Below are 143,812 nucleotides of genomic sequence, written 5' to 3' on the forward strand. Positions count from 1 at the left end.
GTGGTGAAAGAGGAGAAACAAGGCAGTACAGGAGAAAACAGGACAGGTAAGGAAAGTTTGGATTTGTTATTTTTAAAGGTTGATTCTCTAGGATTCCTTAATCCATATCATCCGCAAAGAGTGATAACTTGGTCTCCTCCTTGCCTATTTTAATGCCTTCAATTTCTTTTTCTTCTCTAATTGCTACTGCTAGTGTTTCTCAGTATATGGTCTTGATGATATGCAATATCATTTTCATCTTGAAATTCCCACCATAGCACCTCCCATAACATTCATTATCCTGGTTCCCTTTCTCTACTAACATCTTTCTCTTTCTCTATTGTCTCTTCCTCCTCCTATCCCTTAAATGTAGACATTCAAAAAGATTCCTTTCTGTTTCAGTATTCTCTATCATCAATCAAACTCATCTACTCCCATACCAACTTTTGACTGTAAGAATTAACTCCCAAATTGCTAAGGCCAAATTCATATTTTCAGCTGCCAACTGGACAACTCTACTTGTATGATTTATAACACCACAAAACTAAAAACTCAAACATTTAGATAAGTTACTTCCCTGCTCTTGGTCCGTTTTGTCTATAAAATGAGGGAGTTGGAATAGAAGATCTCTGAGGTCCCTTTCAGCACTAAAAACTCAATGATCCAATGTGTAAAAACAAACTCTTCCTCTCTTCTGCTTCTGAACATGTCATGTTGAACTTGGAGTCAGAAAGAACTGGTCCAAATCCCACCTCTTTGTATTTATGAGCAAATCATTTAACCTCACTTGGCCTCAGTTTTAACATCTGTAAAATGAGGTAATTGGACAAGATAAAATTATCTTGAAGGTCCTTTTGAGCTCTAACTCTGTATTCCTCTTCTGGAAACTTTGTTATCAAAAGCAGCATATTCCCCATCATTTTAAGTTTAAAATCATTAGAAAAAGTTAAAACTGTTCATCTGGAAGAACAAAAGATCAGAATATCAAGGGAACTAATGAAAAAAAATGTGAAGGATGGTGACCTACAGTACCAGATCTTAAACTGTACTATAAAGCAGTGATCATTAAAATGATGTTGCTAAGAGATAGAAGGGTGGATCAATGGAATTGACTTGGGGTAAATGACCTCAGCAAACTGGTGTTCAATAAGTCTTAAGATCCCAGCTTTTGGGACAAGAACCCACTATTTGACAAAAACTGCTGGGAAAACTAGAAAACAGTATGGGAAAAATTAGGTCTAGAACAACATCTCACACCCCTGCCAAGATAAATTCAAAATGGATAAATAACAAATATAAAGAGAGAAATTATAAGTAAATTGGGTGAAAATAGAATGGTATACCTGTCAGATCTGTGGGAAGGGAAGAATTTAAGATCAAGCAAGAGAAAGAGAACATTATAAGATGTAAAATGAATAATTTTGATTATATTAAATTTAAAAATTTTTGTACAAACAAAACCAATGCAACCAAAATTAGAAGGGAAGCCACAAACTAGGGAAAAAATTCAAAACAAAATTCACCGACAAAGATCTAATTTCTCAAATACATAAGGAACTAAGTCAGATGTACAAGAAATCAAGCCATTCCCCAATTGACAAATGGTCAAGCGATATGAATATGTGAACCTTAAAAATTCTCAGACCCTACTTCATAAGGTTAGGATTGTAAACCTTAAAAAATTCCCAGACCCTACTTCATAAGGTTGGGTTAAGACCATTCCCCACTTTAAACAATGAAGTAACTTAGATCAGGAATGTGAGAACTCTACTTCACCATACTTAAGCATGCCTTAGGGGAAGATAAAGTTGTAAACTCTTTGCTGAACAATGAAAAGTACTTAAACCCATACTTATAGTAAGACAAAAAGTTCTTAAGCTATGCCTATTTTTGGATATAATACAAAAAAGGGTGCTAAGTACCTATAAAGGTCAGGCAACTTGTGAATTTACAAGGAGCAAAGAGGTGAGAAACTTACTCAGAGGTTTCCTGGTGTGAACTTGCAAAAGGCAAAGAGATTTGTCAGGTGTGACTTTAATAAAAAATTTAAAGCCTTCTTAGGTGTGAACTAAGAATGGTCTGTCTTTTGAAAAACGTCTACTGTGATTGGTTGATGGGAGAACTTAGGGGAGGTGACATAGGAAAAAATTCCCTTTAAATAGGAGTTCAGATTCATTCTGAGGCATTCAGATTCAGGATTGAGCTGGTGGAGGCAGCTGAGATGAAGCTGGCCTGGTGTCACTAGAATCCTTGTTTGGACAGATCTTGTGGTGAGTGATAAAAGACTGACTGATCTTTCTCTTAAGGCTTAGGCCTGGGTTGGCCAGGGCTGCCCTGAGCCGGCCTATCCTTTTCTCATGATTTCCTTTTTCTCTCTTTCTCTTTTTCTTTAATTCCACATTTGTATTCATTAAAATCTCTATAAAACCCAGTTGACTTGGGTATATTTCATAATTGGGAATTTTTCCCTGGCGACCACCTTATATATTGATTTTAAAATAAGACACTCTAGTGAAACCATATTTTCTGCAGTCACAATTTACTCATCCACTCTTTTATCTACTACAATTTATGTCTTCCAATATTTTAATTATTACAAATAGTGTATTCAAGAGATGGTTTGGTCTTTCAGTATTGAGAGGAAAAATAGTGACCTCCCTTCTCAAAGTGGGGTTCAGAGGAGACAGCAGATGTAAAGGAGAAGAGGTTTGGGATGGTAAAGGGAATAGGATCTAGGAGAGCACAGCTGCTGTTTAGGGTTGGTTCAGAGAGAGGAGAAGGAGTTTAAAGATTTTTCCCCCTTCTGCCTTCCCTCCTTACCTATGGCTGCTCTTCCAGATTTGCTCTTGTCCCTCTTGTCCCCCCTCCACTACTCAAGACCAAAGAGTTTCTTCTCTCCCCTTGATCTGTTCACTCACGCTTGATTTACATCTTGGGGAAAAGATAGCTATTTTAATGTCAATTAAATCAGGGTAATACAAAGGAATAACTGGCAGGGAAAGAATGGGAAAGGAAAGTAGGGAAAAGGGGGTCCCTGTCTCTATCAAAAACCCTTTTCCCTCCCTCCTCAAGTTTGGGGGGAACTCAGGCTTTGGCAGCCTGAGCCCCCTGAGAGATAGTCAGGTTGACTGACCCTGGGTTTGGTCCCTTGGCCACAGTTCAGACCCAGAGCAACAGAAACTGAGGTAAAGTCTGAAAGAGAATGAAAATGCCTTTTCTCAGGTTTTCTCTTCAGTGAGTCCTTTCAATTGGGAAATGTTGGGGGGAAAGATTTCCAATCACAAGCAGGAAAAGATGGGTAACCTTCAGGAGAAAGTCTTATTCTACCTTATCTCTTTGGCTTCTCCAAACTGAGAGACCAACTGATCTTTAGCCAGAATCTTCTGCTCCTCAAGATCCCAAACTCCTGGGGTTCTTCCCCCATCAAGGTGATCAGTTCCACACAGTCTTCAGCCTGGCACTTTTTCTCTAGTGCCAGCCTCTGTCACAAAAGGCAGTTTTCCAATAAAATAAAAACAAATAATAATCACATGAAAAAGTGTTCTAAGTCCCTCCTGATTAGAGAAATGCAAATCAAAACAATTCTGAGGTACCACCTCACATCTAGCAAAGTGGCAACTTGGCAGTAAAGGAAAATAAATGTTGGAGGGGATGTGGCAAAACTGGAACACTAATGCATTGCTGGTGGAGTTGGGAATCGATCCAAACATTCTAGAAGGCAGTTTGGAACTATGCCCAAAGAGCCTTAAAAAGAATGCATGTCCTCTGATACAGCAATACCACTACTGGGTTTGTATCCCATTAAAAAAAAATGTTTGTTCAAAAATGTTTATAGCTGCATTCTTTGTGATGGCAAAAAATTGGAAAATGAGGGGTTGTCCCTTGATTGGGGAATGACTGAACAAATTGTGATATTTGATGATGATAGAATACTCTTGTGCTATAAGGATTGATGAACTGCCTGATTTCTATAAAAACTGGGAAGACCTCCATGAACTGATGCAGAGTGAAACAAGCAGAACCAGGAGAACATTGTACACAGTAACTGAAACACTGTGGGACAATCAACTATAATTGATTTTACTCCTAACAACAATGCAATGATCCAGGACAATTCTAAGGGACCTATGAAAAAGAATGCTGTCCACACCCAGAGAAAGCACTGTGGGAATAGAAATGCAGAAGAAAAACATGATTTATCATTTGTTGCTATAGTTATAGGACTTGGGTTTTGGTTTTAAAAGATTACTCTATTACAAAAATGAATAATATGGAAATAGGTATCAAGTGATAATACATGTATAACCCAGTGGATTGTTTGTCAGCTCTGGTAGGTGGGAGAGAGAAAACATGAATTGTGTAACCATGGCAAAATACTTCTTAAAAATAAAATTTTTAAAAAGACTCATTTGCATCTTTGTATACTCCCACAGAATGGGCCAGGACCATGCACATAGCATAAAAAAACAACAAATGTTTGTTGATCAAAAACATAAAATCAGTTTTATGAAAAGGGGGCTATTATTGTGGGAAAGGTATTAGTTCTGTCTCCTTATGGGACACATTAGAGTCCCTAGTAGCCTTGAGGGATTGACCAGCTGGTACTGCAGCTACAGTGAAGCCCCAGTTGCTTTATGGTTCCTGATTCAAATATTTATTAGTCACCTATGTGCAGAGCATTCTGAAAAATATTAGCAGTTTGGATACGGCATGATCCCTACCCACACAGAAAAAGGTAGAGCCTAGCAAGGCAGTAAGGTTCATATACCGAATTATAACCCAAACTAATGAACACTGAGTTCACTAGGAGTGCAGACTAGTGCCAAAAATAGATTGCCAAGAGTGGAAGAATCAGAGAAGACTTCAGAGAGGAAGTGGTATTTGAATTGGGCTGTAGAACTAACTGCTCATGGATCTCTGCAAGTGAATCTAGTAGAGAATAAGGAGGGAACTATGGAGTAATGTTAAAGAGGCAACTTTTAGCTATTTATATGAACAGACAAGAATTAGAGCTGTTTAAAAACTGAATGGCTGCCATGAAAGACGAGCCCTTCATCACCAATGATTTCACAGAAGAGACTGGACAACAACTTGAGGGGGACATAAAGGGATTCTACCAAGTTAAATATCAATCAAGAAGCATTTATGCAGCCCCAAATTCCTCCGCCCTCAGCCATGCACAGAGATGGACAGTCATCACTTGCAAGTATGTCACATACATGTTCATGAACTCTTAAAATTAATTTATCTGATCATAATTTGTTGTCATTCTCTTTGCTTCATTCTCCAATGAGCTGTTGCACTGATCTTAAAACAGATCTGACCATATCATTCCATATTCAATAAACTCCAGTGGCTCCTTATTATCTCCAGGATCAAAGAAAATCCCTTGCTTGGACCCTTCCTGCCTTTCCTGCCTTCTTACATTTTCTTACCCTGGTCTCCTTGTTATTCCTTAAATAAGGAACTTTTATCTCCTGATTCTGAGCATTTTCATTGGCTCTCCCTGATGCCTGGGACACCCTCCCTCCTCACCTTCACTCCTCACGTCCCTGGCTTCCTTGAAGTCTCACCTAAATTTCACTTTGGTTGCAGGAAGTCCTTTGCAGTCCTCCCTAATCTTAATGCTGTTCTTTTGAGTATATCCTCCCACGCTCCCACCCCCAATATATCCTGAGTATATATATATATATATATATATATATTGACTCTTACCTTCTGTCTTAGAGTCAATACCAAGTATTGGTTCCAAGGCAGAAGAGTAGTAAGAGCTAGGCAATGGGGGTTAAGTGACTTGCCCAGGGTCACACAGATAGGAAGTGTCTAAGATTTGAACCCAGGACCTCCCATCTCTAGGCCTGGCTCTCAATCCACTGAGACACCCAGTTGCCCCTATCCTGCATATATCTTGTTTTCACATGGTTATATTTATATCCTCCCTTTCTCATAGCAAGGATTGTATTCTGCCTTTCTTTGTTTTCTTTGAACTTAACATAGTGCCTGGCACCTAGTAGGAACTTAATACTTGACTGACTATGCCAGGCACCGGACTTGGCACTGGTGATATAAAGGGTTTTTTGTCCTTAAGGAGCTTATAGTCTATAAAGGAAGACATGTGTACATGTAAGGAAGCTAGCATGATGCAATGGAAAGAATATAGCATTTATAGTTTAAAAGACCTGGGTAGGGCATATCTAGGTGACTCAGTGGATAGAGAGCCAGGTCTGGATTCAAGTGATCCTGGGTTCAAATCTGACCTTAGATACTTCCTAGCTTTGTGACCTGCCGGAGGCCATCATACCCCAACAGGTTGACAAGGTCACAGTCGGAGGAAGGAAGGTCAGCAAAGCAGACCCCAGAATGGGGTTCCCTGCTGACCCCCCTCTGTGACTTCTCTCCCCAAATTTTTCCCACTAATGGACTTGTTATGATTATTATTCTCTCCCCAATACAGGAGAAATAATATGAGAACAAATACTTATAGTATCAATAAACATATACCCTACTTTAAGCCCCCTAGGTTATTACCCCAAAAAGATTGCAATTACAGAATTAAAGTCCAAAGACTACTGCCCATGACCCCTCCTTTCTCAAGCACAAGACACACTCCGAGGCCCTACAATAAACACCAGCCAAAAGCTTGAGTACTATAATGAATCTTCTCCTACAGTTACCACTCCAATGAATTTGTTGAAATAGAAGCCAAGTAGCATCACTAGGCATTTCAAAGTAACAAGAAAAACAGAACATGTAAATTAAGGAAAACCCCAAAACAGGTCTGCTTTAAGTCTTCACATCTAGATATGAATATGTTTTGTTGTTCATCTCCTGAGCAATTATGATGGATAGTGAAAGCTGACCAAAAGCACAATGATCCTCTCAGCAGGTCAAGGGCTAACCTACAAATAGCTTTATTCATATTAATCATATCTATCACAGAGTATTGTAGAAACCTAGTAAATGATCACAGAATTCTTTGTTGTAGTAGCATCATGAGTGTTGTTTAGATGATTTGATAATATCCAATCAAATTGTAGAATGTCACATACATAGAGAATTGATTGAATGTATCTAAAAACCTATATAATAAACAAACCACGATACTATGGCAGAGCACTATGTGTGATGCCTGTATATGTGGGTTGAATGCATGGTGTTTCACATCTTCATCACTCAACTGTGATGCCACACCTATGCAGAGAGACCCTGGGTCCTCAGAGAGGCCACTGGACAGACCTCTGTAGTGACCCTGGCAAATCATTTAACTCCATTTAGCCCTTACCGCTCTTCTGCCTTAGAAACAATACATAATATTGAGTCTAAAGTGGAAGGAAAGGATTAGGAAAAAAAAAAACCTGGGTTCAAATCCTGACTGAGCAACTAACTACCTGTGTGATCTTGAGAGTTAGGGTTTTCATGAAAGACCCATGAAGTATTTGAACTGAAAAGAAGCTAGAGATTCTAAGAGGTAGACGGAGTAAGTTCCAATCACTCCAGGTCTGGAGAACATACTGTAGAAAGGCAAAAAGAAAAAAGAGTGAATGGTATCTGTGAGGGATTCCAAGGCCAACCTAACTAAACCACATATCATGACATGTATAGGGTGTTCTAGGAGGACCAGCACTGGTGGGAGGGATTATCAAGCCCTTTTCAAGACTGCTCATCCCCCTTAGGTGCCCACCTTTCACCCAACAAAGCCACACTGGTAGAACTACCTCAGCACATGAGCTAAACAGACTGAGGGTAACCAATAGAACAATGATGGTGAACCTATGGTAGTGTGCCATAAAGGGCATGCAGAACCCTCTCTGTGGGCCAGCCTGCAGTCCCCCACCAGAGTCAGTTACTAGAAAACCAGAGGGACTGGGGAAGAGCTGTTCTCCTCCCCCTCCCCATGTCCCTGAGGACATTCCTCACTTCCCTTGCCCCTTTGCCCAACAGCCAAAGGAAGTGATTCCTCCCTCCCCTGTCTGGGGGAATAGGGAAGGGACATACCCAGCATATGGTGGTGGGGAGGGACATGACACATGGTCTGGGGAGGAGGGGGACAGAATCCAGCACTCCTCTCTAAAAGGTTTGCCATCACTGTAGTAGGATCAAACTTGCCTGCCTCAAGCATGTGAAGACTTCCCTTAGTGGAATGGGTGATTGAGAACAATTTGTTTTAATGGCCATGAAGGCAACTGAAGTAGGTGCTGTGGAAGTCTTAGAGTTCGGTCAAACATTGAAGATGCTACAGCCATCCACCTCATCCCAGGCCATCACTAGTCATACTGACTTTTGTCTTGCCTCTAGACTTCAATGACTATGGAAGAGAGAATGAGGTCAACCACTTTGTGCAACTCTGCCTCTCTTAAATCCAAATCATGTGTAAGTCCAGACATCATCCCATGATGTGGTTGGATCTCTTTGAGAACAAAGAACAAACAACTGGATCATTGAGTGGATACATGAAGGTGTAAGGGGGGAAAGGGGTTAATTATATAAAAAGGTTGGTCTAGATTATATTTAAAATAGGGTCACCAGGAATTTAATTTATTCCAAAGAGATTTTATTTAAGATTTATTTACAAAATCTAGAAAGAATGAAGTAGGAAATCAGAGAGAGGATAGGGTAAGATATCTAGCCTAAGCATTAAGTAATTTACTCCTGGCCCCTGGCTCAACCGGGATAGAGAGAGTCCTTAACTGGACTCTGCCCTTGTAGCCAAGGACCTGGGGATACAGAGAACCTCTCTCAAGAGGACAGGTCTCTCCTGGGGCTAGTCCCTTCAAAAAAATTCAGCAGTTAAGAGTCAACTTTTCACTCACCACGTTTCAGTCCAAAGGAAGAGACTTAAGGACAGTTTCACCAAGAACAGGATCTCAGGTCCAGTCAGCAGATTCTTCTTCAGCCTCCACTCCAAGTAGGACTCCAAGTAGAACTGACTCAGGAAATTGTAATTCCCTTTTAAAGACACTTTCTTTTGTGTCACTTCCTGTGCCTTCCCCTAATTTTATGTCTACCAATCACAGTTGAAGCTTTGCTTTAAGATTGCCATGGGGCAGTCAGTTTAATTCTAATTCATCACCCATTATTGCACATGTGGGTCACAGACCTTCCCCACTCAAGTGTGAATGAGGTATTTACACCTTTGGTGATTAAATCTAAAAATGGGCAGACTTCCCCACTCAACTTTTAAGTAGGGTGTTTATACTTTTGGTGATTAAATCTAAAAATAGAGAGGGGTTAAAATTTAATCTTCACAAAGGAGAGAAATGTATAATAAGCCTAGAAAGGTAAGTTGAAGTCTGGCTGGGAAAGCTTTTAAGTAATAATAGCTGTGTGGGACACCTTAGCACAGTGGCTAGAGCACTAGGCCTGGAGATGAGAGGTCCTGGGTTCAAATATGACTTCAAGACACTTCCTTGCTCTGTGACCCTGGGCAAATCACTTCATCCCAGTTGATACTAAGACAGACGGTAAGGATTTAAAAGAATAATAATAATAAGGGGATGAAATTCTTGCTTCTTGAAACCCCCATCTGTTTCTGAGATCTCAAATCCCAGAAGTCCTAGCAGCACTCTGAGTTTGTGTTGTGATCCTAGATATAATATATAGATATAGAAAGCCACTGGAGCTTAATAAGCAGGAAGGGGATATGGTCATAAATATGCTTGAAGAGCATTGCTTTTGCAACTGGAGAGTGGATAGAGGGGAAGAGATTAGAAGGAGGAACACCAATTAGGAGGCTATAGCAATAATCAAAGCTAGAGGTGCTGAGGGTGGTGGCCATCTAAGCCAGAAGGGGATGAATGTAAGAGATGATGAGTTATAATTGACGAGACCTGGAAATCAATTAGATATTTGGGGAAAGGGAAGAGTTGAAGATTGACACCAAGGTTTTGAATCTGGTGACTATACTGATGACTACAACAAAAGTAAGGATGTTTGAAAGAGGGGCAGATTTTGGGAAAAAAGATTAGAAGTTCTGTTTTGGACTTGTTGAATTTGAGAAGCCTATGATGATGAACCTATGGCATGGGTGCCAAAGATGGCACACAGAGCACTCTCTATGGACACATGGCTGCCCCCTCCATTTGTCATTAGAAAGGCAGAGGGCCTTGTTTGGAGCTGCGCCCTTCCCCCTCTCCACTGTGCCTGACAACATTTTTTCAGATCCCCGGTCTCTCTGTACAAAAGCCCAATGGGAGCACTTTCTCCCTCCTCTGTTTGAGGTAAGGGGGAAAGGGGCAGGGGCAGAGGAACCTGGCACTCAGTGTAGGGTAGGAGCACAGCTTTTGGAGGGTGGGCATGGCATTCGGTCTGGGGGTGGGGTAGATGGGGGCCTGGCCTAGCACTCCCTCTCTAAAAGGTTCACCATCATTGCTATAGGACATCAGATTTGGAATGTTTGATTAATTTAATTGATTAAATGATTGATTAATTTAACTCAGTGAATTCAAAGATCCCTTCCAGTTTTAATATTTTATGGCCCAGTTGGTGGTATGGAACTGGAGCTAAAGTACAGCTGGATATTTAGGTGTGAGAATACTCAGCTTTTAGGGATGATAACTAGATTCTCAGAGAACTGATGAAGTCACCAAGGTTATATAAAAATTATGTGGTATATAATCCAGTGGAATTGCTTGTCAGCTTTGGGAAGAGGGAGGGAAGAGGGGAGGGAGAGAACATGAATCATGTAACCAAGGAAAAATATTCTTTAATTAATTAATTAGCTTTTTTAAAAAAAGGCAATGCAGGGGCACCTCTGTAGCTCAGCAGATAGGCCTGGAGACAAGGTCTTGGGTTCAAAATTGCACTCAGGCACTTCCTAGCAAGTCACTGGGCAAATCACTTAACCCCCATTGCCTAGGCCATACTACTTTTCTGCCTTAGAACTAATACATGATATTGTTTCTAAGACGGAAGGTAATTTGTTGCTTGTTGTTGTTGTTTTAATAAATAAAAAATTAAAGCTAGCTATGTGACTATGGACACTTCCCTTCTTTGAGACTCAGTTTCCCCATCTATAAAACGATGGAATTGAAACTGGATGCATCAAATCCCTTTTACCATTCTTAGATTCTGTGCCTGGGTCCGCTCTCACTTTTTAGTTGTTCCTCCCAGAGCGAGAGGGCGCTGTGGGCCCGGAGGGACTGGAGGGTAAGGGAGGGAGCGGGGCCCCTCTAGCTGACATCCGTTGACGCTAGTGGCGGCGCGCCGTTGGTTGAGTTAGCGGTAGAACCGAGGAATCGAACGTGGAGGCCGGGACCTTTTTCAGTCGCTATGCCTTACGCCAACCAGCCTACGGTGCGAATCACCGAGCTCACGGACGAGAACGTCAAGTTTATTATCGAGAATACGGACCTGGCGTAAGGAGCAAGCAGCTTAGGGTCCCCCAAGAGTCCCGGGAGAGTGCGGGGGAGTTTCTTTCGCACTTTGCAATCTCTGGGGAAGGGCCTTCGGCCAATTCCCCCCCCCCCCCCCCCCCCGGAGTGGCGGAGACGGGGATGAAGCGGGCTCGGGGTACCCTCTTTCATTACTGTCTATTCCTTTCCCCCGCAGAGTGGCCAATTCCATCCGTAGAGTCTTCATCGCCGAGGTGCCCATCATAGGTGAGCCTCCCGCCCTGCTGCCATGGTAACCACGCTCCCCTCCCTTGTCCCTGGGCCATTTAATAATAAACAGCTCCTCACGTTTTTTAAAAATATGTTTTAAAGATTGCAAAGTGCACTCCGCCATGAGTGCCCTCATTCCTCCCATCTTTATTTTGTACCTGGGTAAACAGGCACAGGAAGGTTAAATGAGTTGGTTCGGGTCACATGGATGCCATTGCAATGTTGTGAAAGCTGAAAGAAGTAGAATTAGGGATGTCACTTATCCTGTTAGCCAGTCGAACTGCTCCTTGTCTTTTTACTTCTCAGCTCCCACCCTCCTCCCTGTCTCGTTCATGCCCTTCTGTGCCTAAAATGGACTCTTCCTCCTCCCCCTTCCTTTTAGTTGCTGCCCCCTTTTTCTTCATCTATATCAGAACTCAGATACTTTCTCCATGAAATCTTCTGATTCTTTTTGCTCTTCCTCAATTGAAAGCTTAAACCCTTTTCAAATTTCAGATAGCCTTTTCCTGTACCTTTTTGCACTTATCATGCTCTTCCTTATAGTTATTTGGGTGTTTTCTCCACCTTCTTGGTTTTAAGCTCCTCAAAATCAATCTGTTACAGGATTTATCTCCTAGTATAATGGCTTACATGTGGTAGATTAAATAAGATAATAGATGTAAAGGGCTCTATAAATCTAAAATTGGTATATAAATGTGAAGCCTTTAAAAAAATACACAGAAAAGAACAAAAGGAAACCCAGACAAGTAGAATAACTTTGAAAGTTACAAGATGAATTTATTAAATCCTTAAAAGGAAACAGCAATTGTACATATTAGAGATTTACATATAGTCTTCTTTTTGTCTTGCTTTGAATTTAAAAACATTCATTTATTTAGCATTAAGTGGAAAATTAAAAAATTAAATGGAGTTAAATTAGATTATTTTTTAGGTACCTTCCTAGTTCTAATGATCTATGACTCTCCAATGGGACTGTAACTACAGTCTTTACCTCTCTTTCTTGCCAACCTAAATTCTTGTCCTTTTGAGGCCTATAATAGCCTCAGCCTCTCCAAGTATTCCCTAGTTACTGTTGACAGTTAAGCTTATAGCACTTAGCTCAGTGCCTAGCATATAATAAATAGTACTTAATAAATGCTTTTCAATAGCTAGGACTTTGGCTGGGTCTTAAAACATGAACAAAATGAAACAAAGAAATTTTTTTAGGCATAGATTGTGAAGGCCACAGTGAAACCACTCTAGCTGGAGTTAAGGGAATGGATTTGAGAGGGTACTCTGCGTGTAGCATGGGGATACACTCTAGAGAGCTTTGAAAGAAAGGCAACCCCCAGTTCATTTCAGTGTTTCCTCTAATTCTTCTGTTTGAGCTCTGTGACTCAGTTTCATTTCTGCTTTTTTTTCTCTTCAGCCATAGACTGGGTCCAGATTGATGCCAACTCTTCAGTTCTTCATGATGAGTTCATTGCCCACCGACTTGGTAAGTGTTAAGTTTTAGGAGTAGGAGGAGGGAAGAGCTGCTAATGTGTGTTTTAGAAAGATATGAGAGGAGGGCAACTAGGTGGCTCAGTGGATTAAAAGCCAAGCCTAGAGATGGGAGGTCCTGGATTCAAGTCTGGATTCAGACACTTCCTACCTGTGTAACTGGGTAAGTCACTTAATGCCTACTGCCTATCCCTTATGTTCTTCTGCCTTGGAACCAATATACAGTATTGATTCTAAGATGGAAGGTGAAGTTGTGTTTTTGTTTTTTTTTTAAGTAAAGAAAGATATGAGAGCGGGCCACCTGACTTCTGAAGGTTGTTGTTATTTTTTGGTTGTTTTTTTAAACTCATTTGAAACACTGCTTTATTTTTCCAGGATTAATCCCTCTTACAAGTGATGACATTGTAGATAAGCTGCAATACTCCAGGGTAAGATTATAACCTGTTTGGTTTGATTATCAAAGAGTATTTCCCCTGATAATATACTTTCAAGCTGTTAGACTGCATTCAATTATCCAAGCTTATATTTTAGTAATTCTCAAACTTTTACATTCTCCTGTCCCCACCTCCCCTCCCCCAATCACCTCATGTTTTCTAATTCCAAATTATTGTGGAAAAGGGAACAATACTAACATCTTACTTGTTTATCCTTTTAGGAAAAGGTAAGTTTGTCTGTGAAATTGGCTAGGTATTTGGGAAGACATCTATATGTAATGATAGAGGAATGGGTAGGAGACAAAGTGAATGACTGAGGCGTAGGAAGAAAACAGTATGGACAGAGAAGTTATGCTAATATAAATATAAATATGATATAAATAAAATACTCTTCTGTTCCAGTCCTAGTTTGAGAAACTTTCCTTCTACAGAATCCTAATGTCTCAATTTTCAGGCTAAATGAAAGGTGAAAGCTAAATTACCAATAAGGGAATAATGTGTATATAAGATGAGTTAGAACCCTTAATGAAATTTTCCAGTTTAGATTTTATGCATTTAACAACTGCCTATTGAATAGATAGACTGGCTGCAGTTTATATATAGATTGTATTAAATCATTTGGTTGGAGCATAGAATTAACTTTTCCTTAGAAAAAGTGTTGTAAATGATGATTGGATATCCAGGCCAGCCTATAAAAGCCATTTGAACATGTAATAGAGATGAAATAGTACCATGGGACCTAGTTCCCATTTATAACATAGTTTTTATGGGAAAATAAATGTTCAGAGTTCTATCTTAGGACATAACCTGAGATTTTCCTGTATCCATGATGGTACCTATACTAGTGGGTGGGAGGATTGGGATATCATAAGGGGGAGGGAGAGGTATTGCCATTCCTCTATACCTGTCATTTCTAAGTCATAGACTGCCTGTCAACCCAAGAGAATAACATCAGACTGATGCTATCCATAAAAAAAGTCTTTTGATACTCTACAATTGTACTATTTTATGAATTTAGAAACTTATGGGAATTGGTGTTGGCTATAGGATGCAAAATTCAGACTTAGCAGCTCTTTTGCTTCAGACTTATTTCTATTCTTTGTCCTCTCCTAGGACTGTACGTGTGAAGAGTTTTGCCCTGAGTGCTCAGTAGAGTTTACGCTTGATGTCCGTTGCAATGAAGACCAGACCCGCCATGTCACATCTCGGGATCTCATTTCTAATACCCCTCGAGTCATTCCGGTCAGTGTTTAGTGACCTCCTCTCTCACAAAGGCTTACACTCAGAAGTTGTGCTAAATTCTCCATTTTTTGTAACATTGGAATTCCAAGCATTACTTTTTTTACCTAGCTGATAACTAAGTTACTAATCTTAAACCTTGGTTAGTGTCAGGCAGGAATTATTTTGGGTGCCATTTCTTGGTTCCAGTGCACCATTCCACTACTATCAGGAGAGCCAATTTTTATTTATATATATAAATATTTAAATTTTTTCCTTGTCACTAATATTAATGCATCCTTCTAGCTGTTCCTACCATTCCAGTCTGAGGTTAGCTTTCTATAGTCATCACTTAGCATTTGAAATTTGAAGGCATTTGAGCTCGATAAGTCAAAAAATAAGGCAGCTAATCTCTGCCTTGGGTTCTTTGCAGGTGACATCCCGGAGTAGAGACAATGACCCCAGTGACTATGTGGAACAGGATGGTAAGTGTCTTGTGTAAGATCCCAAATGCTTGTTCTTGCATGTCTTGGTAGGATAAATGAGAAAAAGAACAATCATAGCTTCTTGTTTCCTGCTTTCAGTGTAAACTTACTTTCAGATTTATGTACACCTTAGGCTACAAATCTGATCCAAAATGTGGAAGAGTATATCATCAATTGCCTTTTTTGACCTTGGTTTTTATTCTCCTTAGACATCCTCATTGTCAAACTCCGGAAAGGCCAGGAACTGAGATTACGAGCCTATGCTAAAAAGGGCTTTGGCAAGGAGCATGCTAAATGGAACCCTACAGCTGGAGTAGCCTTTGAGTATGACCCAGATAATGCTCTGAGGCATACAGTCTACCCAAAGCCAGAAGAATGGTATGTTCTGCTTCTGAGTAGAGGTGGACAGCTTACAAAATGTATTGGGTGAAAGATGAAATGATTAAGAAAACAAAGATTCATTCTTCCAAGCATTTTCAGTTTATTAAGTAGTACAAGCCAATTGCCTAACAAATCAGGATCAGGTTGGACCCCTGAATGCATGGGTTCTTGAGATATTAAATTGTTAGGAAAATCTCTTACATCGGTCTTTGGATCTGATTAGGTTTTCTGGTTAGCATAAACTAGGTCCTTGATTAAGGCAGGTACAGGTGGTCCAGTTTCCCAGCCCACAAGTCTAGGTTCAAACAGTGCAATAAAGTTTTCTCATAGAATTCAGACTAAACCTTTAGGGGAACTAAGCTAACTAAGAATTGAATCACAAGCTGGAGTTGGTGTGGTTCACTCAATTCTCACAATTAACCATTTGCTGTCCTAAACCCCTCAATTCTCTCACAGGTAAGGGAAAATGGGCTCTGGGATCTACTCTGATCCTTCTTGGTTCACTTCTTATTCAGATGTGAAACATAACCCCTAAAGCTCACAGACCTGTCTCAGGGTCTTCTAGCCTTTACTGTCATATTCCCAAGTCATTCTCTGTATACTCTGGATATATATTTTCATGTATTTCAGTGGTCCTTCAAGCATGGTCTAGAGACTTAGGGAATCCCCAACATTGTTTCAAGAGATCTGTAAAGTCAAATTAAAACTATTTTCTTAACATTTTGGCATTTTAATTTCTAATAGAGTAAATATCAGTGGATATAACTCACATAAACAAAAGTTCTGTGGGGTCCTCAGTAGTCGTAAAGAATTGTAAAGAGATCCTGAAAACAAAAAGTTTGGAGAACCACTAGTCTCTTTGAGTCCACATTATTTTGTAAGTAATGCATAATTGTTATACTACACAGAATAAACTTATTCAGCAAGGTAACACAATTTAGCTAGGCTCAAAGGGAAGAATCTGTATTAGAACATTTAGATTCAATCTGCCATGTGAAGAATACCCCTCTGGCCCTGTATTTTGCATACTCACTTGTCCTATAAAGCATTTAAACCAGTTTTGTGCTGTCACTTCTTTGATCATCCCAGGCCAAAGAGTGAGTACTCTGAGATTGACGAAGATGAAGCCCAAGCTCCCTATGACCCCAATGGCAAACCAGAGAGGTAAGTTTCATCAGGCACTGGAGGTGACTTCCAACAATATTGGCCAATCTATGTGACCTTAAATCTTGGCTTCTATTGGGACAGTAGGGATATAGTTTTGCATGGAGTAAGCATCAAAGGAGAAAATTCTTTCATTGTGTCACACCTGGTGACATAAATGCCTTCTTAAGCAGAGTTGAGAAGGTAACAAATGTATATCCTTTTCCCTCCAAAAGTTTGAAATAGCATATATTTGTTTGGAGGTTTTTTATAATCACTAGTGAAGTGTAACAGAAGATGCCCTGTAGTTTATAAAGTTTGGGAAATAACTAGAGATTCTCTTCCTGATGTTATTAGGTGTGGGGGATTGACCCTGTCTGTAGGGGTTAGTTGGCGATAGAAAGCAGAGTAGGCATAAGCCCCAAACTCAAGAACTTAAATCTTAGCACAAAAATGCCTTTACATTTACTGCCTTTGCTTGGGACTTCCTTCAAAGGTTCTACTACAATGTGGAATCCTGTGGCTCTCTTCGCCCTGAAACCATCGTCCTTTCTGCTTTGTCTGGTTTGAAGAAGAAGTTGAGTGACCTTCAGACCCAGCTAACCCACGAGATCCAGAGTGATGTCCTGACTATAAACTAGCAGTAGCCATTTCTATCAGAAACGGAGCTTGAGGATAATGGAGAGACTTCTAAACTGACTTTCCGTTTGCCACTGGAAAGTGGACTAAAATTTAGCCTCTTGAAAGTCCTGGCTAGCACATTGCAGCTTTTAAGCCTGTTGTCAGTTTGGGATGTAATTCACCCAGGAAGCAATCAATGGGAAGGAGAGGTGAGAAGCTTCACTTCCCACAAAGTTTCATCCTGGTCAGCTTGGGTTGATTTGTTCCCTTAGAATGAACAGCAAATAAAAAAAAAACCTTTTCTCTGCTGGGGATGAGCAAAGGTTTTAGAAGATGAGGTGAGTAGGCACATATTTATTAAGTCCTTATAAATAACCTTATGGCTAGACTGGGCCTTTCTCGGGCATTCTACTGTTACTTTGTTGGCAGCATTAGGGAAAATTCTCTTCCCTGAATTGTAGGCCCAATTTTTCTGGGAGTTACTCTCTGATGGTGCTTTAGCTGCCTGGGGTTGAGCTTTTATTGGGTACAGTGTTTTCTCCTAGGCTTGCTCGTCCCATTACTTCCTTACCAGTCCCCCAGGTTGGGCCCACTGCCTTCTCAACTCCAAATCACTTTAAAAAACAAACAACTCTTACCTTGTCTTAGAATCAATACAAAATATCACTTTTAAGGCAGAAGAGTGGTTAAGAACTAGGCAGTTGGGGTCAAGTGACTTGCCCTGGGTCACACAGAAAGTGTCTGAGAGCAGATTTGAACCCAGGTCCCACTGAGCCTCCTAGCTGCCTCTCAAATCGCTCAATGCTAACTGGAGGTTGATCACTTAGCTAAAAAGAAAGCAGGCATCCTTCAATGTTTTCTGACCCAACACCACTGGGTTTAAAGGGAAGTACAATGTCAAGAGTTTATTATGGCCCTATTTGAGTGACAAATCAGAAAAGCAAATCAGATAGTAAGGGTCCTTTATTGATGAGCAGGGTTGTTTAAAAAAATCATTTTTGGCAATAAACAGCACATAATTCTCTGTCCTACTTCCTCCATGCAGCATTCATTCTGCCCTGGCCCAACCCAACTAGCTCTGTTCCCTCAGACCATTCTAAGGCCTTTAGACTGAGCATTTTCCCCACCCCCACCCTCCATCTTCACAAGCAAAATCTGATTTGTCCTCAAAGAGAAGAGAAATTGAATGAAACCAAGGAGGAAAGTTGGGTTGGTGGCTATCTCCCTTGCTCCTATATTGGGGTGGGAGGGTCATCTCTGTTAGTCTGTCTTTTGCCTCAACAGAAATAAATATTTACAAGAAGCTCAACTCCCCAAATCAGGACCACAGACATTAAAAAAAAAAAAAGGTTTGATGTGAATAGAAAGATAGCCCTTCTGCACGGTAGTCAATAAATACCAGCACTAGAAAATCAATTGCTTTAATTGCATTTCAGCAGCATCAGCCCCATGTCAAGTGGGAAGCCTCCTGTCCTGTGAAAGGAAAGGACAAGTGGTAGAGGTACTCCCTGGGGAGGTGTTGGGGCAGGGGTTGGGGGGCCTTAGGGATGCTATCCTGCCTCCTTACCTGGTCACAATCTGCCTTGGGCTTGGAGGACATGGTTTTAGGGCAGTGTGCTGGGTCAGAACCAGTCAGGGTCCTAGCCCTCCTCCTTTCCACAGCCTCCTCAAGGGTAAGATAATGATCAGTGACCCCTCCTGCCCCAATAGGCAGGAAGGGGTTTGTGCAGAAATTGCATTTTAGAAAGATGTCACAGTACAAAAATGTGTTGCTGGCACAACCAAGATGCCATCTTCCTGTGCCATCCTACTAGGACCCTGGATAGGAGTTCTAGGGCTAGCTGCTTCTCCCTGGCCTCTGCCTGGGCCTGCTCAGGAACACAGCCAGGCTCCTAGCTGCCTGCTTTTGCTCCGAGCTTAAATCCCCCAGAGACTTTCCCAGTTCTGGGATCTGAGGGCTTTTTCACAGACAGCAGGAGAGCAGCTGCTCCAAAGACACCAACCACTGGTCACCAGATTTTAAAATTGCATTTGTGGGTGGGGAGGGCAAAGATAAAAGGGGGAAATCCCATTAATATAGAATTATGTAACAATATATATTAAAATCATAACCATATACAGTCCCTTGGTTGCTTTAGCCCCTCATGCATGCTCTGGTGAAGTGAATGGGCCCCCTTGTTGGGCTTATGCCTATCCCTCAGCTGAGGAAAGGGCATCTATCCCACTCGCTTTCTCCAGGCTCTCCTTCTATAGGGTAGGGTCCTGGGTCATCTGCCCCTTTGGGGAGAAACGTGAGAGGAGGGGCCAGGAAGGAAGGAGCCTTCAGTGTGCTGCCGACCCCTCCCCTGGGATGACACGAGCTATTTCATCATCAACAACAGCATCACTGGGAAGCAGTTTTGGCTTCCTTGCTCTCTCCTGTTCCAGCCTTTGGCTTCAGCAGGATAAATCTGTTGAGAAGGTCAGTCTCCGAGCTTGCCTGGGCAGCTCCATATGCCTCACCTGTGAACACAAAGGTAGGATGGACTAAGGCTGGCATGATCTGTGGCACCTAAGTTGAGGTAATAGGGATCAGAGCACCTAATGTAGCTCCTGAGGGGAGGGCACAGAGATAACCAAGAATAATCTCTTATTGTGCTTCAGGTAGGCAAAGTAGGGGAAATCACTTACCAGCATAGCTGGAAGTCTCAGCAATGTTCTGGGACCCAGTGATGTGGTGCCAGTAGGCGCTCCGGGGCAGCATGGTGGTCGGTGTGCATGGATAGGAATAGTGCTCAGTACCTTTGTTTAGCAGCTGAGACAAAGTGAAGAAGGAGGCCATTAACCTAACACATGGAGCTTAGGGAGACCTAACATAGCAGAAACTTGGGGATCTGGCCTGGCCAATGCACAGGATCGAACAACTGGGAAGAGGCTGGTCAAGTCACAATGTCACAACCAGAAGGGACATTATAGGACTAATTCAACCACTTCATTGTACAGATGTGGAAAGTTAAGGCCCAGATGGGTTAGAACTATCTCCAAAATGGCCCCAAAGGACAGAAAGTTGTCCCAAAGGCATACTGGCCTCCCTTGCCCTTCTTCATCACCAACCTCCCACCCTGGGCCTCACCCTCACGTTCTTCTCCATCTCCAGCAAGACCCGTTTGTGCTGCTCAGCTATCGCCAGGGTGGCGCTATGTACTCGTTGGTAGATCTGCTCCCCTTCTTGTGTCTGGAAGGTGTAGAGCCCTTCACCTGCATCACACATCCTGTTGGACAGCACTAGAGCTATGGGAAGGGTGGTGGGGACCAGAAGTGTACACATACATAATGTACATACACATGCCATGCTAACATGCACCACCCATGGCACAGGCTTGCCTTCTGCTTATTCACAGCCTTTCCTCCCCTAGGCATACCCCCTTCATCTAAGTACTCTGGAAAACAGCCCAGCTCCTCCAAGTATCTCCTTGGTTCTGGAACCAAAATGCTTTTGGCAGGATGCTGATCATAGATGTAAGCAGATGGAGGATAAAAGGTGAGGCTGGAAGATCTGAGGCCCTACCTGCCAGCCTCAAATGTGAAACGTGTAGCATCCCGGCCGTAGCGGCGCAAAGAGCAGAGTGGCCACGAGATGAGCTTTACACGGGGGTTGTGCATGTCCCAGAGGTAGATATTCTCATGGGTGATCTGTAGTTTGCATTCACCATAAACATCCAGGTTGGGACAGGGTAACAGGAAGACATTAAATCGATCTAGTGAGGGATGAAAGGAGGGGGAAAAATGGAATTGTAGTTGTATGAAAAAGTCACCTCTCAGAGACACTTTCCTTGAATTTCATGCCAAATTCAAATCCCAGGCCCCATACCTTACCTGTTTGTTCACATTGTACTCCTGGGGCCAGGAGATCTGGCTCCCCCAGACTAATGTCATTGAGCCGGGCACCTAGGCATTCCACAGACAACGTCTTGTACCACTCCTCAGCTTCCAGCTCTGAAACAGAGGTACTTTCATCACTTGTCATGCACATTCATCTGCACCTCCTGTCTGTACACTGGGGCTGACTTCATTGCCTGCCATCCAAAGAATTCGATTAGGAGGAAGGCAGTTCAGATCTCAAAGGAGAACCTTTAAGTTAAGCTTTTCCTTAGCACTATCCTATCAAATGGTTCTTCCTACTCTGCCCAGTTTCTCCTTAGAGGAAGAGAAAGGACTCCTCATTTTGATGATAATAATAGAATCTAATAGTACCCACCCACCAAGAGAGTAAGCCCCAAGTTTTTAAAGATGGTGGCCTGGCTCTTTTCATCAGGAATCTCATAGTCGGGAGCAAAAGGCTATCTCCTCTTCAGGACTCCATTATTCTGAGGACTTCTCCAAGATCCTCAATTCTAAGCCCAACCAAAGCTAACTTTGCTTATCTCCAAACCTTTCCATGGCCTCCAACTCCTCTGCCACTCACCTGAGTCACAGGTGAAAGTTCGGGCTGAGTCATCAGTAAAGATAATGGCCACAGCCTGCCGCTTTGTTTCCTTAGGGAGCCTTGTGACACATTTCACGTTGCTGATCTCAGTCACCTGGATGGAAACAGAGACAGACTCAGTCCCAGGGTCAATCTTTCCCTCTAGGGCAGAAAGGCAGTCAGAATACCCCAGGTTCCAGTCAGGTAAGGAGAAACACTTTCTCCTGTCCAGCCTGGGAGCTTCCAGTGGAACCACAACACCAGCTTCTGGAAGGAGCTGCATTCATTATTAGGCAGCTATGAGATAAGAGAGGTTAGAGCACAACTCACCTTGGGGCATCCTCGGAGACACACTGACTTCTCATCTGGATACTTTTCCAACCTCTGAGGTCCTTTACTGGAAGACTTTCGGAAAACCAGCCAACACCTCCGATATATCTATCAGGGAGACAGATGAGTGGGAGATCAGATTCAGGCCCTCCAGCTACGCAGGGTGACCTAGCTGTTTTCAGACCCAACTACAGAGGGCAGCACTTGATAGTACTCAATGGGCGAGGAGAAAACCAGAGCAGATGATGAGAAAGCATGCACTGGCTCTTCAACTAAGCGCCAAAACCTGGCACAAAGCAAAGGGTTGAGTGTCCTTGTCCTCAAAGAACAGCTAAGAAGCACCCCCCTTACCCTGAGTCTCAAAAGGTGAGACAAGGGGAGAGCCAAGAATGCATCTCAAAGGGCCCCTACACCACCGGGATCAATAAAGTACCCTCAAAACATGGCTATGATCTCAGGGTCAATTTTTTATGGTATCTCCTGTTTTAATAGGACTTTCCCAGTATAGCCTTTCTCCCTTGCAACCCCAAGAAAAAAACCAGAAAGTGACCTCTTAGAACAAAAAAATAAAAAAAGGAAAAAACAACACTTCAGCAAAAATAACCCACACATCAATTGAGTCTTACATAGGCTGAGTGTGTCACAGCCACAGTCCTCTGGCCCAGGCCCAGTCTTCTTAGCAAAGTTCAGCTAGAATCCTAGTAACTTTACTTCAGGAGGAGCCAACACAAGGGAACCCTAAACAATTGCCTTCATCCATAATATTATAAAAAAGTGATTTGTCTATAACTATAATGGCTTTATCTATCAAGTTCATATGACTCAGACTGATGGGAGGAATTCCTATACAGTGCCTGCGATCTTCCTTCATATTTGGTGACAATAATGCCATCCCACATCTATGTGGAGCTTTACGCTTTTTAAATGGCTTTCACACGTGTCTCATTTAAGTCTCTCAACAGCCCTCTGGAATAGACAGCAAAGACTTTTGGAAATGGGAAAACTGAGGCACAGTGAGACTGTTTTGCTAGATCTCTTGGATCCTTGTCCAGTATCTTTCCATTCTATCAAGTCAACTTCTGTGCAACACCTTTTACTTCAAGTCCTGACGGCCTCTAGAATTGAGATCACCTTTTCTAATAGTTCAGAGAACCACAGAGAAGAAACAGGGTTTCTCCTCATATGGTAAAATAGAATGAGGGTCAGAGACAGAAAATGACCTGCCAAAAGACACATGGCTGGATCAGTGGAAGCCCTAGAAAGAAAATTCCTAAATCTCATCTCCAAGACCATGTGAATGCTCCCTATCCTTCCTCCAATAGTGCCACTCTCCTTACAAATGAGGATACTGAGGCCTCCTTTCACCACCACCTAAGAAATCCTATGACACCAGTTCTCCCTTTGGGAGTAGTACAAGTCAAGCACTATGCTTCCTATCTAAAAGGGGTAAACAGATAAAGATGTAGGGAGACCAAAAAAGCTCTTATAACTGGTCCCAAACTCCCTCTTGGCTCTACTGACCATGGCCATGTGTGCTGGGAACATTTAAGTCATCCACAAAGTACCATTCCCCAGCCAGGGCTTAATCCTGGGTGAGGCATTTTTTACAACTCCTGGCAGGCACGCAGTCTATTTAGACAGCAGCCCTGTTTCCAGCTAAGTGAGCACTAGAAGGAATAAGCCCCCAGCCCATGGCCTTCCCTTCCCCCAGGGGATAGCTCGAAGCCCATATGTGCCACAGAATCTAGTCATTTTGACCTCCTGTCTTGGGGACCACCAGAACAGAAGTCTATCCCCTAAACTACCTGTTTTCTCCATATTCTCCAAATAGAAGAAAGCCAACTCTACCAAAGACCAAAGCTGGCACCAGTGACCCAGGCAGGCAGTCTGTCATAGAACAAAAGATCAACTTGGAAGTCAGAAGACTTCAGTTACAATAAACCTGGCTTTGCTGCTAATGTGAGTGACCTATAAACATCACTTCTCTGGCTCTCAATTCCTTTATCTGTAAAATGAAGGGTCTCTTGTCTGGCCCAAATATTCTGTCATTCATTTCTATCCCCCTGCCCTTCTTCCCTAGGTTCTAAGTTCTGTCCTCTGTTATTTGGTCTCCTACTGTATAAATGGAGATTTTGAGCCTTTGGACTTCATTCCCCAGAAGTCCCTTAGTATTTCCCAAAATTCCCTTTTCCTGTGTCCTCACATTTTGCGTGATGGTATTTAAGTGGCTGTAACTACTCCCTCTTCCTCTTTTTTTGACCTGCAACCAGGCTGAATTCAGGCAGTTCTTTTGTTCTAGTTATTATTAATAAAACTTTTAAAATATAATACTTAGTTATTGAATATTAATTTTAAAACTCACACTACCCAGCTATTGATTGGAAGATGTACCAATGCTCTAAGTTCTAAGCAGGTTCATTTATCTTATAATTCAGCAAGGTAACTGGATGACGGACTCAAGATTCTTCCTTCCTCATTACCATCCCCACTTCATAGGTCCAGTATCTAAAACTCAGAGATCTACTTTGCTGTTGTTGGGCATAGGAAGTCCTCCACTCTAGTTCTGCCTCAGAGACCGCACAGCTTGTTCAACCATGGGACCAACTACCCTAGGCTGCCAATGTACTAGGCTGGAATGGAAATATGCTCTTGAAATAAAATGGGTTGGTTCTCATTGAGTTACCTGGCATTTGGGGAGGGGAGGGGTGCAGACCAGCTTGGCCAAGGCCACAGAGAATCACAGAATTTCAGAGTTGTACTCTTCTTGGCCTTATATACTCCATCACCATCTCTGATTACATACAGTTCCTGCCAATGCTGTTCTTCATTATCTACTACGGAGACATCTTAGCCCAGGCTGTTATTCCCAATGCCTGCTCTTCCTACTCCCAAGCCCTGCCATGATGGCCAGGTGCTTGTGAGCCTGGGACCCCAAAGGCACCAGGTCCTGGTTTGCATAAGGTCCTCCTAGTTCAGAAGGAGAATGTTAAGTTCCAGAGCCCTAACTCTGCCTCTAGAACCACTTTGGTCCATTTCATTATTTTTGACTTCAATTCCTTGAGAGGAGAGGTTAAATGCTCCCTCCCTTGGGATGTGAGGGGGGTTGGCAAGACTAGCCACTAATCCTATTTGAGGGCCCAAGCGGTTCTACATATTCATAAACCAGCAATCTAAAATGTAACCCATTACAAACCCTAAGCAGATTCCAACTCCCTAAGTTACAAAACATAGCTCTTCATTGGCTAGTAACCAGGACAATAAAACAGCCATTTCCCTGCCTTTTACCCCCTTGCCAAGCATTCTCTGCACTCTAGCATACTGTCCAAAGAAGCCATCAGGATGCCACAAGACTACAAAAAAGCCAATTCTTTACCTGAAGAAAACTGTTCTAGAGTATCTACCTAGGGGTAGGGCCAAGGAGAAGGGTGCCTACCAAAGCAGATTACACACACACACACACACACACACACACACACACACACACACACACACACACTTTCTCTCTCTCTCTCTCTCTCTCTCTCTCTCTCTCTCTCTCTCTCTCTCTCTCTCTCTCTCTCTCTCTGTCCATTGCTGTGTCTGTCTGTCTGTCTGTCTGTTGTATATCCACCTACATCCTATGCCAACTACAGTCCTCTTATGAACAAAGTAAAGAATAATCTCCCTGGTCTCTCCCACGGCCCATGCGATACAGGAAGGCTGGGGAGGCCAGTCAACTAGAAGTTGGACACCAGGGCCTGAACCCTAAAGTTTTGGAAACACTACTGCTTTTATCCCAGGACACAAGCTCCCCTTGAAATGTGTAGGGTAGACAGGGGAGGCCTGGGCTAAAAGGCTGGATTATTAAGTCAGTCCATGGCCTTTCATTCATTCCTGCTCAGGAATCCCAGTTAGTGAGAGGGGGTGCTAGTCAGTCCAAATTTATCCAGGACTGGTGGAGCATGGGGTATAAGGGATAAAGGGATTATTTGAACAGGAGATAGGAGACCTTCTCCCCAAGGAGACAGTTCAATTCAAGGAATTCTCATTTACATTTAAATCAAATCAATAAGCAAAAGTATCTGCTTTTCCACACCTCCCCCACCTCCCTTCTCTGGCTTTAAAAATACACACATACAGACAAGCAATCTGATTTGTGGGAGATAATGTACTTAAAAGAAAGAAAGAGTCCCCAGGGCCAGACCAATTTCTGCCAGATCCCTCTAGATGGCTGTTTTATAGCTCAGTGGCAGCCCTGGATTTCCAGGGCAAATGCCTCAGGGACAACTTTAACAATAGTAGGGGAGAGCAAACCCCCCCCCCCCCCCGTCCCCCCCCCCCCCCCCCCCGGGGTTCCAGGCTACCCACCCAGCACCTAAGTAATAACTCCAGATTTCAGCTCCAGGCTGGGGCTGACAGCAGAAGGAGGGCTACGGAGAAAAAATGCAGGAACAGGGTCCTAAAGCAGCTCCAACTGAAAGGCTGGAACAAATGCAGCCTAGATTCCATATTCCTCGAGTTCTTTAGTATCTTTAAGAGACAGGCTCCTCCCCGTGGTCATGTCAGTGCTCCAGCCCCAAGCTCACTTACCCCGAGTTTCCTGCTCTTCATCTTCACGTAGCCTTGCTTGACAATGTCATTAAAATTGGTCGCCATGGTGCCGGTGCTCCCTTAGCCCCTCCCTACCCTGGATTTGAACCGCCTCCCCTCAAGGCTTGGAAGGGCTTAGGTAAGTCCGTGGGATACCAGGGGCAGACTCTTCTTCCAGCTGCCAGCCTATCTTCTCAGGATCGGCTCCTCCAATCACCTGTTCTCAGCCGCTCCCTCAGGCTTTCTCCCGGCTCCTCCTCACCTCGCCAGCCTCAGCATTGTTCTAGCAGGTCCTATTCGGTGAGCTTTCTTTGCACAGGCTGGAAAATAAAAAATACAGACTGATTAGAGAGAGGGACATCTTTCCCCTTTGCTCTGTCTTTTCCCCTTCTTCCCACACTTCTCCCCACAAGCCCTTCCCCTCTCCCCTTCTTTTCTCCCCACCCCTGTTCCCATGATGATGACTGAACCATTCAGGAAAACCGAGGTAGACACTAGAGAAGAAAATGGAACAGCCCAGTTTCCTCAGCTGATGTTTAACCCCTTCCTTTGAGGGGTAGTTCTTGAAGCTCAGTCGGGGACCTGTGGAAAGCAGACAGGGAGCCCAAAAGGAAGAAGCACTCCAAAGGGGGTGCCGTGGGTGAATCAGAAGCGGTTAGCCATTGGCCCTGCAAAAATGTTAGCCAGCAGAGCAGTAGGCTGTCCTTGTAGCGAAACTCCTCCGCCTAAACCTCCAGAAGCTACTTCCCAGGAGGATGTTGTGGCCTGGGCCCTCTCGGCTCCGTAGCCCTGGAACATGGGAGCTCTGGGTCAGTCTGCTAGCAACCCTAGAACAAGAGCCCCTTGCCCATCTACTGATCATGGTTCTCAGGCCTCAGCCTAGCCATGTCTGGCACGGCGGAACCTTCCCTTGGTAAACAGCTAAAAGACCAGTGTGACTGATATTCCCCACTCTACATGCCCCAAAGAAGGGGGAGATGTGGGGAGAGGGCGCCACACACAGAACATGCTCCTGGGGCTCCGAGTACCTATGCCTCCCTCATCCATTTTGTGTGAATCAATTCTGGGAGCACACACCTCTAGCACTCAAAAAAGGGGACAGCTTAGTGTCAGCCTCCGTTCCACCCCAAGCCACACCTTACTACTCTGCAACCCAAGCCTTGGACCTTCGCCAGGAGCTCCTGTGAGCCTGTGGAAGGGAAGAGGGGAAGGCGGTACCTGGAGAAAGGCAAAGTCCAGTGGAGAGGGGACATTCATATCGTCCATGGAGAAGTCTAGGGACTTGGAGTAAGTGGACAAGAATAACAAGCAAAATAGCATTTGCAGAGTGCTTTCGTATTTGCAAAGTACATTACAAATTTGATCTTATTTGATCCTCAAAACAATCCTGGGAAGTAGGTACTGTTATTCTCATTTTATAGATAAAGGAACTAAGGCCAACCAAAGGGCTGACTTGTCTGGGGTCACACAACTAGAAAGTATCTGAGGCCACATTAAACTAAAGTCTTCCTGACTCCAGGCCCATCCCTCTATCCCCTCTGCCCCCTAGCTGGCACAAAGAGGTTAGCTATGGGGCAGCTAGATGGTTCAATGGATATAGCACTAGATCTGGAGTGGGGAGGACCTGGTCTCAGATACTTGATAGTTGTTTGATCCTGGGCAAGTCACTTAACCCTGACTGCCTAGCCTCTGCTACTCTTTGTGTAAGGCTAGCTATAACTTGTTTTTTTTTAATCTATTCACTTTATCCATTTATCTATCCACACTATGTACTTATTATCTATGTACTATGCTTTTTACCTGCCTAAAAAAAGTGATCTGACCCTAAAGAAAGCCATTTATCCCAAGTTTAAATTCCAGAATGCAAGCAATAGGGTTACTGCTATGAGAATATCATCTCTGTCCTAGGATCAAATTATTAGATTCTTATGCTACTCCCACCCATATGGAATCTCCAAAGTCTCAATTTGAGATGTCATCACTAGCCACAGTGATGATATGTATTTAGTACCTGGATCCTCTTGGAGGCTAGGTTTATACAGTTCTCTATCTTAGTATCACAATACCCTGAGACTTTGAGTGAGGACCCACTTCCCACTCTCTTGGAGGGAATATACTGTTCTCATTTCCCTAGAAGCAAACGACTCCAGTTCTTCTGATGAGGTGAGGGCTAGAATTTGGGGATCTGCGAGGGGCATTATCAGAACCAAGGAACAGGGAAAAAATCTCAAAAGTCCCTCATCTTCCACACTGAGAAAACTAAAGGGATCTGCGAAAGGTCACACACTGAGTAGCAGAGCTCAGGAATAATAAAAGCCCAGAGCTGATGAGTTGAATGTTCCAGATTTTAAACTCTTGGTTCTGGAATCAAGATAGCAGAAATGCCTTCTCTTTAGAGCTTTCCTAGTATTGGTACTAGCTTCCATCACCCACTGGAGAACAGAGTGGCCAAAAGAAGATCCCATATACCGAAGGGATCATTTAGTAGTAAGTGAATGACACTTAGGGGGTCAGCTGAGAGTTTCTGTTACTACCAATGGGGTCCCTAGGGCCTGGCCCCACTGCCAGACCTGCCAGCAGCTTGGCATTAATTAATCTCTTGGAGTCCTGTCTGTCAAGTCTCTAACAAGGAACAGATGGTGAGGCCCCCTTGGGCACACTGAAACAATGAGAATGCAGCCAGTGAAAGCGACTGTCTCTCCCCTTCACCTTATATTCAGGCCTTACTCCCTAGAGCCCCCATGGCCTTCACCTTCCTTTTCCCAACTCCTGACTTCCTTATTTATCGCCTTAGCCTGTCACTGCTACCATCCTTTCCCACCTATTCGGTTGGGAATCACCCACACCTAAGTCACTTTCCTTCTTCCTAGTATTTTATAGGTATAAATCCCATATACTCCTTTGCTCTGGCCCTATCAGGACTGTTTCAGGACAACTTCATTAGACCTGATACTTTCTCATATGTAGGGCAGGTTAGTTCAGCTCAGTTTCCACCCTACCATTTCTATATTCTGACTCTCACTGGAACAGGAAGCAGATGCCTGAAAAATTCTTTCTCATGGTGGGTCCAGACCTTAGGACATGTGTCTATCCACCTTACCAAAAAAAGACCAAAGTTGTGAAATATCCATCATAATTCTCCTCATTGATGAATGGTAAGATTAGATAGTTGATGAGTCTCCCAAACATACACCATTCTGTTCAGAACCTAAATACAGAAGCTGATTCCTATTTCAAGAAGAAAAAAAAATTGGCTGGGCAATAATTCTGAGTGGTTTTTTTTTTTTTAAGAGCTTCTGTCCAGACTCTGATTTGTCCTCTTAGGTGTTTGAAAAACCACTATAATTCCTTCCACCAATCTAATGCAGACATTCTCCTTCTTCGTCCTCCCTCACCTCCAACAAACATATCAATAATCTTTCCACTGAGTCAACAAAGTGTCAGCAGGCCAACTCTCAGGAGCATCCTAGACTATCACTACACACAACCTGGCCCTATAGAAGTTCTGTAATAATAAAACCAGGGTGAACAATCCTGCCTCCAGGAGCAACCCTACAAATAGCAAGTGACTGAACAAGCCTAGTTTTATTGTAGGGTACAACATAATTCTTGGCCCAAACCCATCCAGTTCCAATGAGAATTAATATGAAAATCTGGAACTCTGAAGACTAAAAGGAAAGGAAAGAGAGCAAAGCATAGATAAAGATGGAAATGTAACAGAAGGGGAAGGAAATTAAGACAGAGGAGCCATCAATTATCACTGAACAAAAGAATGAAAGGCAAAACAACAACAACTGAGGAAAAGGCAGAGCCTAGAGATAAGAGTGGTGGAAAAGAGACTCAGGAGAAATCTCAAAATGAAGGAAAGGGAAAGAGAAGTACTGAAGTGAGACAGACAGAAAGAAAGAAAGGCAGGAAGGAAGGAAGGAAGGAAGGAAGCAAGGAAGCAAGGAAGCAAGGAAGGAAGCAAGGAAGGAAGCAAGAAAGGAAGGAGGTCAAATTTGAACCCTGATCCTCCAACTCTAGCCCTGGTGCTCTATCTACTATGCTGCCTAGCTAATCCTTGCAACTTGTTGCAACAGAGATCACAGGATCCTGGAAGCTGGAAGGCCTCCAAGGGTCATCTAGTTCAACCCTTTCATTTTAAAGATGAGACAGAGGCCTAAAGCCTTCACATAGGTAGTCTGGCAAAGCCAGGGTTTGAACTATTCTAGACCCAGTATTCCTTCCAATGGACCATCCTGCCCTTCAGATGGCATAGATCACAGCTACAAGGTGCTTTAAGCACTTGGGAGTTAGATATAACCAAATTTTTCATAAAATACCACCCCTTATACTTCTCATACCTTTATTTTTATTTTCTGATAGGATGTTGAAGTCTTTTTTTTTAACCCCTACCTTCCACCTTAGAATCAATACTGTGTATTGGTTCCAAGGCAGAAGAGCAGTAAGGGCTAAGCAATGGGGTTAAGTGACTTGCCCAGGGTCACACAGCTAGGAAGTGTCTGAGGTCACATTTGAACCCAACACCTCCCATCTCTAGGCTTGGTTCTCCACAGAGCCACCCAGCTGCCCCTAATATTGAAGTCTTTAAAAACCTTAAATCACCATCCAAACTAAGCAGTTGTGACTTCTTGTTTGAGCACCAAGATGGTTCTGTATACATGCATCTGAAGAGAACCATCATGTCACACAGGAGGTAACTGATGGTCAAACCAGCTCAATAATTTACCCAAAGCCACACCAAAAGCCCAGATCCAGAGTGAAAAGCCCAAGACCTCTGATGATCCCAGGTGGAAAATCAAAGGAGGAAGCTCCAATAAGCTGATGCCTGCTGCACTGGGTCAGCACTGCTGTCCCCTCCCCTTTCCCTCTGCCCAACCTGCCAAAGGACTTTGGGGCTGAAATTCTCTCTCTCTCAAAAGTTCCATCTTCCTAGGGTAGAGCAGGTGCTTTAGCTGGAGGGAGTAGGAAGAACTCACCTGCTAGGTACCCTTTTTAGCTGTCCAACCCTGAAGAGGATGGGAGGAGACCTCTCAGCCCCACCTGCCAGACATAAACTCAGCTCCCATAGGGCCCCCTCCCATCCCCTTGCACCTGGATTCTGCCTGGAAACTGAAGCTTTGTCTCCTGAACAAACACCACTGGCTCAGGAGTCCAGGACCTTCACAGCCAATAACAAAGCAAGCTGAGACCCAGGCCTCTCTCCCCACCCCCACGGGCTCAGGAGAGATCTGATCTTATCAGGACTTTATGGAAAGCACCACCTACCTCTCCCCGGCGGGTCCCCACCCCAGACCAGAGATCTTATCAGCAGATTTTCTCCAGCATCAGGAAAGTTAAGTCACCTATCCAGTTATCAGCTAGTCTGGTCCTCTCTGGGAGTGTGATATTTATCAGGGTCTGCAGCCAAGTCTGAGCAACCTACAGTCTCCACTGGGGAGCTGCAGCCTGAAAATAATCGGGAACTTAACCAAGGTGGCAAAGGTCAGATGGCTAAGAGGGTGACAACCCATGGGGAAGCAGAACCTGGAAAGGAACTGGGGACTAGAGCCATCAACCCAAACCACCCAGGATCCCAGGCCACTCAAGTCAGAAGCACTTTGGGGTTGGTCAAGCCTTCTTCCTACTAATTGTTCCCATCTCTTAATTCTATCCTTCCCTAATTAGTTTTCTTTGAATATTTCTTTGCCTTTCAGAGATCCCTGTCAGGCGATTAGATGACTTAGAGGGAAGTGTACTACTATACTTGGGAGTCAGGAAAGGCTTGGGTTTAAATGCTGCCTCAGATGCCAGCTCTATGACCCTGGGCAAGTCACTTAACCTTAATCAACCACATTTTCCTCATCTGCAAAATAGGGACAACAGTAGCACCACCTACCTCAGAGGGTTATTGTGTTGTATCAAATGAGACAATATGTATCTCAAAGTAAACACTTTGCAAAACTTATATCAATATGTAACTTAGTTATTATTATTGTTAAGAAGACACCAGACCCTCAAATCTTTTCAGCCCTTTTCTGCCTTTTGCCCCCATCTCTCTTAAGGGCACTTGGTTTTGTTACCTGGATTTGTACCTGGTTCAGTCTTATGGAGAGCTCCCAGATATCCTGGCAAGCCATAAATTCCATCCTGTTCTAAGACTGGCAAACTTGGTCCAAGTAATCATGGGTTCAAAGCTGCCTCTGGTGCCCTCCACCTGGCAAAATCTGTCTAAGCAGAGTCTGGGCCCTGTCCTGCTCCCAGCCACACCTCAGCCTGGGGTCTGTTTAGGTGAAGTCATACCCAATCCAGCTTGCTGGGACTAAAAAGGCTGGGACCGGTCACTACAAAAGGAAAAACTGATTTCTGGCCAGATCTTCTACCAGAGGTGGGTGGAGGGGTAGAAGAGGAAGGTGGGCTTTTACAGAATCTCTAGCAATTGGTCTACTGCCTGCAAATCAGTAGGGAAGATTTTTAACCCCAGAAAATCTCCTTTGTATTGCATTCTCAGGCAAGCAAAAAAGAAATTATACAAAGGACTAAAGAAATAAAGGAGGATGCTATTGGTCATAACTGGCATTTGTTCTGAAAGAGGAACTAAATTCACCCTTTGGTCTTTCCTCCCTGACCTGGAGCTCTTCCAAAATGATTCCTCTCACCCTCCCTAGAGGGAACCTAGTTCTTCTTAATCCCTTTAGTAAATCCACTTTGAGCTCAAAACTCAGGAACTGGGGAACTCCAGCAGTTCACTGAATTTTTCTACCATGATCTATCAGATTTAAATACCCCAAATCTCACTGTCAGATTAATATTCTATCAAGCACATTCTATAAATGAAACCATTACCTTCTAACACATGGAAAAGTCATCATTCCTTAGGGCCCCCAAATTCAAACAGGAATTTGATATTTTTGTCATGACCAGGATGTCTGCCTAAAAGCCTATGCAACTCTAATCTCCAAGAGCCTCAGATGAGGCTATGGGGGGGATACTAAAAATCCATACAAGGAATAGGTCTCAGATCCTTCAAGTATCTCTGGACCCAGACCCTGGAACCCCTTTGGGGTTTTGTCCCAACAAGCATCACTACAAATTAGAGGATGGAAAGTAAAGAGGAGAAAAATCGAAGAGGAAAGGGGAAGGAATCATATTAAGGAGGAGCTGACAAGTTAATTGATGCTCCTTTGAGAAGGGGGGACAAATTTGAAGGGGAGAGTCTGAGTCAAAAAATACCTTCACTTTTAGATCTATTTTTTTGGGAAAGGGGGGCCTAGGAAGAAATGGGCAGTTATTCATTGAAGCAATGTTAATTGAGGGTGGGAGCAAAAGAAAAAGAGCACAAAGATATGGATTTACTTTATGGTGGGGGTGGGGGTGGGGAGGTGGAGAACTGCTTGGGATGACCACTGAGCAAAGAGCTGAGAGCAGAAGAACCTTCGGAGACGGCAGGCTAGCTCTTGCTCCTTTAGGGTGGGGCACTAATTGGGGTGTCAGGGTCAAAGAAAATAGCAAGTAAAGGGTGGGGGTTGGAGGATGGGAGAGATGGCAGCATCCTCAAAGCCTCAGTCCAGCAGAGAAGACACAGTTATAATGACATGAGGGGAGGCAGCTGACAAGTTAGCTCAAGTGCCCCTTGTCTGAATGACTTGGAGGGGGAGAGGGAGGGACAGGGGCAAAAAAAATTAAAATCAAGTTTAGATGAATTATAGATTTATACCAGGAAGAAGCTTCAGAGTCCATCCACTGTCTAAACATATTATTTTAAAGGGGAGGAAACTGAGTGTCAGGGAGGTTACATGAATTGTCTAAGATACATTGATAGCAAGTAGCAGAGAAACATTTGAACTCAAGTTCTCTGACTCCAAAACAAGTTTTACTCCCTCAATACCACAATTAATCCAGAGGGGAGAGAAATAGTAGGGTCCACACTACTCCTACCCAGCAAGTAAAAGGCACATGAATTGCTGCCAACAATAGTGGGGGTCCCTAAGGCCCAAGACAGGCAGAGTTGAAGTGGTCATAGCACCTCAGGAGCTGAGGGCTGCCATCAGGTTAAAGCACCTGCCCCTTTGAGGTATAAGAAACAATAAATAGGGTAAAGATCAGAGGAAACAACAAAGTTGGGGGAGGGGGATCCAGTGGTAGGGTCCCCAGCATTCCAACCCTGCTGAGAGGGAACAGTCTGATGGGGGGGAGGTAGCAATAACTTCCCTGAGCAAGGGAGGGTGTTCCTGGGGAAGAAGGGGACCTGGGAAAGATTTTGGAAATGGAGGGGGTGCAAAAGAGAGGTGCTCTAGGAAGAACCTGGAAAAGAATTTAGGGGGAGGGGTGTGGGGAAATTGTATTTATGGGAAGGGGCTCACGGGAGGGCTTGAAGACAGTTAAAGAGTTCAAGGGAAGAACTGTCAGTGGGGGTTCTGGGGAAGGAGGAGGAAGCCTGAGGGAGGCTCGTGGGGGGAGCATTCAGGGGAGGGGATGCACAGGGAGGAGATTCAAGAAAGGGAGAGACAGAGAAGAGGTTCAGGGAGGGGGCTCTAGAGGAGGGAGTTCAATGGAGGATTCAGGGGAGGGGGCTCAGGAGAGGGAGAGCTCAGAGCTGAGGCTCCGGGGAAGGAACTCGAGTGAACAGGGTTCAGGGAGGGGCGTAGAGGAGGGGGAAGAGCTCTCGCTGAACAGAGAAACTCCAGGGAGGGGGTTCTCGAGGTTCAGAAGAGGGTGCGCACAGGGAGGAGAGAGGTCTCAAGGGAGAGGGTTCGGGAGAGAGAGCGCACAGAAAGGGGGCTCCAGGGAAGGGGTTGTCGAAGACGAGGTTCAGGGGAGGGGCTCAGAGGAAGGGGTTCTCGATGAGAAGATTCAAGGAAGGAGGTGCACAAGGAGCAGGGTTCAGTGGAGGACTGGGGGGGGCTCAGGAGAAGCGCACAGAGAAGGACTCAGAGGAGGGAGTTCTCGAGGATGTGGCTCAGGAGAGAGGGCTCAGAAGAGGGGGTTCAGGGAAGGAGGCGCACAAAGCAGGGGTTCAGAGGAGAGGGTTCTCTACCAGGGGGCTTAGGAGGGGGCTTACAGGAGAGAGGTGACTCCGAGGAGGGGGCTTGCGACTGGCAACCGCCATGCCCTTTCTGTCTCCCCTCCACCCCCACCCCCCCAGCCTCAGGGGTTCTCCTCTTCCTCTGCCCTCCCCTCCCCACTCACCTCCGTGCTTCTCCCGGTCCGGCTCCCGCCCCGGCTGGCTGGGGCCGCAGTCCAGGCACATGCCCACTTCATGGCGCTGCCCGCGGGCCCATTTGGGCAGCGGCGGGGGTGGCGGCGCCGGGCCGGGACTGGGAGGCGGCCGCTTGTCAGTCAGCCCGTCTGCCTCCCTGCCTGCCCGGGTTCCCTCCTTCCCCAGACGCCGCCACCGCCGCCGCCGCAGCTCCCTTGGAACCGGCCCACCCCTGCTGGAGCGCCGTATTCCTCCGAGCTGACGGGCCGCCACTTTCCCCGCAGGCACTGCCTCCTTCCCTCCTCCTCCCGAATTCCCCTACGCATCGCCTCCTCAGCGCCCCCAGGTCCCCGCCTCGCCGCCGCCCCAGCTTCCCACTCAGAGCCCCTGCTCCTTACCCAGACGTCTCCAGAGTCGGTCCGGGGCTCCCTCACCTCCCCTTGCAAATTTCAGCCCTGCACGCCCTGCCCAGTTAAATGCCCGCCTCCTGGCCCCTTGGCTGCTCCTTCACCTCCACCCCCACCCCGATCTTCCATCACCTCTTCTGGTAAGCCCCCTCCCACTACCTCCAAGATCTTCCAGGGCGCTCCCAGTAATCTGCACCCCTATACAAATCTATTCTCAATTGAGCACCTAGCTTCCTAGTAGACTTCTTAGACCCTAGTTCTCAAATCGAGCCTTCAGCCCCTCTCCATTGTTTCACTCTACCTCAAACTTCCCTCATTTCATTCATTGCCACTGAATATCCACGTACTCCGACCTCATTCTTTCACAGTCAACATTCCCCAGCTCAGGATTCTCAAATAGAATAGCCAGCCTAATTCAGCCTCTCCCGATCCTCAGGTTTACAATCAAAAAGCTACTTTCTCGGTCCAACTTCTCACCCACCCAATTCCCAGAAATGTGAATATTCCTCGTTATCTGAATTTCAGATATGTTACCATGTACACGACCCACCATAGACACAAACCCGATACTATGCATAACCCTCAAACTATGTGAAATTAGATAGGAATTTTCAAATATTATCAGAATTCCATTAAAGGACGGAAAAAAGAATTCCATTAAAGAACTTCAAAGATCTGTTTTCTTTTAGGCTCAGGACATTTCCACCTACCTTGTCCTAATTGCAAAACTGAGTGAGGGGCTTACATACAGCCTCTTAAATTTCCGCAGCCCTAGTCAGATATAGAATATATTGTGATGGCCATTCCCACTGGGGAAGAGGCAAGATAAGCAACACCAGGGGGATCCAACCAGGAACCTGTGTCGTTCAGCACTGGGCTTCTAACAGAGCTAACCAGTCAGAAACAGGGCAGCCAAATGTGATAAGGGCTGGACTATAATAGGTTACTTTGTCTTTTCACTCACCCTTTTAGTTTGAAAGCCCCATACACAGCCCCCAGAGCTGGACTCCTTCTCAACTTTTTGACTTTCCTCATATCTCTGTCTCCTGTCTAAACTTGAACCCACCTGCTCTTCTTCAGACCTCAATGTCCAATTGATAGAACTCCCACAGATTTGGCCTATTTTAGAAAAGTGTTTAAGTAAACCATAAAGCACATTTTGACCAGCAAGAAAAAATAGGCTTTCAGAAAATTAAAAAAAAAAAACACATACTCTAGAAAATTCGACCTAACCAATCCAATAATCACATATTACGCTCTATCCAAGATTGGGTTAGGCATTCAGAGAGTAACAATGAAAAAAAGCTACACATTCTCTACCCTCTAGGAGCTTACAGTCTTCCTGGAGGAAAAAAAAATACAATACAAAGTAAAGAATAACAGGGAAAGGAGAGAGAATAGATCCTAAGTAGCTCTAGGGAAATTAAGGGAGAAGGAAATCTTTCTAGATCCTTTTCCAGTTCATTTTTGCCATTCCTGAGAAAAGAACCTTCATCTCAGGATGACAGATACTTTCTAGGGATCTTAAAAGTCAAAACTGTTTTCATAATAATACTAAGAAGTCATACTGTCTAATATTGTTGTTTAGTTATGTCCAACTCTTCAAGACTTCAACTGGAGTTTCCTTGGCAAAGATACCAGAGTAGTTTACCATTTCTTTCTCCAGTTCATTTTATTGATGAGGAACTCATCAATATTTTTTTTTTTGCCTCAGCAAACAGAATTAAGTCTTGGGGTCACACAGCTAGTAAGTGTCAGAGGCCAGATTTGAACTCAGGAAGACGTCTTCCTGACTTCAGGTTCAGGGCTCTATCCACTTCACCTAGCTACCCTACTTTTCATATAGTAAATGTCAAAAGATATGAGAGCACATAAAAGTGCTTTGGGATTCTTAATCATTTTTAAGAGTGTAAAGGGGTATTGAGGCTAAAAAGTTTGAGAACCATTGCCAATGGTGCCTCACTCAGGGCTAGACACATATTAGATGGGCTTCAAGAAATATTAGATAAAAGAGACAGAAAGCTTGGGATCATTTTGATTTCCAAAGCCCTGAATCAATAGGTCATAGAATTGTATTGTAGTCTCAATTCTATTTCTAACTAGGGGTGTGACTTTTATAAATCACTTCACCTTTTAAGCTGCGGTAGAGGTTACACTGGGAGGTTACACTGGATCTATTTCAGCTCTAACATTTATGAATGAATAATCAGGTTTCTAGTCCCACTTCTGATCTTCCTTTCCAATTTATTCCCCCCACCCCCTTGGAGCTTACACTGCAATCCCCAACAAGGGAAGGTTAAATCCAGGCAATCCTTAATTGGCTTCCAGTTCATGGTCCAGAACAAGCCTGGCCCAGCTTTTCAGCCTGTTACCAATGCTGAAGATTTCAGCCACCACTCAGCTCTGATCTGCCTGCACCCAGAGGGAATTGGGGGGAGACAGAAACAGGCCATCAACGCCACAACACCCTGACAGCAGCCCAGCTCTGGCATCCTGGCTCCCCATCTGTATATGCTTTATTAAATCCTTTAAGGATCCAAGCTTGTTTTAGTTAAGAAGGCTGCTGTCCCCCTGGGGGGAGGGGCAACTCACTGGAAAAAGCAGAGAGCTACTTGGCTAGGGAAACTGCCCCTGGGCTAGAATCATCCCACTGGAGTCTTTCTGCTCCGCAGGTCATTTTGGTTGAATTTTATTAAATTTTGGCTTGTTGGTTTATTGCTCTTTCTGGGTCAGGGGATGCTGTTTTGTTTTTCTCTTCTGAATAGTCTGGGGGCTTTTGTCTGTGCTTCGTTAACCAGCAAACAGCTTAATTTCATTGGAAGGGAAATTAAATCCCACAGTAATAGTAAGTGATGGGTGATGATGGATCTGAGCACTAAAAAGTGGTGGCTGATGGAACCTCAGTGCTTTCATAACTGATACACTGTAGGGAACTAAATCAGAGTCTCCTTGTTGAGCATCCCAGGAAAGTATAAGTATGGCACTCCCTTATGGTTTCATGCCACCTTTCATCCAGGAATTCCAAAACACTCCAGATATCATCTGCTAGGAATATTTTGTCACCCCATTTTACAGAAGGGAACAGAATATCTGGTAATGCTTTCAGTCTTGACAATTCCTATGGCAACTGAGACTTTAATGAGGTCCACCAGAGAAAAGATGTGGTCTGATGAAAAGAGTTTTTGAGATGTGTTTCTTTCTGCCACTAACTAGTTATATGCTCATCACCCTTCTGCCTCTGGATCTCAGTTTCCTCATCTGGAAGCATATCAGTCCTACAACTCTTGAAGGGAAAGAGATAATAGATAAGAAAGTGCTTTGAGAAGTTGAAATTGCTGTGCAGATAATAACATGCAATTATTAAGGGGTGGCTGGTAGGGATTTCTTTGGCATTGATTGGACAGATAAAGCTGCTCAGTAAATGGGTCCCATGGCTCCTTGCACATCTGTGTGTACTGATAAAACAACTCCTTCACCAAGTGATTTGGGTGGGGGGTGGGGGGAACACTGCAGCACTGGCCTGAATTAATCAGGAGCAGGAAACTGTTAGATGGGTTGATTGGGGGCAGGGTGGAGAGAAGAAAAAATGTAAGGGAAGAAGAAGCATGTCTCCCCCAAGGAATGTAAGCTCCTCAAGGACAAGAACTGCTTTATTTTGTCTTTTTATCCACAGCCCCTGGCACAGGATCTCAAACATAGTAGGCACTTGATAACTGTGTGTTGATTGATGGGCTGAAGTAAGACACTGGCATAAGCATTGAATAAATCCTAACATAGTAAAAGCTAACAATAGCTTCAGAGGGTTAGCTAAAGGTTTTGTCCTGAGAGTTCAAATTATTTTAGATAAAGTAATTCAGTTCAATAAGCATTTAAAGAGACAGCCCCCTGGCATAGTAGATACCATGCAGGATTTGAAGTCAGGAAAGCCTATGTTCAAATCTCACTTCTGACATTTACTCTGTGACCCTAACCAAGTCATGACACTCATATGTATCTTGGGCAACTCCACAGGACTTATCTAAGTCACAGAGTCATGATCTGCCTAAATCAGATCACAAGACGAATAATGTGTTCAGTTCTGGGTGTCATAGTTTAAGAAGGATATTAATAAGCAAGAGAGCAACCAAAGTGGGGACTAGGCTTGTAAAAGGGCCTTGAGTCTACATCATTTAAGGAATGAGGTATGGTTGAGACTCCAAATAGCCACGCTTGTTGTTGAGTCATTTTCAGTCAAGTCTGACTCTTCCTGATGCCATTTGTGTTTTTGTTTTTGTTTTTGTTTTTTTGCAAATATACTAGAGTAGTTTGTTATTTCCTTCTCTGGCTCATTTTTCAGATAAGGAACTGGGTTAAGTGACTTGCCCAGAGTCACACAACCAGGGTGTCTGAAGTCAGATTGGAACTCATGGAAGAGGAGTTTTCCTGATTCCAAGCCCAGAACTCTATCCACTGTACCACCTAGCTACTATGATGATTATCTTCTAATACTTGAAGTCTTGGCAAAGAGATGAGATGTTTTCCATTTGGCCCCAAAGGACAAAACCAGGGAAAATGAGTGGAATGTTTAAAGAGGCAAATTTGGACTTGATGTCAGCATGAACTTCCTTCTGGTTAGAGCTGACCAAATGTAGAATGGATTGCCTCTGGAGGTACAGGTCTTCTCTCACTCGTCTTCAAGCAGAAACTATCAGACATTTTGATGGAAGGATACTTTTCTGGGCATGAGTTGGATTGAATGGTCACTGACATCCCTTCCAACTCTAAATTCTGTGATTCAGAAATTGGAATCTCAGAGTTCACATACCACTGACTTAATCACAGATTCTTTAACATATTCATTGAAATCCAACACATCTCACAGTGGAAAAGTCTGTATGCCTTGAAATGTATGTCATGAAAATGACAGTCTATGCTTTCTCAAGGACCTTGCAATATAACAGGAAGGAGAGCCCAAATGCTTATGTCATGATACTACTCTATGTATAACTCTGATTGAATCTTCTGCCAGCACTGGGAGGTAGAAGGGAAGGGAGGGAGGGAGTTAAGTTTGATTATATAACTTCAGAAAACATGTAGAAATTTGTCTTCCAATCTCCCCTTTTCCTTCTGGCCCCATCACTGTTGAATCAGGTCCCCAGGGCCAGGCAATTTCTCCCTTCCCTCTCAGGATTCTACAGGTAAACACTAAGGAGTTGCAAGGGATCTTTTCCTAGTACTCATCCAAAGTGTTCCTCCCAATATCAATTGCTAGTTACCATTTCCCTAATATCTTTTAGCTTGGTGATTACTACCCCCAATATAAATCAATGAGTCATCTCTATAATATTGTTTAAAAAGCAGTTAATATTAACTTTTATTATTATTTTAAACTCTTACCTTCCATCTTGGAATCAATACTGTATATTGGTTCCAAGGCAGAAGAGTGATAAGGGCCAGGTAATGGGGGTTAAGTGATTTGCCCAGGGTCTCACTGCTAGGAACTGTCTGAAGTCAAATTTGAACCCAGAATCTTCCATCTCTGAACCTGGCTCTCAATCCACTGAGCCATCTAGCTGTTCCCAGTATTAACTTTGAGAAAGGAATATTTACTGAGAAGATATAGCAAGATCTGAAGTACAAAATACTTCTGAAGCTGGGAGCCCATTCTCCTCTACCACCTTGGTCTTCAGGAAGAGTGGAATCAAACCCAAAGAAGTAACTATCAGACCTTCGCCCTACTCTGTCCACTTTTTGATATAACGTAGCTAATAGAGAAATCATTCTCTTTGCAGCACACTGTATTTTGAATGCCAGGTATAGAATACCAGGTAGGCTCGGTTATGCAAGTTTATCTTTATGGCTGGCTACTCCCAGGAGTTGGGTTCTGTGGCTATTGTAGACTATGCTCCGAACTCCTAGACCTCTGGTTATTTTATTTTTTTTAATCCTTACCTTTTGTATTAGATTTGATTATCGATTCTAAGGCAGAAGAACATAAGGGCTATGCAGTTGGAGTTAAGTGACTTACTCAGGTTCACACAATCCTTGCATTATTCTTCAGACATTTTAAAGCTCATGAGATCATGAATACTAACCAATATGGGCCTAGTCCTTGGAATACGCTCAATGGGCTCCGCTTGCAGCTAATGCTACATGGGGGCTTGTTGAGCTGGCTTCTGGAAATGCCAATGAAGGGGTCCTATTCTTCATTTCAGAGCATGTGCAGGTATTCTGTGATTATTTCCTGTGGCCACAAAAGGCTTAAAAAGATGAAACCTCTGTCTCTTCCCCCCCCCCCCCCCCCCTTGATTCTCTAACCTTATCTTTCTCTCTTTTGAAGGCTTTCAAGATATGAGGAGATTGAGCTACTGTGGGCTTCTGGATGGCCTTAGGCCCTCTCCTTTATGTGGCTGCCACATAACAATGAACATGTCACTGTCATTTTTCCATTGCTGTTGGGTTTTATTCTTTCAAGCTCTTAGAAGAATAAGTATTAGAGATGGAAAGGACCAAACTATGACATTGTGAGCTTCCAAAGTGCTGAGGGTTTAGGAATGGAAGGGGGAAACAAGAGTTTACATTTCCTATATTGGGAATACCTGGAGTGGGGTATGTGCTTTACTTCTCTGAGTGATGTGAGTCTTGTCAGATGAAGCAGCAATTCCTGATTGGTCACCAGTGGTGCCAGAGATGATTGCTACAGGGTCAAGAGGAGTCACCCACTCAGCAGGTTATTAGAGGTTTTCTCTTTAAGGACTTTCTAGCATGTTCTCTCCCTTGGGCTTCTAGCAAGGAAGAAGGGGATTTCTCTTCTTTCCTCCCCACTTCACCAGTGGCCATAGAGGTTGCAAGCACATAGTAAAGGGACACTGAGTCCTGGGTCATCTTCTGCTTTTTTCCCTGAGCCTATGCCAACAGTCAGCAGTTCTCAGTCCTATTGGCAACCTCATGAGTTGGAGAGGTGGAAGTTGGGTGTGAAGCAGACTTCCCAGTGGGAAAGGATTGCTGAAATGGCACCATGCCTTAGTAGAAGAGGAGCACACTCAAAAGGATACTACTGCTCTTGAAAGGACTAGAGGGGAAAATTAGTAGAAAAGACTCAGAAAATCCAAACCTTGCCATGGCTGCCCAGAAGTTCTGATCCCTGTGAGTTACTCAGACAACAGAGTGAAATATATAACTATTCAGCACCTTCACAAACCTGTCTTTACCTTTTAGGAGAGTAAATGTGCACAATGGATTATGTTTAATGTTTCTGAATTTTTAATGAGTGTTTCTGAGTTTTTTGGTTTTTAAGCATTTTCTGAGGTGCAAGAAATAAACTCCTGTCCTATACCTGATATACCTGATACCTACATACATTAGGTACCTTTCCTAGAAGTGATTCTGTCCATCACTTCTTGGGGAGACCCTAGACAGGAGTTATACTTAAACTTTGTTTTAGAGATTTCCTTGGAGGTGAAGTCTAGAGATGGGAACAATGAGCTAGAGAGACAGAAGTCTTATCCCACTCATCTGGGAGCAAAACTCTTCCCTAAAACTCCTCTTCCTCATAGAAATTGGTCCATACAAACCTACAGCCAAAATCCTTTGTGGAAGAGGGTCCCTTGGACCTTAGATTATGCCTTAAAGGATTATTGAGGACCTGAGGGATTGGTTGCTAGCAACATCAAGTTCTTAATCCTTCTCTGGAAGCCCTACTCCTCCTTGGGGTTCATCTGAGTTCTGTTTGGTTTTATATTATTTATTTATTTCAGTTTCATGTAGAAACAGTTTTTGACAATTGTTCTGAGTTCTATTTCTTTTTTAAAATATTATTTCTTTATTTGTTTCATGAAGAAACAATTTTTGACAAATGATTTCTGAGTTCTACTTCTTTTTGAGCTAGCCTGCTCATCTCTAGGTCAAAGTTCCTTTCTCCCCCATGAGGCTCCAGCTGGGGAGTCACTTATGGACTTCCTCAGTTCTTTTAATTACAGCATCCTCCTGATGGTGGTTTCTTTTCTTCTAAGAAATGTTACTGTTGTAGATATGTGTTTCCTCTGGGCAGCTGGCCCCCACCTCAAAAGCCCTTGACCTCAGGAGCTAACAGGGTAACTAACCACCAGGTCTAGAAATGTCCATTTTTCAGGAACTCAGATAGCTGGCCAATGCTCTGGGGAAGAAAATAGAAAGAAGGGCCAAGTTCTGAACTTAAGAAAGTCCTTCCTCTCACTGCTGTGTGTCTTAAGCCTTCATTTCCAATAAAGAAAGCAGGAGGGAACCTACCCCACTCTTTTTTTTTTAACCTTTACCTTCCATCTTAGAATAAATACTGTGTATTGGTTCCAAGGCAGAAGAAGGGTAAGAGCTAGGCAATGGGGGTTAAGTGACTTGCCCTGAGTCACACAGCTAGGAAGTGTCTGAGGCCATATCTAAACCCAGGACCTCCTGTTTCTAGACCTAGCTCTCAATCCACTGAGCCACCCAGCTGCCACCCAACTGGCCCCTGATCCACCTCTTACTGGAAGTCTGTAATTCCCAGAAGTCCTTGGTAGTTCCCAGAATTACCTAAAATCTCACCAGAGATACCCACCTGGGCCAAGAACAAAATGGGTATTTAAACTGACTGTACCACCTACTCTCTCTGCTTCAGCTTCTAGGCTCACCAGGCTCTCTACCTAGCAGGCAAGATGTAGAGTAAGTGGTTGTGAATGGGCTCTGTGCCTAGGCACGTGATTTTTTATTTTGTATTTTTTAAATTCTTAATCTTTAATAAACCTCATAAGAATATAATACTTTTAGCAGAGAAACTAATTTAACTGTTACAAGTCAAAGGAAGACTAGTCTCAAAAGAGAAGTAAATCGGGCTTTCTTTGCCTTCCTTTACAGTTCACTGGATAGTTCCTCCTGATCTGGTCAAACATCTCTGACACAGCCCCCTTCATTGGTGACCAATCATGAGATTCTCAGTCTTGTCACCAAGGCACATGTCATTCAGCAAAGAGCTCATGCACATGGTGCCCTCCATGATCCTTCCTGTTAAATATTTTATACAAAGTAGAAAGCATAAAGGGAGAGAGATCCAAAATAAGAAAAGTTGAGGAAGGAGTGATAATCTTTTTCTTCCTTTCCATCCCTCTCTTCTAACTGGGTCAAACGTATCATTTTATCAGCATACAATGTGTCCCCAAAGCTTAAACTTTAGCTTAAAATGCACTAAAACTTTTGGGACATCTTGTCTAGATGGGCAAAGGGAGGCCTGGAATGATTAAATAACAGCTAGTATTCACACTTCAGATACCTGGAAGATTCACACTAGAAAATGGGACTCAGTCACTTAGAAGATTCTCCCCTCTCAGTGGGCTAACACTCCTGTAAGTTGAACTCTTTAAAAGGGAAAAGAGCTGACAGAGACTTTTCAAATACAATGACTGCTCCTACTTCCCCATTCATTCACATCCACAATCATGGAAGGATGGGAAGACACTCTATCACAAGTGAAAAGAACTGACAGCAAGATGAGATAAAATCTGGTGCCACATGGATTTCCCCAGAATTGCTGCCTGGTAGAACTGAAGCCCACAGATTTATAGTAAGAGTTGTTTGTGTGTTGTGCATCTCTTTTAAAATTGTGCTTATATGCATTTCCAATGGGTATTGTTTTACTCTTTCTATAATTAGCACCAGTTCCTAGCACTGTACCTGACATATAATAGGTTCTTCTTCTTTTTTAAAATAACCCTTACTCAGAATCAAACTAGGTATCAGTTCCAAGACAGAAGAGAGCAGTTAGGGCTGTGCAATTGGGGTGAAGTGATTTGCCAAGGATCATACAACTAGGAAATGTCTGAGGCTCCATTTGAACCCAGGACCTTCCATCCCCATGCCTGGAATTCTGTACACTGAGCCACCTAGCAGTCCCTCATAATAGGTTTTTAATAAATATTCATTGATTGGGGGGAAATGTGCTTATAGGATTTATCTCTGCTGATACCAGTCAGGGTAAAATCATAGGTCTTTTGTCTGGTCACCATGACCAAGATGTACAGATATTTTGAGTAAAACTAGTATTTAAAATAATAGCACACCTCTATATGGTGCTTTAAGGTTTACAAAGTGCTTTCCTCCCAAAAACCATTTGAGGGGAAAGGGACAGGGTTAAAGAGAGGGAGAGAACATGGATCAGAAAATGTCAGAAAATGATTTTTTTCTTTGGGGGCAGTTGGGTGACTCACTGGATTGAAAGCCAGGCCTAGAGATGGGAGGCCCTAGGTTCAAGTCTGGCCTCAGACACTTCCTAGCTATGTGACCCCGGACAAGTCACTTCACCCCCATTGCCTAGCCCTTAGCACTCTACTGCCTTAGAGCCAATACACAGTATTGATTCTAAGATGGAAGGTAAGGGGTTTGTTTGTTTGTTTGTTATTTTTAATGTATCTATTTGTAATCTGGGAAAATAGAATTTTTAAAATAACCCATCAAAATATATAAGGTCATTATGATGTGTGTTGTTATTTCCATTTTTTTCAAATGGAGAAGGAAACTGATACGTGAAGAAGAGAAATTGCTTTCTTGTGGCCACATAGCTAGTAAGTGTCAAATCCAGCACTAAACTTCTAAGTCTTAGACTCTTTTCACTGTTATCCCAAATAGTCTACCGTCTCTCCCTTCCTTAGTTTTGACTTTGCAGAAACTCTTTGATTTAGAAAGAATGTGAAAGGAGAAAAGGAAAGTTAAGAGGTCTCTGGCTCAGTCTCTTTTCACTTTGGACAAGGGCCCTGGGATTACATCCTCACTGGCTTAGAGCCCGTGTGTGTGTGTCATTCTTCCCTCCTAACTTCTACCTAGCCAGACTCACTGGGGGTTGTGTATAACACAGGAATAATGTATCTGATACACAGGTCAGTCACCAGGACAGACAGACAAACACTTGAGTCAAAAATGGCCAACTCCTGCCTGTAAGGAATTCACACTCCTGCTGCTTGTTCCTCCTCTTTTGCCTTGACTTCATCACCTTCAGTTTAAGTTGGGCAACCCTTGGCTGTAGAGGCTGAGAGGTCAGATCTCTGGGCTGTAGGGTATCCCCAAAGTCTCCCTCGTTTTTCCCTTCTCCATCTGTTCCTGTTGTCTTTGACTTTAGGCTTTTCTATCTGGGGGTGGGGTGGGGTGGTGGCCTCAGAGAGAAGATAGCTGGGAATCTCCAAACTTTCCTCCACTCCCATTGTCATCCCAAGGTATCCTCAGCTCCCTCAAGCTAAACCAAGTAGTTTTGGTTCAGAATCAGAAAATGGAGCAGTTGCCCAAAGAGCCATGGGTTAATCTGCACTTTTAAATGGTTGGTGATTGTGTATATGTATCCTTATGGGATAACCAATATTTTTTATGGGGCACCTAGGTAGTGCAATGAATAGAGTGGTGATGAATAGTCTGGAAGATCTGAGTTAAAAAGTGGCCTTAGACACTAGCACCCTTGACCCTGGGCAAGTTATTTTATTCCTTTTGCCTCAGTTTCCTCATCTAGAAAATGAGCTGGAAAAGGAAATGTCAATCTACTCTGGTATCTTTGCCAAGAAAACTCCAATTGGGGTCATAAAGAGTAGGACATGACTGAATAATGACTATACAACAAAATACTTTTTATATTCTTGATGGTCTGGGGGAGTTGTGGGTTAGAGCAATGGAAACAGTGTTTGTAAGGGAAAGATTAATAGATTTGTGATCAGGAAATTTGGGTTTGAATCTTATACACTCTTTGGGAAAAGTCAATCACCCCTTTGGGCCTCTGTTTTCTTATTTAGAAAAAAGGCAATTGGACTGGTTGATTTTTAGGATTCCCTTTGGTGCAGTGACTAGGACCCTATTTGAAGTGAGGTGTTGGGGATGTGAGGAATCCAGTTTTTGAGTAGTTAAATATTCAATATGAGCATTTAGATCTAAAAAAATCAATGAATGCTACAAATCAGTGCTTGATTTATTGTTTTGTTGGTTGTCTAGACTTAAGAAAGTGATAGAGAAAATGTTAAATATACAAAATAGGTTAAATTTAAAAGCTCTCTTTCATAGAGCTGATTGTTAAACATTTACTAGCATACCCCTATAGGAGATTAATCTTAACATAGAATTTAAAACTCAAAGGGACTTTAGAAAAACTAAATCTTTATTGTATAAAGGAGGAAACTATACCCCTCTCTCCAATTTGTAGTCCACTCAACTGCCAAAACTATCTTCTTAAAAGCCTTGGCCTATCACCAACCTACTCAAATACTTCTGGTTCCCTGTTTCTGAGAGGTTTAATGACAAACTCTTCAGCCTGGCATTTAAGGCCCTGTTGTCGACTAGCTCCTGCTTATCTTTCCAGTCTTATTTCATACCACTTCTCTTCTTGAACCTGCCCATCTAATCCAACTAGACTTCTCCTGACATCAATACTGCCTCTCCTGCCACTGTGGACTTATCCAAGCCACTCCCCACACCTGGAATGCTAGGCCCCCTTCATCTCTGCCTCTCAAAAGCATCAGGCATCTTCATCTTTTCTTTCCAAGGTTTAGCTCAGGAGCCACCTCCTCCCTCAAAGGCTTACCCATCCCCCAGAATGGTAATGCTTTGTAAGACTTTCCCAGTCCTCCTTAATCTTAGAACCTTTTTCTCTGAGACTATCCACAATTCATCCCATATATCTTTGTTTTCTAACCCTTCCTTACTTTCAGTTTTAGAATTGATATGGGTTCCAAGGCAGAAAGGTGATAAGGGCCTGGCAGTTGGGGTTAAGTGACTTGCCAAGGGTCACACAACTGGGAAGTATCAGAGACTAGGGTTTGAACCCAGGACCTACCACCTCCAGGCCTGGTTCTCTACCTACTGCTCCTCAGAGCCTTTTTTCTAAAACTACATGCAATTCATCCTGTACATCTCTTGTAGGTACAGTTACTTGCATGTTGTTTCTCCCATTATTCCATGGGTTCTCTGAGAGCAGAGACTCTTTTTTTTGCCTTTCTTTGTATTCTCAAAGATGAGCAAGAATGCCTGGCATATAGCAAGTGTTTAATAAATTGTTATTTGATCATTGACTCCTTCCTCAAATTAATAACTGTGGCATAGTTATCTACATATATATCATATCCCCCTCTCTTCTGAATAATGTAAGTTCCTTTTGTTTTTGTATTTTTGTTGAGAAAAGTGCCTAAACATAGTAGTACATAATAGAGATTTGTTTAATTGAAGTTATTTGCCCAAGGTCATTCCAAGTTAGGTAATTAGTGTCCAGAAGGAGAATTTGAACATAATTCCTCTGATTCCAACCAGAAAGAAGGAAAGCAAGAGGGAAAGGAAGAGCAGGAAGGAAAGATGAATGGAAGGTGAGTGAGGGGTTACGGAGGGGGCATGGGGTCAGCTGAACTTCTCCCACTAGACCCACTGGGTTGCCGCTAGCTTGGATATTCCTGGGAAAAATTCAGTTTCCTGGCCAATCCAATGCTAACCATCATCGTTCAAGGCCCATTTCCTCTCTGAAGCCCTCACCAATATTTCGAATTCATTGTGATCTCTTCCTTCTTCTAAATTCCTATAGCATTCCCTGTCCATATCACTCATTTGGCACTTAAGATTCCTGTCAGCTTAAGACCCTGTACTTTTCTTACTTCTTCAGCCAGACCATAAGCTCTCTGAGGGCAGGTATCCATCCAACACTTCACTGTGTCTTCTCCAGGGATCTTTTCCAGTGATAAGTACAAAGTAATCACCTAGTAAATATTCTTCACTTATCCTGGAAGCAGGGAGTGGTGAATGCAGCACATGTATAGTAAATGAATATTCCTTCCACTCTCCTTTGACTCATTCTTTCAATAGACATTTATTGCCTACTGTGCATGCCCAGAGCCAAGCTCGGCACTGATTGTGTGCATGCAAATCAGTGTGCACCAATAATTTGATAGGACCGCAACAGTGTCTCTGACATTAGACAAAGGCCTCTGGTCCATTGTTTTCCCATGGCACTTCCCTGCTGATGCCAACCCGAATGCCAGAATCCTCTTAATTACAGTAGTCTCCTTGATTCTGTTCAGTAATCTCCTTCTTCTGACAGCTGTGCTCTCGCTCATCCCAGGCAATGCCACCATCCTGGCGGCTAACCTCCCTCCTACTTCCCTTTCCCCTCCTCCTCTTCCCTCACTCCAGGAATCTTGTCCTTGGCCTGTGCCATTTTCCTCTGACATTCTCATTCCAGCTGCACCAGCTCTGCCAGGATCTTCTGGCTACCTTCTCTAGGCTAATTGCTTGGGTCGTAGCTGTTGGTACCCACCTGCCAAACTTCTGGGCACCTCGCGACTCCTTTTGAGGGGGACATATCTGAAACCCCAATTCTAACCCCATGATCTTCCATGCATGCTCTGCCATCTCAATAGTGACTCCATTCCAGGCATCAACTTCTAACATGGGGTATAACAGATCTGCCTGGCCTCTGGCCCAATCACTCCCCATATGCTCCCTGATTCCTATGCTCTTGCTGAGGCAGCTCACTGCCAGCACAGCTTGAAGAAGGGGGGTGTAAAGCTGCTGTTCCAACATTCACAGGAGAGTCGAGAGACGGACTAGAACTCTGGGGTAGAGGCTAAAAGTGGGTTAAGGTGCTGAATTTTTCACAAGTGATACTTGTGAATTTGCTCCATCTCTCCAAGGAAAGCTGCCCACTGTGCAGAGGGGCTTCATTCCTGGAGGTACATTCTTTCTAAGAAAGTGCCAAAGGGGCAGCTGGATAGCTCAGTGGATTGAGAGCCAGGCCTAGAGATGGGAGGTCCTAGGTTCAAATCTGCCCTCAGACACTTCCCAGCTGTGTGACCCTGGGCAAGTCACTTGATCCCCACTGCCTACCCTTACTACTCTTCTTTTCTGCCTTGGAACCAATACATAGTATTGATTCAAGACGGAAGGTAAGAGTTTAAAAAAATGAAAAGTGCCAAGTAGTAGCAGCAGAAATCAAGAGGGAAAGGAAGAGCAGGAAGGAAAGATGAATGGAAGGTGAGTGAGGGGTTACGGAAGGGGCATAGGGTCAGCTCAACCTCTCCCACTGGACCCATTGGGTTGCCGCTGGCTGGGACACTCCTGGGGCCTCTGTTTAGGCAGCCTGTCATGCTAATAGAGATGGATGAGGCGGCAGAGGGAAAAGAAGCAGATACTGGCTGTTCCTCCTCCAGTGGATTGTCTGACAGGCATTCGTTCACAGGATGGTGTCTGCCCTCACGCCTGCTCCCCCTCTCCACTTCCTGGTAAAGCAGGACATCCTTGGGAGGTGTCCCCTCAGGAAGCAAGGCCATGCCCCAGACTTCTGTCTGACTCCTTTCAGCTGTCCCTAACACTATCAGAATTGTTCCATCCCAGCCTGGGAACCCAGAAGTTTCCATTAGTGGGTTAACTCTGGGACCCCATTTTGTACCCCTTGCAATCTGGAGTTTATAAGAAGACGACTTATTTATTCAAGATCATTCTGAGATCACACAAATGAGAATCAACTGTCAGAGCTGGGAAGGTCTTAGTCCAAGATCCTTATTGTGACACAAGAGATAACTGAGGCCTCACTGCTTCCTGGCCAGTCCAACGATAACCATCTTTTAAGGGCCATTTCCTCTCTCACGGCCTCCCTAATATTTCTAGTCCATAGTGGTCTCTTCCTTCCTCAGAATCCCTATAGCAGTCCCTGCCTATAGCACTCCTTTGGCACTTATCTTGAGATTCCTGGGGCAGTGAGTGACTTGCTCAAGGTCACACAGGGAAGGCTATGCCCAGAATGAAAGTCTTAAGATTTCTATGCAAGTCCTTTTTTCCATGATACCATGCTGTTTTTCTAGTACCGAAGAATTATTCCATGCCCTAGCTGAATGCCCTTTTTATTGTCCTTCCCATCAAGCTCAAAGAGATGGTTCTCACAGGTGGCATCTGCACTGACCTATCCAAGCTTCAGGCTGGTGCCTGAAATAATTCTCTTCACGAATGGAGTGAACCCCACTCCATCCCAGTGTCCTGAAAGTCGGTACAATGTTTAAGTTCAGTGAAAATATCCCCTCCCCCCCACATATACATCCACCTCCTCTCACTCCAGAGATTTGCAACTGGCCCTCTTGCTTTATATCATCAAATCCATTGTGCACCCACCTCTCCTCCATCCGGATTTGATCATCCATAAAAAAATTAATGTTCGCTGCAAATAAAAAAACACACACAACAGAGGAAGGCTTTTTAGGCAATCAATTAAAAGCCTAAGAGAGAGGGATTATCTCATTGAAATATCAATTTTTAATAACACTGCATCTTTGAGCTCCTTTAGAAGAACTTTCCCCATTTTATTTCCCTGGTTTATGGTCCTTCTTCTGCCCATGTACTATATAACCTTCAGAGACACTCATTCCCTGGGATAGCTCTTGCCAGAGTCTAGGGCAAGAGTTAAATGGTTTTCTTGGCCAGGAGAGTTCAGCTCTCTGCTCTATTGCCTCATGGTCTAGTGGCCCAGACCGAGAGCTGGCACCTTTTTCTTGGGTTCAGTATGTCCTTGGGCAAATTACTGCCACTTGTCTTTGCCTATTTCTGTACTTACCAGGGAAATGGGGGAGCTAGAGATGTCCAGAGAAGGATGAAATTGATCAGAGGTTGGAAAGAAAGGACCCTGGAAGAAAGGTGAAAGGAACTGGGATAATTTAACCCAAAGAAGAAAAACCCCAAAGGTTCACTTAATTAACCATTACTGAGCTCCTACTATGTACAGTATTAAGTATTATAGGGTTTACAACTGGATGGTGAAATGAGCCTGGAGTCTGGAAGACATCTTGCTGAGTTCAAATCTGGCCCCAGAGACATGCTAGCTGGGCAAATGACTTCATCCTGTCTGCCTCAGTTTCTTCAGCTGTCAAATGAACTGGAGAAGGAAATGGCAAACCATTCCAGTAGTTGTGCCAAGAAAACCTCAAAAGGGGTCTTGAAGTTCCACCCCCAGTGGAAAATAAGCAGAAACTACCTCAGTTTTGTATTTTTATCTCAAGTATCTAGCAGGCAGATGTCTTTTTTTAATTATATAAGCTTTATGAAATATATAATATACATACTCCTCCTGCCCATGATAAAAGCAAGGACTCACCCCACCCCTTATCCCCAATCCTTTAAAAAAATCATTAGATGGAATGAGTTCAAAGGCTCATTAAGGTGAAAGTATTTCTTTTTCTACTCTTGTTGCTCATAATTCCCCTTTATATGCTCCACAGTTTAGCTTATTGTTCTTGCTATTTCCTTACACATGACTGACTCTCCAACCCAATGCCTCTCTCATGTCTTTGCCCTGGCTGTTCCTCACATGGGAGGCAGGTGTCTTTCACACAGTAGGCACTTAATAAAAAGCTTGTGGATTCATGGATTATTCAACTGTATACAATCCTTATGGGAACTTGTTGACCTCCCTGCTTTCTCTTTTTATTGAAGAACAAAGAAAAAATGAACCTAGAATGAAGCCTGAGACCATAGATGATAAGGAAATGGACCCAGATTCTCCTGATTCAACCCTCTTTTTTGCAATATCTATCAGAAAGGTCTTCTGGGCTGCCATGGTTATTATGTGCTGGTGAAATTAGTGAGTAGCTCAGGGTATGGTGTAGAATCTTTTTTGCAGAGGTCATTTAAAGTAGGATAGTGAGAAGACAGCCCAGTTTAGGAGCTAGAGGGATAGACTCCAATCCAGACAGAGGATTCTCTGATTAAGGGTAAGAATGCTATTGACCAAACTCACAAGGATGATCAGCCTGCAAATTAAATTGAGCTCTTTCTGTGAGTGCCATAGTATCACACACAGGAAAAGAGTAAGTGGTGAGGTTTGTTCCAAGCAATTGCCTGTATATTCCTGATGGATGAAGCAAGAATAGCCCAGGCCTTAGATGCATTTTGCAGATGGTAGCTCTACCTTTTCCAGTGGGAGAAACATTCCTAACATATCAGCTGCTGCCCAGAGCAGAAACCTCCAATTCTCTGGGGCCAGAAAGTTTAGAGATTAATTCCTGTTACTGCCTCAGTGTTCAGTTTGTAAGAACTTGAGGAAGAGATTTGTTGTTGTTTGGTTGCTTATAGTTGTGTCAGACTCTTCCTGACTCCATTTGAGGTTTTCTTGGCAAAGATAATGGAGTGGTTTACCATTTCTTTTTCCAGCTCATATGACTGATGATGAAACAGAAACAAACAGGGACTAACTGACTTGCCCAAGGTAATATAGCTAGTAAGGCCACATTTGAACTTAATTACTCCTAACTCCAGGCCTAAAGAAGAGATGCCTGGGGCAACTGAGAAAGAAGTTTTTATAATTTTCTACCCCATCACTACCACTACCACCCCTCAACTACCTCTAGCAAATTCAGAGCCAAGGGGAAACTGCAAAAGCTGAGTCTCATTGGGTGGCCTTGACACCCACTCGTATATCTCAGGATTTGACTAGACTGACTGTATATAACCTTGAACCTTACTTAGTTTGCCCACTGTGGGGTGGGATCCCTGTGATGGTAATGAAAACCTGGCTCATGTCAAAATTCATGATATTAAAAAAACCATAAATTCATAAGATCTTATCTGCGGAGGCCTTGGTTGATCTACAAACCTAGATATTTTTATCTGTCCCATCCCCACCCCCAGCCCCAACCTCCTCAGGGCCATCTCAGTAGTAGCTGCACTTTGGGCTGGAAGAATGATTGATGAAGGTGCTTTGCTGTGGGACAGGCAGTCAGAAGCTTCCCAACTCGGTATCTTTCCCTCTAGGGAAGTTTGGTGGTGAGATGCTAGTGGGAATTCGCACCGCGTGCTGTCTCTTCTTTCTTTTTCCCTCTTCCCTCTCTCCTCTCACACATTCCCTTTCTGAGTCCTTTGATTTTCCGTTTACTCCCTTGCTTAGAAACGAAGCTTGCCAGGGGGCTGGCACACAGCTTTACTGGGTCTCAGATACACCTCTCAGTGGGGGGACAAAGGCTGTAGCTCCCCGCCCTGAGCTAGTGATTTGGGGGCCCAATGAGGGGCTGCCGTCACTTCCCACGGAGGACGGTTCACTGCCGAGTAAAGTATTGGGAAAGGCTGCTCGGGAAGAAGACCCATGACCAGCCCCAGGGGATGGCTTGGGGGTTGGGGGAAGCTGGGTTGTACAGGGAGTCAAGAGGAGAAACCAGCAGAACAAGTAGGTTTGGTTCAACTCAGCAACTTTCCCTTCTTCTCTCCACACCCCCCCCCCCCCATCTACTCACACCCCAGGGTGGTGGGAGGAGTCCATAGACGTATTGTCTCAGCTTCTAATGTCCTGTTTCCTAGGGGGTGCTATGTTTGAAGGAGGAAAAACTTTGAAGGGATTATCCCCTCATCCCCCACCTCCCGCCTTAGCGCACGAAGCCCCCAGCCCTGAGGGGTGCCGGGCAGAGCTGGGGGAGGGGAAGCAGCTGGCATCTCGCAGCCTTGCAATTAAGAGCCAGAGAGGAGCCAGCCTGGCTTGGGAACAGCAGCTGGCTCCCTGGGCTCTGTTGGCCTCCCTCCCCCACCGGCCACGGACTTACCCATTCGATGAACACGTGATCCTCTTCTCCACACTCATCAGGTCTCGAAGCAGATGCGGAGTGAGTTCACCTCAACTCCTCCTCCAGGATAGACCGAGGCAGGTCTCAGAAGCCAGAAGAGACATCTACGTGGGGGATGGGGCTGAAGTCAGGGGGGACGGGTGGGCTCAGGAAAGGCGGCCTTGGATCAGAAGTGGTATTTTGATACTGGGAGGAGAACACCTTAATTAGGTTCCGTCTAATGAAGACCTCTGGGCTAACCCAGGCTCTATGCCAGCCTGGGGGCTCTGTGGCTCAGCCAGACTCAGAGCCTCCACTTTGGAGGAGAGGCAGGAGCGGAAAGAAGCAAAGACTAACAGGCTGGGTGAGCTCTGGAAGGCACTTCCATTCTCAAGTCCAGCCACCTCACTTTACAGATGAGCAGTTAAGTGCTTCCCATCAGTAATGAAATCTAGCCTCAGCTCGGCAAGTTTCCTTATTGCCAATGCTATGGCCTCTCCTGGCTCTCTTCCTCCATCCAGTCCGATCACCCTTCCCTCCTTCTCTCCACCAGAAAGATAGGGCGGCAAGCAGAGAAATAGACCCAATGGGGAGGAGGGCAGCCTCAGGGGAAGCCGGTTCAGTTTCAATGAGATGAAAGTCCTTCCTTCAGATATAATAAATACTAGCTAGCCTTTATGTGGTACCTACTATGTGCCAGAGGGCAGCTAGGTGGTTCAGTCAATAGAGCACCTGGCCTGAAGTCAGGAAAACCTGAGGTCAAATCTGGCCTCAGGCCCTTACTGTGAGACCCAGGGGAAGTCACCTGTTTGCCTTAGTTTCTTCATCTGTAAAATGAGCAGGAGAAGAAAATGGCAAAGTGTTCCGTTCCAGTATCTTTGCCAAAAAACTTCAAACAGGGTCATGAAGAGTTGGACATGGCTGAATGACTGAACAGCAACAACAAGAATGTGCCAGGCACTGCTAATCAATTTCCAGTTAGCTCATTTGACCCTAACAATAACCACAGGATGGGGCATTATTAGCCCCATTTTAGCCTGGATGAAACTGAGGCAGGCAGAAATTGTTGAGTTGTTTGTGTCACACAGTCAGTGTCTGAAGCTGGACTTGAACTTGGATCTTTCTGACTCCAAGCCCTGCATTTCATTTCCTTTGCTACCTGGCTGCTCTTGGTTATTTTGAAAACAAATTGGGTCATTGTTCCCCTCCTTCCCTCTCATCTGAGGATACTCTGCCCTCAAATCTAAACTGTAAAATTGAGGGAATTGTGAGCTCTCTATTTGACTGTGGACTGTTGGCTTTCTTGGTCCTTAGCACAGTGCCTGGCACATAGTAGTCAGATGACTGATTCCAAGTGGCAAAGTGTTCTGGAAGGATAATTTAGCAGAGAATTTCTCAAAGACTTTCAGAAAACTGTACCTCTAGTTTTGGGGAAGGGGCTTGAGGGGGAGGGTGGATAGAGCTCTTCTTTTCTCTCCCTACCCCACAGTGGGGGTTAGACAAGATGACCTCTGAAGTCCCAGCTTTAGCTTCTAAGTTACTTCTCCCTGGACCTCAGTTTACCCATCCACAAAAGGGAGGGGCAGGGATAGAGGTGATTTCTATGGTACTTTCAAGTTCTAGATTATCTGTGTCCTAACAGGTCCTTAAAAACTGCCACTGTGTCTCTTCATCTTAATCAGAGTGGAAGAAAAGAGATCAGTCCAGGAACTCTATTGAAGGAGATGGGTCAGGATGTTAGAAAAGAAACAAATATGGGGGAAGGAAAGATGCTGTGGACAAATTATGAAGACATTCCCATTTGGCTGAGGGTTGACCTTATATAGAGAAAGCCAAAAGGCATCAGGGGAGAACCTGGCACTGACTTCTCTCTGTTGCAATTAGAAAAGGTTGGTCCGTTTTCTGGTTTTGACACTCTTCTCCTCTTTCCCTCTCCCTCCCTTCCCTGGCAAAAGAAAAGTTCTATTATCAAGAGGTGATTGCTACCTTTCCTTGTGGCTGCTGCTGCTTGTGAATCTTGATCTCTTCTGTGTCACCTCCACTGTTGAAATGGGGCTGGTCCCAACTCTTATACAGTGTGACAGGAATGCCATATTTTTGTAGGGGGTTAGGGGTAGTGGGGGAGGCAAAGGAGGTTGAGTGTGCAGGGATATTTTCCCTACAGGAGATGGGAGATCCTAGGACTGGACCAAGGGAAAAATTGTGCCAGTCTAACCGTGATGCTATGGTGGTGGTAACTTATTGGTCTTGGATTAGGGAGAGCTGGGTGCTACACAGAGTTGGACCACTAACTATAGAAACTTTGAGTAAATCATTTTCTGGGTCTGTTTCCCCATCTGTAAAAGGAGGGGACTCAAGGGGTAGCTAGATAGCAGTGGATAGAGTGAGAAGTTTGGAATCAAGAGACCTCTGGTTCAAATCTGATCTCAACACTCCTGAGCTGTGTGACCCTAGATAAGTCACTTAACCCTGACTACTTAGCCCTTACCCATCTTCTGCCTTAGGATAGATACCCATTCTAAGTTAGCAGGTAAGGGTATTCCAAAAAATAAAATACAATGAGAAGGCTTAAACTGGGGCCCTTCCAGCTTGATAATACTTTTATCTATGCCCTCTATAATTTTCACCTCTCTGTACCATCCTCTAATCTAACCCATCTCCTTCAACACCCAAGGAATCTTTTCTGGGTCCCAGTGAGGAAAGTTTTGCCTTCACCTCGTTGTCAACTAGTCCCATTAGGGTAGCAAGTTCACTGGAGTTTAGGGTTAGGATTATTCCTCAAAGGAACATTTCATTTTTATAGGAAACACTTGAATCCAAAGAAAAAACTCAAAAGAATCTCTCATGGAAAAATTTCAGTTGACAGTGGTTTGGGGGATGGTGGGATATTTGGGGGCTGGAGAACCTTGCCCCAGAGGCCTACCTCCTTTCCATGGTTGGGCCAGGTGAGGAGGCCCAAATGGGAGAGGCTGAGACCCAGCTAGGACACAGCTACTTCTAGAGTCCTGGCACACGTCCAAAGATGGAGTCCTTAGGGATCATTTCATCTAAGTCCTTCCTCATTTTATACAGCTGGGCCTGGAACCCAGGTCAGCTGACTTCGAGACCTTTGGTCTTCCCACTTTACTTCCTGAAGCTGGTAAGCTGAATAAAACCAAGGGCTCCAGCAGGACAGACAGACTGGGAGCCTTCCCTGAAGTGTCAGGGTTCCCATCCCCCAGGAGCTCTCCCTTCTAGAAGCAGCCCCCTCCTTCCCCCGCCCCCCCAAACTCCCAGCAGAGATGGGAGGTTCCTAGAGATCTTGCCACATGGAAGGAGTGGACAGGGGCAGCCAGGCAAAGGAAGATACAGCCTCTGTAATTACTGCTCTGCACAGACACTATCTTGCTAGAGGTGCCAGGGAGTCTGGCGGGGAAATACCAGCCCAGCCTGACTAGGTCTGTTGTGTGTCTGAGAATGTCCCGGCAGCTGAATGGGATGGGGGATGGGAGAGGGGGACCCCGAGTGTGGCGGGGGAAGGAAGATTGCTTAGAGATTTGGCTTTGAAGTCTGTCGTCCCCCTGTGTACAGGACATAGGGCCAAAGGGCAAGACTTTTTAGTTTCTCCTTATGGCCAAGTTCCTTTTTTTTTTTTAAATCTGTCCAGGGCAGGAAATGGCCCATCTCCTAGAGAGACCCCCCTGACCCATCTCTCTGGCTGAATTTTGGGAAGTGGAGGGGACATGGGGGCAGGAGCAACATCCTTGCATCTCCCCATCACCCAACACTCCCTCCAGCTCCTCCTCTGAAGGAAAATGAGCGTCCAGGAAGAGAGCTGTTGCCTCTCATTGCCATGGCAACAAGCCCCACATTGCCCATAAAACCGGTTTGCACCATCATTTTTTAAAATTTTTTATCATCATTTTAGGCCCGTCTCCAAGAACAGTATTAGAGTGTGGCTTGGTGACATGGAAATTGTCAGGGCCCATGTTTTATTAACGGCCTGTCAGGGGAGAGGCGGAGGGGAGCGGGGTGGGGCTATTAGAACAATAACCTCCCTGCAGGAGATGGTTTTGTGGGTTTGCGGTCCTCCTCCCCGCCAGGGTCAGAGAACTACAGAATCATACAATGTCATCACTGGAAGGGACCTTTGAAAATCGTCTAGACCAACCCCTTCATGGTACGGGGCAGCAGAGGGGAAGCGCAGGGCCCAAGGTCAGAGCGGCAGGACAGGACGGGACCCCATCCAGGGCTGCTCCCGTCATGTCTCGGGACTCTCCCAGAGCACGAGGGGTCCCACACACTCAAGGCAGCGAGTCTAGGAAGCAGGCCTCATCTGGCCTTGAGCCAAGGAGGAAGAGACAGTGGAGCTCGAGACTCTGCCTCTTTCATATTAGAAGGGTATTTTCAAGGCCAAGCACCTTCTTTTTTCATCCTCCAGTCCCTGCTTTTCCACAGAGCTAGACTCGTCTCCAGGTGATCTTAACTCAATCACAAAAGATCGACTTGTAAAAAAACCTGCTTGTTGGCCCACTCCTCTGCCCCATTGGGCCCCTGGAGCTCGGCTGGGGGAGGGGGAAGTCTTCCCAATGGCTTCCATGTCTTGTAATGCCAGAGTCCAAAAGGGGACCCCAAACTGGGGAAAGGGAGACCGAGTTAAATCCCCAAATCTTTCTCACAGCAGCCAGTCTCTCCTTAGTTCATACGTTTATAAAATAAAACAGGTACAAGTACACACACACATATATGTATGCATGTATATAATATAGGTATATGTATAATAAAACACTTCTCCCACCTTTCCAGGGAATTGGATAGGCAGGACCCTGCTCAGTCTCAGTTCCTACTCTGCTCTTTAATGGCCCAATAAAATCATTATCTTATTTTTAGTCCATCCTTGGTGATTTTCCAGAAGATTGAGGGCAGGGTAGAGGCTAGAGGGAAAAAGAAAGGGACTAAGGGGGCCAGGAGGAACCGGCTAGCAGTCGAAGGGAATGAATTCTGGCCAGGTGGGTCTCTCGGATAGCCCTGGCCTGACCTGAGGAAGGAGTGCCCTACCCTCAGCTTGGTAAGGGTCAGGTTGCCCGGATCTTCCCATCTTGGCCCAGCTCTCATAGCCCAGCAGGCCCGGGGGCTGTTGACACTAAAAACACTGTAGAGTTGGTCCAAGTCGTTCCCTCCTGCAGGCTGGCTCTTCCCTTCTCCTTTGCTTGCACTAAGGGACTTGGATCTGTAGGTCCTCATCCTCATCCAGGTCACTCGTACCATCCCCAGGTTCTTCAGATCCAAATCGAGAACTCCGGATCTTTCCAAAGAGTGGGGCATTCTGCTGCCGGCGGAGCCTACGAGGATGGGGTGAAGAGTGGAGAGGAGGAAAGAGCCTGGGTCAGAGGCTTTATAAAGAACACAGAGAGGAAATTCTAAGTGCTGCTGGGCCCACCCAAGGCAAGAGAAAACGGGTTCTTCAAGATAACTGTAATGTCATGGAAATTCTTAATAAGTGTAGGGCACAGTGGAAAGATCACCAGCTCAGGAGTTGGGAGATCCTGGGTTCAAATCCTGATTCTGACATTTGCTATCATTGTGACCGTGGGTAAATTTCCTAAGCCTTCCTAGACCTCAGTTTCCTTATCTGTAAAAATAAGGCAGAGGGGGCTGAGACAGGTCTCATCGTATGATCTGTAAGTACTCTATTGAAACTGGGCACTAGTTCTCAATTCAGCTCCAAGCTTGACCATCAACCTCCTCCCAATGGACTTTCTACTATAGTAGTAGTATAGAGTATGTTAGAATGGAAGGGGCATCATACTAAAGTGAATGAGTCCTAGACCTTGCTCTCAATAACTGTGTAACTTTCTGCTCCTCTTTCAGTTTCGTTGTGCCTCGGTTTCCTTATCTGTTAAAAGAGAATCATATTTCTTGCCCTACATTCCCTACATTGGTATGAGGATCTACTAAGATGTAAACGTATTTTTAAAAGTATAAAGTATGGGGGAAGCTGGGTGGTTCAGTGGATAGAGCCAGGCCTTGTAGATGGGAGGTCCTGAATTCAGATCTGATAGCAGATACCTCCTAGCTATGTGACCCTGGACAAGTCATTTGTCCACCATTATCTAGCTCTTCTGCTTTGGAATCCATTCTGTGTATTGATTTTAAGAAAAGGAAGGTAAGAGTTAAAAAAAAATTATATGTATATATATATATACATACATACAAAATGCCCTACAAATATATTGAGGCAGGCAAAGTATTATATTAGTTGTTGTTTCAATTGTGTTCAACTCTTCTTGATTCCATTTTGGAGTTTGTTTTTTTTTTGGCAAAGATACTGGAATGGTTTTCCATTTCCTTCTCCAGTTCATGTTACAGATGGGGATCTAAAGCAAAGAGTGACTTGGCCAGGGTCACAAAACTAGTGAGTGTCTGGGGCCAGAATTGAACTCAGGAAGATGAATCTTTCTAATTCCAAGCCCAGTGCTCTATCTACTGTGCCACCTAGCTGCCTCTTCTAATTATATAATGCTGTTATACCCATTTTACAATTTAAATAGCTGAGGCAGACAGAAGTTAAGTGACTTGAACTCAGCTCTTCCTGATTCCAAGCCCAGGGCTCTATCTACTGTGCCACCTAGCTGTCCCAATTCAGTTATTTAAACTGTAAAATGGGTATAACAGCAGCTATCTCACAAAGTTATTGGGAGTACCAAATGAGACAGTATTTATAAATTGCTTAGCACAATGCCTGACAAAGAGTAGTTGCTTAATAAATGCTTATTCTTTTTTCTTCCCTTTCCATTTTGGATAAAGTACTAGATTTATAATCAGGAAGACCTGAGATTAAATCCTGCTTCAGGACCACAAGATCCCAGATGAATCTTTGAATTTCTGCCAGCCTCAGTTTCTTCATCTATAAAATGGGTATAATCATAGCCCTTACTTCACAAGACTGTTGTGAGGCTTAAATGAGATACCGTTTGTAAAGTGCTTTGCAAACCTTGAAGTATTATATGAATGCTAGAGGTTATTATTAAGTATAAAAGATTACAGTTATTACTCAACCGTCTGGGGGTATTACAAAGCCCGGGGACAAGAATGATGTGAATGTCTAAGACAAGAGGCTTAACATATGGGAGAGGGGTCACGGATCTCAGGTAATCAACGAAGCAAAAGCAGTAAGCATGATTGTGGGTCCAGCCTCTACTAAGGCGAATGCCTCATAAAGGAGCAGAAACAATCCCAAGTTCTTCAAGTTATGTCAGACAAGCACAGGTTCCAGCAGGCCCTATTGAATTGGAAAGACATTAAGTCCAGGCTTTGTCATGGACTGCACGTCCCAGGTCTGAGCACCACTTCAGTCAGCCAATTAGTAAGGATTTATTAGGTGCCCGCTGTGTGCCAGGTACCGGGCTGGGCAGCAAACAAAGCAGTCCCTGTCCTCAAAGAGCTTACCGTCTTTGTGGGGGGAGGATAATATGTCTGATAGAGGTATATAAAAATGGATATGAGGCCATTTGGAGAGAGGCAGGTGATGAGGGTCCAAACTAGGATGAGTAGAGAAAAGGGAAGGTATGTAAGATATGTTCTAGAGGCAGAAAAAATAAGATTTGGCAACTGATAGGATAAATGGGGTACGTGAGTGAGGAGATAAAGATGATACCAAGACTGTGAACCTGAGTGATTTGAAGAATGGTGGTGCCATCCCAAAAATGGAGAAGCATTTAAAAGAGATGGGTTGGAGACAGGAAGTCCTCCTGAATTTAAATCTGGCTCCAGCACTTCCTACCTGTGTGACCTTGGGCAAATCACTTAACTCCCATCACCTAGCCCTTACTGCTCTTCTGCCTTGGAAATGATACTTAGTATTGATTCTCAGATGGAATAGGAGAGACAGACAGACAGACAGACAGAGACAGAGAGATGGGTTTTGGAAGAAAGATGATCAATTTAACTTTGGACATTTTGAGTTTGAGATGTCTACAGGACATTTAATTCAAAATTCCAGTAGGCAGTTGGTGATGGAGTTCAGGAGAGAATAGGGCTGGAAAAACAGTTCTGGGATCTATGAGCTTAGGGACAATGATCATATCCATGTGAGTTTATGAGGCCATCAGGAGAGAGAGTGTAGAGAGACAGGAGGTCCTAGGTTAGAGGGTGGAGGTGGGGGGGTACCTATAATTGCAGGAATGAGGATCTGGCAGAGGAGGCTGAGAAGGAAGAGAGAGACAGGGAAGTACCTAAAGCCAGAAAGGAGAGGATATGTAGTAGAAGAAGGTGGTCAATTGTGTCGAAGAGACCAAGAAGGATGAGGGTGGGGGAAAGGCCATCAGATTTAGCAATGAAGAGCTTCAGATAGGGCAGCTTCAATTAAGTAAAGAGGTCAAAAGTCAAAGGATTTAGAAGAGGGTGAAAGAAGAGGAAGCAGAGACAACAAAGGTAGGACACTTTTTCAAAGAGTTTGGCTGAGAACAGAAGGAGAGATATAGGAAAATAATTTGAGGGGATGGTAGGACCTAGGAAGGGCAGCTAGTTGGCACAGTAGATAGGACCTGGAGTCTGGAACTTGTCTTCTTGAGTTCAAATATGGGCTCAGATACTTAATAGCTATGTGACCCTGGCCAAGTCACTTTATCTTTTTTGCCTTAGTTTCCTCATTTGTAAAAGGAGCTGGAGAAGGAAATGGCAAAAGATTCCAGTATCTCTTGCCAAGAAAATCCCAAATGGGGACACAGAGTCAGACATGACTGAAAATGACTGAAACACAACAAAGGACCTATGAAGGAGTTTTTAAGGCTAGGAAAAACTTCAATGGGTTTTCAGGTACCAGGGAAGGAACAGAGACAGAGTGAAGACTAAGGCACAAGAAATGACAATGGAGGTGAGCTGCTAGGGAAGGGTGCCAAAGAATAATGAGTTTTCTGGCCACTGCATTAAAAAAAAGATCGAGTCTCAGGGGCAGCTAAGTAAGGTTTAGTGATTTGAGAGCCAGGCCTAGAGACAGGAAGTCCTGGGTTCAAATGTGGCCTCCGTCAATTCCTAGCTGTGTGACCCTACATAAGTCATTTAACTTCCTGTGCCTAATCCTTATTCTTCTGTTTTGGAAATGATACCCAGCATTGATTTTAAAACAGAAGATAAGGATAATTAAAAAACAAACAAACTGGGTCTCCTTATCTTGATGGAAGTGGGAGAGGGGGACTACCTATCCTACTAGGCCCAATCCTACTACTGATCCCCACAAAAACTTTCACCTGTTCTATCTCAGACATGGGATGGTTTGCTCCTCCTTAGGCAACCTGGTGGCCCCAATGCTCCCAGGGAGGTCGCCATATTGGTGAATTAGTATAAGTATCCAATTGAACTAAGCAAGCTCACTGTAGCCAAGAGCTCCCAAGATCAAGAAATCCTCTATCCTCACCACCCCTTCTTCCCCAGTAGCTGAATCATAAGTGAGCACCAATCACACTGGCCACAGCAAGTTTTTGTAGAACCCTGACCTTCTGTCTTAGAATCCATAATGAGATAATTGCTTGGCTCTCTATCTACTGAGCCACCTAGCTGATCCCACAGCAACTTTTCAAGAATACCTACTAAATTTATTTTTTTTAGTTAATCGTCCATTTATTCATTTCAACTAGAATATATTATGTACTGAGCATTTATTACATTGTAAAGGGGTTGCAATTTGTGTCTGTAGAAGGAATACAAACACTAAGGGAAATTGATCCTGGATGGACTGACAATGTATACCCAGCAGTGAGCCAGGCTGTGAAGGCTTATAAAGATCCTGTATATCAGATCCCTGCTCTTTGCCCTTGAGATAAGACTAATAAATGTAGAATTATGGGTAATATACAACGGGACATACTGCTATACTGTGTGGTAGACAGAGCTAATGATGTAGCGATAGAGCTGTTGTTTATTTGTTTTTCAGTTGTGTACAATCCTTCCTGGTACCATTGGAGGTTTTCTTGGCAGAGGTACTGGAGTGATTTGGCATTTCCTTCTCTAGTTCATTTTACAGAGGAGGAAACTGAGGCAAATGGGGTTCAGTAACTTGCCCAAAGTCACACAGCTGGTAAGTATCTGAGACTAGATTTCAACTCAGGTCTTCCTGTCTCCAGGCTCTGTCTACTATGCCACCTAGCTACCCAAAGGAGTGTAGGATAATAGCTTTAGAGTTGGATGATCTAGTCTAACCTTCACAACTTTTTTTTTTTTAAACCAAGGAAACTGGAGCCCAGGAAAGTTATGAACTTTCTCTGGTCATGAGAGGTCAGGGGCAGAGGTCGAATTTGTGCTCAGATCCTCTTCCTCCAACTCCAATGTGCTGTCCACCATGCCCCATGAGACTTCAAAGTCAGAAGAAAATAGGAAAACATTATAGATTACTGATCAGAAAAGCCACACTTTTTGTTGTCTTCAACAACAAATGAACAAACATTTTAAAGTACCTACTGTGTGTAGAGCCCTGTAGTAGGTGGGAGGGGGCAAAGCTTATGTAAAATACAGTCAGTGCCCTCATGGAGCTCCCAGGCCAGTGGGCTGAAGCCTGCACATAGTAGGCATTTGGTACATCTAGGCATTTATTGTGGAAGTGCCTGATTAGAACACTGAGAAAGATTCCATCCATCTATCATTGACCACTGGTGAGAAAGCTTATGATGACTCAGGTGTGAGGTGAGGGCCTCCTCTAGGCTGGAGACAGTGGGGAGGAGAAGGCAGGTGGACTGGGCATGGGGGAAAGGGACTTTTGAAGGAATCGCTGAATGACTGGCGGGTAAAAGAACTCAAGGGAGGGAGGAGTCAAAGATGACTAAGGCAATAAAGCTCCTTCTAGGAGAGAAAAGAGATCCCTGCCTGGGAATAAAGAAGATCAGAGGGAGTATGATGGACCAGACTTGTGAGACAGGAAGACCTGGGCTCAAATCCTGCCTTAAATTCTTACTGGCTGTGTGATCCTGAGCAAGTCACTTCACCTTGCTTAGCCTCAGTTTCCTCAGCTGTAAATTAGAGGCAATACTAAGCATGTAGCTCCCAGGGTTGTTGTGAGGACAATCAAATGAGATAATATAGCTTAAGTGCTTTGGAAACCCTAAAGCACCATGGAAGTGGGAGCTAATATTATATTCCTGCCCGGGCAAAGGCAGCATCATCATCAAGGAAAGGGGCAGCTGCTCCTGCCTGGCTCACCCCCACTGCCTGTGGCCCCTTGTCCTGGCCTGCTCTGAGCAGGCATGTGGAATGGACTTAATGGAAAAGACTGAAATTGCTTTCCAGCTTTTTCTAATGCCTGGTACTTAGCAGCAGCCCATTATGGGCTGAAGATGTTATTCTGGGAATGGCAGGGGGGAAGTGAAGGGAGATGGACAAAGGATAAGGCTGTCTTCCGGGCGGCAAGGCATCTGGATCCCTAGGACTCTAGAGCCCATACTTTCTTGTGGGGAATGGGGGGTGGAGGGAGCTGGAGAGACTCAACAATAGACTCTGGCCTAAGTTAAATTGAGCTGGCAGGCTTTGATGGGGCAAGGGATAGAAAAATACTTTCCAGGAATTCTGAGCTCAAAGATATGGTCCAACCTATCATTTGACTTGCTCTAGGTAGCCACATTATCAGTCTGCATGCAAAATGCAAAGCTTGTGCTTCAGAATCCACAGGACTTTCCATCACATTACCCAGCCTACACCATTCTTACCTTTGGTCTATTGGAGAAATGGATCTGAGCTATGGGGGGGAGTTGGGAGATACTGGGTTCAAATTTGGCCTCAGACACTTCCTAGCCATGTGATCCTGGGCAAGTCATTTAACCCCCATTGGATAGCCATTGGTACTGATCCTTACTAAAAATACTAAGATAGACAGTAAGGATTAAAAAAAAAAAACAACCCAACAACACCTGGCTAGATTGCAGGCTTTGTGACTCATTTGTCAGGGGATGACAACTACTAGCATTTATGTAAGCACTTTAAGGTTTGCAAAACTCTTTACAAATATGACTTCATTTTATCCTCACCACAACAATCCTGGGAGATAGGTGCTATTATTATCCCCATTTTACAGATGAAGTAATTAGTAAGAAAATTCTAACAGGGGCCCTTGGCTCAATCCAGTTTGATATGGGTCAGGCCACCTTGGGGCTTGTGTGTGGGCTGCAAAGGCAGTCTGTCCTCCAATAATCCCTGTGCCTGGCTGTGGGCCAGAGTGTCTTTCCTTCCTCCAATCAAGCTAAGTGAGGAAGAAGGAAATAGCTCAGGGCATAAGCTATTTCCCTACTAACAAGCCTCCAGGAACTCCCCGTTGCCCTCAGAATCAAGTCTAGACTTTTCTGTCTGGTGTTCAAGGCCCTCCATAGGCCCCTGAGTCTTATCTTCTGCTCTTCCCTAACATTTAATTCCTCAGTGTATGAGTCATTTGATTTAGAAAGAATCTTGGGGATCACTTAATCCAAACCACTTATTTTAAGAGGTGAGGCTCAGAGGTTAAAGTAAATTCAAGGTCATCCAGGTAGTAAGTTTTCAAGAGAAAAAAAAAAGCCAAGGGGCAGCTAGATGACCCAGTGGAAAAACAATCAGCCCTGGATTCAAATCTGGCCTCAGAAACTTCCTAGCTGTGTGACCCTGGACAAGTCACTTAACCCCCATTGCCTAGCCCTTACTGCTTTTTTGCCTTGGAACCCATACTTAGCATTGATTCTATGATGGAAGATAAAGGTTTAAAAAAAAAAGTCAAGTCCCAAATCTAGATCTTCTAACTTCAAATACAGGGAAGGCTCTTTATGTGCCATCATACAACCTATCCAGTGGAGCCCTCCCTTCCAACCAGGCCAGGCTCATTATTTGCTGAACATACCTTGAGGACCATTCCCCATCCCCCCAAACCAAGTTCTCCCTCCTCTGAACATTCCCACAGCGTTTGGGCCCATGTCAGTGTTTTGAGCACACTGACCAAATACTAGCTGGGATTGTTACTTAACTTCATCCCCAGTGTGGGTCCCAGATTAGAAGCTCCTGATGGAAGACTATGGGGTCAAGTTAAGCTTCTGTGCCATTTGGGAGAAGGGCAAATAAATAACTTCTTATGGCTCCCATTTTACTGATGAGGGAAACTGAGGAAAATAGAAGTCAACTGACTTGCCTAGGGTTCCCACAGCTTATAAATGTCTGAGACTAGATTTGAAGTCACACCTTCCTGGATCCAGACTCAAACCTCTATCCACTGTGGCACCTAGCCCCCTAGGTAGGTTTTGTAGACTTTTACACTGGCTAACTAATCCAACTTAAGGGAAATCTTGGCTTCAGGTACATCACTACCATTACCCACATACGTATCATTGCGGACAAGGCCTGAAGTGGGGACTTGGAGCTCCATTTATTGGGTGAAGATGGATGATTGGGTCCATTGTGTGCTGTGGAGCTCCATAAAGACATCCCGGGGGTGGATGGTGATCTTTGGAGATTTCAAGGGCAGAGAGAAGAGAAGGGATGGTGAATGGGGGTGTCTGAGGCTCCGTGTGTCAGCGCTTCACTTTCCTGTTGTCAGTGGAAAAGCTCTCAGCCTCCTCCCAGGCCCTCGCTCTTCCTCACATTAAAATTCCATCGGCCAAAATTTACGAGCCAAACTTCATCTCAAAGCCACGCAATTGCTGATAGAGAGGGCCCACCCTCCCTCTCTTCCCCCTCCCCCCCATAACTCTCCTGGTAAAGTGGCCTCAATGGCTGTAGCTTTACTGGAAGGCATGAATTATTAAGGGAGGGGGGAAGGGAGGGGACCAAGCCTCCATTACTCCTGCATGATTTAGTGGTGCTGTCCCCAGAACATTAAAAAAAAGTGGAAAAAAAAGAAAAGAAAACCACTTGGTGGCCCCTCCCTAGAAGAAGGCACTTCAGAATCCAGCCCTGGTTGGGCCATGCTCCATTTCAAGAAGATTTATTGCTGGAAAGGCACTTGAACACCAAATTAAAAATTTTTTTAAAAAATCTTAACTTTTTAAGAGCTAGAAAATGGGAGGATCTTAAAACGAGTAGGACTCCTTTTCTGTTTTTGCAACCCTGAAGTGTTCTCCCCCTGGGGATTTTGGGGCCTCATAATCTCCTGGGATAGGAGGTCCCTTTTCTATTGGGATGCAGGGGTGGGGAGAGCTGTCCCCAAGAAGCCAGGGCCTGGGGCGATGGGTGCAGCAGGCCCTAGGAAGGGGCCACTAAGGCTGGTTTTCTGCTTGTCAGGACTCTACCTTGTATGTGAAAAGGAGAGATGTGGATCTGAAAATGATGGTGCCCTTCAGCAGGAGCGCCCAGCCCAGCCCAAGTGGAAATGGCTCTATGAATGCGTGTATTCCTTTGGGTTAAGGCCTCCTCTGCTAGAATGCTACTGCTCAGAAGATAGGATGATTTATTAGTCATTAACATCTTTAGTTTATGGGATCCCTTTCAAATGATTGCCGGATGGGCACAGATCTAGGCGATGAGATGCAGAAGTACCATTTGGAAGAAGGGCAAATAAAAGTAGCTAAGGGAGGTAGCTAATAATGATAGCTAACATCTAGAGAGTGTTTACTATGTGCCAAGGCACTATGCTAAGCATTTTACAATTATTATCTCTTCTGATCTTCACAACAACCCTAGAATTTATAATTACTATTTTTATTATTTTCCTATTTTATTATTATTACTATTAGCGCCCCCATTTTACTAATGAGGAAACTGAGGAAAACAGAGGGCATCTGACTTGCCCAGGGTTCACACAGCTTAGAAGTGTCTGAGACTAGATTTGAATCTCATGTGTTCCTGAATCCAGGCCCAGACCTCTATCCACTGGGCCACCTGAGTCTCCTAGGTAAGCTTGTGTAGACTTTTATTCAATTAATTAATTAATTCAGAATGGGAAATCTTTAATTAATTAATTAAGAATATCTTTTGTAGACTTTTAAACTGACTAATTCTGCTTATGGGAATCAAAGGTCCCTTTGGCCTCTGAGGGAGTCCTGGTTTCAAGTACATCATTATCATCACCCACACAAGTATCTTGGGGTCTAAAGAGGGGCTTGGAGCCCTATTTACAGGTGAAGAAGAAGAAGCCCACCTGTGTTCTCTAATTCCCCTCTCATGGGGAACTTAAAGCACTCTTTTTTTTTTTTAACCCTTACCCTCCACCTTAGAATCAATACTGTGTATTGGTTCCAAGACAGAAGAACAGTAAGGGCTAGACAATGGGGGTTGAGTGACTTGCCCAGGGTCACACAACTGGGAAGTATCAGGACAGATTTGAACCCAGGACTTCCTGTCTCTGGGCTTGACTCTCAATCCACTGAGCCACCCAGCTGCCCCCTAAAGAACTCCCTTCTGAGGGGTTCCATTTAGTAAATAAAAGGCTCAGTCGCTAAAGGAAGAAGGTTTCAATCCTAGGAAAGGATAAGATGGGCCTAGAGGGGCTCATGGAGAGATCTAGAGACAAGAAGAGAGGTCTCTGTTTAGCTTCTCCTTGAGCTTCCGCTCACAAAGCCTGGCCTTTATATGGAGACAGATTCTTATCTTGTAAAGGCAAAAGGAATAAGGAGGGCAGTCAAGGAAAGAGAGAAGAGAGTGAATAAAGTAGAAAACATGCATTGGATGATAAAATGTTAGCATACAGAGCACCGAGTGTCAGAGCTGCCCAGTGCCCTTAGTTGATGGGAGCCCGAGACCCAGAAATGGGACACTGACTTGCCCAAGGTCTCAGACGGAGGCAGAAGCTGGACATTACCAAAGAGGAGGGGGAGAATGCAAATGGAAGTCTGGAAGGGGGGGGGAGAAGGAGGGATCGAGGATCCAGGGAGATGGGAATACAAGAAAAGGCGAAGGGGAGGGAAGAGCCAGTGTGGGAGAGTGAGTGAAAGCTGAAGAGCTTGATAGATGGTGAGGGGGGAAATGGAAGTCCAGGCCCCGGGGGCTCCCCAGGGACCAGCCATCACACACTTGCTGATAAGGCAATCTCTTCAAAGGCACTTTACTGAACATTCCCTTCTCAGTGGCCCTGGCCTGACCCTTGCGTCCACTATCCCTTTCCCACTGCAGGGCCAGGAGGGGAGAGGAGGGTCAGTGGATTAGACTCCTCTGAGAGCCCCCATGCAGAGGATGGCCCTGGCTCTTTGTCAATGACAAGAGTCCTGGACCCATGCTTTGGGGCTTCCATCCCCCTTGGGGTGGAAAAGTGTCGAGGAGGCAGAGGGGATGTATTTACAAGGATTCCTAGACTTCCTCCAATCCGGGCCCACCATATCTTTCTCACAACGTGCAGCTATCTGGGCCTCCTTCAGAGGCTGGGGGCTGAGCCCAGAGCAGATATGTGGGAATTTCTCTCCTCAGTTTTGGTCCTGCCCCCCAAACCCCAAGCTGAGGCCCACTCTGTGGAAGGCCCAAATGGGGAAGCTGTAGAGATTCATTTCCCAAGGAGCTTCTTATCTGAGGTGCCAATTACTCTCCAGACCCCACTCCTCCTTAACCCTTCTGCCCCTATTTCCTGTGTTTAACATCCGTCTTTCCTGGTCCCCCTCTTTCCCAGATTTCAATTCTGACTTTTCCAGCTGTGCAGGATTCTTCCTGGTCTTTCCCACCCCCAAGTTGTTTCCCTATTTCCATCCTCTTCTTTCCTTTCTCAGGTTCCCCCCCTCCCTGGGCCCCTTTCCCTTCCTGCCTGGTCAACAGCAAGATCCTGCCCCTGGATATTGATAGTGCCCCGTCCATGTCCTGCCCCATGGGGTGCCCACATTGATAGTATCCCAGGTCCTGACTCATGGGGTGGCAGGCTCCATGCATGGTAAGGATTACCTCACCAAGCTGAGCATGGGAAACCCACTGTGGGGTCCACCCCAAAGCTGACCCCCGGAGCCAGCCAAGTCTTCCAGGATACTGGGTTCAAACCCAGCGACTCTTCTCATGAACCATTGAGGCCCCACCGGAGATTTGGGGGTGTTCCCTCTGTTCCTGGGAGAGGGGACCTTCTTTTTTTCCCTTGTTTTAAAATGTTTCTTCTTCATCAGTATGAACTTTTCAAACTTGCCCAACACTGATAAGTTTGAATATTTCCATATACAAGGAAGAATAGAAAAAGAGGTGGTATATTAAACTATAAGTCTTGATTAGGAAGAGATTAAAAACATTAATTAGAAATATTTTCCCAAGGTTACATGATTCATGTTCTTTCCCTCTGAGAGGGGACCTTCTAGCCAGCCCACCAGGCTACCTCTCCCCCTGCCCCCAGGGTCTCTGAGCCCCTTCTCTCCTCCCACTCCCCCCCACATACCTTGATTGCAGATGCTCCAGCTGAACCTGTAGATTCTCGCTGTGTTCTGTCTGCTCATCCAGGGACCTCTGCAGCTTCCGAGCCTGATTATGGGCTTCGTCCAGCTAGAGAGTGGAGATAAGAGCAGTCATCCTGGGTTCAGGGTCCTTCCTGCCCCTCCATAAGATGATGATCCGGGGTGCCACGAGCAGCTGGAATTCACAGCGGCTTCCACCCAGACCCTCTGCTCTGCCTGCCTGTGTCCCCTTCCTTTCTGCCTTTGCCAACCCTGGCCATCCTTCCAGGCCTACTCCAAGGCCTATCCCTAAGCACCAGACCCCCTCCTCCCTGTGAACTCCCACCGCTGGTGGCCCCCTCCCTGAACCATTTGGTACTCTACATGGACTGCCAAGCAGCAGCATTTTTTTAAACCCTCACCTTCCACCTTAGAATAATACTGTGTATTGGCTCCAAGGCAGAAGAGTGGTAAGGGCTAGGCAATGGGGGTCAAGTGACTTGCCCAGGGTCACCCAGCTGGGAAGTGTCTGAGGCCGGATTTGAACCCAGGACCTCCCGTTTCTAGGCCTGGCTCTCCATCTATTGCTACCTTGCTGTCCCTGTTTGCTTTCTATACAAGCCCCGAGTCCAAAGCAGCTATGTGCCCTAGGGGGAGTCCCTTAATTATTTTTCAGTCTTAGTTTCCTCATCTGTCAAATGGAGATGATAATAGCCCCCATGTTACCGAAGAGCTGGGAGGGAAATGAAAGGCTCTACGTGAGGCGTATGCTCGCCTTTCTAAGCTCTCCAGACAGCCTCTGCACAGATGCCTTGGGGAGTCGGGTGAGGCCCCACTTCAAGTCCTGCCCCATGAGGGGCCAGTGCGCTTCCTCATGGTACCACAGGAATAACAGGGCTGCTGGGAGGATGGAGGAGCTAGCCCCAGGCGGAGCAGCCCGGAAAGCCAACCGGCCTCCCTAAAGAGCAGCTATTTATAGCTCGTGTCCTCACCTCGTCCTCGGCCTGCGCCAGCTCCTTCTTCAGCTCCTCCACCCGCAGCCTCAGCTTCTTGACCTCGCCCTCGTGCTGCTCCACGCGCCGGTTCGCGTGGGCCAGTTCCGCCATCTTCTCCTGGCACTGCTTCTTCAGCTTGGTGTGCACGTGCTTGAGGTCCGCCAGCTCCTGGGGAGAAGGCAGGGGCCACGGGTGAGAAGGGACGGACCCTGGGGGAGAGACGCTGCCCCCTTAGCAGCAGAGCCTGGACCCCCAGGGGCAGCTGCCCACCAGGTGCTGGGGTTCTCGGACTAGAATCGGTCGCGCTTATTGGGGACAGCCAGACAACAGGAAAGTGAGGTAGAGTCAGGGCTAAATAACGGTGGATAAAAAGCAGTTAGGATGACCTACATTCAAGTCCTGCCTCTGACACTTTCTGGCTTTGGGATGCTTTTCGGCGCCTCAGGAAAATCTGCAGAACCCTTTGGTGCGCAGAAGGGTCGAAGTTTTCATGCTGGGAATTCCCTCTATCAATGAAGCTAGAGGGCTTTTTTTTTTCTTAATGCCCTTAAAGGCTGACTCTAGTAGAGGGCCCCAGGGATCTGTTTTTGGCTTTATGCCATTTGACGTTTTTTTTTGTTTTTTTTTTAACCCCTTTCCTTAAGAATCAATGCTGCGTATTGGTTCCAGGGCAGAAGAGTGGTAAGGGCTAGGCAATGGGGGTCAAATGACTTGTCCAGGGTCATTCAGCAAGGAAGTGTCTGAAGTCACATTTGAACCCAGGACCTTCCATCTCTAGGCCTGGTTCTCAATCCACCGAGCCACCCCCAACTTTTTTTTTTTAATCAGACCAGTTATTTCCTCTGTGTAAGGCATTCTTGAACAATACATTCTACCAAAGCAGAAGAGTACCTTCCCTGTTTATTTATTTATTAAACCCTGACCTCCTGACTTAGTATCATTTCTAAGACAGAAGAACAGTAAAGGTGAGGCAATCAAGGTTAAATGATTTGCCCAGGGTCACACCGCTAGCAACTATCCAAGGCCACATTCGAACCCAGGACTATCCATCTCTAGGCCTGACTCTTAGTTCAGAGTGCCCCACATTGGGACGAAAAAACTATACAACTGGGGAGTTTAATAATAATAATGATGATGATGATGATAATTATCTTTTATTTTTATTTAGATTTTATATATATTTATTATATTTTATTTATATTATATATATAATATATAATAAATATACATATTTGTTATATTTTATTAACTGGGGAGTATCCAAAAGAGAATGATGGGAAGAGTGAAGGGCCTTGATATCAGGCTATAGACAAGGACTGGTGGAAGGAGCTGATGTTGAGATGTCCCATAGGCATCTCCAACTCAACATGTTTAAACAGAAGTCACCGTCTTTCTCCCAGAAAGCCCTCTCCCTTCTGAACTTCTCATGTTTGAGACCTTGACATCATCCTCGATTTTTCTTTCTCCTTCACCATCCACATCCAAGCAGGTGCCAAAATCATGTCATTTCCTTCTCTAAAACATCTCAAAACACCTTTCTGCACTCCCACAGCCACTCCCCAGCTCAGGGCCGCATCCCCTCTCTCCTGGGATGTTGTAATCGCCTTCTGACCAGTTTTCCTGCTTCAAGTCTCTCACCATTCCAAAACATCCTCTACTCAGCTGCCCAGGAGGCACGTGTCCTCCAGCCTTGGCCAACACACTCAATAAACTCGAGGGCTTCTGGGATCAGACATAAAGTTCCAGGTGTGACAATTTGGGCCCTTCCTACCTTTTTAATCTTCTATTCTTCTCCCCTTCACACCCTCTTCAGTCCAGTCATACTGACCAGGAAGAACCATAGTCTCTCCCATTTTCTCCATCCCTTGTCCTGGCTGTTCTTCAAGCCAACAAATGAACTCCTGTCCAGCCTCTAACATGTAGGATCCCTGGCTTCCTTTAAGATTCAGTTTCAGGAAAAAAGAAAAAAAATAGATCAACTGGGTGGCTCAGTGGCTAGAGAGTCAGGCCTGGAGGCAGGAGACACTTCCTAGCTATGTGGCCCTGGGCAAGTCACTTAACTCTCTTTGCCTAGCCCTTACTACTCATCTGCCTTAACTGATACTTGGTATTTATTCTAAGACAGAAGGTAAGTGTTTAAAAGAAAAAAAGCTTCAGGGCTCCCTCCTCCAGGAAGTCTTTCCTAGTTTCCTTAGCTACTAGTTCTGTCCTTTCAAAGGCTAACTTCCATCTATCCTGTATTTATTTTTTTCTCAGTTCAAATTTATATATGTTGTCTCCCCCATTAGAATACAAACTCCAGGCCCAGTAAACACTTAATAAATGCTTGTTAATTGACACATTGAACTAGGAAGCTATCTTGGAGAGGAGAAGGAAGGGGTACCACCCATGGGATTGTGCCTCTCTGTAAGTGTCTGATAGGCTGGGCTATGACTTATTTTGCTTGGCCTCAAAGGGCAGAATGAAATGGAGGGGTGGAGGTGGAAAGTGACAGATTTAGTTTTGATGTTAAAAACAAACAAACAAACATCCAAGCAATTTCCTAACAATTAGAACTATCCAAAATGAGGGTCAGCTAAGTGGCACAGTGGATAGAGTGTCATGCCTGGAGTTAGGAATACTTATCTTCTTGAGTTCAAATCTGGCCTCAGGCACTTGCTAGCTGTGTGACCCTGTGCAAGTTACTTCACCCCATTTGCCTCAGTTTCCTCATCTGTAAAATGAGCTGGAGAAAAGAAGGGCAAACTCTAATACCTTTGCCAAGAAAACCCCAAATGGGGTCACTTGACCCTCACAACTAACCCATGAGACAGGTAGTGCAAATATTATTATCGTCATTTTATAGCTGAGAAAATTCGATTTGGAGAGTAGAAGTTGACTTAATTTCACACAACTAGTCAGTCAGTTAACTGGCATTTAATTAAGCTGAGGATGCTAAGAAAGGCCAGAGACAGTCTCTGATCTCAAGGTGTTCACAGTCTGGGAGAAGAGGAAGAAAACGTACAAATAGTCTTGTACAAACAAGATATATGGAGCTAATCTCAAAGGAACACACTACAATTAAGGAGGCCTTCAAGGCTTCTTGCAGAAGATAAAATTTAAGCTGAGAAAAGAAGCCAGGAGGAAGATGAGGAGGGAGAGCATTTCAGACATGGGAGATGGCCAGGGAAAATGCTTGAAGTCAGGAGATGAGCACCTTGTACAGGGAACAACAAGAAGGCCAATTTCACTGGCCTGGAGGGGAAGGGTGTAAGGCATAAGGACTAGAAAGGTAGGAGGGGGCCAAGTTATAAAGTGATCAAAAAAGCAGAAAATTTAATAGTTGATCCTGAAGGCAAGGGAGCCATTGCAGATGATTGAATAAGGGGGTGAGAAGAAAGAAGTGGAACTCAAACACAAGTAGCCTGGCTTCTGGTCTACCACACTTTTCACTATGGGAAACTGGGTGACCTGAGGGTTGTGGTGCAAATTCCCCTGCTCCCCTGGTATCTCCCACATGTCTTTTCCTTCATCTGATATTTCATTATCAGAGGTTTATTCCTTAGAGTTAAAGCACTGAAGGCAGAGATGAACATGTAGGTCCTTTATAAAGTAGTTTTTGGTCATCAATAAATGTATAATTGATTCACCAGAGCTTTATACATCCAGTAAGTGATCTACAGGGATGGGGGTGACTCAGATACTACTTGTGAGGGAAGAATTGCATGAGGGTCCCTGCCTAGAATAGCCTCCCCTTCCTTCTTTTTATTCTCCAAGGCCAACTCCAGTCCTAGCTCTTTCTCAGACTCTAGTCTTCACTGATTTTTTCCTTTGAAGATCTAAAACACTTGGAGCTCTGGGTCTATAGGGTATCAGCCCTGGAAAGAACCTTAGGGATCAAATAGTCCAATCCCATCATTTTACAGGAAGATCTGAGGCCTACAGAGAGGAAATGACTACGTCCAAGGTTACACAGAGAAGAGCTAGGTAACCTATTCCCCAGTGGCGTTACTGAATTACACTTCCTATGTATGGATCGCTTTTCCCAAACTAGATGGTGAATTCTTGGTGGGCAGACTTTCCTTGATTGGATGACTGCCTTGCGATAGCCAACATTCAATAAAGTTTGCAGAACTGACTAGTAAACACTTAAGAAATACTTGTTTAATATAATACTCAGTGGAACTGCGAGTCGGCTATGGGAGGGGTGGGAGGAATAGAAAATGATTTTTGTAACCAAGGAATAATGTTTGAAATTGACCAAATAAAATTAAAAAGAAAAAAATACTTGTTTATGAAGAATTAAAAATGAAATCCTGGAGCAGCTACGTGGCACAGTGGATAAAATGCTGGGCCTGAGGCAGGAAGACTCAAGTTCCTGAGTTCAAATCTGGCTTCAGACATTTACTAGTTGCGTGACCTTGGGCAAGTGACTTAGCCCTGTTTACCTCAGTTTCCTCATCTGTAAAATAAGTTAGAGGAGAAAATGGCAAACCACTCCAGGATCTTTGGGGTCATGAAAAGTTGGACATGCCTGAAAAACAACTGAACAACACTATCACAAGATGAAATACCAGGAGAGGAAAAGATTTTTAATAAAGGGAGATGGGAAGCCATAGGGTAAAGTGAAGTGAAAAGGCCAAGAAGGAAGAGAAATGGGGGAGAGTTAGGGGGCAGACTTAGGCCAAGAGTGGGTTACTGATGTTCTTGAGAGAGGAATGAGTTCCGTTGCTAGGATGGGGGGCCTTGGAGTACAGTAATAGGATAGTAAAGCCTTGCTAAATGAATGAGGACTCTGGATGACAGAATCCCAGATTCAAGAGATCTCAGACCTTCTAGGTCTATAGTCGAGCAAGAATTCACTTACAAAATACTCAACAAATGTTCATCCAGTTGTTTTTTTTAAACTCTTACCTTCCACCTTAGATACAATACTGAGTATTGGTTCCAAGGTAGAAGAAAGATAGGCAATGGGGGTTAAGTGACTGTAGAAAAGTGGGAAGGCCTAGGCAATGGTTAAGTGACTTGCCCAGGGTCATACAACTAGGAAGTGTTTGAGACCAGATATGACTTCCCATCTGGCTCTCAATCCACTGAGCCACCTGGATGCTCCCCCATCATCCAGTCTTTGTTTGAAGATCTCTAGGTAAGGGAGAGCTCACTACTTCTCCAAAGGCCCCTTCTACTTCTGAATAGCTGGAATTTTGAAGAAGATTTTCTTTTCATCCAGTCTAAATCTGTCTCTCAATTCCACCCACTGTTACTAGTTTTGTCCTCTGTAATCAAATAGCACATTAGAAATCCTTCTTCCAAATAGTCCTTTGACTATTTAAAGGCAGCTCGCATGTGTCCCTTATGACTTCTTTCCTTTAGGATGAACATCTCCAATTTCTTCAACTGACTTATTGATTCAACAAGCATCTAAGTGCCTACCACAGGCCCTATGTTACAAAGGCAAAATAAAGAAGCAAACAGCCTCTGCCTTGGAGGAGCTTCCCATTCCCCTGGAACCTCATATGCCATGATACCAGGATCCTTTACTACCCTAGTCGCCTCCTCTGGACACCCTCCAAATTATAAATTCTTCAAAATATGGTAGCTGGAACTAGACACAGTCCTCCAGAGGTAAGGGGAAAGGCATCAAAGACCAACTCAATTCCCTCACAAATTTTTCTTTTCATTTAAAAAAAATCCTTACTTTCTGTCTCAGTAACAAACAACTCTAAGATAGAAAAGCAAGAACTAGGCAAACAGGATTAAGTGACTTGCCCAGGGTCACACAGCAAGGAAGTGTCTGAGGCCAGATTTCAACCTAGATTCCTCTGACTCCAAGCCTGGGGTTCTATCCACTGTGCCACCTAGCTTCCCTTTCCTAACAATTTTTTTTTAAACCCTCACTTTATGTCTTAGAATTTATACTGAATGTTGATTTCAAGGCAGAAGAGCAGTAAAGACTAGGCAATGGGGCTTGTGATTTGTCAAGGGTCATACAGCTAGGAGGCCACACTTGAACCCAGGACCTCCTGTTTCCAGGCCTGGCTTTGGTTTCACTGAGACACCTAGCTGCCCCATCTCAACAATTTTTCTAAGAATCTTCCTTGACTGTAGAGTCCCTGGGCCAAAGATAGAGCCCATATTTCTGTTTTTTACTGTACATCTTATAGCTTAGCCAAGGTTTGTTCTGTTGATTGTCTCCAATTTATCACATCTGTATCATGTTTTCTCCATTATATTATGAACTTCTTAAGAACAGGGACCATCTTTTTTGGCTTTCATAGTATTCCTAGTACTTAGCACAGTGCCTTGCACATAGTAAATGCTTAATAAATGTTTATTGACTGATTGACTATCCTAGAAGCCCATTTTAGTAGAAGAAAGAATTGTGGGGCAGTTGGGTGGCTCAGTGGATTGAGAGCCAGGCTCAGAGATGGGAGGTTCTGGGTTCAAATCTGACCTGAGATACTTCCTAGCTGTGTGACCCTGGGAAAGTCACTTAACCCCCATTGCCTAGCCCTTACCTCTCTTCTGCCTTAGAGCCAATACATAGTATGGATTCCAAGACAGAAGGTAAGATTAAAAAAAAGTGAATGTTCTCTGGTTGTACATATCTCACCCTTGTGCTCTGGTCATAGCCTCCTTAGGTCATGAAGAAAATAAAGAATTAGACTTGGAATCAGGAAGACCTAGGATCAAATCCTGCCTCAGATACTCGCTGTGTGATCCTGGGCAAGTTACTTAACCTTTCTCAGATGCAATTTCTACACCTGTAAAATGGGTGTAATAACAGCATTACTTTGAAGGGTTGTTATAAGGGTCAAATGAGATAATACACGTAAAGTGCTTGGCAAACCTTGAAGGGCTATACAAGTGCTGGCGATGCCAGATATTCCATTTCCCTCTCAGTCAGGGTTGAAGAGCCACCCAAGCCCACGTTCCCCACCTTGTTCTTCTCAAAGAGCTCAGCCTGGATGGCCTTGAGGTCCGAATCCAGAGCACTGGCTGTCTGACGCCGCTTTCGGGCCAGCACCTCCTCGAGGTCCTCGATCTGGGCTCGAAGCTTCTTGTTTTCCCTCTCGAGATTTAGCTTCTCTGTCTCGAGCCGCTCTCGGCGGCCCCACTCGGCAGCGTTCTCTGCCTGTAAACGCTCCATCTGGGGGGAAGAAGGGAAGTTGGGGGAAAGTCTCACGGAGACCTATTCTGCACGGGGGAGACGGAAGAGCCCCAGCTGGGCTCCCCCAGCTCCCAATCCTGCTGGGCCATTTCTGGCTACAGGAAGTTAGTCCAGCTGCAGCAGCTATAATTAGCTTGAGCTTGTTTATATGTTTGTGCCGTACGTGTCCCATGTCTTCCTCACATGTGTATGTCCTTCCTAAACAGGCTGGGGGCTTCCTGAGGGCTGAAGCTCCCAAAACACGGAGGGCTTCCGGAGGATTATTATTGGGAGATCCCCAAGGATAGGAAATGCTGTGTGGCTGTGTACACACACATCAAAATACACACACATATATGAACATATCTAGAAACACACACTCCTATGTACATATAAGCATGTATGTGCACACACATCCATAAGACATGTCTATTCCATGTGTCTCCCTTACCAAACTGCAGTTTCTTTGAGGGCACAGAAAGCGTCCTGGCCACCTTGATGCTCCTCCCAGAGCAGAGCACAGGATCTTCTCAGAGCAAATGCTCAGAGAACATTGTGTGTCCCCCATCAGAATGGGGGCTCCTCGAGAGTGAAAATCATCTCCCTTTTTGCCTTGTCTCTCCCCACATTCATTGGACCTGCCCGTAGTAGAGACCCTGGCAATGACGACTGTCTGCCTGGCTGAAGTGGGAGACCAGAGTCCTGGAAGCCTCTTGGACTCCTGGCTGAGGCTGGTGGCCGGGCTCTGAATCTCTTTAGCCTTCCCTGTTTCTCCACCTCACCTCGCTCCGAAGCTCTGCTATCTTTTTGTCCATGTTGGACCGAGCCCCAAGTTCATCTTCGAGGTCCTCTGATATGCGGCCCAGTTCATCCTGATGCATTTCTTTAAGGATGTTGAGCTGTGGAGACAAACAGCCCCAATTTCCCCACCCCGTGTGTCTGGTCACCAGAGAATCCAGAGGGCAAGGAGGAAGCTGGACAGTTTGGGGCAGGGGGAAGGTAGAGCACAGACAAGAGGACCAGAGCCAGGGACTTAGAACATAGAACGTCTGAGGGAATTGGATTTTAAGGCAAGTAGGGATGGCTTTAGGCTACAAATGTCAGAGCTAGCATGGACCTCTTGGACATCGCACAGCCCACTCACCCATTTTGCAGAGGAGATAGAAAGAAGCTGTGTCTCTGTGTTGAGATAAGCAATGGGAAGAGGGAAAGTTCATGGGGGAAAGAGCCCTAGTAACTCTTGGGTCATCCAGGAAGGGTTTTAGTCTGCTGGACTTGGGTGACCTCTAAAATTTTATCAATTCCTAATTCTATGGGGATTATTTTTAGTACAGTGTATAACCTTAGACTGGGAGTTAAGAGATCTGGATTCTAGCTCTGGCTCTTCCACTAAGTTTGTGTGACCTTGGGCAAGTCATTTGTAGATCACAGAATTACATATTTAAAGCTGGGAAGGATTTTAGAAATTCCCAAGTCTAACCCCCTCTAATACATTTTGTAGAGGAAACTAAGGCCCAGAGGGTTTAGATGACTTTCCCAGACTAGTAATTGTATGAAGCAGGATTTGAACCCAGGTCTTCCTAATTTAAAGTCTAGTACTCTGTTTATTATATTGCATTATCCCTATTCATACAGCAAACATTGCCTACTTATACAGAGCACTGTGTTAGATACTGGAGGAGATAAAACATTTAATCAAGACCTGGTCCATGCCCTCATGGATCTTAAAGCAGTGATGGCGAATCTTTTAGAGATAGTGCCATGCCCCTCCCCTACCATATGCTGGGTACACCCCATCCCACTTTACCCCACACAGAGGAGAGAAAAAGAGTTTCCATTGGGCTGTTGGATAGAGGGGTGGGTGAAGTGAGGAATGTCCTGAGAAAGGGGGAGGAGAATGGCCCAAGCACTCTGCTCCCCTCCAGCTCTGCTGCCTGTGAGCTGACCAGCTCACTCCCTGTGCACTCCCACTGGCTGCTGGGCAGAGGGGTGGGGCATGTGAAAAAATGTCATCAGGTAAAGTGGAGAGGGGGAGGGGAGCAGTTCCACTAGAGTCATTTTGCCTTCCTAGTAACAAACTCTGAGGGTGGGAGTGGGGAGGAAGGGTGGCTGAGTGCCTACATAGAGCTCTGCATGCCATCTATGGCAACTGTGCCATAGGTTCACCATGACTGCCTTAGAGTTAAGTGGGAGAATGAGACAGAAATATTTGAGTATAATTCTTAACATTCCAAGATAAATGCATTAGAGTTATATGAAGCCTGAAGGTGAAGGTCAACTGGCTCAGAAATATCATGGAAGTTTCAATAAGCAGTTGGCATCTGACCCAGGCATTGAAGGATGGATAAGAATTCAACTGTTGAAGTGAGGGTCATTCTTGGCACAGGAAACCACATGAGCAAAGTCATGGAGGCAGGAGGGTGCAGTTTCTTTGGGATCAGAGAGCAGTCCACTTAGGCTGAAGCAGAAAGTATATAGAGGAGAGTAATATGAGATAAAGTTGGAAAAGCAGGGTGACATTTGATTGTGGAGATCCTTGAATCCTAGATAATTGAGATATTTCTTTATTCAAGAAGCAAAAGAGAATCACTGAAGACTTTTCAGTAGGAGTGATAAGGCTAGACCCACACATTTTAAAAAATGGTCAGAGGATGTGGAGGAGAGCATCTAGATGGCTATAGAAAGCCAGGCCTAGAGATGAGGAATCCTAGGTTCAGATCTAGTTTCAGACACTTCCTAGCTGGGTGACCTTGGGCAAGTCACTTAACCCCAACTGCCGAGCCCTTACCTCTCCTCTGATTGGTACTGATACTCAGTATTGATTCTAAGGCAGAAGGTTAGGGTTAAAAAAAATGGCAACATTAGGAAGGAAGGATGGATGATGAGAAGGAACTAAAAGCTGGGGAGGAAGAAAGTAGAAGTAGAATAACCTGTTTGGAAGACACTATAATAGTTCAGGTGGGTGGTAATGAAGGTTTTTACTAGATTAATAATAGTCATCATGGAAGGAAGGAACTGGTGTGAGAGGTGTGATGGAAAGTATATCATTAGGATTTGGACTTCATAATTACCTGAACCAAAGAAAGAAGAGTCAACTATAACATCAAGGATTCAAACAAAGTGAAGTCAGAAGAAGGAGCAGATTTGGGGAAATAATAATAAGTCTAGTTTTGGATATGGTAAGTAAGAAGTGATGGGCATTCTGACAGATATCTTATTGGCAATGAGAGAAGAGGGTTTGGAATTTGGAGGGTAAAGTTAACTAGAGACAGAGATTTGGGAAGCAATTAGGTAGCACAGTGGAAAAGAGCACCAGGCCTGGAGTTGGAAGGACCTGGGTTCAAATCTGTCCTCAGACAGTTCCCTAGAGGTATGACCCTGAGCAAGTCACTTAATCATAACCTTTAACTGCCTAGCCCTTGCTGCCCTTCTGTCTTAGAACTGATACTAAGAGAGAGACAGATAGACAGAGAGAGACAGAGAGTGAGAGACAGACAGACAGGGAGGGAGGGAGGGAGGGAGGGAGGGAGGGAGGGAGGGAGGGAAAGAGATTTGGGAATCATAGGCTCAGAGGTAGTAATTGAAGTAATGAGAGAAAATGAGATGGCCAAGGAAGAGATACAATAAGATCAGGAAGAGATCCTTCCAGAGTACCCATTTTAAAGAGTCAAGAAAAAAATGAGGAAACAAGGAATAATTAGAGGAAGGAAGAAATAAGCAAGTATGTTGCCAAGTTAGGGTTGTATCCAGTAGAAAGAAGTTGTCAGTAGAGTTAAAAACCCCAGTGAGGTCAAGGAGAATGAAAATGATTTTTTAAAAAGCCAATGAATTTGGTGATTAGGAGATCATTGGTGACCTTGGAGAGAACTATTTCAGTAGAATAGTGAAGAAGCCAGATTGCAAAGGGCTGTGGGGAGGGTAATAAGGATATCCAGGTATCAGGTTGAGATAGCTTTTTCCAAGAAGTCTATAAAAAGATGGGACAGTAGCTGATTGGAATTAAAGGGTCAAAGGAAAACTTAAAAAACTACTAGGGAGACTGATATGTTTTTATGCATAGGGACAGAAGTCACTGAAAAGGAAAAGACAGAAGAAACTTTGGATAGAGGATGCCTGCTGGTGCTGGAACAAGATCCTGGAGGAGGTAAAAGAGAACAGGCTTAAAAGGCAGGTAGAGAGCTTACCCTGGAGAGAGAGACTGGTATAGATCTTCTTTGATGACCAAGAAGGAAAAGAAAGCTCCTGAAGATGCTAAGATGTTTTAAGGGATGGGATAAAGGAATGGACTGATGGAATTCATCTTGGATGGTTTCAGTGTTCTCAGGGAAAGTAAAGAGGAAGCAGGTCACCTCCTCAAAGCCTGGTGGGTGGAAGAAGGGAAAAGGAAGCTGTATCCTGGTCTTAATGTCTTTCCATCTATGAAATCAGGAGGCTGGACCAGATATTTTCCAGCATCTCCTCCAGCTTTGAGTCTCTGAATTCCTGTGCCAGACTTTTTTTCTCTGGGCTGACAGCACCCTCTAGTGGATACAGGCAATGTGGGATTCCCTACAAGAGGGATCAAGAGTGTTCTGTCTTCATCTCCCTAAAAGAAGAGAAAGGAGGGAGGGGCTGGTGCCCAGAAGAAAGCAGCTAGGAAGACTGGAAGAGGATAGGAGAAGGTCTCACCTGCTTCAGTACTTCCTGCTTGTTTTTGCTTAGCTCCTCATATTTGATCTTCCACTGGCTGAGTTCCCCTTCCAGTTTTTCAATGTTCTTGCTCAGTGACAGCTTATCCCTGGGGGTTTAGGGGTGGGTGGGGAGGTGGGGAAGGCCTGATTAGCCTTGCAGGATCCTGGCTGGCTCTCCCTGTTCTATCCCTTGGGGATTTCCATGCAATGTTCCCACTAGAGCTTGGATTTCTCTGTTCCCTCCTGGAAGTGTTGGTGGTTATTGAGGGGAGTGGTCAATTGACCTCCTGGGGAAGCAGTAGCTTCATATTCCTTCCCTCCTTTAAAATATAAAAGACCCTCTACCTCCAGGCAGCCTTCCCACCAATGAGTATCCCCTAGCCTGTGCCTCTCAACACTACTGCTGCTCTTGGTCTGTACGTGCCTCTGTGCTCATCCGAAAACTGGCATACATTGATTGCACCACTCTGGTTCCCTGCCTCTGCTTGGCACTAGGAGTTTTCTACTGGCAAGGCATACGCCATTCTACACCCTGTCTTCCATGTTATACTGACAGTTCCACCCATGCCCCAATGGCTGGGCCCCAGGTTCTAATTTTCTCTGCTGGTTGCACTCCCCCCCCCCCCCCCCCGCCATTGTGCTGATCCACTGACCAAAAGGGCAATTCAGATGTAGCCAGAGTGGTATATCCTTAAAGAACTTCACCTGCCCACCCACTTGCTGCCCATACTCACTCTCGCTCCTTGAGCAGCACTTTCTGGGACTCATCCAGCCGAAGCTTCAGGGCAGTCACCTTGGTGACATCCTCCTCGATGGTGGACACTTCCTCCCAGAGAAGTCGGCTTCGTTCCTGCCGGCTGAAGGTAGCACGAACACCAGCCATGCTTCGTGTCTCCCAGTTCTCAGGCCCTTCTTGCTTGCTCTTCAGAAGGTTTTCCATCAGTTCCAACTCCTGTGGGGAACACCCCCAGGTTGGGGTGTTTCTGAACAGTCTCCCTCAATTTTCCTTCCCCCCATGACTTTGGGTTTAGGGTGAACACTAATCCTAGTGTAATAGGAAATCTTTGGATCAGTCAGAAAATTCTGGTTCTAGTTTTGGGCCTTCCACTGACTAGGCAGGAGACCTGAGAGATGTGGCTTCAAATTTTTGGTCTCAGTTTCCCCATTCGTTGCCTATGCATCCATGGTCCCATAGTGCAACATGATAGAAATGGAATTTAGAGGGTTATAGCTGGAAGGGAATTTAGAGATCATCTGGAGATCTGGATTTAGTTCCTCTAGTTTTAGGATTCCCTCCACCTCCTCACCCTAACTCAGAAGCCAGATCCCTACCAACTTTTTAGTTCAACTTCTGTATTTTACAGAAGACTAAACTGGTCAACAAGGGGGCACAATTAGATAAAACATGGTGCCTAGAGTCAGGAAGATTCATCTTCCTAAATTCAAATGCAGCTGTAGACACTTACTAGCTGTGGGATCCTATGCAAGTACCATCACCCTGTTTGCCTCAGTTTCCTCATCTGTAAAATGAGCTGGAGAAGAAAATGGCAAACCATTCCAATATCTTTGTCAAGAAATGGGGTTATGAAGAATTGAACATAACTGAAAAATGATTGAATAACAACAAAACTTTAAAAGGGATGAAAAAAGAACCAACAAGGGGAAATGACTTGTTCAAGGTCACGGGGTCAGCTGGTGGTAAAGCAGAGATTAGAATCTACCTTCTAGGGAAGTGTTCCTTTCACTATCAGCTGCTATTTTTCAATTTCTAGCAGGGCCCAGCATTGTGTAAAGCACACAGCTAGTATTCAATTAACCTCCTGCATTTGGATTGGAATTTTATTCCTCAACTGACCACCGATTCTGGTGTCATAGATCTCCACGGTATCCCTCCTGTTCCCCATATTTCCTTAACACTCAAGCTGGGGTCTCTCAATCACCCATGACGGAGCACTGATTGCCAGGAACAAACTGTTGGCCACAAGGAAGTACTTGTGTCTCAGGCTGCCCTTGGGGAGTGGGCAAGTCACCAGCGGGCACACTACCCATTCTGGTTCTCTCCAGGTACCAAGCCTCATTGCTAGTGGTGGGGATCTGGCTGCTGAGTTAGGGGAGGAGGAGGAGGGAATTCCAAAAAGCTAGAGGAGCTGAATCCAGATTGGGGGAACTGCCTGGTCCACCGTTTCCAGGGACGTTTCCTGAGGTGGCTTTTCTACAGCATATTAGGTTTCGGGCCTCCGGCCTCTAAGGCCTTGGACACTGTGCTCTGTGGCCTGACCACAGGGGTGAGCCCAGGGGAAGGGCCTTCTTTCCCCACCCACCCAGCTTGCTTACCTTATTCTTGCCTGGCTTCTCTGAGCCCACATCCCGCACAGGCTCCTGCTCAGGGCCACCCCCCTGGTTCTCCTTCTCGGAGGCCACCCTATTGTCCAGTTCCTTCTCCTTGTCCGTGCCTTTCTCCTCTTCATGAGCCTCCTCTCCCTCCCGGTGGTCCTCCTCCTCCTCCTGCAGCCGGGCCCCCTTAAGTCGAGCCACTTCCTTGCCCAGCTGTTCGCTCTGGTTCAGGGCCTCTTGCCGCTCCCGCCGGGCCCCCGTCAGCTCTTTAGTCAGCGCCTCCAATTTCTGCCGGAGCTGCCGCACCTCTTCCCGTGCCTTGTTGCGTTCAGCTCTCACCTTGCTCCACTTCTCCCTCCAATTGGCCGTGCAGTCCGACCACCAGCGCATGGTCTTCTCCATCTGGGCCGCCCGCGCCCGGGCCTCCTCCAGTTCTCGGAGGCGCAGCTCTTCCCGGCTCTCCCAGTCACCGTCCAGCCCGGGGGACCCCCCGCGCAGCAGGGGCAGCGGCGGGGGCCCTGGAGAGGGGGTCCCGCTCTGTGGGGTGGGCGGCAGAGAGTCCGCTAGGCCCATCCGCTCAGGAGAAGGGCTGCCCAGGATGTTCAAGAGGCTGCTCTTGGAGAGCTGTGGAGAGTCGGCCAGCCTGGAGCTGGCGCTGTGGCTCATGGTGCATGCGCCAAGGGCAGGACTCGCGCTCCGGACTTGCCTGGGGGTGCCAGGGCAGACCTGAATCAGAGCATCGACACGGCTGGTTCTGGAACAGCAGAGCTTGACTCAGGAAGCGAGATGGGGGGGTACCTCCGGCCGATCATCGCGACCCTGGCAGGGGCCCTGCACATGCCATGTCTGCTTGGGGTCCCCGGCCCTGCGTGGTGACTGGCGGCAGCAGCTGGTCATGCCCTCCCTGTCCAGCTGGGAGAGGCCAGTTGACTCCTTCCCAGAGGGGTCCTCAGAGGCTGGGACAGAAAACAATAATATTGGCACCTTGTGTTTACGTCACAAGGAGAGGAAATGCATATATAGATAGAGCTAGTTTATATTATTATGTTTTCTATGTAATAGAAAGTATAAACATATACTTTATAGTATACATGGTCGACATTAGAGTAGGCATCATATAAGGCATATAATGTATACTTTATAAAGTATTTTCACATTTTAGTCCAAATAATGCCAACTGTGATAGAAGTGGGGCAGGAATTATTATCCCCATTTGACACTAAAAAAACAAAACAAAACCATACGGAGGAGGTGCAGAGAACTTAAGATATTTGCACAAGGCCACACATAGAAAGAGCGTGGACTTGGGTTTGAATTCTACCTCTGGTGCCTACTACCTGTGTGATTGTGGGCAAGTCACTTAATGTTAGTGGGGCCTCAGTTTCCTCATCTATAGAAAGAAGGGGCTGGAATAGACAAGTTCTGTGACCCCTTCCAGGTCAGGGCTCCTCCCCTGAGGTCACTTTATTGTCCAGCTCCTTCTTGCTCTTCGATTGCATGAATTAGGTATTTCTGAAAAGGGGCTCTGGTTGGGAATCTTGGCTTTTCAGGTGCTTCTCCCTCTCTTCCTCTCTCTTTCTCTCCCTCCCCATCATCTCTCCCTCTTCTTCTCTCAGTTTGATGTCTCTCTGACTGCCTCTTCCCCTCTCAGCTGGGATTCTATTCTGTTTCTCTCTGTAGCTCCTCCCTTCTCTGCTCACTCAACAAAACTCAGTCCAGAAATCTCAACACTGCCCCCAGGGCATCCTTTCTGGGCTTCTGTTCCTCACACAACAGCCTGGTGATTGGTGTGTTGTTCCTAGAGCTCCAGGCTCTCTCTCTATTGGAGACTGGGGCCCACGTTCCTTTCCAGGAGGCCAGAATGACTCTCCTTGCTTCTACTTCAAAAAGTCAGGTATCTACTGCATCCAAAACACTTCACAGCTTCCCCAAATAACCTACCACGGTTTTGCTCTCTTGGAATGTACCCAGGCACTTCCAGAAGTTTCTTGTATCTCCAGCTTTGGACCCTTCTCAGTGGAGTTTCTTCCCTAAATTTGCTTTACACTTGGCTGGAAATATTTTCCTTCAAGCTTTAAGGGGCTGCCTCGCTCCCAGAATCCAGGGCTTAGTGACCATGTCCAGGCCCCAAGGGGCTGCCCTATTTATTACTCCCAGCATCCAGGGCTTAGTGACCATGTCCAGGCCCCAAGGGGCTATCCTATTTCTTTCAGCATTCAGGTTCAGACCCTTGCTTCTCCTCTCTATCTCCCTTCTTGGCTTTTATATTCTTGAATTCCATCATTGTTCAGCATGACAGGGGAAAGAATCCTGGCTTTGGAGTCAGGGACTCATTTGAACTGTGATAATGGAATGGTCCTTATTCTTCCCCATGACTGTAGAGGGCACTACCATCCTCAAGTTCCCTGGCCTTGCAATCCAGATGTGATCCTGACCTGCTCCCTGCTGTCAATTGTACCGTTGCCACATCTCTCAAATACGTCCTCTTCCTTCCTCTGACACTGCCCCTACTCAAGTGCAGCCCTCATCACCTCAGACCTGGACTTCTGCAATAGCCTGCAAGGCAGCGGATCTGCCTGCGTCGAGTCTCTCCCAACTCCAATCAGCCACCAGAATGATTTTCCCAAAGCTTACCCCTCCCTTCCCCTAGTCAATTCCCGTGGTTCTCTATCTCTCCTAGGACCATATACAAATCCTCTGTTCAGCGTTTAAAGCCCTTCGGCACCTAGCTGCACCCCTTCTCCCCCTTCCCACCTTTCTTCTTCCACGTTATGCCCCCATGCTCTCTTCCATCCAGCGACCCCAGCCTCCTGGCTGTTCCATGAACAAGCCCCTCCATCTCTTGGCTCTGGCGTTTTTCTCTGGCTGTTCCCTTGGCCAGGAATGCCTTCCTTCCCCATATCTGCCTATTAGCTTCCCTGGCTTTCTTCAAGACACAACTAAAATCCCATTTGTACAGGAAGCCTTCCCAACCCTCTTCATTCTAATGCGTCTGTTAATTATTCCATTTATTCTGCCTAGAGCTTGTTTGTACATTCATGTTTGCTTGTTGTCTCCCCCATTAGATCAGAAGCTCCACGAGGGCAGGAACTGACTTTTAGCACAGTGCCTGGCACAGAGAAGGCATTAATTGTATAACTTTAAGAAGTCACATCAATTTTATGGCCTTCAGTTTTTTCACCTATAAAATGAGATAGGAATAAATGGTTGTTAGGGCCCTTTCAAACTCACAGTTTCAGGAATCCTGGCCTAAAAGGCTCCATTCGTTCAAGAAAAATGTCAGGGGGCAGCTAGGGGGCTCAGTGGATAGAGAGCCAGGTCTTGAGATAGGAGATCCTGAGTTCAAATGTGGCTTCAGACACTTCCCTGCTATGTGACCCCGGCAAGTCACTTAATCCCCATTGTCTGGCTCTTACTACTCTTCTGCCTTGGAACCTATTGATTCTAAGAAGGAAGGTAAGGGTTTTTTTTGTTGTTGTTGTTTATTTTTCAACAGCTCTTCAGCTTTGGAATGGATACTTAGAATTGTTTCTAAGTAAAAAGGGTTTTAAAAAAGGTGTCAACATTTGTTATACTATGCATTAAATTACCAATTATGTGCAAGGAGCTGGGAATAGAAAAGTAAGAACAACATTGGGTTTTTATTTTTTTGCTTGCCCTGAGGAACTCATATCCACTGGAGGCAGGGAGATGATATACTGTAGGCTGTGATGGGGGCAAAGGAGAGACCCGAGTACTCTGGGAAGAGGTGTCTCATCCACGCAAGCTCCTTTAAGGGTCCCTCTGAGTTCCTGTATTCTACCTCTCTGGGTCCTGTCTCAGCTTTCTCCTACTCCTAGAGTCAGTCCAGATCATTCCCTTCTTCTTCCCATGTACACCAGTACACACTGATACAAGATACAGGCCATCTCTGCGATGTTGGCCGAAATGGATGCTCATCAATCCTATCTTATTGCCTGGAGGGGAAACTGAGGCAGAAGAGAGTCCGACAGGGAGAAAGAGAATCCCTGGGTCACTGAGATGGGGAGGGGAGAGGAGATGGAGCCAAAATGAAACTATGAGCCCTGGCTCCCACACCTCTGGTTTAAGGTTGTATGTGTGTCTGTCCAAATTCTGACCACTTTAGTCACTTTGCTCATGATCTCTCCTTCTCTGAAAGAAGCTGTGGTGTAGGGGAAAGAGCTCGAGGCCTGAAATATCAAACAGATTGCTGAAACAGATTAAATTATAAAGGCAGGTAGATAACACAGTAGATAGAGAACTAGGCCTGAAGATGGGAGGCCCTGGGTTCAAATCTGACCTGAGATGCTTCCTAGCTGTGTGACCCTGGGCTAGTCACTTAACCCCCATTGCCTAGCCCTTACCACTCTTCTGCCTTGGAATCAATACACAGTATTGATTCTAAGATGTAAAGTAAGGGTTTAAAATAATGTAATTAAATTCACATTTAATTGAAGTTTAATAAAATTTATGAATGACATATGAATGAAAAATTTATGAAATAAAATACATTAGAACCTGGATAATGTTAATACATGGTTTTCTAAAGTTGATATGCATCCTGCATATTGATCCATCCTTAGAAACTCTTCAGCGGCATCCCTTTCCGGTTAAGTTTGATAGCCCTACTGTAGGCTCCTGGTCAGAGGCCCTGGGTTTGGATCTTGGCCCAGCTAACTCCCTGGGTGATCCTGGATAAAGTCCCCTCTCCCTTCTCACATGTAAAATGGGAGCGCTGGCCTAGAGCGCCTCCAGGTCTCTCCCATGCTCCATCGCCCTCCTAGAGTCCATGGAACCTCCATCAGGCCGCGTGAAGGCTCCCCAGCCCCCTGGGTGCTTAGATCTCTCCCTGATAGGAATCGCAGCCTCTCCCGTGGGGCAGAAGGAGGGCTCTGGCAGGCCCACGGTGTCTGGGTCTCGGGCCAGCATCCTGCCATTGTCTTACCCCACCGCCCTCTTACCATCCCCCATGCCACAGACACACGCCTACACGGACAGGGAATACACACTAAGGAACAAATCAGTCCAGGCCGGATAGACGAGACTCCCCCGTAGAGCCGTGCAGAGAGATGCAGCCTCCGCTCAACGGAGGCACACAGACGCAGAGGCAGAGTCTATCCGTGTATTTTGGGATTAGCGGCGCTGCTCTCCCCCATGCGCACACAGACGCCTTCATCCCGGCGGACTCGCATTCTTGGAGCCGCTCCATCTGGGAAGAATTCTTAGGAAAGAAAAAATTCCTTTGGAAGGGCTAGAAAGCAGGAAACCAGAGAGGCTCCCGGGGAGCCAAGTGGTCTGCATGTGGAGAGCGTCTGCTCCCAGCCAGGCCTGGCGGCTCCCGGAGATGGGGTTCCTCCCCTCGCCTCCCCCATCCCACCAGGACCAGACCCCAAAGGCAGGGGAACCACAAAGCAGGCAAGACATTCCGGAGGGGAGGGACGGGAGGCGGAGGCAGAGGTGCCTGGAGAAGGGCCTAGAGAGAGATTTGAGCCGAAAGCCACATCCTCCTCCCACTTTGCTCCGTGGCGGGATCCCAGCTTTTCCAGCCCAGGGATCCGGGCTCGCCTTCAGAGTGGGGGGGGGGGGGCAGGATCTGCCTCTCTCGGTGACCTTTCCAGGAAACTCCCCCCAGCACAGAGTGGGGGCGGGGAGGACGAGGACCATCAGCCACCCCCGGCTCACTAATGCACTGCAGATTTGCCCACATGAAAGACCCAGACTAGACGCATGACAGACAGAGGAGGGAGGGAGCGAGCTGCAGAGCCAGAAGAGGCTTCCACCAATTTTCCACTCAGCCCTTCGCACCCTCACGGCCAGGAGGGGTGAGGGGCCGAGCAGGCTCCAGGCTTCGTCCCCAGATCCCTTCAGAGGGTGGGATCTCAGGTCTAGCGTTGGGAGATGAGGAAATGGCGGCCCCAAAGATCAAGTGATCTGCCACCCAGACCTCTGACGCCAAAGCCAGCGATACATCAACAGTACCAAGGATGTTTCTCAAGATTCAGTGAAAAGGGGTGCTAAGGGCTGAGCGGATAGAGTCAGGCCCAGAGATAGCAGGTCCTGGGTTCAAATGTGACCTCAGACACTTCCCAGCTGTGTGACCCTGGGCAAGTCACTTAACCCCCATGGCCTAGCCCTTCCCACTCTTCTACCTTGGAATCAATACATAGTCTTTTTAAAAAAATATTAATTAATTGATTTAGAATATTTTTCCATAGTTACAAGAATCATTTTCGTTCCCTCTCCTCCCCCACCCCCCTCCCATAGCCAACACCCCCCTCCCATAGCCAACAAGAAACTCCATTGGGTTTTACATGTGTCATTGCTGATACATAGTCTTGATTTTAAGATGGAAGGCAAGGATTAAAAAAAAACCAAACAAACCCTAGTGCAATTATTATCAATAATATGGAAATAGGCCTTAATCAATGACACATGTCAAACCCAGTGGAATTGTGTGTCGGCTACGGGAGGGGGGTGGAGGGAAGAGAAGGAAAGACATAAATCTTATAACCATAGAAAAAAATTTTAAATTAATTAATTAAATCAAAATTTTCAAAAAAACCCAACTAAAACAATACATATACAACCCAGATTGAATTGCTTCTCAACTTGAGGGAAGGGTGGGGGAGGAAAGAAGGGAAGGAGACAACATGAATCATATAACTTTGGAAAACTTATATGTAAATTTGTCACTAAAATAAAAAAAAATACCATATATTATTTTGTATTCAAGTCAGGAAAGGCTCCAGCACATTAGGTGGACCTGTAGTGTTGAACTTTTGGGAAGACAGAGATAAAATTTGTACATGGGATGGACAGACAGATAGAGGGGTTGTAATCAATCATCAGATCAGAAATTTAGAGCTAAAAAGTCCTCAGGGAGCATTGAACCAAACTCCCTTATTTCAGCAATAAGAAAACCGAGGCCAAAAGTTAAGTAACTTGCTCAAGATCACAGAGCTATAAGTGTCTGAGGTAGAATTTGAACCCAGATCTTGATTCTAACTCCAACACTACCGACTAAACGATGTTATGCTGCTTCTTCATGAGGTGAGATTAGAGATCCATTTGAGGATTTGAGTTATCTGAGTGATAGAATCCTAATCTGATATCTTGTCAGGGTGTGGAGGCAACCTCGAGTCGTCCAAGTCTAGAACTGGAAAGATTTTTGCACAAAGTTCCAGTGACGGAACGTATGCCTGATAGCTCTGCTCGGAGATGCATGTTTTAGCCTTAGGAATTCTCGAAGATTTATCTGATGAATTTTAGAGGGGATATAAAGGGAAAAGAAAATAGGAAACCGAGGAAATCACAGATCAGTCACGAGTTACGTGTCATGGATCACCAGATGCCGGCAGATAACTATAACATGAAATCATACATGACATGCTTTTGATGGGCCTGACAACAGAATCCCTGCCTGGACAGACAGAGTCTGGAAATTCACCCAAGAGGGACACCAAAACTGAATTCATATGTGGCCCCAACTGCTAGCTACTGGCAAAATCTTTTTTCTTTTTTTTAAATCCTTACCTTCTATCTTAGTATCAGTTCCAAGACAGAAGAGCCACAAGGGCTAGGCAACAGGGGCTGTGATTTGCCCAGAGTCACACAACGAGGAAGTGTCTGAGGCTTGATTTGAACCCAAGTTTTCCCAACTTCAGGCTTGGTGCTCTAACCACTGGGCCACCTAGCTGTCCCCAAAGTCCCTTTCGAGAAAGATTTTATTGATGTCATTTCTTTCTATATCACACTTATTTCTGGAAATATCCTTCTTGGAACTGTGAGAATGAAAAACAATTAAACAAAAGCATCTGATAGAGGGATCTTGCTTATACAGCATTTTGCCCTACTACTCTGTGAAGAAGAAGGGTTATTTCCTTCCCTATTCCCTGAGGTCATTAGTACTTATAAATGTCCAAAAGTCCATTAAAAAAACCCAAAAACTCCAGAATTTTCACTGCGATGCTATTTAGGTATTAAGACTGGCAGCATTGACCGGTGAAGAGTGCTGGACTTGGATTGGGAAGGCCTTTGTTTAAATCCTGCTGCAGACAGTTATTAACTGTGTGATGCTGGATAAGACTGTTAACTTCTCTCTGCCTTAGTTTGCTCATCAGTTAAATGGGCATGATAATGGGACTCACTCATGGAGTCATGGTGAGGATCAAAGGAGATAATGCACATAACATGCTTGGCAAACCTTCGAGGTCTCTCTGTCAATACCAGCTGTGAGGATGAATCACACAACAGCAGAATTCCATAAGAATCAGCCCTGTAGATTGCTCAAAAGGCAGGGTGACTGGGAGCCGGCTGGGTAGCTTGTATGAAGCTGGTATAAAAATTATCATTACTGATGACATGGGGAATAGTTAGGAGGAGTGCTGAGAATTGGATTTGAATCCAGGCCCCACTACTCACCACCAATGCTTAGCACAGTGTCTGGCACATGGCAGGTGTTTAATAAATGCTAGTTGACTGGCTGATTGATCTCAAGGAAGTGGCTTTACTCCTCTGAGCTTCAATTTTCTCATCATTTTACAAATGAAGGAGATGGACTAGGCGGTCCTTGAGGTTCCTTCCAGCTCTAAATCTATGATCCTATGATCTTATGTAGGACTAGAATCAATCAATCAAATAGAATTTATTAATTGTGCTTTTAAACTTAATGTTAATTTATTCCTATTAATTCATTAAATACTTGCTAAGAGCCAATTGAGCACCTAGGTAGTACAGTGGATAGAGCACCAGGCTTGGAATCTGGAAGAGTCACTTTCATGAGTTCAAACCCTGCCTCAGACACTTACTAGCTGTGTGACCCTGGGCAAGTCACTTTTACCCTTTTGCCTCAATTTCCTCTTCTGTACAATGAACTGAAGAAGGAGAAAGCAAATCATTACAGTGTCTTTGCCAAGAAAAACCCAACTCAGGTAACAAAGATTCAGAAAGGGCTGAAGTGACTGAACAACAACAACAACAACAAAACAAACAAACCAAAAAAAAGGCCAGTCACTGTTTGGGGCTAGGCACCAGTGATATAAAATCAAAAATCTCTGAAGGTTGGCCAAGGGCTGCATCTTCAGAGAAGCAGCAGAAGGGAGATTCTCTCTGGAGGACTGAAGGAGGAACATGAATGAGCATGTCACAGAAGATGAAGAAGCCATGGTTGGATTATGATCTGCTCCGCTGGGTAAGGATGTGACCTGAGATCCAGGTCACAGAATCACAGACACTGAGAGCCAGAAGGGACCTCAGTGCAAAAAAGGAATCTCTCACTATAACAAGCCTGGCAAGTGGTCATCGGCCTCTGCTCAAACACCTCCACGGAGAGGGAACCTAATCTGCTTCCACTTTTAGAGAGCTGAAATTCTTAGAAGGTTCTTCCTGATATCAAGTCTAGTTTTTCCTCTCATGCAACTTCCACTAACTTCTTCTGGGGTCAAAAAGAGTAGATTTAATTCTTTGTGGCACAGCAGACACCGACTCCTCTTCCTGAGTCCAAATCTGGCCTCAGACACGGACCTCTGCAAGTCACTTAACCCTGTTTGCCTCAGTTTCCTCATCTATGGAGGAGCTGGAGAAACAACAAACCATTCCAGCATCTTTGTTGGAAAAAAATCCAAATAAGGTCACAAAGAGTCAGATGTGACTGAAAATAACAATATCGACCTACAGCATGATCCCATGCTTGAGGACGGCTCTATTAGTTATCTGTGTAAGCTCCATGGAGGCAGACAGGCACCTTGTCTTCTCCACACAGAATAGGCAGTGAACGAATGTTTCTTGAACTGAAAAGCACCTGTGGTCTGAGCTGGTGAGACAGAGTGTGGTCCTGGCCCCCACAAGGACTGAACCGGCGTTCCGTCTCCTTAAACGAGGCTCCAAGCAGCCACTAAATATTTACCCACTGAAATAATCATGGGGGTTGGAAACAGCCTGCCATCAGGACCTGCCATCTCCTCTCACTGCATGTAATTGTCCTGTTTAATAGGGATCCCTTCCACTGACAGGGAGGAATTCATGTGTCTGCAGAGGGACAGCCGTACTCTGCCTTATCCCTCCCCACCGACTCCCGAGCTCTTTGCCAGTTCTTCTCCAGCATTAGGCTTGGAGGCCACACTCGGTCAGCCCCAGGAGGAGGAGGACTCTAGACAGACCTGTGGCCACAGGCCTGCCGGGTCTGCCAGGCTGGTGAGCCACGGCAGGAAACCTCAATGGGAGGGTGCCTTAATTGGATAAGTACAGGGGGATAGAGAATGGTCAGCCCACAGTGTCAGAAAGCCTCTTCCTTATAACCTGCAGGCTGGGCTTGGGCAACTGTGGAGAGACCCAAGAGTCGAGTTAGGGAAGAAATCCTGAACTGTGCCTCAAAGGGTGGGCAGGCTGGAGGGCACAAAGCTGCCAGAGGCTATTGAATCAATCCGAATCTGAGCAGGAACCCCTCTGTAACTGCTTCACCAAATGGTCTTCCAGCTTTTCCTTGAAGGCTTACAGTGATGGTGGACTCACCATTCCATAAGGCAGCCCATTTTAAATAGCTCTGAATGCTGTGAAGCTTTTCTTTATATCAGGCTGAAAAATCTGCCAACACACATCTTCCACTTTCCCAGTCTGACCCTCTAGGTACAAGCATCATATGTTTGTTCCCCTTTCACACGAGCTTCTCAGATACTTGAAGAAATCTCTTATGCTACATATAAATTTCGTTTTTCTTCAGGTGGTTTTGTTTCTTCCTTCTCTTTCTTTCTCTCCTTTTGTCTTAGAATCCATGCTATGTGTCAATTCTAATAAACAAGAATGGTAAGGGCTAGGCAATGGGGGTTAAGTGACTTGCCCAAGGTCACATAGCTAGGAAATATCTGAGGCTAGATTTGAACTTGGGACCTCTTGTCTCCAGGTCCACTGAGCCACCTCAATGTCCCCTCCCAGTTTTTTCACATGACTTCATTTCCTGACTTCCTGCCATACTGGGACAGAGGCTGGTTGTTCAGTTTAGGGCTGGTTAAGATGGTACCCTGTCCCACCCCATGTCCATCCCTGAGATCTCCTACACGTCTCATGGATCAATTCGAGGCGATGAACGCACCACCGAGATGGGAAGGCATAGGAGACAGACCAGCTTAAAGAACAGAGCAGATCCTTTCTGATCCCCGGGGCAGAGTCTGCAAGGCAGATTTCCTCCACATGCCTTCTCTGGTGGATAGTCTGAACATCAGAAAAGTCTTCTATGCCCTACTCCCCTTGGCTAGGCAGTTAGACCAGGTATATCTAGACCCTGGGGTCACGAAGATTAAGCAGAACTTAAGGATCCAGGGGTCTTATGCACAACAGGCAGATGATGGAAAAGATCTGCGCTGATGCCTTCACATCCTTTCACCTCGAGTTCCCCTGTGAAAGAGGTTTGTAGAAAGGCTGGGTTTAGGGAGTAATTGTGGCTAGTATTTATAGGCTAAGGCTTGCAAAGTGTCATATATAAGTTATCTTATGTGATTCTCAAAAAAACATTCTAAGGTGCTATTACTATCCTCATTTTACAGATGAGGAAACTGAGGCTTTAAGAGGTTAACTGACTTGCCCAGGATCATACAGTCAAGAAGGATCTGAGATAGGATCTGAACTCGGGTCTTCCTGACTATCTACTGCACCACTTAAAGAATACATTCTATGGTCATGGAAATAGTAGAATGAACTGGCTTATGTGACTGCTGAACCTGAGATCCCATTCTCATGAGTTTCCTCCGGGGGCTCACTGAACTATACCCCTTTACCATAATATCTACTGTACCAACTTGGGTTCAACATCAGAAATGGAAGAGCAAAGGGAGAAAACTTAGCTATTTAGTCCAACCCCCCCTTTTAAATTTTAAAATAAAAAACATACTTTTGGTTATAGGAATAGATACTAAGTATCCCTTCTAAGGGCAATTAAATGACTTGCCCAGGGTCACACACAGCTAGGAAGTGTGTGAATCCAGAGTTGAACCTGGGATCTCTCACCTGCAGGTCTGGTGCTCTATCCACTGAGCAAGCCAGCTGTCCCTAGTGCAACCCTCTTAAGAGATGGTTAGCATCTAGAAATAATGAGAAATAATCAGTCCCTCAGTATTCTGCACTAGTCAGACCATATCTGGAGCATTGGGTTCCATGATGGGCAGCATGTTTTAGAAACAACACTGAGATGGAGGTGGGGAGGCATATCTATAATTCCTGCTCCTGGGGAGGTTGAGACTGATATCTTGCTTGAATCCGAGAGTTCTGAGATCCATCAGGGTTAAACCCAATCAGATGTCGATACTAAGGTAGTGCCTCTGAGTTCTCCTCATCTCTGAGCAAAGCCTGGCTCTAAGATCACTTGATCAGGGATTTCTCAGCTGGTAATGCCCTAGTGCATGGTTAAAATGAAGAGGGAGACCAGGCAGTTAGGTGGCTCAGTGGATGGAGAGTCAAACCTAGAGACAGGAGGTCCTGGGTTCAAATATGGCCTCAGACACGTCCTAGTTGTGTGACCCTGGGCAAGTCACTTAACCCCCATTGCCTAGCCATTACCACTTTCTCTTTTAGAATTAATGCTTTGTTCTCAAATTTAAGATAAAAAAATCAGAGGGACAAAGGCAAGCACTGTTTGTCTAAGTGGGCAGTCTCTGGAAATTTAGGCTAGAGGGAGCTGGGGTAGGGGGTGGAAAAGGAGAGAGAAGGAAAAAGCATTTATTAAGCACTTGTGTAATTAGCAAATCTTGAACCCTTGGACTTCATCTCCCAGAATCCTTTTCCCTTCTTCCACTAGGGTACTTATGTATTTTTTATAAGTTCTGTAACTCTGCCTTTTTTCTCACTCCTCCCCCATCCCCCCATCCCCCACAAACATGGCTGGGTTAAATCCCTCTTTGCTCTAGTTTTTTATTTTCCTTTACTTCAAGTTATTATTAATAAATCTTATTAAATATAATACTTGGAACATTTGGATATTAATTTTTAATCTTACACACGTATTATGTGCCAGGCATTGTGCTAAGTGTTTTAGAAATATCATCTTATTTGATCTTCACAATTCCATGAGGTAGGTGTTATTATTATCTGTATTTTACATTTAAGGAAACCGACACAGAGGTTAAATGACTTTTTCAGAGTCACACAGCCAGTAAAGGTTGAACTCAGATTTTCCCAAGTGCAGGCTCAGTGTTCTATTCATTGAGCCAACAAGCCAGCTGTCTCTAGTGGCAAGATTTCACATTTCTATAGTGCTTTAAGGTTTACAGAGTGCCTTCTTTATAATAATCCTATGAGATAAAGGGTCCCATATTTTCCATATTTTATAAATGAGGAAACTGAGGCCCAATGAGTCCAAGTAACTTGTTCAATGACACACAGATGGCAAATAGCAGCTACTGGGATTCTGATCTAGGACCTTTAACTCCCAATCCAGTCTTCCTCTCACTACTTCCCAGTTTCCAATAGAGAACAGTACAGAAATGAATTTGGAAATGATAATGACCTCAACAGTGTGGAGGGAGGGTAGGTACTCCTTCCGCTGCATCTTACTGAACACTGGTTTTGAAGTCAGAGAACCTGTGTTCAAATCCCGTCTCTGACTTTCAGTTCCAATGTGTCTTTATTGGTAAGACTTCCTGGGTTTAAGCTCCCTCATCTGTTTACAACTGTAACAACAACTCATCTGTAACAACAATTAGGCAGTAAGGTCTCTGAGGTCCCTTCCAACTCTACAACTATGGTCCCACTACAGATCCAGCTAATCTTTTATTCTTTCCTGTTTCCTCCGGGACCTTGCTCCAGGAAGGCTAAGACTTGCCTACCTTTACAGGATTACAAAGTATGGGAGACAGGATTTGGATTCAAATCCTCTGACTTCTAGATTGATGTTCTGACCTATCACAGTGCCTTTAATGGCTAGGAAGATGGCTGAAGCAAGTGCTGTGGAACGCCTAGAGCTCCGATGAACATGGAAGACACTACAATCATCTACTACATCCTAGGTCATTGCCAGTTGTCCTGCCTTTTGTCTTGGTCCTAGACTTCAAAGACTAGAAGATTTGTGCCACTCTGCCTCACTAATTTAATTCCATCAAGTCATCATTTTGAGATGTCCTTGGACAAAAAACAGGACCTTGAGCGAGGGGATCCCCTTGGTAATTTTCTTTCCATCTGTCCATAGATATGTGTTGGTGGTCCCAATCTACAATAAAAGGAAACCTTGCTTTTGCCTTTTTAAATCTCATCTAACTGCTTCCCCATTTCTCTTCTACTAAACTTCTTGAAAAAAGTGTTTAAACCTGACAACTTCATTTCCTCACTATCCACTCTCTTCTTACCTCCTCACAGTTAGGCTTCTCCCACCATTACTCTATTAAAACTTCTCTAAGGTTACCATGTTTCAATTTCTAAATCTAATGGACTTTTAAAAAACACTTCATCATCTCTGACTTCTCGTGGTTTTTGACAGTCAACTGTTTCCTCTTCTTGGATATTCTCTTATTCCTTGGCTTCAGACAGAGACATCATTCTCTCCTGCTTCTCCTTTTACCTTTATTTTTTCCAACCCTTACGTTCTGTCATTTTTTTTTAGTTAAAAGAACTTTAAAAAAACTTTTACCTTCTGTCTTAAGATCAATACTGTATATTGGTTCCCTGGCAGAAAAGCAGTAAGGGCTGGGCACTGGGGGCTAGGAAGTATCTGAGGTCACATTTGAACCTAGGACTCCTGTCTCCAAGCTTGGCTCTCTATTCACTAAGCCAGTTAGCTGCCATTTCTCTTACTGTTCTAACCACTCTGTTTCTTTTACTCTTCTTCCCTTCTTCCTCTTCTTCCCAAACCCTTAATGTAGGTTCTTAATGATCTGCCCTTAGCTGTATTTTCTTGTTTATATTCTCTCTCTTAGCAATCTCATTTATTTCCTTGGTGTCAGCTAACACTTTTATGAAGATGACTTCCAAACCTCTATCCTTCCTACTTCTGCTCTCCTTTTTAATGTCCAGACCAACAACTCCAGCTGGATATTTTTATTGGTATATCCCACCAACAGAGGAAACTTAACATTTCCAAAACTGGTTTCACTGTTTTCCCTCTTAAATGTATTTCTTTTTCTGATTTCACTATTTATGTCTGTGACAACATTATTCACCTAACTTCCAATGTTCATAACTTCAAGTGTATCTTAAACTCTTCCCTTTCCTCACCACTCATCTCCAATCACAAAATCCTGTTGATTATAAAAGAGAGGCATAGTGCCCAATACTGAAAAGACAACAACCCCTTCTGTATACTGCTTTGGTGGATCAACCAATCAATAAGCATTTATTTTTTTTAAACCCTGGTGATTTCATCTTTGCAACATTTCTTAAATTCCTCCCCACTATTCTCATTGCCACTAATTATAGGATAGTGTCTCACTACCACCTGCATATACCATTGACTTTAGGATCTTTTTTACTTGTACATCTTTCTAACACATCAAAAACAACATGACCAAAACTCATTTCATCATTTCCCTGTTAAACTTAAATTTTCAATTCAATAAACATCTATTAATCTTATTATATGTTAGACACTGGTAGTTGCTGAGGACAAAAAAGGACAAAACCCAGAAATAATACCCTCAAAGCCCTTAAATTCTATTGAGGGAAACAATAACAATAAAATAACATAGATTAGATAGATGGCAGTTTAAGATTTGCAAAGGATTTTTATAAATTATCTCATTTCACCATGTACTCAAATAAGTATGGAATACATACAAAGTAAACAAAGTATTCTAGGAGAGAGAGCTCTAATAATTGAGGGGAATTTTGTGTCATAGTTTCAAAACTGAAGGGTCTTAGAGGTCTTCTGGTAAAAATTTCTCATTTAAAGATGTGGAAACTGAGACTCAAAAAGAAAAAGTGACTTGCTCAGAGCCCCATAGACTGAGTAGGATTAGAAAAGACCTTTCCTTTCAGATAAAGAAATCAAAACTATTAATAAGCACATGAAGAAGTGTTCTAAATCTCTTATAATCAGAGAGATGCAAATCAAAACAACTCTGAGGTATCACCTCACACCTAGCAGATTGGCTAACATGATAGCAAAGGAAATTAATGAATGCTGGAGGGGATGTGGCAAAGTAGGGACATTAATTCATTGCTGGTGGAGTTGTGAACTGATCCAACCATTCTGGAGGGCAATTTGGAACTATGCACAAAGGGCGATAAAAGACTGTCTGCCCTTTGATCCAGCCATAGCACTGCTGGGTCTGTACCCCAAAGAGATAATGGAGAAAAAGACATGTACAAGAATATTCATAGCTGCGCTCTTTGTGGTGGCCAAAAATTGGAAAACGAGGGGATGCCCATCAATTGGGGAATGGCTGAACAAGTTGTGGTATATGTTGGTGATGGAATACTATTGTGCTCAAAGGAATAATAAAGTGGAGGAATTCCATGAAGATTGGAACAACCTCCATGAAGTGATGCAGAGCGAGAGGAGCAGAACCAGGAGAACATTGTACACAGAGACTAATACACTGTGGTATAATCGAACATAATGGACTTCTCCATTAGTAGCGGTGTAATGTCCCTGAACAATCTGCAGGGATCTAGGAGAAAAAACACTATTCATAAGCAAAGGACAAACTGTGGGAGTAGAAATACCGAGAAAAAGCAACTGCGTGACTACAGGGGTTGAGGGGACATGACAGAGGAGAGACTCTAAACGAACACTCTAATGCAAATACTAACAACATGACAATGGTTTCGAATCAAGAACACATGTGATACCCAGTGGAATCACGCGTGGGCTATGGGGGTTGGGGGGGAGGAAAAGAAAATGATATTTTTCTTTAATGAATAATGCTTGGAAATGATCAAATAAAATATTATAAAATTTAAAAAAAGAAAAAAAAAGAAAAGGCCTTTCCTAGGTGATACAACCTGAGCCTTGAAGGGGAAAGTAGGAATTCCAAAGGGCAAAAGTAAAGAACAGTCTAGGTGTGGGGGACAGCCAGCCTATGCAAAGGCAGAATATGGAATATCACACATGGAGAATAGAAGGTAGGCCAGGATGTTTGGAACATGCAATTTATAAGAAGGATGATATAAAATTGTTCTAGAACTTCTACAGGAACTAAAATAAAATCTGAAGGGCTTTAAATGCCAAACAAAAGCACACAGGATGCTTAAATGATTTTTCTTGGGCAAGTATTTGGTCATGTCACTTGAGTGCTCAAAACTTTTTCTAGGGCTCCTAACTGCCTACAGAATAAAGGTTAAACTCTTTTTCTGCGGCCTCTGGGCCTTTGACAATCTGATGGCATCCTATTTTCCCAGTTCTACCTCAAATTATTCCTTCTGTATATTCTACGCTTTCAACAAACTGGACTCTGCTCTTTCCCCCACCAACCAACACTCCTTAATCTAGCCAATCTTTGCTCACACTTTTCCCTGTCTAGAATATCCTTCCTTTCTTTACCTGCTGAATTCTTATACCTCCTTTAAAATCTAACTCTCCTTTGGGAAGCATTCTCAGAACTCTTATTAGTGTTTTCTCCCTCAAACTTCACATCTTCTTTTGCATTTTCATACTATGGTATGGTATACTATGTATATGTACATAGTATATATGTATGTGTACATATATACTATGGTATATATATTTTCATACTATGGTATACATACTATATATGGGCTGGAGGATGAACTACACTTCTGTCCTCTGAGGGCCATATTAGATACAACAGGAAGGGTTCATCAACAGATGGGCTAAAGGGTGAAGAATTTGCTGGTCACCAAAACTTTCCTCTATTTCTTTGAGGGGCTGTAACCTGGATCAGCAAAAGAAATGTCCACAAAATAGAATCACAAATTTTTATAGAGAATCGATATTCTGAATGCGTCAATCAATCTCTCTCTCCCCTCTCCCCATTAGATTGTGTGTTCCTTGGGGCATTCCCCAGGTGCCTAGCACAATGTTTTGCATAGAAAAGAGGTTTAATAAATGTTTTTTGTTATTCGTTATATCAAATCAGAGAATGCTTAAGAACTGGAATTTATCAGTTATTGGAAGTCATTTCCAAAGATCTAGGATCATACCCATTAGACAGATGAAGATACTGGGGTCTATTCCCTGCTTTCAGGCCCAGAAAGGGAAACTCATCTGCTCTCTCCTGGCTGGCCCCTCCACCTGTCCACAATGGCCTCAGATGAACGCATCGCAATTCCAGATGTGCATTCCCCTCTTCCCAACAAGTCTTCCTCCCTCCCTCGACTTCTCTTCAACTACCCAGCCATCAAGGATTAGGGCCAGAACCGACCCTTCTCCGAGTCCATAAGGATATCCCTACCTCCCTTCCTCTCCCGCTACCCCCGCGCCCAATTACTCCCCACCTCCCCCAACACCGGGAGGTCCCGCCCACCTCTTTCAGTGAAGCCCTCATTGGCCCCTCCAGAGAGGGGGGCTAGGCCGAGAGGAGAGGGTTTCCCACCAGGATTGGCCGCCAGTGCTAGTCTATCCCACGCTCGCCATGGTGACCACGTTAAGTTCTGTGGGGAGAGCTCCAAATCCCACCCCTGGCCTCCCCCCGCTTCCCCCCATCCCGGGACTACTGCATTCCAAACCCCGGTTCCCCCCTCCCCCCAACACCCAGGCTAGGGCCAATGAGAGATTCGGTCCCCCAGGAGATAGCTACACAAACACACTTCAGAATGGAACCTCCCCCATCCCCCTTAGCCACCCCAAAAAAGTTGGAGGAAGAAAGTTAGGTTAGGGGAGTTGGGACTGTCCAGGTTTCTGCACTGGCAGATACCCACCCTACTCCCTTCTTCCCGAATCTCCGTAATTCGTCGCTGCCCTAGTCTTAAAGTCTCAGTGCCCGCCTCCACACCCTGCCCGCCCCGAGGAAGGGGCGTCAAGTTATTCTCCGGGATGACTAGAGATGAGGCCGGTTCCCCCTCCCCGTAGTGTCCCTACTTACCTGGGCCACTTCGCTCCTCGCCCAGCCTGGCCCGGCTCGGCTCGGCTCGCCTCAGCCCCGTGGAACGCAAAGCAGAGCGGGATCCGGGCAGCCGGGATTCCTGCAGCAGCGGCGGCGGCGGCGGCGGCGGCGGCGGCGGCGGCGGCGGCGGCAGCAGTACAGCTGCGGAGGAGGGACGAAGGAAGCGGAGTCTCCTCCTCCCGGGGGGAGGGGGGACGGAGAAGAGCTAAGAGAACCGACTAGGGGCTGAAATCCAGGTTGGCGCGGCTCGTTCGGGTGGGTCGCTTGTGTGGGATTCGATTCCGCCAGATTCGATCGGATCTACGCCATCCAGCCTTGTTTGGCGGAGTTTGGATTCGACTCGCTCGGCTTAGCTAGCTAAAGACCGATATGGCTTGACCACCTGTAGGGGACGCTGGCGGGGGAGCTGGCACTCAGTGACCCACAAGTGAATTCGACTAGGGCAGTTCCCGAGCTAGGATGGGGGAAAGAGGAAGCCAGGATGCGGCTATATGGAGGGTGCTCACCTGTGGGAAACAAAGTGAAGATGGGAAGGGAAGGACTGGGGAAGAGAGCCAATTCAGTGGCTGTATGTATATACATGTATATATGAATATGTATACACACATACATATACATTTGTACACCTATACTGTATATGAAAAATTGTACACATACATATATATATATTGAAAAATTGTATATATAAATGCACTCAGGTAATAAAGCCCCCAACTTAGACACACACAGAGCAGTATTGGTAAGAGACTTGGGGGGACGCTGGAGAGCCATTTTTAGCACTATTCTGAAAGCAGCAGGTAGTGTGGCTTAGTAGATTTAGAGCTGTCTTCAAACCTCTGACATGTATTGGCTGAGGGACCCTAAGCAAGTCACTTAACCTCCCAGTGTCTCTCTAGGTTACTCTCTAAGACTATAAAGTGCAAAGAAGGTACACTGGTAGCGGGAGTTTCCTTGCCTAAGAGTTCCCTATGCCAAGGAAAGTTCAGGTCTAGTTTCTATTAAGATTCTGTAAACACGTTTTTTGAGAGCAATATATATGCCCTACCTCTGGGCCAGGTAAAAACAAGGAACAAACAAAACAAACCAGGAAAAACCCATGAGTCAGAAGTCAAGAGAACCAGTAGTGGAGCTTGGCTCTACTACAACTAACTGCCTTTCCTCCTCGGAGTTTCAGTTTCCTTCTCAATACAGTGATGTAGGAGTAGGAGATTAAGTGAGTTCTAGGTTTCCTTGTTCTGTTTTAACATCACTTAATCTCTCTGGACCCTAGTTGGTTCATTTATGAGAGAATGGAGTTGGATTAGATTGCTCAGTCTAAAGTTCTATGAATTCTTGATCTGAAAGTGATTCACCAGCCTGACCCCCACCCCCACCCCTTAGTTCTCAGAAAAGGCACCACCATTGCCTTCAGAACATCCTGGAGCTGAAAGAGTTAGTTCATCAGAAATTCCTGGAAACCCACATAGTGGTTAGGTATTCTCTCTGACTTCTGACTTTATCATGCAATTGCAATTGCTATCTCCAAATGCTTTCTTAATTCTTAGATCCAATGATCTTTTCTTAATCCGTATCCTTCATGACCTCCCTATAGAATATGTGACACGACCATTCTCTCTTCCTGGAAACTATAAAAATGTAAAATAAATGCTGGGGAAAAGTTATCTGAGCCAAACTGGGATTTATTTGTAGAAAGTTGTAAATTACAAAATGTCAGGTTCCAATCTTTTCCCAGCTTGGCCAAAAAACCCAATGCTTATGTCACCCAAATATATATAGACTCAAATTGCACAGACAACCCTTAAAAGGGGAATGGTCTTCTGAACACCTCTTCTCAGAGGGCGGTGACCAGAGGAAAAAAGAAAGCATATTCCCTAAAGTAATGATCAATTCATATATGGAAAAGCCAAGGTCACTTCCAGTAGCTTCAAAGACAACTGAGATATTATATTATCTGGACACCTTCCAGGATGCTGGAGCCATGCACCTAGCTCCCCTTGACCAGGATATCTTACCAAGGCATTTCAGAGGATTTTCTTTGTGATTTTTACTCACAATATGATTATTGATTACAGATTCTCATGCACAATTATTTGTTTAATAATTGGGGTTATTCCTTATTGCTATTTCTACTATGTTATTTGTATAATATTGGCCATCTAAGAGGATTACATGCAGAGGTTATATATGCACAAAATATTGATGAAACTATGAATATATCCAAATAAAACAATATAACTAAGTTATCTTTTATAAAACTCTCCTCTCTGGGATCAAATACAAACTCTTTTCCCCAACCCACCTCCTCACATACTTTTCAATCCAGTAACATTGGCCTTTTGACTGTTTCTTGAAGAAGCTATTCAAATGGACTCAAGGCATTTTCAGTGTCCTCCTTCCTGGAATATTCTCCTTCTTTATCTTTGTCTCTTGGCTTCTCTGGCTTCCTTCAAGTCCCAGCTAAATTTCTACCTTCTTCAAGAAGTTTTTTTTTTTCCAATTCCCTTATAAGATTAGTGCCTTCTCTCTGTTGATTATCTCCAGTTTATCTGATTGTCTCTCTCATTAGGCTGTGAGTTCCTAGAAAACAGGGACTGTCTTAAACCTTCCTTTTTATCTCCAGTATTTAACACAGTAGTTGGCACATAGTAGGTGCTTGACAAATGTTTGACTGACTGACTGATTGAAAATTGTTCACAATTTGGCTCCAATTTGCCTTCCTAGGCTTATTACGTACTATTCTCTTTCACTCGGGCTCTAGTCTGATATAACTGGCCTACTTGATATTCCTCATACATGACATTACATCTTCTTTATCTGAGCATTTGTCCAACCTGTCCTCCCATGTCTGGAATGACCTTACCTCTGTGTCTTAATATCCCTAACTTCCTTCAAAGTTCAGCCTAAGTGATACTGCTCACATAAGCCTTTTCCTGATTTCCCATTTTGTGTTTCTTTCAACTCCATTACTTTGCATTTATTTACTTGGATCTGTCTTTATTTACTTTTACCAGCATGGGGTGTGTGAAATGTTCAGGGAAGACCAGTACCTCTGGCATGAGGGCTTGCTGAACCCTTTTCAGATCTGCTCATTCTTTGGTCTTCACCTGCCACCAAGTTCTCACCTGTGGCTCCAAGAAGCTATAGCATGCACAGCCACCACATTCCAGTAAGACCATCTCAGTCACCAGCAAATCTCAAACCCATCAGTGAGTTAGGGAGATGTTCACCCCAAGCATGTGAAGACTTCCCCTGGCAGAACTGGCAGATGAGAACAATTTGTTCCATCAGCCATGAAAGTGGCTGAAGAGGCACTGTGGAGTGCTTAGTGCTTGGTCAGACATCAGAAAAGCCAAGGTCATCTACTACATCCCAGGCCTTCACCAGTCACCCTGACACACTTCACTTGCCACTGAACTTCAATGATTCTGGTATAGTTAGTGAAGCTGACAACTGTGCATCTCTGTCCCGCTTAAATCCAATTTATGCTCTAGTCAAGACAATACCAGTGCTGTCATTTTGGTCCTCTTCAAGTAGGAAGGGCCTCAATCAACCAAATATTACTAGAAAACTATGTGTTTTTTTCTCCTAAGTCAGATCTTTTAAGGCACTTGCTATTTTGATTTTTTTTCTCTGTATCCCTACTACCTATTACAATGCCAGTCACATAATTGGTGCTTACTATGTGACAAGCACAATGGTGACACATATTCAAACAAACAGGTCTGTTTCTTCTCTCAAGGAATTGACATGCTAATGGTGGTTTTGTTGTTCATTTGTGTTTGACTCTTTATGACTATTTGGAATTTTTGTGGTAAAGATACTGGACTGGTTTTCTATTTCCTTCTCTATTTCATTTTACAGATGAGGAAACTGAGGCAAATAGGGTTAAATAACTTGCCCAGAGTCACAGAAGTAGTAAATGTCCTAGCCTGGATTTGAATTCAGGTCTTCCTGACTCTAGGCTCAGTGTTTTATACACTAGCTGTCTTTCTAATGGTAGACTCTATATAAAGGGAATCTGTAAAGGATGGTGAGAGTAAGCCCAGTAACATGAGGTGGAATCAATGGGACAGTAATATGAAGGCCATCAGCCCTGCAAAACAAGGTAAAAACTCATCTATGAGAGCCACCAAACCCAGGGGTAGAGTCTAGTTTCCCTGTGGGGAGGAAATAGAAGTGATGGTCTTAGGCACAGTGTGGAGCAGATTCATCTCTCATGGTACACATGGGAAAGTGTGATATTGCTATGCTCTCATTCCTGAAAATAGGATTTTCAACTAGGAAGGACTCTCATCCATCAATTCCCTATCCCTGCAAACTTTGTGCCTGTTCTCTATCCAGCCTATATTCTGTCCAGTTCCAACCCTTTTCGAGTGCCTGAGAATTGGACATAGAACTGCATGCACCTAGAGCTGCATGTCTTGATCATAAATTCTATTCCTCTTCCTTTTGTGATTACTTTTTCCAGGAAGCCCTCTGAGACTCATTACCTGCCTGTCTAGCCATTTCAGCAGCTCCCTTTCCTTATACTTCTCCCTCTCAGAAATGTCAGCTTTTTTGTGGCACTATCTGTAGTATTATAATTGGCTGGGTGTCCAGGTATGGGTCAATCAGTCATTAATCTAATATTAATTGTCTACTATTTGCCAGGCACTATGCTAAGCACTGGGGATACAGAGAAAGGTAAAAGACCATTTCTGCTCTCAAGGAGCTGATGGTCTAATAGGAGATACAATATGCAAACTACTATGTGCCAATAAGCTAGATGCAGGATAAATTGGAAATAATCAACAAAGGGGGCACTAGAGGTAAGGGGGATCCAGATGGGCTTCCTGTAGAAGATGTAGTTTTACTTGGGACTTGAAATAAAGCAGGGAAGAGAGGAAGGAGAACATTCCAAACGAGGGGCCCAGCAAATAAAAATGCTCAATTGAGAGATGGAATATATTTTTTAAGGGGGAAAGGTGGAGAGGGAGAAAGATCTAAGAAGTCTATAAGGATGGGGAAACAGGTTATGGGTGTCAGGAATTATTTATATGGATACATATGCTGTAATATATATGTATACATAAAGTGTCTGGATGCTCAGTGGGTATATATACAGATACTTCCTATATGTGTGTATGTATATATATCTATATATACTGTCAGTGTCCTGTTCCTTTGTCCTACATAAGCTGTAAGTTTCTCAAAGGCATTGTTCCTGCCTTCCCCCAGTCATGCCCAGTATAGATCTTTACATACAATGAACCCACAGTTTTCTTTGTCAGAAATGTTGCCCTCCAAGGTCAGTAACACTAGCCCCAGTTGATAGAGACAACTATGTGAAAGTCTGGGGATCCGTGAGAAATGATCTAGTGATGATTTCATCCGCTGATATTTAAGCATCCTGAGCATTTGGCTAGGAGCTGCCTTTTCTTTCTTTCTTTCTTTCTTTCTTTCTTTCTTTCTTTCTTTCTTTCTTTCTTTCTTTCTTTCTTTCTTTCTTTCTTTCTTTCTTTCTTTCTTTCTTTCTTTCTTTCTTTCTTTCTTTCTTTCTTTCTTTCTTTCTTTCTTTCTTTCTCTCTCTCTCTCTCTCTCTCTCTTTCTTTCTTTCTTTCTCTCTCTCTCTCTTTCTTTCTTTCTTTCTTTCTTTCTTTCTTTCTTTCTTTCTTTCTTTCTTTCTTTCTTTCTTTCTTTCTTTCTTTCTTTCTTTCTTTCTTTCTTTCTTTCTTTCTTTCTTTCTTTCTTTCTTTCTTTCTTTCTTTCTTTCTTTCTTTCTTTCTTTCTTTCTTTCTTTCTTTCTTTCTTTCTTTCTTTCTTTCTTTCTCTCTCTCTTTCTCTCTCTTTCTTTCTTTCTTTCTTTCTTTCTCTCTTTCTCTCTCTCTTTCTTTCTCTCTTTCTTTCTTTCTCTCTCTTTCTTTCTTTCTTTTTCTTTCAATCTCTCTCTCTCTCTCTCTCTCTCTCTCTATATATATATATATATATATATATATATATATATATATGTCTTTTTCTTCCTTCCTTTCTTTCTTCTTCCCCACCCCAATAGGGTCATGAATCTAGGAATTATCTGAAGCCAGATTTTAACCCAGCACCTCCCATCTCCAGGCCTGGCTCTCTATCCACTGAGCCACCTAGTTGCCCCTACCACCTACCTTCTTGCCCCTGGATACTTTCAGCATAGCCTAGAACCAGTTGAGATCTGGAATCTAAAGATCCTATGTTTAAAGCTTGGTTCTGCCATCCAATATTTGTATGTTCATGGACAAATCACTTAATCTTTGGGCACCTTAGTTTCCTGTTCAGTAAAAGGAGAGAAATGAATTAGTAGATCTCCAAGATCCCCCTCAGTTCTGATATTCTGTGGTCACATCCCTTTCACCCCAGAGAATCACTGACTTTAGGTAGTCAGAACTGGGTCCCAACAATCAGAGCACCACATAATGTGCTCTTCCCTTCCAGGAAATGAATTTATCATGTAGGAATATTGAGGTTTCAATACATATTCCTAGTAACAGCAATATCAGGTAAAATATGTCAATGCAAATGTATTGAGCATCTTTTGAACACCTACTTAAGGACAGGCAGTATAGAATAGATGACAGCACATGGAAGTTGGATTCAGAAAGACCTGGGTTCAAATATCACCTCTGATACTTATTATCTGTATGACTATCAGCAAGTCATTTAACCTTTCCAAGCCTCAGTTTTGCTCATCTGTAAAATGGATATAGTGTTATGTGAAGGTAAATCATATATTTAGAGATAGAAGAGAGCCTCTAATCTATACCCCACATGTTACAATTGGGGAAACATTGGTCTGTGCAATTTAAATGATTTGCGCAAGGTCACACAGGTTGTAAGAATGAATGAATGAATGGAAGATCTATTAAGTGCTTACTTTGTGCAAAGTTGGGACTAAGCACACAGGGTATAAGTAGAAAAGTTAGTTAGTCTGCTCTTGAGGAGCTCACAGTCAAATGGGAGCAACAAATTATATAGAAGATTTTAGCTGTAAGTCAGATGGAAAAACATCATAGTCCTTAGGAAAAAGCAACAAAGTAGATGGTAATGATGCTTCTTTAATGTAATTTCCACTGATAAAATCACATGGTTTTCTGTTATGAATACTGATGTGATTGATCCAATAGCACCAATTTGGGTTATTCTATCTTACTGATTGCACATTAAGAGTTTTGCAAACTTTAAAGCATTCTTTAAATGTTCATTGTTATTCTTACATGATCTGTTCTTGGCACTGTGAGGGATAAGAGGGAAAAGACTTGAGGGAGTCAGGTTTCACAGACCTGAGACAGTGAAGAGTTTGTGGTACTCAGTTTGGAAGTATAACAAGGGCTCTGTAGTTAGGGAAGACTTCCAGGAGGAAGTGGTACATGACCTGAGTCATGAAGGATGGTTATTGCTATTGTTCATCCTTTGTTTTTGATAATTTCTTATAATATGATGTTTAGGCTTTTTTTTTGTCATGACTTTCAGGTAGTTCAATAATTTTAAAATTGTGTCTCCTGGATCTATTTTCCAGGTTATTTGTTTTTTCAATGAGATATTTCATATTTTCTTCTATTTTTTCCTTCCTTTGATTTTGATTTATTGTTTCTTGATGTCTTGTTAAGTTATTAGCTTCTATTTGTTTGATTCTAATATTTAAAGACTGAATTTCTTCCAAGATCTTTTGATCCTACTTTACCATTTGGTCAATTCTACTTTTCATGGAACTCTTTTCTTCATTGGATTTTTGTGCCTCTTTTTCCAGTTGACCAATTTTACTTTTTAAGCTATTATTTACTTTTTGATTTTTTTCATTTATTGTCCCCATTTTCTTTGACCTGTCTTATTTTATTTTTAATTCCTTTTTGAGTTCTTCCAGAGCTTGAGACCAATTTCCATTTTTCTTTGAAGTTTTGCATGTGGTTGCTTGGATCTTACCTCTCCCTGTTGATTCTGTGCTTTGCTTTTTGTTGTCATAGAAATTTTCAAGAGTTAGGAGTTTCTTTTGCTTTTTGCTAATTTTCCAGGCTTTTTTTTTCTGCCTTTGGACTGGAAATTCTGAAAACTGATGATTCTGTCTCCTCTGCTGCTGACTTGCAAGGGCATTATGAGTTATTTTGCCCTGGAACTAGGTCTTTAATGCAGCAGTGCAGGCTTGAAAGGGTAGTGTTATGGACTTCTAGGCCTCACTGTGGGTTGATGGTACTTCAAGGGGTAGGTTTGAGGTATTCTTTTGTTGGTGTAACCCAGGTTCCAGGATCCTGAAGTTGACCTATGCCCAGGTATGGAATCTGGTGCAATAGGTGAGAGGGTGGTTGGCTAGCACTCTACTGTGTATAGTTTTGCTTCCAGTTCCCCCTTATCTCATGAAAATCAACTCTCTGCCTACTTTTCAAGTTGTGTTCAGTGGGAAAGCCCCTCACTCTGTCTTGTTGTTGGTTTTTGACTCCTATCATGTTGAGGTTCTTTTTAAAGATTATTTGGAAGGATTGTCAGAGTGGTTTTACATTTTGCTGCTACTAAGTTGCCTTCTTGGCTTTGCCCCTCACCCTTTATTTTTGTGCATGAGTTGGAGGTCATTTAAGTGAGATAGAGTTGCACTAAGTCTTCATCAGTCTCACTAACTCTTCTAGAGTCATAGTAGTTCCATGGCAAGACAAAGGTCAGGATGACTGGTGATGGCCCAGAAGGAAGTGGATGACTGTGACATCTTTTGGTGAATGACCAAGCTCTAAGTGCACCACACTGCCTGTTTCAGCGGCCTTCATGGTCATTGCAAAAATTTTTTCTCTTTCACCCATTCTGCCAGGGGAAGTCTTTGCCTGCTTGGGGTAAATATTTTCCTAACTCACTGATGGGTTTGAAGTCTACTGATTTAGCCTATCTGCCAAGACAGTTTTGTTGGGATGTGGTTGCTACAGGTTCTTGGAGCCATAAGTGAGACGTGGGTGAAAGATAAACACTAAAAATGGATAAGCAGTCCTGAAAAGGGGCAGCAAGAAAAGGGCTCAGCCAGCTCTCATGCCAGAAGTACTACATTTCTCTGAATAGTACAAAAGGTTATAGATGGAGGGAGCTAGATGACTTAATGGATTGAGAGCCAGACCTAGAAATGGTTGGTCCTGAGTTCAAATGTGACCCAAGACATGTCATCTTGGGCAAGTCACTTAACACCCATTGCCTAGTCTTTACTGCTCTTCTGCCTTGGAACCAATATACAGTATTGATTCTGAGATGGAAGGCAAAGGTTTAAAAAAAAGGTGGTAGAGGGCAATCTGGTTAAGGACAGCAGAAAGGAAAGCATATAGGCAGCAAAGAGAATGGAATAAGGAGAAATCTGGGGTAGAAGGTGGAAGGGGATAGGTAGCAGGGGACAGACAGATGGGGTAGGAAAGTAGCTGGAGAAAAGTTTGAAAGGGTAGCCTGAGGCTAGATCATAGAAGACTTTTGAGTGCTAAGTGACAAGTTCTCTATGTTTCTTGCTGGCCTTGCTTTCTTCCTCTGTATAATGAAAAGATTAGACTAGATGATCCATCCTTAAGGTTCCTCCCAATTCTAATCTCAATGAATTTGTGACTTAATGGGAATAGAGAGCCACTGTTGTTTCTTGAGGAAGGGAGATACAGGGTCATGAATCACTCAAATCAAGGTCAGTTATTAGGCACTGACTTAGGGATTGAGACCTTGACTGTTGAGTGACTGGAACAGGGTGATTCAAGAAAACCAGCTAAAGCCTAGACTGAGCACAGACTTCTCTCAAACCCTGGGAATGGCAGATTCTCTTTTCAGTTAGGGGGAAAATACACAGCCAGTAATTTGAAAAAGATAGTGAGACTGTAAAAGGGATGTTCCTACTAAGGAGTTTGATATCTGGGTCATGGAATAAGGATACTGAGATGCTCAGCGATGAAGTGACTCCCTCAAGGCCACACAGTCTTTAAGTGGCAGACCCAGGACTATTTATTACCCAGGCCTCCAGACTCCAGGACTTTCCCCTCTACACACCAGGACCTGCTTAAAAGCACGGACCACCAATAATTTGTAGCTAATTTAGGGGCAGGAGAAGCAATATGTTTTTCTTTATGTGTTGCCCCAGGCTTCCTAGAAAAGAAATACTGGAGCCCTGTGGATTTGTTTGTGGCTAAAATGATGATGAGTGAGAGTTTCCCTGTGGGGCTCAGGGCTTAGCCCTAACCATTTGATTAGAGTCAGGAACCCAGTGACTCACTTTTCTAGCTGCCAAACAGAAAAAAAAAATCAATCTGGTAGCTGAAAATCAAAACCCAGATGACAGATTTGACTTGTTTGGGATAGGAGTTGGAGAGCTAAAAATATGATACATAAACACATACCTACATGGCATACCACTTCTTTTGGTGGGCTGAGAGTCAGGAGATCATCATCATCATCATCATCATCACAATAGCATTTATGTAGTACTTTGAAGTTAGCAAATCATTTTACAAATAAGATCTCATTTGATCCTTGAAACAACTTTAGAAGGCAGTTGATATTATTATTCCCATCTTACAGATGTATAAAATTTAAATTAGTTTCTAGTAATAAAAGTATTATATTTTATGAGGTTTATTAAAGATTATTAGAAATCAAGGATACAAAATAATAAACCACATGTCTAGGCTGATTAGCCCATTCACAACCTACTTACTACATGTTGCAATATCCAAGTAGAGGAAGAGAGAGGCCCAAGTAGGCATTATAGCCAGTTTAAATACAAATTGTGATCTTGCCCTGGTGGGGACTCAGATGAGATTATAGGGAATTCTGGGAAGTATGAAGGACTTCTGGGGACTGAAGTCTGGGGTTCAAATCTCCATTTTACAATACCCCCCTGAGGCCCAAGGAAGACTAATCTTTCCTCTGGGGCTTGTAGTCATACCAACTTTGAAATTACAATAATTTGAGGATAAGAGGAAAAGAGAACAAAACCAATGATTGCTAGGCACATTGACAAAAAGTCAGTTAGGGGGCAGTCCCCTTTGGCATGAAAGTATACAAACAAATAAATGTTCAATCAACCACACCCAAAGTTCATTCTTGATCTTTCTCTCATGTTTCTTAACCTAAAATTACTCTCAAGAGGAATTTACAATTTGCAATTTAGAATAATAATAATTTTACAGATGAGGGGTTAAGGCAGAGGTTTAGTAATTTGCCCAGAATCACATGGTAGACTGAGGCTGGATTTGAATTCAAGTTTTCCTGCATTCCAGGCCCATCATTCTACTCACTGTACCTCTACTCTTAGTTCTGTTGCTAACTGACTATTAGCAACAAACTGCTTCCTATCTCCAAGACTCAGTTTTGCCATCTGTAAAATGACAAACTTAGAACAGTTATCTCTAAGGTACTTTCCCAAGCTCATATTTTTACTTGCACAATCTGTGCCCTCCCCTCCAAGAAGCCTTCCATCCTCTTCCAGTGAGATATCCCACAATAAGTTCACCCCTTTCCCAAATTCCCAGTGTCAGATGGTATCCCTTTGAAGGCTTTATTTAGTCTTTAGGGCAGAGGGGTGGGAAGAGAAGAAAGCATAGGGAATGTGGGTGGCCTTTATGGAGAAGGGGAGTGGTTGGCCCTAGAAAGAGGGGAGGAAGAGAAGAGGAAGGGGGAGGGGACCATGATGAGACTTGCCCCACATTCCTCTCCTTCCCCCATGATTTTATTCCCTTGCCCCCAGGGAGGGCACATTCCTCCCTGGTTTCCCAGTCAGCCCCTCTCCTCCCCACACCCTCTTCTCCAGTCTTGGTAGGGTCTGGGACAGAAAAGCAAAAGTGGCTAAGATACATCTCCTGCCCTGTCCCCCTGGGCTGCTCTGAGGGTGTGGCTGGTGTCCCAGGGAGAAGGAATGTTCTCAGGCTGGGGCCTTTGAAAAAGGGGTCCATAGATTTGTAGTAAGACTTCTTGCATTCAACAGGAAGTATCCTTTAATAGTCACATACATTTGTACAGGACATTTAAGCTCCCCAAAGTGGCTGGGGTCAGACACACAGACAGTGTATCCAATCACTTCCCCCTCTAGGACTCATTTTCCTCTCTAGAGAGGCGTCTGTGCCTCCATTTGGGGGATCCTTTTGTACTTTGGTTCCTTATATTCCTTTTTGCTCACCATCCCTGGGGAAGCTAATCCAAGTTTATTGGATAATCAATACTGAAGAGAACTCAACTGGTTAAATTAATAGTGGGGTGATAATCACTGGCATCGATGATATTGAGATATTAACTAGCTTTGAGCAAAAGAGGGACTGAAGTGGTAAATAGACACTGGAATGGGGACTCCTGCCATACCATTAGCAAGCTATCTCCATCCTTCTGAGGTACCCTCTAAAGCCCTGAGGGGGAGGTATGGCCAGCTGAGCTATGCAGACTGCATCTGCTAATGCAGGTGTGGGTTGGTAGAATCTAGTCACAACAGAATCACAGAATTTGAGAGTTGTAAGAGACCTCAGGGACCAGCTAATCCAACCCGTACAAGGAGCAAATTCTTCCCATAGCACACAGAAGTGGCCTTCCATTCTCCTTGTGAAGACCTCCAAGGAGAGGGAACTCGCCACCTTTCTAGTAGCCTATTCTACTTTTGAAGAGCTTGAATCGATAGATTACTTTTTAGTTAATTATTAGCTCTAATTTTCCTAAAATCAAACCTAAATTTGTTTCTTTGCAGCTTACATCCTCTACTCCCAGTTCTGTCCTCTGGAATCAAATGGAAAGAGTCCAGTCCCCCCTTCACAAGAGCTTTCAGATGACATCTATCATGCCCTCCTCCCTGAGCCTTTTTTCTCTAGTTTAAGCATGCTTCATTGCTTTAGCTATTTTTTTTTTATGACAGACTGACAACCCTTCACCATCTTGGCTGTGGGACATTCTCTGATTTATCAATGTCCTCCTGCAGCTCTGGCATATAGATCCAGATAAGGGTTGAAGAGGGCAGAGCACAGTGGAGGACTATCAACTCCTTTTCCCTGGAAACTCTGCCCCTATTAAATTAACTCCCAATCCCCAAATAGTTCTTCTGGCTACTACATTACTTTGCTGGCTCATGTGGAACTTGTAGTCCACTAAAAACTCCAGCTTTAAACACGTACTATTTAGACTCTATTTGGAATCTTTCCCACCAAGATGGCTGCCTGATGGGGGAAAGGCTGCCCAGTCACTCTCCATCTGCTTAAGCAAAAGTCTGAAATTTGTTCAAGATTGAATAAAGATCAAGAAATATCATATTCTAAATAAATAAAAAATGTTGAATAAAGTTATATGGCAAAATAAAAAAAAAGAAATATAGTAAATAAGGGGGCAGCTGGGTGGATTGAGAGCCAGGCCTAGAGACAGGAGGTCCTAGGTTCAAATCTGGCCTCAGACAGTTCCCAACTGTGTGTCCCTGGGCAAGTCTCTTAACCCCCATTGCCTAGCCCTTACCACTCTTCTGCCTTGGAGCCAATACACTGTATTGATTCCAAGATGGGAGGTAAGGGTTAAAAAAATATATATATATTTATATGTGTATATATGTATATATACATATATTTATAAACTTATTCTACTATAGAACCACACAAAAAATCAGCCAGCAGCCCAAAGACAATATAAAAAAAAAGGCAGCTAACAAAGCTGGTACCAAAACGGGCCTCTTGGTTGGTGGTTGTCTTTCATACTCAGAGAGGACCAAACTGACATCACTGGTGACATCTTTTAACTTGAACTTAAATTAAATTGAAGTGAGGCAGAGCTGCATAAGGTTGTTGGCCTCCTTCTCTCTTCCAGAGTCATTGAAATCCAGTAGCAAGACAAAAGTCAGGTTGATGGGCAAATGGCCTGGGAGGCAGTGGAGGACCTTGACCTCCTCCATGTCTGACCAAGCACTGAGCACTCCAGGGCACCTTCTTCAGCCTCCTTCATGGCCACCAGAACAAATGATTTTCATCTATCCACTTCTCTGGGGAGTCTTCACACACCTGGGGTAGAGGCTCCCTAACGCACCCCTGTTGGTTATCCTCTACCCAGTTTAGCCCACCTGCCAAGGCAGTTTACAGAGGTGTGGCAACTGCACCTGCTTCAGCATCTTGGAGCCACAGGTGAGAGCTGGCGGATACCAAAGGTGGGTGAACAGCTCTAAAAGGGGCTCAGCGAGCTCTCACAAAAGAGTACTAGTCTTTCCTAAATGTCCAGTACACCCCAGTCTCTCAGTCCAACCAGAGATGGGCCAGGGCTAGGGGTAACCTATAACTACTTCAATCCAGAGGCAGCAAGACAGAAGGACTCCTCTGGGCATGTCCTGGGGCAACTGTAAACATACACACAGCTGGACTCTTGAAAGCCCTGGGGACCCCCAGTGATCAGTGTGAATATATCTCGGGATGGGGCCACCTCCTGACTCTGGGGTCCCTGCCTCTCTATCCTGAGATACCACCGAGGTCTCTGAACATCTAAATCCAGTGGGCCCAAGTCCAAGAGAAGGAGGGCAGCACAGGAACCCAGCAGTTCCAGAATGAGACGAAGCAGGGCTGACACCTCCACCCAAAAGCATAGCAGGAAGAGAGCCCAGCCCTGTCCCACAGCTCCAGGTCAGAAAGGAAAGCTGTCGGGATGAGTAACCCATAGGAAGCACTAACCAGCATCAAAAGAGTTACAAATCTAGAGATCTCCAAAAGTCAAGTCATGTCAACAAGCATTTATTTAGTTCCAATCTATGAAGCAGGCTGACACTGAGGATATGAAGAAGACAAAAGATAGTTCCTACTTGCAAGGAGCTTACAGTCTAGGAGAGGCGGCAACATGTAAAGATCTATGGATAATAAAAAGGAAATCACTGTAAAGAGAAGGCACTTTTCCGCACAGAGGGAAGGGGGATTGGGAAAGGCTTTGTGTAAAAGGTGGGTTTTTATCTGAGAGACAGAGATGAAGAGGGAGAAAATTCAGGCATGGGAGAGAGTCAGTGAAGATGGACGGAATCAGGTGATGGAGTGTCATGTGTAAAGGATAGCGAGAAGGCCAATGTCACTATATCACAGAGTACATGGAAGGTAATAAAATGGAAGAAGACAGGAAAGTTATGAAGGCCAAGTTATGAAGGGCTTTACAAGGCAGAGGACTTTAGTATTTGTTGCTAGAGGTAAAAGAGAGTCAGTGGAATGACAGGTCAGGTTTGCACTTCAGATAGATCCTTTTGGCAGCTGAATTAAAGATAGACTGACGAGGAGAGAGATTTAAGGACAGGATAGCAGCCAGCAGTCTACTACAATAAGAGTGAGGGAGGGGGGTCTATACCAAGACATTGGCAGCATCAAAGAAGAAGGGGCATATTCAAGAGTTGGATGAATGCAAAGATTTGAGGCAAGGATTTGCTATTTGAATATAACTTTGGGGAAAAGTAGGAAGCATTTGTCTGGCAGAAACTAGGCAGAGACCATATGCCATGCCATCTACTAAGATAAGCTCAAAATGGACACAGGGTTCAAATATGAAGGATATCAATAGAAAATTAGGGGACCACAGAAGAAATGATCAGTCAGATCTATGGAGAGGAGAAGAGTTCATGATCAAATAAGAGATAGAGATGTTCAAAGGAGGGAAAATGGATTATTTTGATTACATAAAATTAAAAAGGCTTTTCACAAACAAAAGCAATGTAGCCAAAATTAAAAGATAAGCTAGAAATTGCAGGGGGAGGGAAGCACTTTTAGCATTTCTCTGATAAAAGCTTTATTTCCCAAATATATTGGGAATGATGCCAAATTTATATATTTAAAACTTATTTTATAATTGATAAATGGTCAAAGGACATGGGCAGAGGAAGAAATCTAAACTATCAATAGCCAGATGAAAAATAATATTCTAAATCACTAATAAATAGAAAAATGTAAATTAAATCACTGAGGTACTATATCACACCAATCAGACTGGCTGTTAGGTGTTAGAAAAGAAAAATTACAGGTGCTGACGGGCATATAGGAAAATAGCTACACTAAAACTTTGTTAATAGAGCTGTAAACTGATCCCACCATTCTGGAGAGGAATTTGGAACTATGTGCATAAAATTGTACCACTATTATATTGTATTGCTACTAGGATGATACTCCAAAGAGATCAGAGAAAAAAAGAAAAGGATTCATATGTACAAAAGTATTTATAGCAGTTCTTTTTATGACAAGAATGGATTGGAAATTGAGAGATGCCCTTCCATTGAAGAGGCTGAAGAAGTTATGATCTATGAATGTAATGGAATACTATCGTGTTGTAAGAAATGATGAGGAGGATTTTTTTCAGAAAAAACTAAAAGGATGTATATTAGGAATTTAAATTGCACCTTTTAGAGAAAACTTAGAGACTGAGTGCCCAACTGCAACCCTCATGCCACTTGTGAGCCTTCCTTCCTTACCCCAGGCAGGGAAGGGAGAAAGCGCTCCCATTGGGCTACTGGGCAGAGGTGCAGGTGATATGAGAATTGTCCTCTGGGACCTGTGGAGAAGGGGAAGGGAGCAACCGTTCTGGCACACTTCCAAGAATGCCATAGGTTTGCCAACATGGTTGTATAAGAACTGATATAAAGTAAAGCAAGCAGAACCAGAACAATGTATACAGTAATAGTACTATTATAATCACCTGTGAAATACTTAGTAACTGATCAATACAATGATCCACCACATCTCCAAAGGCCTCATGATGAAAAACTCTATTCACATTCTGATAGAGAATTGATGGATTCAGAATACAGATTAAAGCATATTTTTCTCTTGCTTTATATTTCTTGCCTTTTTTTTACTTGACTAAAAACAAGTTTTATCTGTCCTCACATATATAATGCTATTGTATTTCTGGCCTTCTCAATGGGTGGGAGAAAGGGTGGAGAGAAGGCTAAAAATAAAAAAGTTAACATATGGGAAAAAATATTATACCTACTTCTTAGGGTTAGTATAATAAAACTGAGTTTTGGAATGGAAAAAATGAAGGTAGAACTGACAGGACTTGACAACTTATTGAATATGATGGGTGAGAATGAGGAATCAAGGATGATGCCTAAATTGTGAGCTCTCAAAAGAAAGGGATAAACTTTATGCAAATACCACTTTCTCAAAACCAATGTGATGTTCACTTGTGGCTTATTTGTCCAATAAAGTGTGTGTCTGCTATTGCCAGGATTCTTAGAGTAACACTGTGGGTAATTAGCCTCCTAAACTCTAGCTCATGGATCCCAGCAGGTAGATGTCTCCTTAATGATCAGTCAATGACTTTAGTTACTTTTGATTTTTTTTTGTTTTTAAACAAAAAACATTTACTCCAATGGAATAGCAAGAACAGCACTTAAAATTTTAAACAAAAACATTGCCTCCAATGGAATAACAAAAATAGTACTTAAAATTTTCCCAACACAAGGAACAGACAGAAGTTCAAGTATAGTCAGTGTTCGGAAGTTGGAAAACAGTGAGCGTGAACTTAAATGAGATTTTGGGGGTTTGGGGGCCGGGGAGATGTTTTTTTCTGTTAAATTAAAAATCCAGCTAAAAGAAATTATCTTTTAACTCAAGGAAACTCATAGTATTTCAACAATGTTTCAAAATTAAATTTCAAAATTTCAAAAATTAAAAGGAAAATACTTCCATAGGAAACACTGTACTTCACTTTGATACAGGCAGAACCACTGTTTCTTCTATTAACAGCATTAGGATGAGGAGTGACTGCTTAGCTTCTTAGAACTAAATAAGTCAACTTGTGATATTCTAGGCTTGAGAGCTATCTCAGCTCACTCACTAGGCAGGTACCAAAGAAACCCAGTGGGTTGTATCTGATTGTTTCAGGCCAGAAATGACTCAGGCCATTTAGGCTCTGGACTGGAATGAAATGAGTTACTTATAGACCATATAACATTTAACAAAAGGAAGTTTACTCAACAATAGTAAGGAAAGGGTATTCAGCAAAGGTACAGCATTGATTGAATTGGGCACAGTTCCCATTTGTGCCTCCCTGTTTTCACAATGTTGACGCCAACATAACTGGAGGAAGTTTGTCTGGATGAGGAAAACCAGCCCCTTGGGGACTGATTAAGTCTCAAAGTCAGTTTCATTATCTTCCGAAGGGAAAGGTAACCTGTGTTGTAGGACCTTCCTGGCTTTTCATTAGTGGTAGATGTTGAGAATACCACACTCATCAGCCACTGGGTGGAGTGCAGAGTTTGACCAATGCTTCCTTACCTCTAACTGCTCTATGGAAATGGTGGTTTTTCCAGACTTCAACTTTCCCCCTTGCTTTCCAGGGTTGTTCTCTAAGGGTATGATTGAATCTCTTAATAATTCACAATTCATCTTGGCTCAGATTCTCCCCCATCCCACTGAGATCTTAACTTCTTCCTCAGCTGCATCTAACCTTAAATGATTACTTATTCACATGCCAGTTAATGAGAAGTTGTGTCCAGAGAGTTTGGTAGAAAAGTATGTCTGAAAAGATTTTTTTTCTGTTACCAGCACAAAATTGGGGGTTTCAGGGAGAAATTGTACTCCACAGGTGGGTGACAACCCTCTATCCCAGCTCCTGCGGGGATTGTATTCACTTCCTGGGTGAAAGTCCTCCAAAGTCTCCAAAGGTGGAACAGGATGGTACCTGAAGGGGCTCTGATAACTCTGACACTAGACTGGCTTACTACCAGGCCCACTGCCTGGGTTTATCCCTCATCTGACAGCAGAACAACCTTTCTCCTTCCCTAAACCAAGCAAGCTGGTCTACACTGTACCCTGGATATGTTTTGTGTAGAGACTTGTATGAGTGCGTATGTATGTGTGTGTATGTCTGCCCATAATCTGGTCTATTTCCCACAAAGCAGGTAACTCATTTTGTTTTAAAATGCCTACTGCTGTTCATTTGTTTCAGTCCTATCACACTCTCTGTGACCCTGTTTGGGGTTTTCTTGGTAAAGACACTGGATTGCTTTGTCTCACAACATTAAATGATCTCAAGCAACTTTCTTTACATTTAAAGGCCCAGGCAATTCATCCCCTGACTTCTGTGTTTCTGTTTTACTTTGGCAACTAGATAGGATAAATTAAATGGAAAATACCAAGACGCCGAGGCTAGCAAAGGGCTACTGCAGCTAGGTATGAAAACATTCATTCTCTTTGCTCCCAGAGTCTTCTGGGAGGTGGGTTTCCTGCAAAAGATGAATGATCTTGATTAAGGAGAAGTTTATCTATAACTTGAATAAAGGAAATGAAGCTCTATTGGCTGACAATCTTAGTATCAATGCTAGAAAACCATTCCTTTTGGTATGTGCTGTCCATTATTTACTTCTTGTTTGGTCATTACCAACAATGTAGCCTCCATCCCTCCCCCCCACCCCCCATGTCTTGGTCTATCTCTCTATCTGTCTGTCTGTCTGTCTCCCACTTCACATTCTATCTTAATAGTATCAGTTTTAAGAGAGAAGCATGGCAAGGGCTAGGCAATCACAGTTAAGTGATTTGCCCAGGATCACAGAAATGTCTGAGGCCAATTTGAATCCATGTCCTTGCAACTTCAGGTCTGATGCTCTAGCCACTGTGCTACCTAGCTGCCCCACTACTCATTTGTTTTGACTGTGATCACTGTTTTCTAGGTTCCAGTATCCGGGCTTTCTCATCTCTTCATTATGCTCCAGACAGAACTCACCTTGTCTAATAGAACTAAGAAAAACTGATCTTGTCATTACCATTTTTCTTAGAAGCCTTCTTTGCTCTGTATAGTCATAGCCCCCTCTCTACTCCCCAAACATGCACCCTTGAGAATGAGAATTCTTGTTTTCCCATTTAATGTTTGGAGGAGGAACTGGACCCAGGGATTTGGAGGATTGTCTTTTCCTGCCTCTGTTACATCATGGTCCAGACATCCTGGAAAATGTAATGCCTTCTTCCTGTCTTGAATCTATTACACAGCAAACATTTATTAAGAGTCTATCATGTACAAAGCGTTAACATAGTATCTGACACATAATAGGTGCTTAATAAATTTTTTTTAATTGTCTACAAAGCATTGTGCTAAATATAACACCCTCTATGAACTACTCCTTCAATTTGTACTTCAGAACAAATTGAGTCCCTACAGGGCAACTGCTCCCAGGTTCAAGTATATATCTTTACTTTCCTTCCTTCCTTCCTTTGCTATGTATTGGTTCTAAGTCAGAAGAGTGGTAAGGGCTAGGCAATGTTAGTCAAGTTTCTTGCCTAGGGTCACACAGCTAGGAAGTGTCTGAGGTCAGACTTGAACCCAGGACCTCCTGTCTCTTGGCCTGACTCTCAATCCATTGAGCCATCCAGCTGCCCTCTAGGACCACCTTTCTAAAACTATCTCTCATAGGTCCCCTCTGGTTCTTCCCACTATTATTCATTCTGCCAGTAGATACAATTAGCTCCTAGCAAAAGCATTTACTATAATGGCACAGTAAGAATCATAGCTATAAAACATTCTACCCCATAAAATAGCAGTATACTCTCCTCCATATACACAACATGTCCATTGGAAGAATGGGCTCAAATTCTGAGTGAAATAGTTGTATAGAATACAAATAGTAGTAGTAGTCTCTTGGTAACTGAGGATGACAATTGTCTTTGTGTGTTTTCATCTATGGTGTATAGATGAGTGTGCACAAAGACACTTGTGCGTGAAGGAGATTTAAGTGGAAAAGTTGATGCACAGAGACAGTCCCACTCTCTCAGCATTGGAAGCCTGGGTCCATTGGCACGAAAAATTGTTACACCTGGAGACTTCCTCAGCTGCATTGGATGGCCGTGTTGTCCTTTGTGCTCCAACACGCCCTAAGCACTCCACAGTGCTTTGCTGCGTCGCCATCTCAGCCGTTGAACCTTCTTATTGGTTTCTTCCGTCTGTTCAGCTGAAGCAGTCTTCAAATGCTGGGTGAGCAATATTGGCTAATATTATAGAATACAAATACGGCAAAGGCAATTCACAACTTTGTAAGGTATTGGTAGAGAACTCAGTAGAGAACTAACACTGTGCCCTTTGGCTGCAATGTCTCTGCTGGATAGGTTGCTCAGTTGGTTCCCAGAGGCCTGCTACTTTCTGGGGTCACTTTTGCACTTGACATACTGTGGAATTGCTAGGTGAGATCACCAACCACTCTGCTCTTATATAGCCCACGGCTCATGAGTAAGGAAAGAGACAAAAATCGCTTTTACCCCTTCTTCGGGACTATTCTCCACAAACTGTTGAGGAATGGGAAGTGACCACAAACCCCATGGGGCATAGCTCTTTAAAGCCCCCAGTGGTATGGCTAATTGCTATCCTTTCTTGATCTAAAGAGAAAAGGGTATGCATTTGGTGAAATGATTAGGACTTGACCTGGTCTATTTATTTATTAAAACCTTATTTAAAAAAGGGAAAAGATCTACTTGTACAGAAATATTTATAGCTGCTATTCTTGTAGTGGCAAAGAATTGGAAATTGAGGGGATGTCCATCAACTAGGAAATATCGGTGATAGAATACTGTCGTGCTATAAAAAAGTGAAGATTGGAGTGATTACAGAAAGAGGCTGGAAAGACCTACACGAACCAATGCAGAGTGAAATAAGAGGAACCGAGGGAACATTGTACATAGTATCTGCAATGTTGGGTAATGATTATCTGTGAAAACTTGGCTACTCTCAGCCATGCAATGGTCTGGGATGATCATGAAAGACTTATGACAGGGAATCCTCTCCACCTCCAGAGGAAGAACCGGGGGAGTCGTCTTTCACATCAGTGTATTTCTGGTTTGATTTGGGGTTTTGGTTCTGTATGAGTGTGCTCTTACAACAATGACCAACATAGAAGTGTGTTTTGCCTGACAATAAAAAGAAAAGATTTAGAAGTAACATATTATTTGTAAGTATTCTGAGATGACATCATCTGAGGTTTGTGTGAGGAGAACCCCTTCCACACATATTTATACACATATCTGTCTAATTTCCTGGTCCAGCTCTTGTTGGGCACAGAAATATGGCTTTCCTTCCTTCCCTTGCCTCATATAAAGGCATCAGTGATTTACACACTATGGAGCTCAGTAGCTTCTGAAAGTTAGTTGATGTTTATGGTTGCCCCAATGTTGCATTATGAGGGAGATGTTTGTCAGCATGTCTTTGGGGAGAACACACTAATAAGATGCCAGAGAGAGACACTGGAGCCACGTGGAAGAAGGCACATGCCCACGGTGCCTCCAGGGACCAGCCTGAACCTAACTGAGGCAAAGGACGCTGCAGCACCCACCGGAGCAAAATATTGGAATCTGGAATCTCAAATTGATGGCTAAATGAAAGTAAGTAATGCAGAAGGCTTAGCTGCAGCTCTCTAAGCCTCTGCATTTCTTTACCGAAAACAAAACAAAACTAAGCATATGTTTTAGAATATCCTATGAAAGAAGAAAGCAACTTAGCATCGCAGCCCTCTAAGTTTGTTCTCAAAAACTGCTGCTGTTTGAAACTTGTGACTTGCAAACCCTTAAGACTAGAATGGTGACTAAGAAGATCTCACTGGTGCTAAATGGTAGTCCGATTGGTTTTCCTTTGCCATCTGATAGACATTCTGTTCCCAAGTTTCAACAATGTAAAACTCTACAGTTTGAGGTAGTTTCTAGAGCTTTCCACTAAGATCTTATTTTCACAGTGAGACCTAGACTCCTGGCGTCCCATTGGGACACATTGATAAAGGATCTAACACAATTCTTCCTAGTAGATGTTATATCCAAACACAACAGAGACTGACTCCGTTTATTTGCTTCAACATGCCCATGAAGGAGCACTGGAGGCTGGCTCTATAGGTCTAAGCCCGCTAGAATGAGAGGAATCTGTGAGGAGCAGAGGCAGCCACAGCCCATGGCCCTTTAGACGTGATACCGAAGTTCTGGGAGGGCGACCCCACCAGGAGGATCACGGTAAGACCAAGTGGGGAGAGTGGAGTTCAGACCTCTCTCGAATTGTGCTCAAATTCCTCAGACTGCCCAGAGAGTTTGACGGTGATTCTTCCTTCGATTTTCATTATTGTAAAGAAATCGTTTTCGCTACATGTAAAGGAGCAATCATGCTGGGTTACATTGTTGAGGAAACTGAGGAAGAAGTTAAAATCTCAGTGGGATGGAGGAAAATCTGAGCCAAGATAAACTGTGGATTATTATGGGATTAAATCATACCCTGGAAGGCAACAGGAAAAGCTGAAGTCTGGAAAACCACTTTTTCCACCTAGGAGCCAGGAGTAAGGTAGTATTAGTCAAGCTCTGAGCACCACCCAGTGGCTCAATCTGAGCGGTATCAGCAATATCCACCGCTAAGGAAAAGCCCTCCCACACAGATTCTTTTCCCTTAAAAAAGTCAAGGAGGAGCAGTATCTGGGTAGCCAGTGAATAGAGCAGCAGACCTAAAGTCAGGAAGACCTGGGTTCAAATGTGTCCTCAGACACTTCCTAGCTGTGTGACCCTGGGCAAGTCACTTAACTCTGTTTGCCCAGCCCTCGCTTATCTTCTGTTTTAGAATTGATATACTAAGGCAGAATGTAGGGGTTTAAAAAAAAAAAGAAAAGGCGGTAATGAAACTGACTGAGACTTTAGTGCTGTTGATGTGCAAGCTTAAGGGCATACAGTCCCAGCATACAAGGGGCTGGTTTTCCTCTTCACTGACTTTCTGTTGCATAGTAGGAGGCATCGTTGTAAAAACAGGGGGGTAAAAATGGAAGCTGTGCCCAACTCAACCAATGCTGTGCCTTTGCAAAAGACCCTATTGTTGAATAAACTTTCCTTTGTTAAATGTAGATAGAGATAAGGTGCTATGGATAGATTGCTTGGACATGTCAGGAAGATCTGAGTTCAAATCCAGCCTTAGACACTTGCTAACCATGTGACCAAGACCAAACTTCACCCCCAGTTGCCTCAAATTTCTTACCTATAAAATGGGAATAAAACTACTTTGCAAGGTTGTTATGAATCTTAAGTGAGATGATATTAGTAAAACTCATTTAGCACAGTGCCTGGCACATTGTCGGAGCTCTATTAATACTTATCCTTCTCTGCTACCCAATAATAGGGTCTCTAAGTAACTTGTTTCATTCCATTGTTGAGTCTGTATTAAGTAAGTCATTCCTGGCCTGGAACTATCTGTTATAGCAACTCACTGTTTCCTTGGTTTTTGCTTAGTGAGTGAGCTGGACAGCTTCAGTCTGGAGGGCCCCATAGTGACTTATTCAGCTCTAACAAGCTAAGGGGCCACTTAGAGCCCCTAAACCTGATGCTATTAGTAGATGAAATATTGATCCTGCTCATGTCAAAGTGAGGTACGATGTTTCCTGTGGAAGTTCCCTTAGGGTTACGATTCTGGAAATTTTTTAAAGTTTTGTGAATTTACTTGAGTTTAAGGATAATTTTCTAGGAGTCAGCTAGGTGGCTCAGTGGAATTCTTATTTCAGGTCTAGGGACAGGAGGACCTCTGTTCAAATCTGATCTTGTTACAGTTAAAATTAGTTTCTCTGCTAAAAGTATTATATTTTTATGAGATTTATTAAAGATTAAGAAATAAAGAAAATACAAAATAAGGAAAAGCACATGCAACCTACATCTTGCCTGCCTGGTAAAGAGCCACATGTGCCCAGAAGCCGAGAGAGGGTAGGCGGTACAGTCAGTTTAAATACCCCTTTTGCTCTCCACCCAGGTGAGGACCTCCAGTGAGATTTCAGGGAATTCTGGGAATTACCAAGGACTTCTGGGAATTGAAGTCCGGGGTTCAAATCTCCATTTTTACATTCCCCCGTTTGGCAAAAGTTCCAAAAGGATCATGAAAATATAATCAACTTAAAGATTACAATAATGTGAGGATAAGAGGAAAAAAGAACAAAACCAATAATTGCTGGATGCATTGACAAAAAACCAGTTAGGGGGCAGTCCTTTTTGGCATGAAAGTATACATACAAATAAATATTTAATCAACCACACCCAAAGTTCATTTTTGATCTTCTTGTGCAGCTTGTGGTCTGGAGGCATCTTCATGGTGTCTTCTCCAAACAGTTCAATTTCTGGATTCGGAGAGGTAGCATGCTTCTTAACCTAAAATTCTTCACAAAAGGAATTTAAATTTTGCAATTTAAAATAATAATATTTTTACATTCCCCCATTAAGAAGGTGATTGAAAAATCACTTAGGGATGCATGGCTGAGTTATGAGGTATATGAATCAATTGGCAAGAAATATTAAAAAGACATCAGAAAAATTCAAATAAAAAAAAAGATTTCTAGACTATCAAAGTCTTATGTGTAAAAATTTCAAGTAAAGAAAAAGTAAATCTAAAAAAAAAACAACAGGTTCTTGAATCAGGGTCCAATTAAAATGATCTAAGCAATGCTGCATTTACTCAGTCAGTAGCCAGGACTACAGAAAGTTTGCCACACTATGAAAGACAGAAAAGGGACTAGATTATAGGAGCCAGGTAAGGAGCCAAGTTTTGGATACTCGTCTGTAAGTATTTTCAGAGTGAGTGTGGATACAAGGAAGGCCTACGTCTTCACATACATTAAGAGTCACAACCTTGAGTCTTCACACTAATATATCCTGTGTGCTCTTTGTGGCACTAATCAGGTTTAGCTTTGTGCTTCATTGGTCCTATGAAATGGCTCTTTTGTATATCTTGTCCTGGAATCAGACAGAAGCATTTAAGCAGAGTCCCATAATTTTTAAACAATTAGTAGCATCATTTTTATAGTCTCAAGCTTTTGGGGCATGCATTGACATTATAGCAAATGTATTTTAAACTTATATTACTGCAAAATCAAAAGGTTAAAGAAAATCTTAATACTAGTGACATGGGCTTCAAATATAAAAAGGAGAGAAAAATATACTGAAATATTATATTGCACATGCAAGAAAAATATAATAAAAGAGTTTTAAAAATAAAATATAGCTTATAATCATTGATACACTGTGTCAGCTAAGAAAATATAGAATACAAGGCTTTCTCACCAAAAATGAGATCCATTTCCTCTTCATATCTGGCCATGATCCACTGTGAGTACAAGCAAATGAATTTTACAAGGTAACAGTTTTTTTTTATAAAGAACATAATATAAATATGTAGGAATCAGTATCCCCAAAATTCTCAATAGTCCAGTTAATTACAATAGCAAACAACCCCACTATCATATTTCACATAAGTTGCTGTATAGCATTTTTAAAAGCCTATGAACTGATGGATATTTGTCACAATTTTTACAAATGTGGCAAATCTTTCAACATTGGTAAACATATTTGTAAACAAAGTAAAACTTATTTTGGGTCTAGAACATCATCAAGAAATCTAGATATCATTGAAAAAAATGTGTCAGAGTAGTCTAGGAAAAACCCAAACCTCTGTAAAGTGAGCTGAAGAGTATAAATGAGAGATGCTCCCCTTTTTTGGGGGGGGGAGGCTTCTAGGGGTACTATATGCCCTGGGATTAACTTCCCAGCTTCCATTCACATTTTTATAAATGTGGGAGTTGGGATTTATAATTGTATTTCAGTTCAGCTACTAAAATGGGCCTTACTTCGTGTTAGGGGCAGGCAAAATGACCAGAGATTGTTAAGAAAAAAATTCTAAAAATCATGTCTAAAGAACCCTTAAAATCAATTTGAGATATTTAGCTCATTAAATTTTCCAAAGGTTGTTATAGCAATTTTCTGATGGAGTCCTCTATGTGACAATTTACAAAGTCAAAAATAGAAAAGCTGTTTTTATATGGGCCTACTCAATAATATTTGTTCAGTATAATTATAGGGGAAAAGCAACAGAATATAACAGTAGTTAAAACCCAGTACATGAAAATGATTCAGTATAACAGAATAGTATTGAATGCAGTAATATATGAACTTAAAATCACAAAGTTAAACTTAAATCACTAAGTTAAACAAACTTAAACAAAACAATCAGCAAAATGCAATAGAATACAGAGATTTTTATAAAACATTGGAGTCTGAAATGCCTTAAAAATATAACCTCCAGTCTCTTTAAAGTTCCTTGGGTTTTTTATCCTAAATGGATAAAAATGATGCCTATTGTCAGAAGGCAGATAAGCAATGGGGGTTAAATGACCTGTTCAGGGCTACACCGCCAGGAAGTGTCTGAGGCCAGATTTCAACTAAGGACCTCCTGTCTCTAGACCTGGCTCTTAATTCACTGAGCCACTGAGCTGCCTTCCCATAGTGAGGGTGGGTTTTTGGAATCTCAAAGTTTCCCAAAGAATTGCAGGGAGTTGAATTTTTTTCCTGACACTCAGGTGAAATAAATAAAAGTATCAGTACAGTCAAAAGATATCCTCTTAAAGTAGTCATGCTTTAAGTTCCTGTTTGGAAAAGTCTCTTCCTTCTTTCTTTCTCCCTCCCTGCAATCCCCTGCCCCCAGTCTACGTGGAGGCTAATTGTAGCCTAAGGAAAAAACCACCCCTGTTTTTTATCAGCTGGTTTTTGATCCTGAAGAAATTGGGTCTGCTACCAGTAGCCTGGGTCCAGGGCGATGAGCCATCTGCTCAGAGGTCTGCTGGGGCCTAGCAGGTCAGGACCAGGTGAGCAAGAGCACAGGTCCGGATTGCTGGATAGGAGAAACAGGCAACAGGAGTCGAGCCAGGCCGGGCCAGGCAGGCAGGGCGGGCAGGGCTGGGATCAGGTGAGAACAATCTGGGTCCAGATTGCAGGCAGGAGCAAGATGAGTCAAAAGGCTTGCTAAAAAGCCTTGGAGAAACCTGGTTTAGAAATCATTATCTAGGCTATCTTTTTTTTTTTTAATTGAGAGTTTTTTATCCCATTTGGTCACCATAATCTCAGACACTCCCTAGCTGTGTGACCCTGGGCAAGTCACTTAACCCCTATTGCCTAACCCTTACCACTCTTCTGCCTTAAAACAAATATGCAGTATTGATCCTAAGTTGGAAAGTAAAGGTTTAAAAATAATAATATGTTTGGGCTGGATTTTTTTTTATTTACTGGAAAATTATTTTCAAAAACTCATTTTCATTCCTCTTTAACTTCATAGTCATTTTTCTTCCCCTCCTGGACTCTGAAAAAAATTGTGGGAAAGTTTTTTCAAAGTTTAAAATTTTTTCTTTTTCCTTTCTTGGAAGCCATTTTATTGTCAATCTAAGATCTGATGTGTCTTCCCATAACTACTCTCACTCTTCTGTTTATGCCATTCTGTTTATGTTTGAGCACTGCTCTTACAATTCTTGTCCCATAGGATTCCAAATATTTTGTACAGTGTGACTGCAAATGCGTTATTACCATTGAGAAGGCATTAGGTATTAACTGCTGACAGTTATTTTATTTTATTTTTTGAATAACCCCCACCTTCCATCTTGGAATCAATCCTGTGTATCCTTTCCAAGGCAGAACAGCTGTAAGGGATAGGCAATGGGGTTTAAGTGACTTGCCCAGGGTCACACAGCTAGGAAGGATCTGAAGCCAGATTTGAACCCAGGATCTCCCATCTCTAGGCCTGGCTCTCAATCTACTGAGCCATCCAGCTGCCTCCTGACAGTCATTTTCTGATTGCTGATAATCCATAATGATTGAAATGATAGTGGTCATATGTTATTTATTACACTGGTGGTGTTTAAGGCACATTACAATATTTTTACAGCTATTGTGTATCTGATTCTACATTATCTTTCATGTACCTGGAACACCAATTTCTTGTCTTTATTGTAGTTTGTCATTATTGCATGCTACTCTAGGTACTGTTGCTTTACTGATCATAATTCTAACTAGATTTTTTTAAAAATGGAAGCAAGAACATTAGAAATCTAGTGTACACTAATGTGCTTAGAAGTACACAAGATGATTTTAAATTGTACAAGTAGGTCCCAAGAATAAAAATAGAGATTACAAATGCACTATCAGTGATTTGGGAAAATATGATCATTTTTAAAGAGTAGGAAGGGGGAGTCAATATATAACATGGTTTTTGTAAACTTCAAGAAACAGTTGATGATTCAAAAATTCTTGGTAAGAACATAGTTGGGGAGAGTACTTAGAAACTCTTAACAGGGACAGCTAGGGGGCTCAGTTGATACAGAACCAGACCCAAAGACAGGAAGTCCTGGGTTCAAATGTGACCTCAGACACTTCCTAGATGTATAATCCTGGACAAGTCATTTAACCCACCACTGCCTAGCCTTTACTGCTCTTCAGCATTGGAATTGTTATAATACTTAGTATTGATTCTAGGGTAAAGTTTATTTAAAAAAAAAGAGAGAGAGAGAGAGCAAGAGAGAGAAGGAAGGGAGGGAGGAAGGAAAGAAAGAAAGAAAGAAGGAAAGAAAGGAGAAAAAAAACTATTAACTAAGTTTCCTTCTTAAACACTTCAATCTGTACTGTCCAAGCAACAACTCAAGGTCCTTATCTTTTTCCAACTTGCATGTATGGCAGGAAGTTCTCAAAGTAGAAAGTCTAGACTATCAACAGTGATATTTTAAAAAATGCTCCAAAATCACTAATAAAAAAATGTAACTGAACATAAATCTGAGATGCTTCTTCGAACTTATCGGATTTGCAAACCAAGTTGATGAGAACAGAAAATGACAATTGTTGGGAGGGTTACAGAAGGATAGGCACACTAATGGACTGTTGGTGGAACTATGAAGTAGTCAATACATTCTTCTTAAAAAATTTTATTTATTTAATTAATTTATTTTAAAATCTTTATCTTCTATCTTAGAATAAACACTAGGTATTGTTTCCAAAGCAGAAGAGTGGTAAGGGATAGGCAATGGGAGGGAAGTGACTTGCCCAGGGTCACACAGCTAGAAAGCATCTGAGGACAGGTTTGAACCCAGGATTTCCCATCTTTAGGCCTGGATCTCAATCTGCTGAACCACCTAGCTGTCCCCCCCCCACCCCTTTTAATTTTAAAAAGTTTTATTGGAATGAAATTTATTGAATGTAATGTATTTCCAGGTATCTTAGCTCCTCACTCCCCTCCCCTCATCAGAAAAAGCATCATCAGACAAAGATATACACACACACACACACACACACACACACACACACACACACACACACATATATATATAATTATGCCTTTTGTGCTTCCATTTTTCTGTTCATTCTCAGGAAGTGAATGTTCACAATTTATTCTACAAATATTAAATCTGTATATAATGTTCTCTTGGTTCTATTTGTTTTACTCTTCACTATCTCATGTAGTTCTTTCTAAGTTAAAAAAAAATCTGCTCATCATTTTTTATGACACAATACTATTCCATTACACACATATACACAGTTTGTTTAACTGTTCCCCAAATGATGGATGTCTCTTCAAATTCCAGTTCTTTGACACCACAAAGAAAGTTGCTATAAAATTTTTGAAACATATAGGTTCTTTTCCTTTTTTCCTTGATGTCCTTGGTAAATAGACCCAGCAATACCTTTGGAGATACATAGTTTTAGAACTCTCTAGGCTTAATTCCAAATTGCTTTCCAAAATGGTTGGGTGAGTTCACATTTCCCCATTTTTCACATCCCCTCCAACCTCTGTCATTTTGCTTTGTTGTCATCTGATGAGTATGTGATATCTCAAAATTCTTTTGCTTTGCATTTCTCTCATCAGTAGTGATTTAGAGCACTTCCTCATATACTTCTATGTAGCTTTGATTTCTTCATCTGAAAACTGTATGGTCATATATTTTGCCCATTTATCAACTGGGGGATGGTTCTTATTCTTATAAATTCTGACAAATTTTTCTCTATAGTTTATATATGACACCTCTATCCAAGAGACCGCTTATGAAAAATTTCTCCCAATTTTTTTGCTTTCCTCCTAATCTTGGTAACATTTGTCTTATTTTTACAGACACCTTTTAATTTAATGTACTCAAAATTATTTTATATCTCAAAATGTTTTTCTTTCTTTTGTTAACTCATAAATTCCTCCTCTCCACAAATCTAATAGGTTGTATCTTCCCTGTTATAATTTGCTTATGATATCTACTTTTATGTTTACATCATGTATCCATTTTGATTTTGTCTTAGTAAATGGTGTAAGATATTGATCTATACCTAGTTTCTGCCAAACTACTTTACAATTGTCCCAACTGTTTTTTATCAAATAGTGATTTCTTTAATAGCCTGGATCCATGCCTTTGTCAAATATAAGATTAGCATAATCTTTTGTTACTGTTTGTTCTAAGTCTGTTCTGTTCCACTGATTTGCCTTTCTATGTCTTAGCAAGTACTAGATAGTAGTGGTAATTCCTGCTTTATAATACAGTTTAAAATCTGCTAAATTGCTAAGACTCCTTCCTTCACATTTTTTTCCATTAATTCTTTTGATATTCTTGATCTTTTTTTCCTTCCAAATGAAGTTTGTTATTATTTTTTCTTGCTCAGTAAGATAATTTTTTGGTGATTAGTTGGTATAGCAGAATACATTTGATTTTTCAATCCTTATTTCCATCTTAGAATCAATACTAAGTATTGGTTCAAAGTCAGAAGAGTGGTAAGGGTGAGGCAACTGGGGTTAAGTGGCTTACCCAGTCACATAGCTAGAAGTGTGCCAGATGTCTCCAGGCCTGGTGGTCCATCCATTGAACTACCTAGTTGCCTCATGGTCAATACATTATAAAAAGCAGTTTGGAACTATAATCTTCCAAATTCAGTAAACTCTGCATATCCTTCAAATCAGTGATACTACTAGGCATAACTCCCAAAGAGATCACAGAAAAATGAAAAGGATCTACATGAACACAATATTTATAGAAGGTTTTTTTTTTTTGGTAACAAATAAATAGAAACAAAGTGGGCACCTGTTGATTTGGAAGTGAATAAACAAATTATGGTGTATGAATGTAATGGATTACTATTATGCCATAAGAAATGGTGAAAGGGATGAATTCACAGAAACCTATGAAGACTTGAATGAAATGATACAGAGTGAGGTGAGCAGAATATTTTAAAGGAAAACAATTTAGAGCTGGGGTTCTCTATCTTCTCCATCTTCTGGCACTGCTAAAAGACAAGTAAGTAAGTTAAAAGGTCAACTAAAGGAAGTCAACCAATTAATTAAAATTTCACCTCAGAAGAGCTCTGACAGAAAAATGATGATTACAATCCCTATTTTACTGTCAAGAACTACAGTATTATAATTGAATTTTTCACTTTAGGTTTCCTTTTTTTAGTTTACCTTTTTTTTTTGTAACCATGTTTATTATAGAAAAAAATTTTAGCATTAAAAAAACGCTTTTGAGTTCCAAATACTTTCCCTCCTCAACCTACTGAGAAGGCAGGCAGTATAATATGAATTATAGATATGAAATATATTTTAAGTAATGCAACATATTTCCACATTAGTCATAATGAAAAAGCAAACAAAAAGTGAAAAATTATACTTCAATCTGCACTCAGAATTCATCATAATATCAATAAAGTAGATTTTTATATATTTTTTGTCTTTTGTTTCCCTTATCCAAAAATCCTATCCTAACAGTTTGGCTAAGCCAGCTAGGTTTGAAGAATCTGTATATTGCATTTATTTGTTGTATGATTGTGTATTTCTCTGTGTATTTAGCTAGCTAGGAACTTAGGGGATTACATAGAATTCTGAGGGTTGGCTTCCTGAAGGGGTTACTGAAACTGCACCATAGACCCCAATAGCCATCTTGGGGCAACCATCTTAAGAAAAAAACGTTTTGATTGTTTGAAATTTATTTTTGTTGTCTTTAGTATATGTACAATATACATTGTAGCAATAATATTACAGTGGAAGCTGGCATGTCTGTAGAAATGTTTAGCAATGTACTGTTTCTGTTCTTCAATTATTTTCTGTATGTACCATATTTTATATTTGTAATGTTCCCTAATTATTGTTGTTATGTGTTTGCTATGAACTATCTGAAACCCCTAATGGATGTTCAGTTATGTGACATTATAGCTTTTGTACCCCTGGCTATAATCTGTGCCTGTGTTGTCTATAAGTCTCATGACTCTGTGTACCTATGTGTTAAGTGTCTAAAATATCTGTTGACCTGGTTCAGAAGGGATGATATGAAGATGATGGTTATGCAAATGAAATTCCAACTTGACAACCTTGAGCACTTAATAAATCTGAATATGATCCAAGGCTTTGTATAAGATACCAACAGAGAAAATAATAATGGGAAAAACTTAAATAGACTAGATAAAGAGGAAGCAGCAGGAATAATTTCTTTGTGCCCACTTAGAGATATGCCAGTGGTAAAACAAAATGAAGTCCAGAAAGTGAAAATACATAAGAGATTTTCCCCAGAAGACCTTGAGTTCATCAGGAAGAGAACACCACTTTTTAATGATGAACCTACTAGGGTAATTAAGGAGATGCATAGGGCAATTGATTTGGATGAGCCTAACTTTAATGATTTTGCCCTACTGATGAAGGTCTTGACTAAGAGAGCAAGAACCAAATTTATTCAGAAGACTAGAACAGATCTGTTATTGCAATCCTGGCCAGAGGATTTGAAATTAGATATATCTGAAGAGGGAGCCTATGAGATGTTAGTAGAGGCAAGAGATGCAATTCTGGAGGTAATGGGAAGGTATCCCAAAAGGCCCAATTCATGGTCAAAATTTGAGGCAATCAAACAGAAGGTCTCTGAAGCTCCTGGAGTTTTCCTGGAAAGGATAACTGAGGCAGGTGAAACTTTATTGGGAATGGATCCCCTGGAAGAGAACTCAATAGCACATATTAAGAGGGTCTTTGTTAAAAATGCTCTCAAAGATCAGGCAATTTTTAAAAACAAATTACCCCGACTGGGAAGAATTAGACCTCGATGATCAACGGAGAAAGGCCACATATTTGGTCATTGACTCAGAGGAAAAAAATGATGAGAGGGATATTGTTGTTGAAGACTTAAAACAGAAATTGAGGGAAGCTGAATCAAAGGCTAGAGAGAGTAAAATCAAAGAAATAAAAGCTGTGGCTGCGTTAAGATCTGTACAGCCAAGGTATACTAATAATAATTTTAAACCAAATGAAAGGAGTTCAGGCCCCAGACGGTGTTTCCTGTGTAATCGCATTGGGCACCTGTACAAGGCCTGCCACCTTAGGAATCAGGTTAGGAGATAATTAAGTAATGGGTATAATAGAAACAATAATTGGAATAGTAACAATAATAATAATAGGTGGAATGTAAATAATAACAATAATCAAACTAGGTATACCAATCAATGTCAAAATGTCTGTTGCCAGGGATAACAAGCACCTGATTTAAATACTATGCAGTCTTTGGTAAATGCTGGGGGCCATTAGTCCATGGAACATAAATTACTTCTTTTCGGTGGAGGTCTTTAAAGCAATTTTTGTAAATGACCATTTAAGCATGGAACACACATTTCTAGGTATGCCTGGATGTCTGATGAACCTTCTCGGGAGGGACTTGCTTTGTAAATTATGAGCAACGATTCAGCGTACTGACACTGGGGATTGTTATAATTAAAATAGTGAAGCTATAAACTGTAAGAGTTAAAATGGTTGAGGGTGTAAACTGTAAGAATTAAAATAGTATATGCCATAAACTTTAGTGAGTTAAAATAGTGGAAGACTTAAATTGTAGTAGATATAAGAGTGGGTGAGTAAATTGTGACCACAGGAAATATGTTTTCACCACAGTGTCTTGTTTTTAAATCAAATATATGGTGGTGGCCAGGGAAATATTCCCAATTATGAATATACCCAAGTCAACTGGGTTTTATAGAGAATTTTAATTAATAATACAATGAGGAATTAAAGAAAGAGAGAAAGAGTAAGAAAGGAATAAGTATGAAGGGCCTTAAGCCAACATGGCCTAGACTGAGTCTTAAGCGAGAGAGATCAGTCAGTCTTTTATCACTCACCACAAGATCTGTCCAAGCAAGGATTCTAGTGACACCAGGCCAGCATCATCTCAGCTGCTTTCACCAGCTCAATCCTCCATCTGAATGTTTCAGAATGAGTCTGGAGAGAGACCCTTCAAGGCAGCCTTTCCCAGCTGACTCTTTTAGAATCAGTTTTTCGTCTCCTTTTAAAGGGCAATATCTCCTATGTCACCTCCCCTAAATCCTTACATCTACCAATCACAGTAGTCGTTTTCCAAAGGACTGGCCATTCTTAATTCACATTTTGTTATCACCTTCTTAATTCACATCTTGCTCTCACCTTTTCTGGGTAGACTAAAACTTCTGAGTAATTCACATCAGGAAAGCTCTGAGTAAGTTTTCACCTCTTTGCTCCTTGTAAGTTCACAAGTTGCCTGACCTTTATAGGTACTTAGCACCCCTTTCTAAAAATAGGCATGGCTTAAGTACAGGTTTAAGTACTTTACATTGTTCAGCAAGGAGTTTTTTTTCCCCCTAAAGCAGTCTTAAGTATGGGTGGAGTAGAGGTCTTCCCATTTCTGATCTAAGTAGAGTTCTCACTTTCCAAATGGAGAAAGGTCCCAGTAGGGAATTGTTCCAATGGAGAATTCCCCAATGGGGAATTTTTTTTAACATTCACAAGTCTGAGAAATTTCAATATTCACAGGATATATCATTACAACTCCCAGAAGAATCTCTGAAAGCCTTTCCATTGCTGTTCTTAGATTCAGTTAGTGCAGAGAATGAGTTGAATTCCATCTATCCTATTCCTGAGGATATACCAGAAGCTTTATGGGCAAAGTCTTCCACAGATGTTGGCCTATTGAAATGAGCTGATCCAGTAGTAGTGAGAACCAAGGAAGGATCAGTTCGTTGTTTTCCTTAGTATCCTTTGAGTAAAGAAGCTATAGATGGAATAAGACTGATTATTGAGTCCCTAATTCAACAGGGGATCATAATACTGTATTTTTCATATTACAATACTCCCACATTGTCAATAAAGAAACAAACGCTTGATCAAGATAGCAAAGTTGTCTACAGATTCATACTAGATTTAAAAGCTATAAGTGATCATGTAATTAAGAATCATCCTGTAGTACCAAGCCCAGCTACTATAATATCATACATTCTAAGTCAAGCAAGATATTTCACCATGGTAGATTTATGTTCCGTGTCTTTCTCGATACCAATTCACAAGGATTCTCAAAAGATTTTTGTTTTTATGTGGGACAGAGCCCAGTGGATGTTCACTTGTCTTCCACAGTGATTCTGTGACAGCCTGAGCCAATTCTCTCAAATTTTGAACAGAGACCTTAAAACAATATCATTCAAAGAAAGTAAAATAGTGCATTTTGTTGATGATATCCTCCTAGCATCTCCATCTGCTAAAGTGTGTTTGAGAGACAGCAAGATTCTTTTGATTGAATTATATAAACATAGACATAAAATCTCTAAAGCAAAACTTCGGTGGGTTTTACCATGTGTTGAATATCTTGGTTTTGTGTTGTCAGAGGGTTCCAGAAGTATCCTTAAGAAAAGAATAGTTGATATCCAGAAACTGAGTGCTCCTAAGACCCAGAAGCAACTCAGAGCTGTTCTTGGGACAACTGGTTTTTGTAAATAATGGATACCTGCGTATAGTGAAATTACTAAATGTTTAACAGATCTAACCAGGAATACAGAACCAGAACCTCTGAAACTCAAACCTGAACATCTGTAAGACTTAAGTAAGTTTAAGGAAGCGATTTTATCTGCATCAGCTCTTGGAATCCCAAACTATACTAAACCTTTTCAATTATTTGTGCATGAGACCAAAGGTATTGCATCTGGTGTAC

The 143,812-nt window shown here is 43.4% G+C and overlaps 3 protein-coding genes across 6 annotated transcripts; 1 reads left to right on the forward strand and 2 right to left on the reverse strand.

Moving 5' to 3' along the window:
* The first annotated feature begins 11,152 nt into the window (after window positions 1-11,152).
* On the forward strand, window positions 11,153-17,680 carry POLR2C (RNA polymerase II subunit C). The gene is made up of 9 exons (XM_001365678.4): window positions 11,153-11,333; window positions 11,527-11,576; window positions 12,988-13,056; window positions 13,437-13,489; window positions 14,609-14,737; window positions 15,147-15,198; window positions 15,408-15,576; window positions 16,669-16,743; window positions 17,219-17,680. Exons 1-9 carry the CDS (start codon window positions 11,248-11,250, stop codon window positions 17,361-17,363), a joined length of 828 nt encoding a protein of 275 aa, XP_001365715.1. The 5' UTR covers window positions 11,153-11,247; the 3' UTR covers window positions 17,364-17,680.
* Window positions 17,681-18,288: 608 nt separating this feature from the next.
* On the reverse strand, window positions 18,289-55,927 carry DOK4 (docking protein 4). Of its 3 annotated transcripts, none has more exons than XM_056812351.1 (9): window positions 55,789-55,927; window positions 26,687-27,006; window positions 22,118-22,225; window positions 21,788-21,902; window positions 21,199-21,318; window positions 20,891-21,080; window positions 20,456-20,594; window positions 20,014-20,137; window positions 18,289-19,845 (listed from the first exon to the last, which is right to left on the reverse strand). In XM_056812351.1, exons 2-9 carry the CDS (start codon window positions 26,750-26,752, stop codon window positions 19,727-19,729), a joined length of 981 nt encoding a protein of 326 aa, XP_056668329.1. In that variant the 5' UTR covers window positions 26,753-27,006; window positions 55,789-55,927; the 3' UTR covers window positions 18,289-19,726. The 3 variants fall into 3 exon arrangements, with proteins under 3 accessions (XP_056668329.1, XP_007474968.1, XP_001365775.1); XM_007474906.3 differs by lacking the exon at window positions 55,789-55,927 and adding an exon at window positions 36,266-36,371; XM_001365738.5 differs by lacking the exon at window positions 55,789-55,927 and adding an exon at window positions 35,858-36,274.
* Window positions 55,928-60,457: 4,530 nt separating this feature from the next.
* Window positions 60,458-107,477, reverse strand: CCDC102A (coiled-coil domain containing 102A). Of its 2 annotated transcripts, XM_056812350.1 has the most exons (10): window positions 107,125-107,477; window positions 105,830-105,975; window positions 88,166-89,121; window positions 86,566-86,783; window positions 85,830-85,938; window positions 81,944-82,060; window positions 80,952-81,161; window positions 74,030-74,200; window positions 73,043-73,146; window positions 60,458-61,109 (listed from the first exon to the last, which is right to left on the reverse strand). In XM_056812350.1, exons 3-10 carry the CDS (start codon window positions 88,829-88,831, stop codon window positions 60,983-60,985), a joined length of 1,722 nt encoding a protein of 573 aa, XP_056668328.1. In that variant the 5' UTR covers window positions 88,832-89,121; window positions 105,830-105,975; window positions 107,125-107,477; the 3' UTR covers window positions 60,458-60,982. The 2 variants fall into 2 exon arrangements, with proteins under 2 accessions (XP_056668328.1, XP_056668327.1); XM_056812349.1 differs by lacking the exon at window positions 105,830-105,975.
* Between the last annotated feature and the right edge of the window lie 36,335 nt (window positions 107,478-143,812).

The sequence above is a fragment of the Monodelphis domestica genome, chromosome 1 (genome assembly GCF_027887165.1).
Source record: "Monodelphis domestica isolate mMonDom1 chromosome 1, mMonDom1.pri, whole genome shotgun sequence".
Taxonomy (NCBI): Eukaryota; Metazoa; Chordata; class Mammalia; order Didelphimorphia; family Didelphidae; genus Monodelphis; species Monodelphis domestica.

Coding starts and splice junctions, on each gene's coding strand:
- CCDC102A (XM_056812349.1), bottom strand. CDS start 88,831: ATGAGCCACAGCGCCAGCTCCAGGCTGGCCGACTCTCCACAGCTCTCC. Junction 82,061..85,829: donor AGCAGGAAGTACTGAAGCAG/GTGAGACCTTCT, acceptor TTGTCTCCACAG/CTCAACATCCTTAAAGAAAT. Junction 81,162..81,943: donor TAGCAGAGCTTCGGAGCGAG/GTGAGGTGGAGA, acceptor TCTTCCCCCCAG/ATGGAGCGTTTACAGGCAGA.
- DOK4 (XM_056812351.1), bottom strand. CDS start 26,752: ATGGCGACCAATTTTAATGACATTGTCAAGCAAGGCTACGTGAAGATG. Junction 21,319..21,787: donor AACTTTCACCTGTGACTCAG/GTGAGTGGCAGA, acceptor CCTCTGTTTCAG/AGCTGGAAGCTGAGGAGTGG. Junction 21,081..21,198: donor AGTACAATGTGAACAAACAG/GTAAGGTATGGG, acceptor ATCCCTCACTAG/ATCGATTTAATGTCTTCCTG.
- POLR2C (XM_001365678.4), top strand. CDS start 11,248: ATGCCTTACGCCAACCAGCCTACGGTGCGAATCACCGAGCTCACGGAC. Junction 13,490..14,608: donor ATAAGCTGCAATACTCCAGG/GTAAGATTATAA, acceptor GTCCTCTCCTAG/GACTGTACGTGTGAAGAGTT. Junction 14,738..15,146: donor ATACCCCTCGAGTCATTCCG/GTCAGTGTTTAG, acceptor GGTTCTTTGCAG/GTGACATCCCGGAGTAGAGA.